The sequence below is a fragment of the Mirounga leonina genome, unplaced genomic scaffold, assembly GCF_011800145.1.
Source record: "Mirounga leonina isolate KUSES-001 unplaced genomic scaffold, KU_Mleo_1.0 Mir_127, whole genome shotgun sequence".
NCBI classification, from domain to species: Eukaryota; Metazoa; Chordata; class Mammalia; order Carnivora; family Phocidae; genus Mirounga; species Mirounga leonina.
The window spans coordinates 53,237,136-53,380,884 of NW_023270316.1; the positions used below are offsets into that span (position 1 = coordinate 53,237,136).

The following is a 143,749-nucleotide window of genomic DNA, read 5'->3' on the forward strand; positions in this document are numbered from 1 at the left end:
TTCTTTCAAGGGTCTGGTTATTTTCTGTTGACCACAGGAGACTGTCATAAATAAGACTTCCTAGGGCAGGGTGGCCTGGGGTGTTCCCTTATCTCTGGTTTCCTTACACCTCTACATTTTTGGGATTTCCGTGAGTCTGATCCCAGAGCCCCTTATCTATCTCTCCTTACCTAGCCCCGCCTGTCCCTTACTCAAGTTCATGTCTCTGAAGAGTCTTGGCATGCTTGTTGGGTTTTTGTTTGTTTTTTAACCCAGTTTTACATGCCACCTTCATCATTTCTTTGCATTTGTTTCCAGCTGAAATGTTCAGCCCTCCTCCTCTTCCATCTAAAAATGTCTTACCCATCCTTTACTGACCATCTCAGTGGCTAAGCCTCCACCACCCTTCTCTGAAGACTCTGGTTAAAAGTGATCCGTCTCTCCCAAAAATGCCAACAGCACTGTGGTGGTAACTGTGTACAGTGTATAGTAAGTGCATTGTACAAACTGCTTCCATATCCTTCTCCCCCTTCCCCTTTTGTTCATTTTATCCTTGCAACTTGCCTGAGTCAGAATGTTAGACAAATGGTCTTCCCCTTCCACAGATAAGGAGATTTGGAGAGGTAAATGGGCTTTTCAGGGACACAAGCCTAGAAAATGATAGAACACACAGTAAAACTCACGTCTCTTAGAATAGATATAAAGGGCAAAAGAGCTGCCAAGTTGGCTCAGCAGTTGGAAAACACTTCACTGGCTTCATTTGTTGGTTAATTTTTGCTCCAAAAGGCTTTATTAAAAAAAAATAATAATAAAATGGGTCTTAGGTTGTCTGGTAGGCTCAGTCCTTAAGCGTGCCTTCAGCTCAGGTCATGATCCCAGGGGTCCTGGGATCGAGCCCTGCATCGGCTCCTTGCTTGGTGGGAAGCCCGCTTCTTCCTCTCTCATTCCCCCTGCTTGTGCTCTGTCTCTTGCTGTGTCTCTGTCAAATAAGTAAATAAAATCTTAAATAAAATAAAATAAAATAAAATGGGTCTTTCTACATCCAAGTCAGCAGAAAACCATTTGTGGGAAGAGGTTTATTTACTTCCTTGTAAGTTTCTTCTTTGTAATTTCCTCTTAAGTATAGCCATTCATGTGGAGAGAAGGGGTAGAATAAGCAAATTGCCACTTCTGTTGCTTTCATGGGTGGGAGATTGCGGCCTTAAAGAGATGTATGATCAGTAGCTGGGGTGGAAAGAATGGTCTGGTGTGGGTCAGGGACCTTCAGGAACTGCAGTTGGAGTCTCTGGGTCTCCCCTTGATAGCCATTTGACGAGACCAAAATCCGCCCATAGGGCTCAAATCCCGGCCCTTGGTTCGGAAGAGGGCTGGGGAGGAGCCAGGCTCCACCGCACGATGCCCAGGAGACCCACTGTTGGCTTTGGGCCTGCGAATCTAAAACAGACAAACAGAAAACCCTACACGTGCCAGGGGCCTCAGCTCTGAGTCTGACCCTGGCTTCGCGGGGACAAAGCGGCCCGAGCCTGGGCGAGAACGAGATCTCCTGGAGACCTGCCCTCCCCCCGCGAGGCAGGGGCGGCGCCAGCTAAACCCGCGAGTGAACCGCCCTAACTAGTTTGTCCCTGCGGCCGTCTCGTAGGCGACGCCGCGGCGCACCGAGGCTCCCGCGTCGCATTGCCATGGCTGCCCGTGGTGGCGTCGCCGCTGCCGGCGAGGGTCTGCGCTACGCCGAGTACTCGCCGCCGCCGACCACACGGCCGGACGCGGACGTGGACCAGGGACTGGTGAGTCCCGCCGGCTGCACCCGCCCCTCTGCGGGCCGGCCTGCTAGGACCCCCGCCTTCCCGTAGCCGGACGCTCTCACCCCTCGAAGCGTGGTAGCCCTGGTAGTCACGTGTTTGTCCCAGCTCCCCCGGCGTCCCGCGGAGTCGTGCTCCGCGCCAGGCGTTGACGAGTGGGCGTGTGCAGAGTCTCTGTTCCCTCCAGGAGCTAAAGTCTTGTCGGGGAGACGGGCCGGGAGACCGGCAGTTGCAGCTCCTGTGTGATAAGTACTACAGGGGGGATTCTCAGAGGAGGAGACCCCGGTCCGCTCTTGCAGGGTAGGGAGTGAGGTCAGGGGAGGCTTCTTGGAGAAAGGGATGATTAAAAACGGAACTCTGGAGAAGGAGTGGCAGTGACCTCAGCGAAAGGAAGAGGAAGAAGTGTTTCAGGCACCAGTAGTAGTAGTTACAAAGTCGTAGGCCGGAGGAACAGGGCCCGGTTGGAAACCGCAGGTGGTTTATTCGGGCTGAAATGCAGCGTTGGGAGAAGTTAAGTGTTCAATAGAAACATAATGCGAACCTCACATATGTCTTTAAGTTTTCTGTAGCGATAGTTAAAATGTGAAAAACAGGTGAATTTAATTTTAAGTGCATTTTTATTTAACCCAGTGTATCCACAATAATATTTTGACATGTAATTAGTATAAAATTACTGAGATATTTTACATCGTTTTTTTTTTTTCCCTTTTTTATACCAAATCTTTCAAATCCAGTGCGTGTTTTACACTAACAGATCAGCTCACTTGGGACTAGCCACATTTCAGGTGCTCAGCCACATGTAGCTAGTGGCTACATTATTAATCATTGCAGTTCCCAAAGATTAATGGGGACTAGAACATATGAAGCATCTGGTAAAGCACCTGAAGGAGTTGGGATATCCTGAGGGCAGTGGTACCATTTTGATGAGTTTTAAGCTGAGAAGTGACAGATTGGGCTGTTACCAAGCTCTCTCGGGCTTTGTGTAAGAGGAATCAATTATTTGGAGAAAGTCTAGAAATGTGGCTAATTCTTTTTCACGCGGCATTCCATGCTTTGCCAGCCCACAGTGATACATACTTTGTCTTTAGATGCATAGCACTTATTGTCCATACCAATTGTTGACTACTCATACACTGTATTGTGACATCTGTTATGTTGACCTGTCATTTTCCAGCATTTTTCTAAGTTTCCTAAGAGCGGGAACTGAGGATTTACGTCTAGTAAGCACCCAGTTTATGAGCACTCAATTATCATTACTTGATTAACAGGTAAATTTCTGCAACAGTCAGATGGGCTTGCCTGGGAAGGTTTCAGAAAGCAGTATGCTTTCATTCAACAGACATTTCTTGAATACTGCTAGGTGCCAGGTATTATCCTAAGACCTTGGAATAGATAAGTAAACAAAACAGATAAAAGTCTGAAGTAGCAAGCTCTGAGCCCCTGCTTGTCTGATTCATTCCTTACCACAACCCTGTGAGGCAAGTCCTTTTTAATTCTCACTTAAGAAATGAGGAGACTCAGGGATGCCTGGGTGGCTCAGTCGGTTAAGCATCTGCCTTTGGCTCAGGTCATGATCCCAGGGTCCTGCTCAGGTCATGATTCCAGGGCCTACTTCTCCCTCTCCTCCCCACTTGTGCTCTCTGTTGCTATCTCTGTCTCAAATAAATAAATAAAATCTTAAAAAAAGAAATGAGACTCAAAGTGGTAAATAACTTACTCAGGATCACTCTCCTAATAAAGTGACAGACCTAGGATTCCAAATCCTATATACCCTTTCCACTGTGACTTGCTCACTTCTTAGAAAAATGGCTTTCTGAGTGGAGTGTTCAGTCTGTGATGTAGAATGGATAAATTATTAGGTTAGGTAGAAGGAATCTCTTTATGGAGAGTTGTAAAAATCTCCATACTGGACTGATTTGCAAGGCACTTGGGAGCTCTGTGGTATTTTGAAGATAGAAGTAATATTGGTAATCTTTTACATCTGTAGGTACTTCATTTGGAAGAAGATATGTGTAGAGGGGCACCTGGGTGGCTCAGATGGTTGAGCGTCTGCCTTCGGCTCAGGTCATGATCCCAGAGTCCTGGGATCGAGTCCCCCATCAGGCTCCCTACTCCGCGGGAAGTCTGCTTCTCCCTCTGCCTCTCTCTCTCTCTCTGTCTCTCATGAATAAATAAAATAAAATCTTAAAAAAAAAAAAAAAAGATATGTGTAGAATTTTTTTTTTTAAAGATTTTATTTATTTATTTGCGAGAGAGAGAATGAGAGAGAGCACATGAGAGGGGGGAGGGTCAGAGGGAGAAGCAGACTCCCCGCCGAGCAGGGAGCCCGATGCGGGACCGATCCAGGGATTCCAGGATCATGACCTGAGCCGAAGGCAGTTGCTTAACCAACTGAGCCACCCAGGCGCCCAATATGTGTAGAATTTAAGATATCAGTTAGGAGACATCTTTAGTAGTCCAGTCACATGAAGGCTAAGGTGTAGGCCAGTGATTCTAAAGTGATTCCTGCCCAGCCTAGTACCTCCTTTTTATAACAAATATTCTGTAAAGTCTCCTGTAATATCCTAAAATGGTATTCATAGGCAATGAAATCTATTCATAAAAATAACTTAAAAAATCAATGTAATGGTCTAATTGAAACATAAAGGTATTTTATTAGAAAATAACATGTTTACTATTTAAGTATGTACATGTTCGGACATGATTACATTGGAAGACATAATGAAGTAATCAGTTGCTGGCATATTGCACCAGTGCAAAGAATCCCTATGAGTGTAACAGCTATAAATGCAGACCTATTTCAAATGTATTATACTGGCATTTCAGATACTGTAAGGGCCATTGTCATTGACAAACTGATTTTTCCCAAATTGCTAACAATTTTTAGTAAAATTTTGAATAAAACAAAATGGAATCTTCCCTCAATTTATATAAGATTTGCGCTTCTGAAAAATTCAGTCTTTAAAAGTGTGAAAATGATACATTTTATATATACTGTATTATATAAAGTTCTAGACTAAGAGGATCGCAGATAGGCTTTTTACGTACTTTAATGTCCAGTAGAATCTTTTAAAACTCTGAGGGATGCAGGTAGTACTTTGTTGTAAAAGGTTGTTTCATACCTTTTAGGAGGTATAGTCCCCCATCCACCAAATACTTTCCCTCCTACCCAAATTATTACTGCAACCAAAAGGTCCTCACAAATTTTCAAAATGTCCCTAAGGGCCTATTCTGCTTCTGTTGGAATCATTGGTCCAGGTAGTGCTGAGTTAGAAGATAAGAGAACTGATAATAATAATTTTGGGGGAGCTTGGAAGTACTGAAAATGATGGAAAGCTGACAAAGGGTAAGTGTTAGGAAAAAATAAATGACCCAGGAGTGGGACATATTGGCAATCTTACTGAAAATAGTAGAAAATAAAATGTCAAGAACTTGAAGAAAAGACTTTTCTCATCATTTTTTTAAAAGATGCAGTTTATTTTGAAGTTTTTGAAATATAGCATCTGCAGTTGTAGATGTTAAATAACTCTTTCTCAGGTAAACTTCCCCTTAGGGACTAAAAATTCATGTGCATTAACCAGTTTAGGAGATTAAAAAGATAAAAATGTAGGTCAAAATGCTTGGATAGTACCTTGAATAAAATAGTATCTTACAATTAGTTGTGTCATAGTCAGAGGTCATAGTCATATTTTGCTTTAGCAAATCTGATTCTCATGGAAAAGTAGAGAAGAAACTTTAATGTTAGGAAGAGAATATTATCAAATTTTAAAGCATTTTGAAAAAAACCCAGTTAGTATGAAATGATAGCCTTTAGTTTTCAGTACTTGCCCAAAAAGTGTAACTCCTAGTGTTAGTAGGATAGTGTGACATATAAGAAAATTAGTTACATATACATTTCAGTTATAGGCCAACTTGATAACATGAAAACTAAAACCTATCAAACATGTAAATTATTAGGTACTTATTTATTACCAAAACAAAAGAAAGCACTTCTACTATTTTTCATTTAAAATGTTTACCTTGAAGCTTCCTTTGAAGAAATCACATGGATTACAGATTGTATATCTTTTTTTTTTCTTTTTTTTTGAGAGCCACAGCAAACACGAGCTAGGGGGAAGAGGGGCAGGGGAGAGAATCTTAAGCAGGCCTCACAGCCAAGGTGGGGCCATCTCATGGACCTGGAATCATGACCAGCCAAAATAGAGTTGGATGCTCAACTGACTGAGCCACCCGGGTGCCCCTGGGCAAGAACTTTTATATGCTTCTGTGATTGGCACTGTATTTGACACATGGGAGTCACTTAATTGTTCATTAAATGAACAGCTATTAACTTCTGTTACTATTGAGTGACTTAAACATGCCTGTTTGATTCTAACATATTGATGAGGTATTTTTTTCTGTAGGATTTCTCCTTTAGGTTAGCCTCTAAAGGAAAACGAGAGTCTGTGTCTTTCTTACTCATTATTCTTTCCCCAGAACTGGCACAAGGCCTGGTGCATGCTGAATAAATATTTGTATATGTATATGGTAAATGCTAAATAAATTATTTGTGGTGTGAGTGAATAGTCTCCATCTTTCCTCCATCACAACTATCTTTTTGAGGCAGAATAATTTTTTTCCTTCTTAATTTCCAACTGGTACAACTATTATCTATCTTGAACTTAAATATTACAGTCTTGAGATAGAAGTTTTGGCATTTTTATAATGCTTTCAGCCAATTTATATTTATCGAGAAGGTTATTTACTGCTTATTTACTGTTTTGGAAGAATAAAATGCCTTAGGGTATTTGTAAACAACTTTGATACCCTGCTCCACCAAGCAGTAGCAGCTGTGATGGAGTGGGCTGTTTTCCCAGTTTTCAGAAATTCCTTGATTTGTAGTAGTGGAACATTTAATTTTTCTCGTTTGTTTGTTTCTGGTGGATATTTTTTTTTAAAGATTTTATTTTCTTATTTGTAGAGAGGGAGAGAGATAAGAGAGTGTACAAGGGGTGGGGAGGAACAGAGGGAGTGGGAGAAGCAGACTCCCCACTGAGCAGGGAGCCCAATGCAGGGCTCGATCCCAAGACCCTGGGATCATGACCTGAGCCAAAGGCAGCTGCTTAACCGACGGAGCCACCCAGGGGCCCTGTTTTTTTCTGGTGGGTATTTGAAACTAGGTGGCAGTAACAGATACCATACTTGGCCCATTTGTTGATTTGCTGGTATTATATAAATAGTGCTTCTCCTTTTTGAAATATGTCTTTTATTTATTTTTAAAGATTTATTTATTGTAGAGAGAAATAGAGAGAGCACGAGCAGGAGGGGCAAAGGGAGAGGGAGAGAGAACCCAAAGCAGACTCTGTGATGAACACAGTGCCCAGTGTGGGGCTCAATCTCACAACCCTGAGATCACAACCTGAGGTGGATGCTTAAACCTTCTGCCACCCAGGCACCCCTAAAATATGTCTTTTAAACTAAAATGAGGTATTCTTTATAGGCAGGGACCATGTTTTAAGGATCCTCATTCTCTCAGCTCTCAACATAGTACCAGTCACATGATTACTGCTCCATAAATTTTTGTTAAATGGTTAAATTAGCAGTTGAATGAAACACCTGGATAGGAAAAAAATAGAGGATTCGAGAAATGTTTTATAGAATTATGAACTGATAGCCCTGAGGAATAAAAAGAGTAAGACAAAAGACTGTCTCTCTTTTTTGACTTTTTTAATGGTAAAGGGTAAAATATAAGCATCTAATACATTTTATATGCTGTCACAGTACACATCTGACTTTTGATGTGCTTTTCCAGGTTTTGGTCATTTTATTGCTTATTACATCCAATAACACAGTCTCCAAATCTCCTTCTAAAGTTTGTCAATGCATTCAGTTTAATAAAAGAAAAATTTTTTTGAATACCAAATACATGGAGGCTATATACTAGATGTCTGTGGGTCAGATATAGATAAACCAGGATTGCCACCCTCCAGGACAGAGGTCAACAGATTTATTTTGTAGAGGGCTAAATAGTATTTTAGGCTTTGCAGGCCATATGGTCTCTGCTACACTACTGCACTCTGCCCCTGTAAAGCAGAAGCAGCCATAGATAATGCATAAATGTGGCTGTGTTCCAGTAAAACTTTATTTCCAAAAGTAGTTGGAGGGCCAGATTTGGTGTGTGGGGCTGTACATTTGCCAGCCACTTTTCTAGAAGGTAAATTGGATCAAATTTAAATACCTAATTCAAGACCGGCTCTGTTAAGCACTGTCATTTATTTGTTCATTCATTCATCCAACACTTATGTATTGAGTCTCACTTTAAAACTCCTAGAAAAAAACAAGGGCACTAATTTCTTTGATACTGACCTTAGCCACATTTTTTAGATATGTCTCCTCAGGCAAAGGAAACAAAAACAGTACTTCCTAAATGTGAGATCTGGAGTCCCACTTTATTAGGTAAGGTACTGAGGCTAAGTGCTATAGTTAAAAGATGAATCAAATATGGGTTTTGTCCTCAAGGGGCTTGAAAAATATTTGATTTTTCAAGAGAAGCTTAGAAAGAGAGAAAAACAAATGTAACTTACTATCAAGGGGAAAAATATGTTGGATTAAGGTTGTGGATATACCTGAATGGCAAGTTAAGGAGTGAGGACCATGTCTCTAGGCCGTTGAAGTTTTGTAGGAGCTATGTGATCGATGGCGGGCTTCATGAATATTAGGCCTAGGGAAGTGTTTAAGAAGGGTAGAGGATAGAGAAGCAGAAAAGGGCAGGACCGGTTAAGATTGTATTAGAGTGGGCAGTCCTCTGGAGTCTAGAGGCTGTAATGGCAGCAGTAAAAGCAGCGATAGCCAAATGTTTTATACCAGGCATTAGGCTAATTCTTTAAATGCGTGAACTCAATTTAGTCCACGTAATAACCCTGGGAGGTGTAGATACATATTATAATCCCCCACTTACAGATGACTAAAGTGAGGCTTAAAGCAATGAAATAATTTGCCCTAGGTCACACAGTTGATGTGTGGATGAACCCCAAAGGTATTCTGCTTTCTTGCCTCTGCTTTTACTCAAAATATATTCTCTCTTCTTTCCCCTTCAGCCTTCCTAACTGTGTCAGTGAAGGTCTAACCAGGAAAACAGATACATCTAAATTATGTAAAACAAAGGAAATGTAGCACAGAGAGTTGGTTTTATAGGTGAAGGAGTTGTTGTGAAGCCAGGCCGGATTGTGAGGCAGTGAAGACGTTGAGAAGAGTAAAAAGCCACTGGCCGCCTCACGGCCGTGGGGTCAAATGGAAGAGGTGGTGTTTTCATAACCACTACTTGGTAACTGGACCATGGGGGTGTGTCCAGTGGGGAGCTGCAGCCACAGAGACAGAGAGGAAAGGGGAGAAGTACCCTGGCCTTTCCCCTTTTATCACCCTCCTGTCTCCCACTATTGCATCCCATTGGTCGGACTCAGCTGGAGCAACGTGACACAGGGGGCTGCAGGACTTAGCTGTCCTCCCAACAGAGCGGAGTAGGGAAAAGCTGGGGAATGGATCAGTGAATACGAACAGGTCTGGGACCAACACACTCACTTTGGCTATTTTCAGCTGTGAGGCGATTTGAATTCCACAGATGTTGAGAAATTTGAAAGCATAGTCCCCTAAAAACACTGTTACAAAACACTATTTTATAAATGGTGTGTATTCCTTTACCCTACAGAAATCTATTTCACTCACAGTGTAAGGCAGAGTATTCTTTCAGGAACTCCATTTTCACCGTCTTATGCTCTCTGAATATTACTTAAATGCTATTAGAGATTAAATAAGCATTATTAGCTCTCATGAAAATCTAATCACCACGTGTAACATTTTTTTCATTTTAAAATTAAATAGACTATAGATTTAGATTTATAGAAAAGCGAAAAGATAGCACACAGAATCCCCATGCACCTCACTCAATTTGCCCGGCTAACATCTTGTGTTAGTTTGGTATGTTTGTTATCATTAACAAACCAGTATTGCTTGATACATTATTTTATTTATTTTTTTTAAAGGAATTTTTGTTTGTTTTTTTTATTTATTCATTTGAGACAGAGAGATACAGAGAGAGAGAGAGCAGGAACAGTGGGGAGAGGCAGAGGAAGAGGGAGAAGCAGACTCCTTGCCGAGCAGGGAGCCCGACGTGGGGCTCGATCCCAGGACCTGGAGATCATGACCTGAGCCGAAGGCAGACGCTTAACCATCTGAGCCACCTAGGCACCCCTGCTTGATACATTATTAACCAAAGTTCATACTTCTTTCAGATTCTTCAGATTGTTCAGTTTTTACATACTGTCCTTTTAATGTTCCAGGATCCCATCCAGGATACCACATTACACTGAGTTTTCGTGTCTCTTTTGTCTCCTGTTGGCTGTGACAGTTTCTCAGACTCACCTTGTTTTTGATGACCCTGACAGATTTGAGGAATGCTGGTCAGATATTTTGCAGAGTGCGCCTCCCCTGGAATTTGTCCGTATAAAAGGACATGCTATAAACATGATCTCTCACTATATAGGTTAACCTTGATCTAATCTGATGAAGTAGTATTTGTCTGGTTTCTCCACTGTAAAGTTAATTTTTCCCCTTTCTATACTGTACTTTTTGAAAGGAAGTCACTATGTGTGGCCCACATTTAAGGAGTGGGGAGTTACGCTTCCCCTCCTTGAGGGTGGAGTTCTTTATGAAATTATTTGGAATTTTTCTGCACAGGAGATCTGTCTCTTCTCCCCGATTTATTTATTTTCTCAATCATTTATTTATATCGGTCAGGATTTGTGGATATTTACACTTTGGGTTATAACCCAGTATTGTTCATCTTGTTGCTCAAATTGTTCCACCTTTGGCTTTGGTATCTCTTTCAGTTGGCTCCTATACACCTTTGACATACCCCATTGCTGTAGAGTTTTTTTGAACACTTCCTTACTTTTGGCACTATAAGGTGCTCTAGGCTCATTTTGTATGTTTTTTGTCCCTGTCCTAGAATCAACCATTTCTCTAAGAAGCCTTGTGTGTATAACATTTTATCTTAGGGGAAACTTCATTCTGGGTCACAACTCTGGATCCTAATAGTTTCATTTTTATCCTCTTACCCAACTTGTCCCCATTTTCCTTATCTTCCCCTTGTATAGCTGATGAAGTATGGTAGTAAAAGATTTCCTTGTCTTGGGGTGAGTGGCTGCACTTTTAGTCCACCAGAAAATGTAGCATTTCTCCTACAGCTTCAGCCATGCTCTTTTTTGTTTTGTTGGTTTGGCTTTATTTTTATTTTTCAATATCTGCTATTAGGGACTGCTAATAGAGGATGCCAGGGGACTGTGAAATCAAAGAGAGAGACGGAGAGAGAGATTCATCAGTCTTTCTGTATTTATCATTATATTTCAGGTTTGTTACAGAATCTTACTAAGTCAGTGCACAGAAGTGCCTATCTCCAGGTATAACGTAAAATATTGCATATTCCTCTAAATGATTTATTATGATCTTCCAAGGAATAATTTCCACTTGGCATACCTGGAATTTAACAACAACCATCACTACCACCACAACTGAAAAAATAATTTTGTATAGCAGATATGTAGAACTGAAGGGTTAAGAACTAAAACAGCCTTGAGATCAGTTACAGATGGTGCTATAAACAGCACTTTTTCCCTTATTTTCTTTCTGCAATGATGTTAAAGTTTTACTCACCAAGAACTTCATAACTATATAATACTTAATAGCATTTCCAAGTATATTATATGGCTTTTGTGAAGAGTTTTAAATAGAAGTTTTAAGAAGTGCCATGGATTGATACCTAATTTGTATATTTCCTTTAAGTGATTTGGGGTAACCCATTTCAGCCTTTCCTTCCATTCTAGAAAACTTGTGCTATTTTACTATTTAAAAGCAGAATATCATGTAGTTTAGAACAGTTAGAATATCATGTAGGACTATCATGATTCATTCATTCTCATTTCTAAGTATCAACAGATCTGTTTCTGACACTAATGTTATTGTCTGCGTTGGTATCCTAGGGCTTTTTGACTCTGAGATTTTGTAGAGTATCGCTTTAGGTCCTTGTACTATAAATTCACCTTTGGCCAGTACAAGTTTTTTCCAAGTTTGTTTGCCCCAAAACACTGCTTCTTAATCTTTTCAAATGTTATTTTATAAAGTGAAAAATTTCATACCTGTCTACTGCTTCCATAATATTAGTAATATTTTCTATTTTTATTTGTTGAATATATAAAAATAAAACAATGATAGGCATGAATGTACTGAGTTCATGATGTGCATGCAGATAATTGAGGAAGTAAACTAGCACTTAGTCAATGTCTGCTAATTACCAGATGCTGTGATTACATTTTCCCATTTCTCATAATAACTCTGAAAAGTTAGATATTACTTTTCACCATTTCACATATAAGAAAACTGAGGACTTGGGGCACCTGGGTGGCTCAGTTGGTTAAGCGACTGCCTTTGGCTCAGGTCATGATCCTGGAGTCCCCGGATCGAGTCCCGCATCGGGCTCCCTGCTCAGCAGGGAGTCTGCTTCTCCCTCTGACCCTCCTCCCTCTCATGCTCTCTGTCTCTCATTGTCTCTCTCGCAAATAAATAAATAAAATCTTAAAAAAAAAAGAAAACTGAGGACCAAAGTGGTCAAGGTCATATAGCTAGTAAGTGGCAGGTCTAAGATATGAAACCAATTTTGACTTGAAAAGTCCTTGACTTTTTACTGAATGATATTGCTGCTCCATCATTTAGATATCGGAAATTGATGAAATCCAACTCCGAGAAATGATTTATAGTCCTGGTATTTGTGCTAATTTTCAGAGTCTTTAGATACTTTAAGATATGTTTAAAAATTCTTAAACCTTGAAGCAGAGTTAATTTTATTTCACCTTAACTCAGAAAGGAAGAAAAGAATACTGTGTAATGAAATTTGAGCTGTAAGCATTACCACTCTAAGGAATTGTTGCCTAAAGTGAAATAGGTTATTGTAAGGGAGTAAAAGTAGTTTTCGGAAAATGGCATGATTTCCCAAGCAAGAAGAATAAGCAAAGCTACAGTGTTGTTGCAGGTAAGGTATACATCAGATGTAAGCCAAAAGAGTTTAGGGAGTACTTGCCAGGGACTCTAAAGTCAGTGTAATAAAAGCTTGTAGGAGTAGGTGATAGAGAAGAGGCTAGCTAGAGATGCAGCAAGATCATTTTTATGATCAGGGTGCAAAATTAAGTGTAGCGATAAAAAGGGAGATGCCAGAGATCAGTGCATTTGTTTTTATTGAAGAGTGCCAGGAGGAATTTGTGATAGGGTCAGAGGGTTTCTGGCTTAAGAAATTAAGTTTTTAAGCCCCTCAGACCAAGTAGGATTTTTGCAAGATTTTTCTTTCTTAATAACCTTTATTTTTTCCTCTGACTTTGAAAGAAACAACTGTGTAATAATGTGATATAGTAATTGTAATAGCTACCATTTATTGAATGTTTATCACATCTAAAATACTAAGTGATGTATGTAAATTTTCTAATTTATAAAAATTCATACCGACCTATAAGTATTATCCTTATTTTACAGATGAGGAGGTTAAGTAGTTTGTCAGAGGTCATGGAGCTGACAAGTAGAGATCCGAAAGTCAAACCATATTTCTTTGATTTTAAAATCTATGATTCTAGGACTTTGTTTAAATGATAAAATTTAGGTACTAAGAATATATAACTACAGTTAAATTTTGGTTTATCTCATTCTGTTCCCTTTTTCTTCTGTGTATATGCTGTACATTCTGGTTTATAATCATTTATTATATCATCTATAACCATTCCTCAGTATATTATTTGTCAATACATATTTCAGATATGCCCTAATTTATTTAATTAACCCCCTATTGCTGGGTATTCAAAGTGTTTCCAGTTTTTTATATTATGAGTAGTGCAGTGATGAATATTCTCATATGTAAGTTTTTATGCACCTCTCTGATTATTTTCTTAGGATAATTTTTTTAAATTATACTTACTGAGCCTAATGACTTGAATATATTTAAGGCTGTTGATTCCAATGATGAAATTACCCTCAAGATAGATTGTCCCAATTTGAATTCTCAGCATCAGTTCATGAGATTGTTCACTGAATCACTCCCTCAACAACTTGTAAGACTTGGAGTTGCTGGCTAAAATGTATGCTCTCATTAGTAATGGCCTTCATACTTGAAGACTGACAAGATTGCCACATGTCCCTATCCAGAAGAAAAGTTGAAGGAAATATGAGTAATTCCACTTACATACTTACTAAAATGGTCAATTTAATCTACTTCTATACTTAACAAACTGAATGATTTTATATTAAATGTAGGAATATTGAAAATACAACTTCTTGGGAATGGGTGGGGGAAGATAAAATTTTGTGAAAAAGGGAATTATAAGGAGCAAGGGCATCAAGGGCTGGTGCTAGGATCTAGTTTGGCATTAGATAATTAAATGATATTATGTTTTCTAGGTAATTAAAAAACAAATAGGATAAGACATGATAAGGCTTTTGTGAATGGGCATTAAAGTCAGATAGGGATGTTTCATTGAATATGAGCTCACACTGGAAAGATTGACAGCTTTTTATAATTTGAAGAGTGGGAATAATTTTAAATTGTTGCTTGAAGACATAGGGTCCAGTCTGGAATTAAAATACCTGTATTTTAGTTCAAGTGCAGACACTGATAACCACTGCTATAACTTGGACAAGGAATGTCACTTTTCAGGACTTCAGTGCCTTCCTCTGTAAAATGTGGGTTTTTCTATGCTAGTTGTTTTCTGTCATTTCTTTCACCTCTATGATTGTGACTTTGACTTACTGTATTGCAGTCAGAAATGCCAACAAAACATTGGACATTTTAAGGAAGCTGTTGAAAATAAAACAGAAATATATCTTTTTGTGTAAAAGGACAGTGTCTCTGTATCTAGAATAATGTGTGTATTTCTGCTTACATCTTTTAAAACAGTCAATAGAAATTTTCCAGAAAGAGACAACAAATAAATATATTGAGGGGAGAAGTAGGTATGAAGTGTGGAGGTGCAGGGAGGGGAAAGCTCATTTGAAGAAAGGCTAAAAGTTTAGAACTTAATTCAGGGATAGTTTAGAATTCTTAATTCAGGAAGTCACTGGACAAAGAAATAATTTAATAAAAGTATAATAATAAAATGGTAAAGGATATCCATTGGGTAAAAAAGTCCCTTTCTTCCAAATTTTAGAAACAGAACTAAGGATACTCTTTAAACTTGAAAGAGAGAAATTTAGGGCAGTGATGAAAGTTAAAGAAACTAACTCTTAGACCTAAATGAACCTTGAAGTGCCTAAAAGAGCCAGATTTTTTTTTTTTTGGGTGAAAAAATTTATATTTAGATTTAGCCAGCTGGACTCAGTTTAGATGATTCCAATTTTGTTGGCAACATCCAAAGCATCATAGTCAGGAGCCAGTCGAACATATGCCTTCTTCTCTCCATCAGGCCTGATCAAGGTGTTGACCTTGGCCACGTCAGTGTCGTAGAGCTTCTTCACAGCCTGTTTGATCTGGTGCTTATTGGCCTTGACATCCACAATGAACACAAGTGTGTTGTTGTCTTCTGTTTTCTTCATGGCTGACTCAGTAGTCAGGGGGAACTTGATGATGGCCTAGTGATCAAGCTTGTTTCTCCTGGGGCCGCTCTTTAGAGGATATTTGGGCTGCCTCTGCAGACGCAGTGTCTTGGGTCGTGGGAATGTAGGTGATGTGCTTTCAGCACCGCTTTCTTGGCCTTCAAAGCCTTTGCTTTGGCTTCGGCTTTGGGAGGGGCAGGGGCTTCCTTCTTAGCCTTCGGCGCCATCTTCGTAAAAGGGATTTCCCTAAAAGAGCCAGCTTTTGAGAGCAGGTGTATCTGAAGCTTCAGACCAAAGAACAAGTCTCAGAAGTTACATTTATAGATTTGACATATTTAGCATTGGAAAACACAAAGCAAAATGCAGAGCCCACACTAGTTCTTACTTCCTAACAAATATTTTCCAAATGCGATAGTTGTTTTTCAGTATCATTCTGAGTTAATTTTCTGATTAGAAATTTGCTTTGAAGGTCTTGCCTGTTTCTGGTCTGGTTGCTTGATCTTGAGATGATTCCATATTGTTAAATAGATGGAAGTTGACTTTATATAAGTTGTCTGGTTGAATCTGTTTAAAATATTCCACAGGTAACTAGTCTAATCTATATTTAACATAGTCTATAGATGATCCCTGTCCTCCTATTCACTTGTGGTGACCTAAGGTCACAGTGAATTAAGGGCAAAACCTTAATCAGAATTCAGGTTTCCCATCTTCTAACCTTTATTTTGTCCCAGTACCGTCCCATTTTCCTCCTTGACCTAACCTTGACTCTGTCCTTCAGCTTTATCTGGACTTTTCTCAGAAGCCATCTATTGCCCAGAAGCAGAGTACTTAGCCAGCTGGCCATCTGTCTGTCTAACCATCTATCCCCATATGCATCTATCCTGTCAATTAACCACTAACTTTTATTTAGCCCATACTATATTTTGGGACTACAAAGATGAATAAAGCCTACTTCTTGCTCTCTAGAGGCTCACAGTTGAGTAGGGGAGACAAATTTTGAAGCTGTAGTCTGGGATCACAGCAGTGAAATAAACTGGGAGGTGGAGAGGTGGTGATACTGGAATAGGAGAGATTCCAATGGCGTTGATTTCTTTCATATTTGGGAGTTTACTTGATCTTGCTGCCTGTCTAGAGTAGTTCCATTTTTCTTCTTTGCTGTTTAGTAGCTGAAAAGCCATGTATCAAACACCCTTCTGTGTTGGGGGTAGGGATTGATCATGTCTTTTCATGAAGGGTGGTGGAAACAGAAGGGCAGGGACTAATAGAGTCAGTGAGGGTTGTGGGGATATGATTCAGGTACCTCTGCTCCCTTCCTCACAGCCAGAAGCTTCAGAGGAGGGAGAGTTTATTTTGAGAGAAAATGCCATGGTCCAGATATAGGGTTGGGACCAGCTCCCCGGGAAAATGTGTAAGAGTAGGTACAGGTGTCTTATTGACGGCCCCTGGTCAAATATCTGCTGAAGTCATCTTTCAGCCTCTCAATTCCACTGCTCCCTACTACATTGACTAAATTGTAATAAAGATATAAAAATGAAGTCTTCCCCTCTCAAGCGAAAGTGAAAGTTTTTACAAATTTTTAAATAATTCCAATTACTATGTTATTATAATTTTATATACTTAGAGTTTTTAGTTAGTGCATCCTTGTTCCAGAATTGACTGGTGAACCATCTTAACACTAGCAAAGTCTGTGCACTAGGTTATTCTCTGCACACTGTTATCTCAGTATAATTGTATAAAGCAGTGGATCTTAACTTCAATGTTCTTGCATATTAATATAGCAAGATGAGAAAAGGATGGCATTTACAACTATGTGCCTTTGCAAATAACCTAGAGTATGTTTTATCTGGTTTAAAATCTGAAGCCTAAGAATGGAAATGTCCTATGTGTCAACTTTTGAGAATCATTGACAAATAGTATTAGCATACTTTTATTATTCCAAGAAGTATTTCTAGCTGAAAATCTACTAAGTTCTCAAAGGAATTAGATACAGTTATAGATAATCTAAAATAATTAAAGCAAGCTAGCAAAATTTGAAGACATACATGTTTTGTTCAAAGATTTTGAATCCATTTATAACCTTTGTGAGGTCATCTTACTGATCTATTTCTTTACCCCTAGTGCAGTGCCTGGTCTGTAGTAGGCACCCGGATTAAACGTTTAAATGTTGAATTAATTAGTGAGTAATGAGTGAATCAAGGGGATATGACTAAAGGCTTTATTTTCTGGTACTGAAACACAGCAGAAGTCTATATCAGTCAGGGTTTTTCAGAAAACCAGAACCAAGTAGTATGTATTATTTATGCATTTATTTTGCTGATTTGACTTACATAATTATGTAGACTGGCAAGTCTAAAATTTGTAGGGCAGCGGTACCTGGGTGGCTCAGTCGGTTAAGCACCTGCCTTTGGCTCAGGTCATGATCCCAGGGTTCTGGGATTGAGCCCCACATCCCATCCAGCTCCCTGCTCATCAGGAAGTCTGCTTCTCCCTCTCCCTCTGCCCTCCCTTCCATGCTTATCCTCTCTCTTTCTCTCTCAAATAAATAAAATCTTAAAAATAAAATTGTAGGGCAAACCTGAAGGCTGGAAACTTTTAGACAGTAGCTTATTCTTGAGGTTGAATTTCTGCTTCCTCAGGGAAACCTCAATTTTGTTTGTAGGGCCTTTCAACTGATTATATGAGGCCCACGATATTATCAAAGATAAACTCCTTTAAAAGCAACTGATAGTAGACACTAACCACATGTACAAAATAATCCACACAACAACACCTCGATCAGTGTTTCACTGACCTAACCAAATGGACATAGAAAATGAACCATCACAGTATCTTTGGGTTCAAGGACTTGGACCCAAATGTACGGCCTGGTTTGGCAAAGCTATGATGAACCCAGGAGCATCCAGGGCTAAGTTGATATGGAGGTAGGACTTTGACCAGCCACATTTAATGTGAACAAAGAAAGCTGCTTATTTTATTAGGAGAAAATGGAGACAAGGTTTACATCAGTGGGTCACTGAAGAAATGCAAAACAGTACTTAAAAGAAATTTTTAAGAAATCATTATGTAGGGGCGCCTGGGTGACTCAGTCTGTTAAGCATCTGCCTTCAGCTCTGGTCATGGTCCCAGGGTCCTAGGATTGAGCCCTGCATCGGGCTCCCCACTTGGTGGGGAGTCTGCTTCTCCCTCTCTCCCTGACCTTGCCCCCCTGCCCCCCCGGCTTGTGCCCTCTCTCTCTCAAATGACTAAATTTAAAAAAAGAAAAAAAGAAATAACTATATAGCAAGGATTTAAGTTTGGGGGATTTTGTTAATTATTTATTAGAAGTTAGAGAAATATTCAATTGGGCTAAGCCTAAGAGTTTCGTTTTTTATTATGTTTGGCTTTTGGTTTTATTCTTTTGCTTTGTTTTTGTTTTGCCCTTTTATTTACTATCTAGTCTTGCTGTAGAAATTAATGCTTGCCTGCAGTTAAGAATAAATCAAGTGACTTTAAAGTGGAGCAAATACAGATGTAGTTAGCTTTGCCTTTCCTTTTTACTTAATTTAAGGTTTTCAGGGGAATTAGTGTTTTGAGAGCGTTTCAAATGTATTTGTTTTTGGCAATGGATGGTAAAGGCCAGGTAGATTAATGCGGATTAGTCCAATTTAGGTATGAAAATCTGTGAAATTCCTGCCAGCTTGAAGATTTTAGGGAAGGATAATTGTAAAAATTGTCTTCCTGATGTCATTTTATCATGTCTGACACTTTTTCTTAAATATAAATTCTCTTCCCCTCTTTCTTTTGATCTGAATGTGCATTACCTTTCTTTCCCAAATTCTGCTGATTTGCCAACAGTCTTTCTTATTCTTTTTTCTTTTCCACTTACGTTGTTTAAATTCAAAGAGCTTTCTTTGTAGAAATTGAACCAAAAAATAAGGCAGCATAAAACACTGAGTTCAGCAGAAAGTGATTTGCTTGTGATTAACCCTTGAGAATTGAGTCACTGCAAGATAACAAAGAAAGAAGGTTTTTTGAGACAACCTGCCCATTCTTCTTTTCCATTCTTTTTTTTTTTTTTAAAGATTTTATTTATTTGAGAGAGAGAGAATGAGAGACAGAGAGCATGAGAGGGAAGAGGGCAGAGAGAGAAGCAGACCCCCTGCTGAGCAGGGAGCCCGATGCGGGACTCGATCCCAGGACTCCAGGATCATGACCTGAGCCAAAGGCAGTCGCTTAACCAACTGAGCCACCCAGGCACCCCTTCTTTTCCATTCTTAGATGAGACCTTTTTTCTCCCCAGGTGTTACAAATTCACGTACTTCTTTGCTTGGGCTTTATTTATCATTTTCATGATGGCATGTTTTTAGAAAAACAAGTCCAGAAGAGAGCTGATGACCTCCCTTTCTTCTGACCCCAGTCCTCTCACAGATTTTTCTCTTAGGCAACACCATTCTTCCAGCTGTGTAAGGCAATAACCTTGACATCCCTTTTTATACCCCAGCTTTACTGAGTTATAATTGACAAATAAAAATTGTATATATTGAAGGTATACAATGTAACTTGATATACATATACATTGTGAAATGATTACCACAATCAAGCTAATTAACACATCCATCACCTCGTGTGTGTGTGTGTGTGTGTGTGTGTGTGTTGAGAACACTTAAGACATACTTTTAGCAAATTCAAGTGTAAAACTTATTCATCTTATACTACATGTTTGACCAACATCACCCCATTTCTCCTACCCCCAGCCCTGGCAACCACCTTTCTACTCTCTGCTTCAATGAGTTCAGCTTTTTTAGATTCCACATAAATGTGAGATCCTATATAGTATTTGTCTTGCTGTGTCTGGCTTATTTCACTTTGCATAACGTGCTCCAGGTTCATCCATGTTGTCACAAATGCCAGAATTTGCTTCATTTTTATGGGTGAATAGTATTCCAGTGTATATATACATAACATTTTCTTTATCCATTCATCTGTCAGTGGACTCTGTTTCTTCTTTCTCTCATACTTCACTTCCAATCTCTCAACAAATCTTAATGTTTTTATCTTCAGAATGTATCCAGAAGCAGACTACTTTTCCCCATCTTCATCACCAATCCCTTTGGTCCAAGCTACTATTATTTCTTGGATTGTTTTAATAGACTCCTAAGTCATCTCCATGCCTCTGGCTTTGACATGTCTATTATTTTTTTAAATTTTATTTATTTATTTGACAGAGAGCACAAGCAGGGGGCAGGGCAGAGGCAGAGGGAGAAGCAGACTCCCCACCGAGCAGGGAGCCCGATGCAGGACTCGATCCCAGGACCCTGGGATCATGACCTGAGCTGAAGGCAGACGCTTAACTGACTGGGCCACCCAGGCGTCCCGACATGTCTGTTCTTAACATGACATCTAGTGATCATTTTAGAATTCTAAATAAGATAATGTTAGGCTTCTTCTCAAAACAATCATGTCTCATATCAAAGTTTAAGTCCTTATGTTGACCCCTAAGGCTTGACATGATCTGTTCCCATGTTACCTTCTGACCTCATTCCATATTCCTTTCCCACTCTCTCACTTTCTGCTCTGTGCACACTGGCATTCTGGGTATTCCTTAAACACACTAGGCATACCCCCGCCTCGGGGCCTTCATACTTAATTTGCCTGCCACATTTCCTTAGACATTGGCATGGCTTCTCCACTTTCTTCAGTTTTTTTTTCCCCCAAAAGTCACCTTTTCAGTGAAGCTTTCCCTGCTTACTCTATCTAAATTTGACGCTCTTGGTATACAAATACACACCCACTTCTTTACCTGCTTAATATTCTCCACAGCACATAACATTTTCTATTGTATATTTTCCTGATTTATATTGTTTAATGTCTGTTTCTTGTGCTAAAATGTAGCTTCAGAAGGATAAGGATTTTGTCTGATAAATCATCAGAACTTAGAATTGTGACTGGCATATAATATAGTAGGCGCTCACTGAGTATTTATTGAAATCAGTCAACCAGTCAAAGATGAGAGAGCCTCCAAATAGCTACTTGAAAAATACCTAACTCTTTTATTGGAAGTTTCTTTATTTTTCTTCTTATAACAATTCAATCTTTTCTTCATGTTTTCCTACATGGACTTGTGGATTATCTTCATTTTTGTGATGAAGTTTACCTGACACACGGCTCTTTATTTCATTTTCTTGGTCATCTGTGAGATTCTTGGATATATTTGCCTGGTCTAGGATGTTTAGAGACATGATTATGTGTTAGTGTCTTAGTTAAATTTGATGACCACTGTCCGTTACATTTTCCCATTTCAAATATAATTTCATTCACTAGCAACACACAGTACAATACATAAGTCATACAAACTCTAAAAGCTATCTGGATAGTGGGGAAGCTTCTTAAGGTCATTTTCATCTCATACAAATTTTTAAAAGCTACTATGTACTGGGTACTTTGTTAGATTTTGGAAATCCAAAGAGATAAACAGTCCCTACTTCCAGAAAACTCACATTTTAGAAGTTTGAAATAGGTAAAACCATTATTAAATTATGTACCATGTATTATAATAGATCTGTTAAATACTGTGGGGGCACTAAAGAGGTTTGCTTGGGTGAGGAGATGGATGGGGAAAGCTTCACTGGGAGATGACCTTGAAGCTATTTGTTGAAGAATAAGTAGGAATTTTCCAGGAGGACTGAGCAGAGAGGAATAGAAAGGAGTAAGAGTAAAGACGTGGGAGTAAAGAAGGACTCGCAGAGATCTGCCATGTTTACACAGTGTGCTGGTCATTTTTCATAACCTTGTCTGATAAATCATTTTGAGCATCCTATAACATAGGTGTTCACATTTCCATTTTATAGATGAAGAAATGGGCCCAGACAAATCAGCTTAGGGTAACAGAACTGGTAAATGTTGATTTGGATACTCAGGGTGGAAGATTGAGGGAGTTCATGCTTGCCACATGGATGAAAAACATGAAGTTTTATAAAAAAAAAAAAAAAAGTACAAATTTAGAATACTAAAGGCAAAGAGGAGTGGGGAATGGTATGAATTAAGGATGAGGAGGAGGATGCTTTGAGCAGTTTTGAAGGCCAGCAGACATCAGAAGCCATAATCTTCTTCTGATGCCATTTAGTGTGGACATAAGACTTTTCTTCAGCCAGACTTAGCAGTGTAAGAAAAGGAATCTCTGTGGTAACTCTCCAACCATTTTGAAGCCAATCAATTTCATTGAGATTTTATCATTCATTGGTTTCTGCAGTGCTGTTATGCATATGCATGGGTATTTTAATATCTAAAATATTCATGCTTTGTGTATGGTCAAAGGTAATACAGTGAAAACTATGTTTTTTTGGCATTTTTCACAGATAAAATCTAAAATTGTCATGAATTTTTTTTCCATTTTTTTTATTCTTATGTTAATCCCCATACATTACATCATTAGTTTTAGATGAAGTGTTCCATGATTCATTGTTTGTGCATAACACCCAGTGCTCCATGCAGAATGTGCCCTCCTCAATACCCACCACCAGGCTAACCCATCCTCCCACCCCCCTCCCCTCTAGAGCCCTCAGTTTGTTTTTCAGAGTCCATTGTCTCTCATGGTTCGTCTCCCCCTCCGATTTCCCCCCTTCATTCTTCCCCTCCCGCTACCTTCTTCTTCTTCTTTTTTTCTTAACATATATTGCATTATTTGTTTCAGAGGTACAGATCTGAGATTCAACAGTCTTGCACAATTCACAGCGCTTACCAGAGCACATACCCTCCCCAGTGTCTATCACCCAGTTAAAAGTGTCATGAATTTTTAAGAATTAAATACCATTGGCCAATATCACATAAATTTGTTATGTGTATACATATTGTCTTTGTTTTTCATGGTGACCATAATGAAATTGTTAAAAACTGAATTTCCAAATTTAGGGCAAATAGAATGTTTTCTGTTTTCCTTATATAGGTGTTCCCAAACACCAGTCTGGACTAGTTTTTAAAGAATTAGTTGGTAGAATTTCTAACTGATGTGTAACTGATTTAGTTCTTAGCGCGCTCTCTCTCTCTCTCTCTATATGCACATTTTTTCCCAAGTTTTTATTATAATCAATTAATTCCAGTTAACATATAGTGTAATATTACATTGAGGTGTAGAATGTAGTGATTCATCACTTAACATACAACACCAGGTGCTCATCACAAGTGCCCTCCTGAATCCCCATCACCTATTTCACCCATCCCCCCACCCCCACCCCTCCGGTAACCATCAGTTTGTTCTCTGTAGTTAAGAGTCTGTTTCTTTTTTTCCCCATGTTCATTTGTTTTGTTTCTTAAATTCCTCACATGAGTAAAATCATATGGTATTTGTCATTCTTATATGTGTACATTTTTATAGAAAGATCAGCTCGTTTAAGTATGTGCTAGCCTAATGTACAGAGAAGAAAAATGTATCTAAGAATTTATTTAGATCTTCTGCAGGCCTAGATAATGTTAGCTACTTTCCAAACCCATATACATCTGAGTCTTCAAAGAAAATGTTTCAAAACTAAAACTCGCCGAAGGCAGCTTTGTGGATATTTTTAAGAACAACAATAACAAAAACCCTTGTATGGCATCCGCATTTACCATCTTCTCTTTCCTCTGTGTGTATGACACCTATGGTAATTTTAGCTAGGCCAGAGTACAGGTATATACACATCTTTCTTTTTAAATACCACTGCCTGATTACTTTTATTTTCAGCACATATTGTAGTTTTCCTAAGTCAAAGAAATAACATTTCTCTAGTTTCTCTAAAATCACAGATGTACCATGGTGCTAATCCAGTCGCATGAGCAATTTTAGACATTTAACCTGGTTATTGCCTCATTGTTAGAAAATGACTTTCCGGGGCGCCTGGGTGGCTCAGTTGGTTAAGCGACTGCCTTCAGCTCAGGTCATGATCCTGGAGTCCCGGGATCGAGTCCCACATCAGGCTCCCTGCTTAGCAGGGAGTCTGCTTCTCCCTCTGACCCTCCTCCCTCTCATGCTCTCTGTCTCTCATTCTCTCTCTCTCACAAATAAATAAAATCTTAAAAAAAAAAAAAAGAAAATGACTTTCCTTGTGGTACTAACACTATGCCTGATTCACCATTTTGCTTTTAAATTGTGTTTTCAGTGTCATTTTTGTTGTTCTGTTACTGGCAATTTAGTTTTAAAGAATCGTTATTTAAAAAACATTCAAAATAAAAATTGAAGTATACCATGTGCTTGACACTGGATTAGATACGATGTTGCATATATAAAAGAAATAAATTAGATCTGGTTAGCCTGAGGATATAATACTGAAGTTTAAGTAAATGTGAAATAGCATAGTAATAAAGCATATGTGAAATTTTTTTCAACAGTGGTAAATGAGAGAAGATGTTGATGGAGTTCTCTGATATTTACACAGTTATGCTAAATGAACCATGGACAATTTAAAAGCCCCAGTATGTTTTAGAAGTTATTTTACTTTTAAAAATTAAAGCCAAATAAAGGTATGGTTAAGAGTTTTGTGTGAATGACTTGCTGAGATTTCAGATTCGCTCTCCTGTACTTCCTGTTTTCTATATTTGCAATTAGATAGTTTCTTTTCCCTGTTGGGGTCATTCACATATGTGGAGGGCTGGGGGAATTTATTGTTGTTTTAGACCTCTTTCAATTTGTGTCTGAAAGAAAAATACCAATGAATTTTTAGTGAATAGAAAACTGTTAGGTAGTAGATAAATATGTTTTTCTGGGAAATTGATCATATTCTTATTCTGGACCAGTTAAAGTTAAAGTTTTAAAACTTAATTGCTTATATCTAATAGTTTTAGTATTTCCATTGAAAACTTTATGAGAAAGACCTTTGTTCTTATTTCATAGTACAAAATCTGATTGTGTAAGATACATGGTATTTTTTGAAAATCTCAAGTTGGGTTCAGCTCCCAAATAATATATTTTTGTTTGTTATCAATTGTCTATGCTTAAAAAGTATAAATTATTTTAATATCAAATTAATTGCAAATACCACTGAAGAGGTAAATAAGATAGAACTCCTTCCAGTAAGGAATTTTAATTCCAATAAGGAAAATGAGTTTTTGATGAGCTGTGCTATACTTTGTCCATTCACTGTGGATAAATAAGATTTGATTGCACAGTTTTTGGTCATATATTGAATATTTTTATTTGCTCCAGTGATCTACCTAATTTGGGTTTGCTTTTGTTGTTGTTTTTAAAGGTTGCAAGGCCTTTAGTGTTTATCTTTTGTAAAGTTAGTCTTTAGAAATAGAGGTTAACTCTAAATCAACATTACTTTTCTCGTATTATTATTATTTTGTTATGTTATTAATATTTTTCTTGTTAAATGAATGAAAAATGAAATACATATGGCAGGTTTCTGATGTGCTCTAGGAGCACAAAGGTAACTGATACACCCTTTTTTAGTTTAGTGAGCTTCTTTCTTTCTTTATTTTTTTACAGAGATTCTCATGTTGGGACTCATAAACTAAAGGGCTTCAGAGAAACCCTTGGATCCCTTCAAACTATATAAAAATTTTGCTGTGTATTTATATTTATGGTTTTCTGGGGTGATCCATAGATTTCATTAGATTTTTTTTTTTTTAAGATTTTATTTATTTATTTGACAGAGAGAGATAGCGAGAGCAGGAATACAAGCGGGGGGAGTGGGAGAGGGAGAAGTAGGCTTCCCACCGAGTGGGGAACCTGACGTGGGGCTCGATCCCAGGACCCTGGGATCATGACCCGAGCCGAAGGCAGACGCTTAACGACTAAGCCACCCAGGCGCCCTGATTTCATTAGATTTTTAAAAGACACTTGGTATCTAGAAAAGCTAAAGGAGACACAACACATTTAACTATAACTTAGTGTAATAAATGTTGTAATAAGGATAAAAATAAAGGTCTTTGGGAGATTAATGTAAACATTGGAGGCCCACCATGTTCAGTGTCCTACATAGGACTCATTTGATATAGGTCTTTGCCCTGTGCATAGGGTAGTGACTGGTGTATGTAATGTTTGTATTAGTGAGGGTCAGGTAGTAATGGGTGGTGTTTTTTTTGAAGATAGTTTAATGAAGGGATTATTGGCAGAGGTGGGCATGCTTTAAGGTAACCAGAAATGAATGATGAATCACCCAGGGCCTGGCAGTGGTTGGAAATGTATCCACCCAGGGAAAGGGGCAAGAGGATGGGAATTATGTTCCAGAACCCAGTAAGAGTTGTAGGCATGGAAGAGGAGCCCTTTAACAGGAGCTGTGGCCAAAAAGGAAACATAGTGGGGAGTAAATTGTACCATTACTTCTATCTCTTTCCACCTTTTGCTTTTCTGCTGATGCTTCCTGTTGGGAAGGACTGTCTCTTATGCACAGTATTTCAGTCCCACTTGGCCACATAAAAGTGGGCCTTGGGCTCAGAATACTTCCCTACCAAGAGAAGAGGAGCTCACATAGCCTGTGCTGGGTTTACCACCTTTGTGGCATTATCTTTCCTGGTTTCGTGCTTATTGAGTGTTTCTTTGTTCTGCTTAAGCATAGTCAATGGCTCTTACATATGCCCTCAGATATATCAGTATTTCAGACTCCAGGGACAGTGTGGGGTAGAGAGGGGGGAGGTCCTTCTATTGCACCACCAGAAGGGTGGGTGCTTGAAGGCCCATTTCCTTTAGTCAGCTAGCTGCTGGGGGCACCCACTAGCCATAAGGGACTGATGCATACAACTGGAACTGATCTGTATCTTCTCTAATGTAAGTAAAGCATTATCCAGTGCTTGACTTTTACAGTGTTTTCCTTGGCAACTTTGATACGAAGATGCAACAGGCAGAAGTGTCTGGAGTCCTCACCTGTGATTGGTAACCTATGCTTGGTGTTCTTTTTGACACTTCCTCTCCTTGGCAAAACCCACCGAGAAACTAAAGGGCAAGTGAGGACTTGGATAATGTGGTCGTTAGAGATAAGGGAAGGCAGAAGTACAGAGCAAGTCCTAAGGGTGAAGAATGAATCTGGAGGGACAAATGGAGAATAATCAGCAGAGTGCTTAATACTTATTTGTTGAATTAAATTGAATTTTTATTGTTAAACATAGTTTAGGTTTATGTATTAAAGTGAAAAATGATCAAATGCCTAATGCTTTAATGTTTCTGATATAAATACCTTAAATTAAAATCTCTTTGGAATTATAGAGGCAGCTATTTGTATTTTGAGTAGTTGAAGTAGTAAAAAGACACAATAATTATTAATCTATAAAAATGTGAACTTTTATATAGACTAACTCAATTTTTCAAGACTTTACATTTTTTAAATATGCATTTTTCGAAATGTGAAAATTTGGATTATTTAATCTCGAGAAGACCAATTCATTTTCTAGGGCCTACCTCAAAAATTACTTATATGAATCTTCCTTTAGACAAATTTCAGGGTTTACAGAACACTGTTCATACTTCTGTCATACCACTTATATTCAATAATAGCTAGTTATTTTTATTGATAATATTAAAAGCAGTTCACATTTACTGACTGTTAACTATGTGCCAAGCCACTATATTAAGTCCTTTATATACATTATTATATTTTATCCTCACAATAACCCTAGGAAGTACAGATACTATTGCTTGGTGCTTGGGATGCCTCAATGGACAGAACAAGTTCCGCAAAGGCTAGAGATCTTTATATGCTGGTATTAATATTTCTGCACCATTTTGTTGTTGTTGTTAGTATCCCCTACTTACTCTTTTCGTTGAGTACTTGTTATGTGTATTAACCATTTAGATTTTTTTCTATGAAGCCTGTGACCTTTTGCCCATTTTTCTTTCTTTCTTCTTTTTTAAAGATTTTATTTATTTATTAGAGAGAGAGAGGGAACACAAGCAGGGGGAGTGGGAGAGGGAGAAGCAGGCTTCCCACTGAGCAGGGAGCCCGATGTGGGGCTGGATCCCAGGACCCTGGGATCATGACCCGAGCTGAAGGCAGACGCTTAACGACTGAACCACCCAGGCACCTCATTGCCCATTTTTCTATTGAATTGTCCCTCGTCTTATTATTGATGTGAGGGAATCCTATATGTGTCTCTGGATATGTGCTCATTGTCTGTTACGTGTTGCTAATGACTTCTTCCATTCTGTGGCAGATTTAGGCTGAAGAGTTAAGAACAACTATCTGGGTAGGCAAAGGCAAATATTTCTAGTCAGATGAAAGAATAAACAAGGTTATAAGGAAGGGAAATAAATTCACACATGAAACAGTTGAGTAGTTTGTTTGGACTGAGGTTCATTAAAGTGAACCAGTGGAAGATAAGACTGGAAATTTCAAACTATATAGTCTCAGGGAAGCTCTAGAAAATGGCAAAAATATACCTCAACAGAATATCTTCTTTTAAATCAGTACTCACTTCCCTTCTGTTCAGGACAACCTGTCTACACAACCTGAAAGGAACTTGGGAAACTATTTTGCCTCTCTGGATAGCTAGCTCTAGGCTTCCTCTCCTCTGCCAGGGAAAGAATCTTCTTTCCTAAAGTGCACTAGTGTTACTGCCTGGTGAAAAGGTCTATCTTAGAACTAGAACTGAGAACTATAGATAAACTTCATCTTGTCCATGAAGAGCTCTAGATTTCTAAGAGAAAGCTAACTGGATATTAAAGTTAAAGCACCTCATACGGGTGCTCTTTGTTTCCTGGTGTTTCTCATGATAGAGTCTTCCCTTGAAGATTTGGGGCTTTGATTTCCTAAGACTTGTATTCTCTTATGGAACTTGTAGACTGATGTCTGTAGGGCTTTTTGGTTTTATCATCGCTCTAGTCTCAGCCTCCATCTAACTACTTCTGCACCAATGTGAAATGAATCCATTCTGTTTCCTACTGAGATTATTCTAGATTTTTTTTTTTTAATGGTCTTTCCTGGATCTAGTGGATTTACCTCTCTCACCACTAATCAGACAAAAACATTTCTGTGATGTCTCTCCTTAATTTCTGTATCCATCAAAATTTGACTTGGTTGCAAGTGCCTGGAAATTACAGTGGCTTATGAAGATAGAATTCTATTTTTATCTCATATAAATAAAGGCAGTCCAGGGGTTCTATGGCAGCTCCATAATCATCAAGGACACAGTCTCCTTTCATCCCATTGTTTTTCCTTCTTTATCCAAAATGGCTGCTCTAGGTAGAATGTCTACATTTCCAGCAAGCGGGAATGGAAAAGGAGAAGGACATTTCCTCCATCCCCAAAGGACTTCTCAGAAGTTGCACATACCACCACCCTGCTTATTATCTTAAAAGCCAAGACTTAGTTAACATAGCCATAGTCTAAGGGAGGCTTGGAAATATGTCTGGTTAAAAATAGGAACTCTTGATCCTAGAGAAGAAAGGGAGAATGGATGTTGGGGGGAAACCATTGATCTCTGCTACATAAACCTTTTCTGTTGTGACTTAAATATTTTTCTGAGATGGTAAAGGAGAAAAGCATAGAATAATATGTAGTACATAACCAATTTAAAATAGATTTTTATCAGAATGAGCTCATAATTTTAGATTCTGAATTCTTGGCTCTTACTTAAAAATTTTTACATTAGTCTAGAAAGGTAGAAGTAAATTAACTTTTAAATTATTCATAATTTTTACTAATTTTTGGCAGTTTGACTTCTTTACTAAACATAGATCTAATGTTTTATCAAAATGTTAAGTATAGCAAATGCCATTGAGCTTTGTAAATATAAAGGGAATATGTGCTTTTTATCTTTGTAGAAGATAAGTATATTTAAGCCACTATTAAGAATAATTTACAGGGGCGCCTGGGTGGCTCAGTCATTTGAGCATCCTACTCTTGGTTTCCGCTCAGGTCATGATCTTGGGGTCGTGGGATCGGGTCCCATGTTGTGTTCCACACTCAGTGTGGAGTCTACTTGTCACTCTCCCTCTGTTCCCGCACCCCCAAAATAAATAAATAAAATCTTAAAAAAAAAAAAAAGAATAATCTACAGAAGATATTTTAGTAATAGGTAACATACAAGTTCTTGGGTAGAATGAATTCAAATATATGGAAATTAAGTGATACCTAGGATAATTTTGGTTTACTGAAAATTAGCTGATATAGTACGCAATAGGTAGAATCCCGTAGACACTGCAGATGAAAGAAAAAAATTCTATTCTTCACAGCAGAGCTTGAGGAAAATGTATTTAACGTAATTATTTTCATTATTTAAAATGGTTTACTTTAAAAAAGCTAGTGTGTAAGACTGTGTAAGTGATAATCATTTTTTCCTTCATAGGCAAGAAGTTTGATAGCTGTAGGACTGGGTGTTGCAGCTCTTGCGTTTGCAGGTGAGATAAATAAAGGATACTTATCAATAAATGTTGCAGAAGAAATATTTTCAAATAGTTTCTATAGTGATTCATGAGGAGACCCTCCGTATTCTGAGGTTTGGGTTTTAAGACATACATTCTCATTTTTTCCTCCCATTTATAGTCACTGAACATTTGTCAATGTAGCAAAAACTAGATGAACTGTGTAGTGAAGAAAATTTACAATGTATGAAGCTACTGGGGCGCCTGGGTAGCTCAGTCATTAAGTGTCTGCCTTCAGCTCAGGTCATGGTCCCAGGGTCCTGGGATCGAGCCCCACATCAGGCTCCCTGCTCGGCAGGAAGCCTGCTTCTCCCTCTCCCATTCCCCCAGCTTGTATTTCCTCTCTCGTTGTGTCTCTCTCTGTCAAATAAATAAATAAAAATCTTAAAAAAACAAAACAAAAAAAACAATGTATGAAGCTAGGAAAACTAGCCCCAATAATAGTTGACCTTCCTGGCATTTTTTTAGTTTGAGCGATATAGTATACTTTAAAAAAATTCTTTAATATGAAGCAATGTAAGTGATATGGGGTTCCTTTATTCTACCATGTTGGATTTTTTTCTTGCAGGATTAGATTACACATTTCCTGAGCTGTCGCTTTTTCTGATGAGCATAGTTGTTCCCTGTAATGTATTAGTTACTTCATTTTTAACACATTGGTGTAATTTTTTTGATAAACTCAGGAGAATTTCTTTTACTGCCCAAATCACCAAAGAATAGTTATAAAAATTTAAAGCAAAATTTCTCTCTTCCAGTCATTAATTTATAGTTTTAAATTACATGGCTATTTCCTAATCATATGTTAATCTGGGAGCATCTCCTTGTTGATAAAGCTTTACATTTTTTGTTTTAGCATTTGTATCTCAAGTTCCATGGGTTTGATTTTGTTTCTTGGATCTTCTTTTTAAGTGAAGCTACATTCCATTGTGGTTATATGGAGTTAGTAAAATCCAGTAAAAAAATGAGACATAAAATTTTTTGTTTTGTTTTATAAGTATGGTACTTAATTTCACACAACTCTCTTTTAAAGCACCTTAACAATAAATACTTTAAAATCAAGAAGATCAGTGGTTCAGATTCTCTTGGTCTTTGTGCCATCAGGGTCTTGTATCTTGACATTATAACTATACTGAGGTTTCATGAGGAGACTATCATGTCCAAAAAGGAATTCTGACAAACTGGCCTATAAACATGAAACAATTTTAGTGTTTACTGTTACAGTATTAACTATTATTGGCATAGTTATTTTAAAATTCAAATGTAAGATTTTTATTTGCAATTAAAGAAAGATGCTGTAGTTTTTTGCCAGGTTCTTCTTTCTAAAATGAGAAGAATTGGCATGTGTATTGTGTATATACCATGCTGTTGCCAAGTTCTTTTTTTTTAAGATTTTATTTATTTTTTGACAGAGAGACAGCGAGAGAGAGAGAACACACAAGCTAGGGGAGTGGGAGAGGGAGAAGAAGGCTTCCCGCTGAGCAGGGAGCTTGATGTGGGGCTCAATCCCAGGACCCTGGGATCATGACCTGAGCTGAAGGCAGACGCTTAACGACTGAGCCACCCAGGCGCCCCGCCAAGTTCTTATTACTAACTATAATATTAAATAGCAGGAACATTTCTTCCAAAGCCAAATATAACTGAATAATAGAATTTAGGAGAAAGTATACTTACACTTGTTGGAACTAGGTCTTCTGGTTTATGATTCAAGTAAACCTCCAGAGGTCACTTGTTGAAGGCTTTGCTTGCTGTTTTCATTGAGACTGCCTGATTATATGTGCTTTTAAAGGAATTTTGCGGTAATTTAAAAGCTATACTTTGTACCATTGTAGAATCAGATGGACGTGACATCTCTAGGATAAGAGATTTGGATGAATTAGGCTTTCACTTACTTAATTTCACTTATTTAATTTATTTAATTTCCCTTTATTTAATGTTCTCCTTGATCTCAAGAATTTTTTGTCTTCTACTTGGATTGACTACTTCCCATTTTCCATTTCTAGCATTCTATTTCTCACTTTCACATGTTGTTTGCACAGGAATAACAGTATGTTTAGATAGTAACTTTTTCTAAAAGATGTTTGTAATTGAACTTCCCCAGTGGAAATCTTCATTTGCGAAGAAGGTTATGGCTGGAAATTGAATAAAGTCCAGAGTGTCATAATGGGTTTTCTAGCAAGACTTTTTGGGAAGAAAGACACTACTATTAGTAGATACATGTGCTGATTAGGGTACAAAAGGTAAATTGGCCAGGTAATATTTTATTCTTGTTCCATACCCTCGAAACAATTTGGAACCTGTTTTGCTATTGAAGACAGAGGAGTTTTAATTAGTAGGATACCTAAGAAAAGAAAGCACCAAAATAAAATATGTTTTTAGGAGAATAGTCATCCTCAGTGAGAAATTGACAGTAAATATCTTTGGTGAATATTTCTTACATAACTGCTTTTTTACTTTAGAGGTAACTCCATTAAAATTATTCCTGTGTTGTACAGATCATAAGTAGTTTTTGTTTTCTATATATTTCAAAGTGATTATCACTGAAAAAACAGTACAAATAACCAGATATGTGAATATACATACGTGAGAGGACTTTATCTATAGTTTGTGGTGGAAGGAGTACTAGGATATTATTTTTTTGTTACCTAGCATATTGTATAAATGTAAGATACATAAACATTGACATTTTCTAATTTTATAATCATGAATTAGAACTTGATAAATTTAGTAACTCTTTTAATGATGTTAAAATGAAATGCTTCCTCTATTTAATAAACTAGAAATTTGAAAAAATAGGACTTTCTGGTAAATTTTGAAATGGTTGTTGAAATAACATATATACAAGAAGCTATCAGTAAATATTGTGGTTAGTACCTTGTGGGTATTGTATTTGATTATAGAAAATATATTTGCTTTTATTCCTGTTATTATTTAGGTCGCTATGCATTTCAAATCTGGAAGCCTCTAGAACAAGTAATCACAGAAACGGCAAAGAAGATTTCCACTCCTGTGAGTTAAAGATGGCTTTAGTAAGAAGGCTCATTTTGACTTTTGTTTATATGCCGTATTTGATAGTAATTCAGAAAATGTCTTGGATTTCCAACATTTATGGTTTACTTTCTTGATTATATCCTTGGACGGTTTGTTTAATTTATTGATTTGTTTTAGTTTCTTGGCCACATTATTTTTATTTCTAACCTTATTCCTGCTTTTGACATCTAATTACTATATATATATATATATATTTTTTTTTTTTTAAGATTTTTAATTTATTTATTACAGAGTGAGAAAGAGAGAGCATGAGACGGGGGAAGGTCAGAGGGAGAGGCAGGCTCCCCGCTGAGCAGGGAGCTTATGCGGGACTCGATCCTGGGACTCCAGGATTATGACCTGATCCAAAGGCAGACGCTTAACGACTGAGCCACCCAGGCGCCCCCTAATTACTATATTCTTTTTAGTAGTATCACACCAACTTTGAGGTAATTTGTCTTTTTTGTTTAATTAATATTATTTATTCTAGCAGTGATTTTCTATACTAATCCCTGTGGTAGAAGCTGGGTATAGTTGATGAACAAAATAGACATGGTCCCTACCCTGATGGAGCTTACCCAAGAATTTATTTCATCCTAAAATTTGAGACTGGTCCCCTTGTACCAGCACCTGGTCATCTCAAACATAAAATGATAAGATTCCAATCCTGAAATCTGTAGGGCTTATACATTCATCTACAGGCATTGTAGTTACTCTCCTGAGCTGAATATAAGTGAAGAATGAATGATAGTAGGTATCTAAAAAACTGCAGTGTAGTGAACTGCTTTGTAACACTGGACACAATGCAGAGAAAACTCACTGAAGCCTTATAGCATAAACATTGACTTCTGGGAAATAGAAACAGATATGGGATAGATCAACTTGGCTTGCAGCAATTTGAGAATGAATGGCTTGTTTTAGCAAAGGCATTACAGGCTTGTGAGGCTTAGTTAGTCATGAACAATGACCACACTTTCAAAGGATGACATACTGACAAATAATTAAACTCAGGTTCAAAAGAAGTGCAAGTGATATTGCAGACCTATAAATGTATGTCTGTGTGGGGGCGCCTGGGTGGCTCAGTCGTTAAGCGTCTGCCTTCGGCTCAGGTCATGATCTCAGGGTCCTGGGATCGAGCCCCGCATCGGGCTCCCTGCTGCGCGGGAAGCCTGCTTCTCCCTCTCCCCCCTGCTTGTGTTCCCTCTCTCGCTGTCTCTCTCTCTCTCTCAAATAAATAAATAAAATCTTTAAAAAAAAAAAATGTATGTCTGTGTGATTAGAGGGAACATTTTTGGGGGGGGGTATTTTTTCCTTCTGTTTTCCTACTTATATTTTATTTGGCTGCAGTATTAATAGGTATTTAGCATTCATTCAGTAAGTATTCATTAAACTCCTACTACATGCCAGACGTTACTGTGGGGAGTGGGCTGTGGTCAGGGAACCATAAAAAGACATTGCCCTTAGGAGCATACATTTTAGTGGACACAGGCAATTAACAAGTAAGTAAAATACATAATATGTAGAAGTGTTGACTGCTTTCAAGAAAACTAAATCAGTGTAAGAGGTTAAAGAATAAAAGCAATGAGGAATCTATATTAGATGGGTCAGGGAAGTCCTCTCTGAGATGAGGGAGAAGGCCAGGTGAATCTCTGAAGAGAGAGCTTTCCAGGCAGTGAGGACAATGCAAAGGTCCTGAGGTGGAAATGAGCTTTGCAGCGAGAATAACTCCAGAGGAGTATGCAAAGAGAATAGTGGTAGAGTAGGGCCTAGATCATTTCAAGCCCAATAGACTGCAAATTTTACTTTCAGTGTAATGGAAAGCTTTCGGAAGGTTTTTGAGCATGGGGGTGATGTGATTTGCATTTTAGGTTATCACTCTGCCCGCTGCATGGAGTGTCGACAGGAATGAACCAGAGTAAAAGCTTATCAATCCAGTTAAGAGGGTATTGAGATAGTGCAGGTAATGGAAAATAGTGGCTTGAAATATAGGAATGGAAATAGTGACGTAGTTCTTTAATGGATTGTTATTTATGTCTTTCCATATGTTTATAAATAATGAATGGAGCAAATTTCAGAAATTATTTCTCTTCTGTTAAGGTGATCTTCAGTAGATATATTTATATTGTAAACAAAAGACAAGTTTTGTAGAACTACATTATTTAACATTGTAAAGGAAGAGAGAGCAAGAAAATGAGAAAATTTTCACTGCTCTGTGGAGGCTCACGGATAAGGTAGAATAATTTAAGAGATTGTCACGGGTATACTGAACTTGGCACCTGCATTTCTTAAGGAGAGAAATGATGTATCCCTCTTTCCTTCTCCTTTGTGGGCCTGAGGTAAGGAACACTTTTATATAAATCTGGCCCCTTTTTCCCCAACAAAGTGCTACTGCAATTTGCAGTGAAAATATTTCTTAGAATATCTTTATCATCATCATCGTCATCATAATTATACCTCTCTGAAGATAAGAGTGTCTTAAACAATTCTTTAAATATTAGTAATTCTAGGGAAACTGAGAAATAAATATATACATTCTTTCTCTTGGCAAACTAATGATTTCAAAGTGTCAATCTTCACAAAACAACGGCATTTACAGTGTTTTGATGTTGTAAATATGATTCATTATGAAACTAAATAGAGTTGGTAAAAAATGGGAATTGTAATCGTGTGCCACTAAATCTCTGTGACTCAAAAGAAGGCCTGCAAGGTTCAAGTTCCTGTGGGTTCTTTTTAAGTTTTTTCTTGGAGTTTGCTTTCTCTGTGCTTTAACATCATCTTGTTCTTAAATCTCATCTTTGTTTTTTCATACCTTTTTTCCCTCCATTTTTCTGGAATACTGCCTGGAGTAATTTTTTCATATGGAATGCATGGATGGTAAATGTCTTAAGTTCTTCTCTGCCAACAGTTTGTTTCTTTTGCTCTCACTGTTAATCATCAGTTAGCTGCTGGCTCTTTGGAATCTGGTGGAGCCAGTATGAGAGGAGGACAGAAATCTCTGCTCAGGGGGCTCCTGGCTGGCTCATTCAGTGGAGCCTGCTGCAGCTCTTGATCTTGGCATCATGAATTCAAGCCCCATGATGGGGGTAGAGATTACTTTAAAAAAAAAAAATCTGCTCAGACTGAATGAACCTCAGTGGCCACATACATGCTTTCTTGCATATTCTTAGCCACATTTTCTGGTACACTAAGACTCTCAGCCAGAATTTCTGATGTTTCTCATTTCTGATTGTTCTGATTGTTCCTTTGTAAGCAGCCTGTTTTGGTTTTCTTTTGTTGTTTCTGTCTAAAACACAAACTTCAGTTTTTTGGTGATTTTTGTTTGTTTTTTAACTCTGGAAGTTTTGGGGGTTTTCTCTTTATTATTGATGTTCTGAAATTTCACAGGTATTCTTAGTGAGACTTAAGTGAAAATTGTCTATCTTTTGTTTTAGAAGATTCTCTTATGCTGTTCTTTAATTATTTTTTCCTTCCACTGTCTCTCTTCTCTGTTCCTGGAACTCTTATTAGAGACACATTGGACCTCTAAGTGTATCTTTCTTATTTTCCATCTTATCTTTTTGTTTTACATTCCACAGTATTTCCACAGCTTATTTTCCAGATCACCAGGTTGGTTTTTAGCAGTGGACATTCTGTTATTTAGTCCATCTGCTAAATTTTTTACATCAGTAATATTTTAAAGATTTTATTTATTTATTTGAGAGAGAGAATGAGAGAGAGAGAGCGTGAGAAGGGGGAGGGTCAGAGGGAGAAGCAGACTCCCTGCTGAGCAGGGAGCCCGATGCGGGACTCGATCCAGGAACTCCAGGATCATGACCTGAGCCGAAGGCAGTGGCTTAACCAACTGAGCCACCCAGGCACCCCATCAGTAATATTTTAATATCTGAAAATTTTCTTCTTTTTCATAGCAACTTACCCTTTATGGCTCTAAGATACTAATTCAAATTTTGTTAAATCCTCTTCTGTTTCCTGATTTATCTCCTTCCTCCAAAAGCCAGTTGTTCTTTGTTCATCTTTGTTCTGCTTTTCCCCCATTATACTGGATTTGTTCAAATGTCTGATAATCCTTGGTTATTGGTTTCTGTTTGTGGGAACTAAGTTGATTAATATAAGTGGCCTTCCTCAGCAGTTTGGTAGACTCACTTCAATAATTTAATTGAATGAGAGGGTTGATAGTGGTCTGTGAATACATAGATGGGTTATGTCAACAGCATGTCTTCCAAAGCAAGGAGCCCAGAGGCAGGCTTGGGACCTCCAGAGGGAGATTGAGGAGAGATTGAGTACCATGTATATTTTATTCCTTGGCATAACTGTGTCCCTCCCCGGCCTTCTGGGTTCTGAAATGTGATCTGCTAGTACTCTCCTTGGCTTCTCTTGGGACCTACCCCCAACAATGAGATACATCCCAGGCATGCAGTTGTCTTTCTTAGCCTGAGGGCAAAATGACAGGCGGTAGGTCCCTTATGCTCTGTATTACTGGAGTTAGAAATGGTCATCTCTGCTGTTCTGGTTTAATTAATTATCCTGATGTTGTTATTGTATTTGTTGACTCGAAAGGTAGGGTTTTCTTCTTAATTTCCTGAGAAGGGTTTTCTTTTTTCCTCTGGTGTTTGAGGCTGCAGTTATTTTTCTGTATGTGCAGTCTTACCTGTTTTCAACCTTTCAGAATTTCTTTAAAGTTACTTGTATGTATCATCTCTTGTTTTCTAGGCCTGTAATGGACTTTTCCTTTTAAAAACATCTCTCTTCTCATTTCAAAGGCACTTTAGAAAGCAAAAGACCTTTTGTATGCAATCTTCTGTTTTGAGCCAGTACTTTTTTGCTTGATTTTTAATATATTAACATGTTATTAACTCAGCTAATGTTTAACTACCCCTTATTTTTTTCCTGGGGGAAAAAACCCAAGTCGTTCATCTTCTTTTAAGGCTTTTATTTTTCTATTTGTGAAAATGTCCTTTTATTTGAATATAATTTTTAAAAATTGGACTTCTGGGGCACATGGGTGGCTCAGTCGTTAAGCGTCTGCCTTCAGCTCAGGTCATGATCCCAGGGTTCTGGGATTGAGCCCTGCATCAGGCTCCCTGCTCAGCAGGAAGCCTGCTTCTTCCTCTCCCACGCCCCCTGCTTGTGTTCCCTCTCTGTGTCTCTCTCTGTCAAATAAATAAATAAAATCTTTAAAAAATAAAAATAAAAATTGGATTTCCTTTGTCTTATGGTTAAGTGAAATTCATGGAAACAGCACAAATTAATATCATCCCTCTGTGGCTCTCTAAATGAAATAGATTATTGTAAATAATAGGAATTTATAGTTTATGGTAAGTGTATTTCTTAAGATTATGGAATGACACAGTTCTTCTTTGGTTGTCTGGAGGGCTTTTGTATTTCCACCTCTTGGTTGAGTAAATTTTCTTTTTTTTTTTTTTTTTAAAGATTTTATTTATTTATTTGAGAGAGAGAGAATGAGACAGAGCGAGTACATGAGAGGGGGGAGGGTCAGAGGGAGAAGCAGACTCCCTGCCGAGCAGGGAGCCCGATGCGGGACTTGATCCAGGGACTCCAGGATCATGACCTGAGCCGAAGGCAGTCGCTTAACCAACTGAGCCACCCAGGCACCCTTGAGTAAATTTTCTAATGAAGATTTTGTTTAACTTGGTTAATTTCATATTTCCTTTGATAATATATGGCACTATAGCATTTAATGCTAATTTTTTATTTATTTATTTATTTATTTATAAAAGATTTTTATTTATTTGAGAGAGAGAGCAAGCGAGAGAGCAAGAGAGCATGAGCCAGAGGAGGGGTAGAAGCAGAGGGAGAAAAAGACTCCCTGCTGAGCAGGGATCCCGATGTGGGACTTGATCCCAGGACCCTGAGATCATGACCTGAGCTGAAGGCAGACGCTTAACCAACTGAGCCACCCAGGCACCCTTAATGCTAATTTTAGATGGAAAATGATTTTGAGGTATGTTGTTTATATATATACTTTATGAATAGAATAATACAAAATAATAATTTGTAAGGTTCAGGGTATATTTCAAATAGCAGCATAAAAGTAGTGGAATCATACTGTTTCTGTTCTTAGAAATTCTATTAGAAAAGTATAACCAAAAAAAAAAAAAGTTTAACTATCTGCTCTATTTGATGTAGTTGTTCTATAGTTGTTCCTTACAGATACGCACAGATTCACTTACTCATAAGCAGGTCAGTGTTTTAGGGTGTGAGCCTCATCCAAATGCTAGATTTTAAGTTCTGGGTCTCCTTTTCCATCTGGGCAAAACTAAAAGTAAACAATTGCTCAGATACAATACCTGCCATTAGGGTTAATGAGCTTTGTGACTAGTGGGAGTGACACTTCATGAAACATCAATTTATCATGTTTATTATGTTGACATTTTGGAGCTCTCTAAGGTAAATAAATACTTACAGAAATGTCAGGGAGAAAGGTACGCATCCAGTAAAAATTTTAGTCTGCTGAGAGAAAACTTAAAACCAGCTGTTATTCCTCTGTTAGATCCCCTAGTCTTTTATATAGTCCCCTCCATGTGTGTGTGTGTGTGTATACATGTACGTGTGTGCGTGTGTATAATTTGTCCAGGTTACTATGTGTACTTAAATAATTTGATTCTCTTCCTCCACTCAGACCTTGGAGAAGGGTATTATTTTTAGTTTTCTTTCTAGATTGTTAATTACTTGAAAATTGAAATCATCTATCATATTCCTCACAACACTGGTACATTGATAGGTTAGCATCTGTGTGATGAAGGACAAAACTTGACCTGTCTCATTTGAAATGTTCCTGGCATGTACTAGGTGCTGAAGTGCTTGTTTAAATGAATTAATTGCCAGGGAATTATTACCAAGTAGAAATTTTTAACAAGCTGTTCAAAGACAACAGCTTATATAAATGACCAGATCTGGTTCATTTTTTAAGTTCTAATAATTTCCTTGGTCTTTTATTTAGTTCTCTTTTTTAAAAATTGTACAGGTAGCCTGTGTTCATTGTTGAAAATTTAGAAAGTAAAAATAAACATAAAGAAAAAAAAATTACTCATGATGTCACCAACCAAAAATAACATTTTAGTGTATATACTTTCTGGTGTTGTTTTATGTAAACATACACTTACTTATTTTTCCTTACAAAAATAGGGGTTCATGTTTTAAAAACTTATAAGCAGTACAATCATTGATGTATTTTTTCCTTTTCAAAGTTGAGTTCATGCATCCTGTTTCTCCGTTAAGAACTCCTAAAGCATTGTCTGTACTTGCTGTCTCCCATTCCTTCCCTCCTGTTCTCTCTTAAACCCACTCTAATCAGACTCTCACTCCTACTCCCTGCAGCTCTAAAAAAGAGCTTTTTTTGTTAAAGATTTTATTTATTTATTTGGCAGAGACACAGTGAGAGGAGCACAAGCAGGGGGAGTGGGACAGGGAGAAGCAGGCTTCCCATTGCTCAGGGAGCCCGATGTGGGGGCTCAATCCCAGGACCCTGGGATCATGACCTGAGCGGAAGGCAGCCAGCCGCTTAATGACTGAGCCACCCAGGCGCCCCTCCCTGCAGCTCTTGTCAACGACTTTGACCTCTTTGATAAATCCAGCAGTCAGGTCTCAGCTCACATCTAACTTAACCTATCAGAAGTGTTTGAAACTGTTTTTCCCTTACTTTTGGTGTCTGCTTTTCCTTCTGCCTCACTGCTGGGCCTCCTGTCTGCTTACTGATTCATCTCCATTTCTCTGCCCCTCAGACTTGCAATCTCTAGGGTTCAGTCTTTGGACTTCTTCTCTTCTCTCACTCCTTAGGTGATCTCATTCAGTCTCATGGCTTTACATACTGTATATATACTCATGACTCCCCAATGTTACCTCCAAGTCACACTTCTCCATTTAGATATGGATATCTCCATTTAACCCAAAAGACCACCAGCATGTGAATAATAACCCAGTAGGTAGACGGGTGTGTGATCAAAGCCCTGATTGGCATGCCTTAGCAGCCAATCCACAGGGGGCCCACACTTAGGATCCTTAAGATAGTTCCACAAAAGAGCTCATAAGAACCCCTGGATTTAAATGTCAAAATGGCAACCCTCTTGGGTCTCCTCCCTCTCTGGGAGTTTTGTACTGTCGCTCAATAAACTTTGCCTTGCTGTCTACCACTCTTCGTCTGGTCTCCCTCTTCATTCTTCGAAGCAGTATGACCACGAACCGTGGGCACTAAAGGAATAGAAATCGTACAACAGTAGTTCATTAGGGAGTGCTCGTATGATCGACAGTTCCAGAAGGGAAGAGAAGGAAGAAGGACAAAGGGACAATTTAGGCTGCAGTACAGTCGTAACAAAGGCCTCAGCCAACCCCATGCCAAGCTCTGAAGCCCAGATGGCTCATGGTGGTTGTCCCAGATTGGGGCAAGGAGCCATGAGACTAAATGATATCACCTGATAAGTGAATTATAGATATGAAGTCTAAGGACTGAGCTCTAGAGAACTACAGTGTTTATACCCCCATATCAACCAGTCATTAAATAGAGACTGCTCTGGGAAGGGGACCTGAACTTGACTTTCTTCAGCCAAGGCAATTCCTGAAGAGTCTGACGGCTCACTGCCATCTGCCAGCAACAGCCCCAGCACCCAAAGTGTAAGTCCTTCACTTCTGAAGGAGAAGCTGCGCAGTGTATGGTAGTGTTTACTACATCATCTTTAATCCCTCTCTCATAGTGTTGCTTTCAGAATACATTTAGAATCTGATCACTTTTAAACTAGCTCTGCTATTACCACACTGGCCCATACCACCATCATCTCTTGCCTAGATTATTGTTATGTCCTCTTAACGGGTCTCCTGCTTCCCTCTTGCACCACTCTTTCTATTCTCCACATAGCATTTAGAGTAATCCTTTCAAAAGAAAGTCAAATGACATTACTCCAGTGCTCTGAGAATAGAATCCTAAATTATTTCTATTGCTTATGGCCTGTCCCCACCCCCCGGCCAGTCTGGCCCAATAGCCTCTCTAATACTACTCTCTTCCTGGCTCCTGCCTTTCCAGTCACCTTTCAGGGACCTTGCAGTTGTTTTCTGGTCTCTCTTGGCCTGCCTGTCTGCTATCCTGATGTCCTCCCCACTTTGTCAGTTCCTCCTCTTCCTTCTCTATCAGCCAGTCCTGGAGGTAAAAAAGATGTGTGTCATACTAACATTAATAACTTATCAAGGTTATCCAATGAGAAAATTACTGCAGAGTTTAGGAAAAGTTCAAGCCTTTTGCTTCTACTGATTTCTTTTTTTCTGGTATATCTTAGTGTAGAAAAATTAATGTATTTGAAAGTGAAATATTAAGTTCATCTTGGTCATGGTTTCTTGTAAAGGATCATTGCTTAGTGCTCGCCCCTTCACAGTTTCGAGTTGACTTCTAGTAAAATGCATTGCTCTTACTGCAGCTATGATGGGATTGAGGTCATGCCACCTCATACGTGGAACTAATTATATCATGCTCTTTCTTTCCTGTACAGAGCCTTTCATCCTACTATAAAGGAGGATTTGAACAGAAAATGAGTAGGCGAGAAGCTAGTCTTATTTTGGGTATAAGGTACGTGTGCTGAATAAGTATTATTTTGTTTGTGGCCAAGCTTGTTTTGGAAAAAGGAGAAAATGTTACAGTAAAGTTATCTTTATATTTTAAGTTATGAATAGGAGGCAGAGGAAGAAAATACAAAATTTTTACATTTTAAAACTTCACATCTAAGAGAATATCCTACTCCCCCTAAAAATATCAGGCATGATGTGCTGTGTCTTTATTCCTTAACAAGGAACTCTTAATACTAGTTTCACAGCAATTATCAAAATATCCCTTATTGTGACACTGAATTGTTTCTGGATTTAGTTTTATAATTTGCTATCTAATCATTTTTCTGTTATAACATGGGATCTGTTTCACAATTCTTTTCTATTTCCATAATTTGATCTAGCATATTTTATTATAATTGTTTCACCTTAGTATCTATTGTGTGACTTTGGACAGCATAGGAGAAAGTTAATGTTGTTGTGTGATTGCTCTGTGATATCTTCCTAACTTTAGTGTTAAGTGATGTACCCTGCTATAGATTTGCTAGTTGATATATTCATTTGTTTACTTTATGTTCCTTTAGAACTCACTCAAATTTTTGTGGGGGTTGGTTATAGTATGTCATCCACAACAGATCTTCTGATGATTTAATCAACACAAGCTCAATATAGGTCATAAAGCCCTATGTTGATATAGTCTTTTAAATCTCTTGTAGATTAGCAGATTTTTAAGGCCAAAACATTTAATTACTTCTTTTGCCTTAGCAAGAAAAACAAAGGGGTGAACAAGCAAGGGAAACAGCTCAGTTCAGCTTGGTGCTTTATTAAATAAAAGATGAAATCTCTCACTGAGAATAGGTTTCAGGTAGGGGAACCAAATTAGGAAGTTGGCTATATTGCTGATTATTATTTGCTTTAATATTATTCAGGATGGCATTGTTATTTTTCTTGAAGTTTTATTGGGTCCCCACACCATCCCATTCATAGTCTTGAAATAGGAATATACAAAGGTTCTTGAGAAAATATCATTTAACATCATCCAAGGCACTCCTGTTATTGAGACAGATAATTAGAACTTAAGATTTATGGTTATAAAGGTTTATCCTGTTGAACTAGAAACTGTAGAAAATTTCACAAGGATAATTTGCTGTTAAGAGTATATCCTCTAATTACAGGTGAGTCTGAGTATGAATACCGGTTTTACCATTTACCAGCTGTGTGACCTCAATGTCATCATTTGTAAAATAAACATAATATCAGTTTCTATTGCCTAGGACTGTTGTGAAGACTAATACATAGATAATTCTTAATATAAACATGGCACTTAGTAACTACTCAACAAATACCAGCTGAGCAAAACAGATCCTTGTCCCGGTTCTATCACTAAAGCACCACATTGTACGAGTCTGGTCAAGTTATTTTATTTATTTATTTTTTTTAAGATTTTATTTATTTGACAGAGAGAGCACAAGCAGAGGGAGTGGCAGGCAGAGGGAGAAGGAGAAGCAGGCTTCTGTTGAGCAGGGAGCCCGATGCGGGACTTGATCCCAGGACCCTGGGATCGTGACCTGAGCTGAAGGCAGATGCTTAACCGACTGAGCCACCCAGGTGCCCCCCGGTCAACTTATTTTTAGTTCTTCTGCCCTTCAGTTTCTTCAGTTTTGAATAGAATTAATACTATTTAGCCTTGTTGAAATAATGTAAAATGATAGGAGGATACCTTTTTATAAAAGTACCTACCAAATAACAGGTGCTAAATAAATGTTGGCTCCTCTTTCTTCCTATCTGTATCACAAATGCAGAAGCTAAATATTTGCTCTTAACACATTAAATAGAAGGGTAAGCCTTATTTGCTTTCCTCTAGCCCTTTCTTTCAATCAGGTAGTGTTGATTTTGAGAAGATTCTTTAAGATGTGAATACATTGCCGTGGCTCCATTCTCTATGATCAATGAATCTAAGCTATATAGACTATATAACAAATAGGTAAAGGCAAAATGGAGCTGACTGTATGGATAACCTATTAAAAAATATTCTATGTGCTACTAGATGATCCTGTACATTCTTACATATTCATGAAACCTAATATATTTTACCGAGCTGCCCAGAAAAACTATTACTATACCTGTTACTCTCTGAAGTGATGCACATGTGTGATTCTCATACTTTTTGAAAACTTCTGTGGAACTGTGTTAAGCTAAATGTTACTCAAAAGACCAATAGTAAAAATGATGAAACCAAAACTACTCCATTTGCCCCAGGATTAGAGAACACCACTCAGTTCCATGCACCCCAATTCCCAGTCCCAGTCAAAGTGGGTACACATTCCAGGGAACACTGTGTATTCCTTGATCTAGGAAATGTGATATTTAAAGTTATACTTTCAATTTCATGGTGAAATTGTTTGTACTGGAGATCCATTGCTCTTTATTTAATTTTTATACTATGTTTAAGAACTACGATTCTCCCATCTTGTTTAATCTTTAGAACAACAAATAAATTTATTAAAATGTACTAAGTTCCTAGAGACTTAATATAGCAATAAGGAAAAGGGAATAAACTCTGTAGGCACACAAGAATACTTCCCTCATTCCCAAAGTTCATCACTATGAGTCTGATAATTATTACCTTTTTTTTTTTTAAAGATTTTATTTATTTATTGGAGAGAGAGAGAGAGAATGGGAGAGAGAGAGAGAACATGAGAAGGAGGAGGGTCAGAGGGAGAAGCAGACCCCTGCTGAGCAGGGAGCCCAATGCGGGGCTCGATCCCAGGACGCTGGGATCAAGACCTGAGCCAAAGGCAGATGCTTAACGACTGAGCCACCCAGGTGCCCCTTTATAGCCATTTTCTTTTGGAGGGCTGTATAAAATGCATTAAGCATCTATTGCATATTTAATACTAGATGCTATTTTAAGATACAAAACATAGCTTCTCTTCTTTAGTATCTACCTAAGGAGACATGTCAAATATCTACAGAAGAGCTAGGAAACATAACTAATAAAGGAAAGAGAATGATAAATGTAGACTTACTACAGGAAACTAAACATATTGGAATTAAAAAAAAAATAATGTGTTTTTCATTTCTTAATAATTAGGCAGTTAAAGTGTTCATAGCCCTGGTGCAGTGTTTAATGACTTCTTTTTCAAAACTTAGTAGTCTTTAGAATCAGACAGTGTCTTGATTGGCTATCTGGGAAGTATCTACAAAACAAAAAGTAAGTTTGAAATGGTCCCCCAGAGGACTTTCAAAAAACAGTGAAAAGGAATACCCTAATAGTCCTTACACTAAAAGACTTTTTTTTTTTAATTTTTTTTAATTTTAAAAATTCTCCTTTAGTTTTATTGAGATATAATTGACAAAAAACATTGTATATGTAGGATGTAAAATATATTGATTTGCTATATGTATAATACATATAGATTGCAAAGTTTACATTTCCATGAACAGTTCCCTTTGCATCTTTCTAACATTTGTTTATTTCTTGTCTTTTTGATGACAGTCATTCTACAAGCTGTGAGGTGATATCTCATTGTGGTTTTGATTTGCATTTCCCCGGTGATTAGTGATGCTGATCACCTCATGTACCTGTTTGCCATTTTATGTTTTTGGAAAAAGGTCTAGTCAGATCCTCCACTCATTTTGAAATCAGATCCACCTATCTATCTAGCTATGCTATATTATTGAATTGTATGAGTTCTTTATTTTGGAAATAACCTCCTACTAGATATATGATTCACAAATATTTTCTCCCTATTCCGTAGGTGACTTCTTTCATCTTGTTGATGGTTTTCCTTACTGTGTAGAAACTTTTTAAAGTTTGATGTAGTCCCACTAGTTTAATTTTGTTTTGTTGCCTTTGCTTTTGATTTCAAATTTTAAAAATTACTGCAAAGACTGATGTCAAGGAGCTTACCCCCTGTATTTCCTTCTAGGAGCTTTATGGTTTCAGGTCTTTAGTTCAAGGCTTTAATCCATTTTGAGTTGATTTTCATGTGTGGTGTGATAAGGGTCCGGTTTCATTCCTTTGCATGTGGCTGTCCAGATTTCCCAATACCATTTATTGAGGAAACTATCGTTTATTTGTTTTCTGTTTTTGGCTCCTTTGTCATAATTGACCATATATATATGGGTTTATTTCTGGGTTCTCTATTCTGTTCCATTGATTTATGTGTCTGTTTTTAACCTAATACCATACTGTTTTGATTATTATAGGTCTGTAATATAGTTTGAATTTAGGAAGTGTGATGCCTCCACCTTTGTTCTTTCCCAAGATTGCTTTGGCTATTTGGAGTCTTTGTGGTTCCATACAAATTTTAGGATTGTTCCATTTTTGTGAAAAATGCCTTAGGAATTTTGATAGGGATTTCATTGTATCTGTAGATTGCTTTGAATAGTCTGGACATTTTAACAAAATGAATTCTTCCAATCCGTGAGTGTGGGATATCCTTCTATTTATTGGTGTTTTTAATTTCTTTCACCAATGTCTTATAGTTTTCAGTGTATAGGTCTTTAACCTCCTTGTTAAATTTATTTCTAGGTATTTTATTCTTTTTGATGCAATTGTAAATGGGATTTTCTTACTTTCTCTTTCTGATAGTTTGTTTTTAGTGTATAGAGGGGCAACAGATTTTTGTATATTGATTTTGTATCCTCCAACTTTACCTAATTGATGGGTTAGTTCTAACAGTTTCAGGGTTTTCTTTATGTAATATCATGTCATCTGCAGTTTTACTTCTTTGTTTCCGATTTGGATGCTCTTCATTTCTTCTTCTTGCCTAATTCCTCTGGCCATGACTTCCAGTACTATGTTGGATAAAAGTGGTGAGAGCAGACAACCTGTGTTGTATCTAATCTCAGAGGAAAAACTCTGAGCTTTTCACCATTGAGTATGATAGTTGCTATGCATTTGTCATATGGCCTTTATCATGTTGAGGTATATTCCCTCTATACTAACTTTGTTGAGAGTTTTTGTCATGAATGGGTGTTGAATTTAGTCAAATGTTTTTCTACATCTTTGGAAATGTCATGATTTTTATCCTTTATTTTGTTTCACATTTATGGTGTTTCACATTGATTGATCTGTGGATATTGCACCATCCTTTCATCCCTGGAATAAATCCTACTTGTTCATGATGTATGATCCTTTTAATGTTTTGTTGAATTTGGTTTGCTTATATTTTGCTGATGAGTTTGGCATCAATGTTCATCGGGCATATTGGCCTGTAATTTTCTTTTCTTCTAGTGTCCTTGTCTGCTTGTGGTATCAGGATAATGCTTGCCTTATAAAATGAGTTTGGAAGGCGTTTCCTCTTCTATTTTTTGGAAAAGTTTGAGGAGAATTGGTATTCTTTAGATGTTTGGTAGATTTCAGTGAAGGTGTCTCATCCTGGGGTTTTCTCTGTTGGGAGGTTTTTGATTAGTGATTCAATCCATTGTTAATAATTGGTCTGTTCAGATTTTCTATTTCTTCCTCATTCAGTCTTGGTAGTTTATATGTTTGTAGTATTTGTCTCTTCTACATTGTCCATTTTGTTGGTGTATAATGGTTGATAATAGTTATGATCCTTTGTATTTTTGTGGTATCAGTTGTAATGTCTTCTCTTTCATTTCTGATTTTATTTGAGTTCTCTCTGTTTTTTTCTTGAGAGTCTAGCTAATGGTTTGCCTATTTTGTTTATCTTTTCAAAAACACAGCCCTTCATTTCATTAAGACAATAAAAGACAACTTTTTATTGTCTTTTTAATCTTTGTTTCATTTATTTTTACTCTGGATCTTTGTTATTTCCTTCCTTCAACTAACTTTGGCCTTAGTTTATCCTTCTTTTTTCTACTTCCCTGAGGCATAAATAAAGTTGTTTATTTGAGCTCTTTCTTTTTTCTTAATATAGGCATTTATTACTATAAACTGACTGTAAACTTCCATCTTAGAACTGCTTTTGCTGCATCCCATAAATTTGTTGTTATATTTCCATTTTCATTTGCATTTGTCTCGATGTTTTTTTTCTCTTTTGATTTTGTCTTTGACTCAGGACATTTTTTTATTCATAGAAGAATATTTTATATTCAGCAGTTGATAGTGTGTTTTAACATGCTTGGTGATCTGTTACTTAACCTCAAAAGATTAGAAGTATAAGTAACTGTCAAGGAATAGCTAGACTGGAACAATGGCAGAATCAAGGGTTCACAGCTGATATCACGGGAGGCAGTGCTAAAAACAGACAGAAGAACTTAAATGGAAAGCATTCGAGGACTCTTTTAAGACAAGGGTGAACAGGGGCACTTGGGTGGCTCGGTCGTTAAGCGTCTGCCTTTGGCTCAGGTCATGGTCCCAGGGTCCTGGGATCGAGCCCCGCATTGGGCTCCCCGCTCCGCGGGAAGCCTGCTTCTCCCTCTCCCACTCCCCCTGCTTGTGTTCCCTCTCTCGCTGTATCTCTCTCTGTCAAATAAATAAAATCTTTAAAAAAAAAAAAAAAAAGACAAGGGTGAACAAAAATATCTGCAGATCTTAAGAATTTCTTTGCACTTAATTTATACTCAGGTTAATACTTTTGAGTCATTCAAGAAACAAATTAGGTTACTTATACTACATTTTTAAAGGTTTTTTTTTTTTTTTTAAAGATTTTATTTATTTATTTGAGAGAGAGAATGAGAGAGAGCACAGGAGAGAGGGGAGGGTCAGAGGGAGAAGCAGACTCCCCGCCGAGCAGGAAGCCCGATTCGGGACTCGATCCAGGGACTCCAGGATCATGACCTGAGCCGAAGGCAGTCGCTTAACCAACTGAGCCACCCAGGCACCCCTTATACTACATTTTTAAAAGTGGGAAATATGTAATATATTTTCATAAGCATGCTTTATCTTTATAATAATAACTAAAGGCTAGTTATTTTTGAACACTAACTCTATGCTAGGTTATGCTGATCCTTTTACTTGCATTATCTAATTTATTCTTAAAATAATCCTGGGAGGTAGTTTATTTTATTTATTTATTTATTTTAATTTTATTTGTTTATTTGACAGAGAGAGACACAGCGAGAGAGGGAACATAAGCAGGGGGAGTGGGAGAGGGAGAAGCAGGCTTCCCGCGGAGCAGGGAGGGGCTCGATCCCAGGACCCTGGGATCATGACCTGAGCCGAAGGCAGATGCTTAATGACTGAGCCACCCAAGCGCTCTGTGGGAGGTAGTTTAGTATGTCCATTTTACTTAGGAGAGAATTTTCACTCAGAGAGTTTAAGTGAGCAAGACAGAGTTTTGCAGCTAATGAATGGTGGAATCAGGATGTTGAACCTATGTTTGAATATCTCTAAAAGTACCTGCTTTTATCCAGTACAGTGTGGTTCATCCATACAAATTAAATTACTTTGAGCTTTACAACAACCACTCTGTACTTTAAGTTAGCTGCCATTGTCCCAATTTGAGACCCAGGAAAGTTAAAGAACTTAGATAAGATAGTATAGCTATTAATTAGCAATACCAGAATTTTGTTGTTGTTAACTGTTAATTTAGTTTCCTTGCTTGGAAAATGTGCTAGTCAGAAACTTTTCCAATACTGGATAAATTAGTTTTTACTGAAATAATTTTAAGTTCATTTAACGTTCTCAATTTTTGTTACAGCTTTTCCCATAGGTTTCTCACAAGTTAAATAAATTATGAGCTATGAAGAGTTTTGAGATGCTCTGTTGAAACATAATAATAATAATGAAAGCTAACTATTTTAAAGCACTTGCTACATGCCAGGCACTGCTCTAGCACTTTGTTGGCTTTAACTCATTTAATCCCTACAGTCGCTCTATGAGGAATTTGTTGTTCTTAGCCCTGTTTTACAATGAGGAAACTGAAGTACAGAGAGGTTAAAACTTTTGACTGCGTTTACCCCATCCGAAATAGCAATGGAAATGAAATCTGGCAGTCTAGTAGCTCTGGAGTCCAGATACCTGTCTGTTACATTATGTAAACTGCCTTCCCCCCAAATAACTTGAGGCATATGTTTTCAAACTCAGTATAGTCTATAGACTATGACTCTCCTACCCTGTATGTTGTGTTTTATTTTATTCATTTATTTTTTAAAGATGTATTTATTTTAAAGAGAGAGAGCATGAACGGGAGGGCCAGAGGGAGAGGGAGAGAGAATCTCAAGCAGATTTCATGATGAGCCTGGAGACCAACTCGGGGCTTGATCTCACCACCCTGAGATCACAACCTGAGCTGAAACCAAGAGTGGGTTGCTTAACTGACTGTGCCACCCAGGCGCCCCTATTGTGTTCTTTTTTTTTAATTGATTGAAAATAGAGACTGGCATTACAAAGGAAGAAAAATACATGCAATATTGAATGAACAGTTTATTTTGATGGTTAGTAGACTTCAGTGACAAGCTGTAATTTCATATTTAGCCACAAGATGGTGAAATTCTCATTAGTTTTTAATTCCTTGAAACCCATATAAACTGTCAATTTATAATCTGCATTCGACACTATTTATTATAAGCACTTTAATTTCTTTTTACAGCCCATCTGCTGGCAAGGCCAAGATTAGAACAGCTCATAGGAGAATCATGATTTTGAATCACCCAGATAAAGGTAGGTAAAATTCCTATTTTTCATAATATGTGGATCTGAATCTGTTCTGAATTCCTTTCAGTTTACTTAAACTCATTATAAGTGATATATGTAAGTGATATTTATATATATATTGTTGAAATAGAAGTTTATGTGCCACATGTATTGTGATTTTTCTTACAAGTAAATAAGCTTTTGGATTGGAGTTCAGTAACCCACAGAGGTGGTGGATTCATATTATCAGCTTTCAAGAACTTAGTTACTGATTTTTATATATGCGTACCTAGCCCCTGTTTGAGGCTCCTAGCATTTTGCCTGGGAAAGAGAAAACATGAGTTGTGGACTCTGTGTGAATTGATATGGGCGTCATGAATTACGTTTGTTTAACCTTAAACATAAAAGCATAAGATTTAGAGGGTATCTTCTAAATCTCTGTACTATGTCATAGATAATTCTGAATTTCTTAATTTTATTCTGGAAGGCTCTGAGGCTGAGCCATTTGTTTTTAACTTAATAACATTAAGGTTATTAATGTAAATTTATCTTACAGAAAGACAATTATTATTACTTTAACTACACTACAGCTGCTTGAGAGAGAAAGCCCATATGTTCATTACTGTTTCTTCTCTAAAATAACAGATGGTAGAAAGTTGCACTGTATTTCAGAAGTCAAGGGTGCAGTGGGGGAGGAAAATGAAGGGTTTTTTGGATTCTTATTTACAGACTTCCAGTTTTCCAATTTTCTTGAAAAAAATTAAAAACAAATTTTGGATTTCTACACATCCTGACACCAAAGTAGGGCATTCTTTTTCGGTTTCCTCACTTAATTATGTACTATAAAAATTCTTTTCACTAAACATCATCTTTGGCTTTTTTATTTGCTCTTCTTTAGTATGAATAAATAAGAGAATAAACTTTGAAAAGAGATTTTGCTTAAAATTTCTAAATAGCTTCAACAGTTACTAAAAGATCCACTCAACTAATTTACTTCGCATTGTGGGCTTTCAGAGTAATTGGCTCAGAAAGAAATGTGTTTAAAGTGCCTCCTTGAAGCCCTCTGTCTCCTACTAAACATCCTTTGTCCCTTCCAGGTCAAGTGTATGCCCTTCTCTGATTGATTGCAGTAGGATCAGGCACTCATGTCTTTCAGATGATTGACAAGTTGTTGATTGTGCCTACTGGCAAGGAAGCAAGTTCTAAAATGTATCTAAGAGAACATGTATTTTTAGATACATTTAGTAAAAAAAGAAAATGTATTTCCTATGAGCCAGTGGTGTTTACAGAATTACTTGATTTACTCCGAGGTCATATATTTATCAGAGGTGGGATTGTTGACTGCTTGTAGTATGCTTACTGATATCCTGTCTGGCCCCGTGTAGTAGCAGGATGTGAGGGAATGGACCTGGAAGCCGGAGGCTGGTGTTTTTCTCTGGCTTCTGCCTTCTAACTAGCAGTATGACCTTGAACACTCCCTTTACCTCTCAAAATGTCAATTTTATCTTCTATAAAATGAAGGGATTTCTTTCTTTTTTAAATTTTTTTAAAGATTTTATTTTTATTTTTGACAGAGAGAGAGTGTGTACAAGCAGGGGAAGCAGCAGGCAGAGGGAGAGTGAGAAGCAGGCTCCCTGCTCAGCAGGGAGCCCAACGTGGGGCTCGATCCCAGGACCCTGGGATCATGACCCGAGCCGAAGGCAGACGCTTAACTGTCTGAGCCACCCAGGCGCCCCTGAGGGGATTTATTTCTAAAGTCCTTTTTGTTAAGTGATATAATATCTTTATATGCCTATTCAATTAATGAAGAACTTGTACTGTATATTTCTATTCAGATCACATTTTTCACCCAAGAAAGATGCTTTTAATCATTTTGGATTATTGTACCCTCTAAGAATGTATTGACAACTGTGGACATTTTGTTCATATAATTGCTCATTCACCCACAATTTTAAAAACATTTGGAGTTTCAGAGAGTTCATAGATTTCCCAACACCCATGTGTATGCTCACAGTTAAGAACTCCTGCTCTAATAAAAGTAGAGTGAATTAAGGAATATTGCCATCACTGGAGGGAAAGTATTCATGGATGATGGAGTTAGGAGATGATAACTCATAAATCCTGAAATGGTCTCTTGAGAAGGAAGGTCGTTTTGTTTTCTTTTTAATGAGAGGAAGGTAACAGATTTTCAACAAAAATGTCTCATTGTTTTCAGAGAGAGAAAGCTAGAAGTATTTGGGGAAATATGAGAATGGGGAACTCTTAATTTTGTCTCTTCTTCTTCTTCTTCTTCTTTTTTTTTTTTTTTTTAGTATTTTACTTATTTTGACAGAGAGAGACACAGCCAGAGAGAGAACACAAGCAGGGGGAGTGGGGGAGCAGGGAGCCTGATGCAGGGCTCGATCCCAGGACTCTGAGACCATGATCCGAGCCGAAGGCAGACGCTTAACGACTGAGCCACCCAGGCGCCCCAGTTTTGTTTCCTCTTTTTCTAATTCCTTATCATATTTGCTTTGACCAGGTCAGCACTGACTGAGTGTTATATAGGTAGTTGCAAAACTTAAATCCTCTACTCCATGCTTCTGAAATTCATGAATATACCCCCACTTCATCCCCAAGTCACATTTCTGCTGGTTTTGCTGCCAGCCAGTAAAACAAAGTTGGAACTTCAAATGTGTGATCAACTATAATTTGTCACACATTTCATTATCAACTTGTGCAAAGACAGTGACACGAAAAAATTAGGTGTGGGGATGGCTGAAAATAAATTTTTTGTAACCAGTTTTAAATGAGCATTCGGATGTGTTTTGGTAAAAAGTAAAGTTTGCTATTCAATTTAGTGAGATAAAATCTCAGTTGATCTAATGCTTTCAGATTAATATCTTTTAGATTATGCTTTTTTAAATTGCTGAAGAGAGGTTGGTTGTTAGGAAATAAGCAGTTGATATTATGCTTAATGAATATAAAAAGGAAGACAGACTAGGTAAATTTGAAAAGCTATAGAACCTCAGCAATCTCTTAAAAACTCTCTAATTCAGTGCTACTCAAAAGTATAGTTTGCTTGTTCATGTGGGCCAGTTTGTTACCTGTATGCAATGAATTAAGAACAGAAATCAAAAGTAAGCATTTAGAAACCCTTAGAGCAGTTTGACATTGTGGTAACATCCAAATGTGTGATTACAAAATTACTTTTGTAATTTGTAAATGTATTGGTCCACTACGAGCTGGAAATTTTTTTAGAAGTGCTTCTTCACCGTAGTGAAGACACTGATCTGATCAATGCTGCCTGCTAAATCAAGACTGTTCCTGCTCTATCCTGGGGAAAATGTCCTGTTAGCTCTCCTTAAAGATTTTTTTTTACTGATGGAGAGCTTCCTGCTTGACAAGAAGCCCACTTGTAGGCAGCTCTAACTACTAGAAATTTCTTCCTTATATTTAACTGAAATCTGCCTGCCTGCAGCAGAGATTCTCATTCTTTTTTCGTTTATGCCCCCTTTTGATAAACATTCAGTACTTTCACTCTTTTTAAATAGTATTTAAGTAGGGGGGCGCCTGGGTGGCTCAGTTGGTTAAGCGACTGCCTTCGGCTCAGGTCATGATCCTGGAGTCCCTGGATCGAGTCCCGCATCGGGCTCCTTGCTTGGCGGGGAGTCTGCTTCTCCCTCTGACCCTCCCCCCTCTCATGTGCTTGCTCTCTCTCATTCTCTCTCTCTCAAATAAATAAATAAAATCTTTAAAAAAAAAAAAAAGGCTTAAAAAAATAGTATTTAAGTAGGGCGCCTGGATGGCTCAGTCAGTTAAGTGTCTGCCTTTGGCTCAGGTCATGATCCCAGGGGTCCTGGGATCAAGTCCCACATTGGGCTCCCTGCCCAGTGGGGAGTCTGCTTCTCCCTCCCCCCTGCTTATGTTCTTGCTCTCTCAAGTAAATACATAAAATCTTTAAAAAATAGTATTTAAATAAAAAATATTGGGACTAAAAACAAACCAAAGTATACCATTGAATGGATTTTCCCTAATTGCTCTCATTGTAAAAGAAGCTACATTGTCCTGGTAATAATATATTACAATTTATTATGATATATTACACTTCAAAGATGTATTGTAAACATTTACAAAAAGAAAGACATGACCACCGAGAGCCAAAATGAATTCACTAAGAAAAAGTTATGCCTAATTAGGTTGATTTCCTTTTTTGATAGATGTAACTACACTATTACTTGTTTCAAAGGTCTCATCTTTTCTTCCCCTTATTTCAACATTTTAATTAGATTTAAGGCTTTGTATTTGAGTTAATAACTTTTTTGGTAAAAGTATAATTTAGTTTTATTCACATTGATTTTCCTTGATAAATGGTGTGATCTTTAAAAGGTAAAGAACTTGGTCTTTATAATCTCTATGGCTGACGTTTAAACTCTTAATTTTTTTTCATGAGTGAATGAATAAGCAAATGGATAAAACGAAGGCATACAAATAAAATGTACAGGTAAAATAGAATTGGGATTGATAACTAATACATAATGATCATATGAAAAATTTTAAAGATTCGTTACGCTGATATGAAACTACCTGTAACTATTCTTTCATTCATTCAGAAAGTATTTTTTCAGATTCTCTAAGGTGCCAGATGTTGTGGTAAATCTTGGGGCTTTAACTATAAAACAGGGCAACTAGAGCCTTGTCTTCATAGAGCATGTATGCTGATGGAAGGACAGACAAAAAATTAAGTAAACCTGTTTCACGTCATAGTAAGTGTAGAAAAGGGTGCAGCAGGCAGAGATACAGAACATGAAAAAGAGGCAGCTTTACATAAAGTGACTGGGAAGATGTCTGTGAGGAGAAACCCAAAGGATGGAAAGAAGGTATTTGTGTGAAGAATGGTTTGAAGGTCGGGGAACTAGCGTATGCAAAGGCTCTAAGGGAGGACGGAATATAATGTGCTTAAGGACTTGAAAGAAAACTAGCTTGATGGGGTGTGATATGCAAGGGGAGAGATACCCTGAAATGAGGTGGTGTTCAGTTTGAAAACTGCAGGTATGCTTTCTGATAATGAAATGCTATATGTGCTATGTAATACTTGAACTTGATTCTAAAGACTGTGGGAAGTTTTTGTCAGCTTTTAAGCAGTAGAGTGATATAATTTAATTTACTTTTAAGAAACCACTTTTCTCCTCAATCTCTCCTTATTCTTTTTATTTTTAAATATACTTCGTATTAAGTATACAGGCAGAAAAGTGGACAAATCATTAAGTATATATCTACATAAATTTTTACAAACACCCATGTAACCAGCCTCCAGGTCAAGAACTAGAACATCATCACACCTCTGAATCCCCTTCATGAGCCCTCCAAGTCTACTTCGTCCCTAAAAGGAACCACTATCTTGATTTATAATATCATAAGTTAGTTTTGCCTCTTTTGAATGTGTGTAGTCATTTGCATCTGGTTGCTTTCAGTCAATATTTATCCTTGTGAGAATCATCCATATTGTAATGTGGAGCAATAGTGTGTTCATTCTCATGGATATACAGCAGCCTTAGCAAAGTGATCCCAATATTTTGATTGACCCAGTATGTGATCTATTCTGTTCCATGTGCACTTGAGAAGAATGTGTATTCTGTTGCTTTAGGGTGGAATGTTCTGAATATATCTGTGAAGTCCATCTGGTCCAGTGTGTCGTTCATAGCCCTTATTTCCTTGTTGATCTTCTGCTTAGATGATTTGGCCATTGCAGTGAGAGGGGTGTTAAAGTCCCCTACTATTATTGTATTGTTGTCGATGTTTTTCTTTGATTTTGTTATTGATTGGCTTATATAATTAGCTGCTCCCATGCTGGGGGCATAAATATTTACAATTGTTAGATCTTCTTGTTGGATAGACCCTTTAATTATGGTATAGTGTCCTTCCTCCTTTCTTATTATAGTCTTTGGTTTAAAATCTAATTTGTCTGATATAAGGATTGCCACCCCAGCTTTCTTTTGGTGTCCATTAGCATAATAAATGGTTTTCCACCCGCTCACTTAAAATCTGGGGGAGTCCTTGGGTCTAAAATGAGCCTCTTGCAGACAGCATACTGATGGGTCTTATTTTTTTATCCAGTCTGATACCTTGTGTCTTTTGATTAGGGCATTTAGCCCATTTACATTCAGAGTAACTATTGAGAGAAAGGAATTTAGTGCCATTGTATTACATGTAAAGTGACTATTACTGTATATTGTCTCTGTTCCTTTCTGGTCTATGTTACTGTTGGGCTCTCTCTTTGCTTAGAGGATCCCTTTTAATATTTCTTGTAGGGCTGGTTTGGTGATTACAGATTGTTTTAGTTTCTGTTTGTCCTGGAAGATTTTTTAATCACTCCTATTTTGAATGTCATCCTAGCTGGATAAAGTATTCTTGGCTGCATATTTTTCTCATTTAGCACCCTGAATATGTCATGCCAGTCCTTGCTGGCCTGCCAGGTCTCTGTAGATAGGTCTGCTACCAGTCTAATGTTTCTACTGTTGTAGGTTACAGCTTGTCCCGAGCTGCTCTCAGGATTTTCTCTTTGCCTCTGAGATGTGTAAGTTTTACTATTAGAGGTCAGGGTGTTGAGCTATTTGGTGATTTTGAGGGGGGTTCTTTGTGCTTCCTGGATTTTGATGCCAGTTTCCTTCCCCAGATTAGGGAAATTCTCTGTTAATTTTCTCCATTATACCTTCTGCTCCTCCTTTCCTCTTCTTCTGGGATCTCAGTTATTCTAATATTGTTTCTCTTATCTCTTGAATTCTCCCCTTGTGATCCAGTAGTTGTTTATCCCTCTTTTTCTCAGCTTTTTTATTCTCCATCATTTGGTCTTTTATATCACTAATCCCTTTTCTGCCTAATTTATCCTAGCAGTTAAGAGTCTCCATTTTTGATTGCATCTCAGTAATAGCCTTTTTGATTTCAACTTGGTTAGATTTTAGTTCTTTTATTTCTCCAGAGAGGGATTCTCTAGTGTCTTCTATGCTTTTTTTCAAGCCCAGTTCATCTTTATAATCGTTGTTCTGACATCTTACTTATGTCCATACTGATCAGGCCCCTGGCAGTCAGTACTGCCTCTTGTTCTCTTTTTTGAGGTGAGTTTTTCCATCTTGTCATCATTCTGTCCAGAGAAGAATAGATGAACAAAAGAACAAAATACTAAAATGGCAACAACGACCCCAGAGAAATATACACAAAACAAATCAGAAGAGACTGAAAAACGGGGCGGGGGGGTGGGGGTGGAGAAAAAGAGAATATAATCAGACAGGTGAGCAGAATAGAGGAGTACGCTGGATTCTTTGTGTAGTTTGGTCTGTTTTTTAGAAAATTAGATCTCAAAATTGTAAAGAAAGAAAAATTTATATATGTACAAAAGTAAAATTAAATACAAGGAAAGGATAGAATGTAACTAATAATGGCAATTAAAAGATAAGAAAAAACAAAAGAGAAAAAAAACCTCAACAACAACAAAGGAAGGACTATAAATATACAGGTGAACAGAACAGAGCAATACACTATCTCCTGAGTGTATATTGGTCAGTTTGTTAGAAGAAACTACTCTCAAAATTGTAAAGAAAGAAAAATTTATATATACAAAGATTAAATATATCAAAAGGATAGAATGGAACTATAAAGATGAAATTTTTTAAAAAAGATTTTATGTATTTATTTGTCAGAGAGAGAGAGAGAAAGAGCACAAGCAGGGGGGAGTGGCAGGCAGAGGGAGAAGCCGGCTCCCTGCTGAGCAAAGAGCCCAATGCAGGACTTGATCCTGCGACCCTGTGATCATGACCTGAACCGAAGGCGAACACTTAACTGACTGAGCCACCCAGGTGTCCCTAAAGGTGAAAAATTAAAAAGGCTTTAACAAAACAAAAGGAGAAAAAAAACCTCCACAAAAACAACAAAAAAGAGAATATAATCAGACAGGTGAATAGAACAATGCCATACACTAGATTTTGGATATATTTTGGTCTGTTAGAATAAACTGCATCCCAAAAAGGTAAAAAAAGAAAAACTGACACATATATATTATATATATACACACAAAAATAAGATTAAATACAGTGAAGGGATAGAGTGTAACTGTAAAAATGGAAGTTAAAGAAGACTTAGAAAAGGAGTTGATAAAATAAATTGGTTGAAAAGGGAAAGAAAAAAATTTAAAAAAAAATTAAAGTTGATAGATTAAAGAATCATGGGGGGAAAGCCATGGATTTTATGTGTTGTATTCCCCTAGTGCTCGAGTTTTGCAGTTCTCATTGATCAGTAAACTTGGTATTGGATGGATGTTCTTGCTGATCTTTGGGGGGAGGAGCCTGTTGCAGTGATTCTCAAGTGTGTTTGCCCCAGACAGAATTGTACCACCCTTGCCAGGAGGCCAGGCTAAGTAATCTCCTGTTTGCTCTATTTGGCTTTTGTTCCCTGAAGGCTTTCTGCGCAGCTTTAGAGGATGAGAATGAAAATGGCGGCCTCCCGGTCTCCACCCTGGAGCTGAGAGCTCAGGTTGCCACTCCTCAGTGAGCCCTCAGAGAAAAGCAGTCAATCACTCCTGCCTCCCTCGTCTCTGGTGGCACTCCATGCTCACCCGGCCTGTGACTGAGCGTTTCTATCTTAGGCACATGACCCTGTTCCGAGCCTCCACACCCTGCAGACTCCCAGGGGAGGAAAGGGGGGTCTCACCAGTTCTGTTGCTTATTGGGCCCTGCTCAGGAGCAGTTGCTCGATTGATTGTGCTGCAGTTTGACCAAGAATCAGTTGCTCAACTGACTGAGCTATCCAGGTGCCCCTGGGTTTTATTTTTTTAATGAAGTCTGACAGTTTTTTACTTTTAATACAACTGTTTAGTTCTTTTACTTTTAATGTACTTAATGATATTTGAATATATTTATACCATGTTACTGTTTGTTTTCTGTTTGACTCACCTATTTTATGTTCCTTCTTTTTTACTTCTTTTGGCTCATTCAAATGTCTTTTTCTTTAGTGACTTCATAGGTACACTTAAAAATAAAAACCTATTTTTCAAGTGATTACCCAAAGAATACAACATACCTACTTGACTTATTATAGTTTAAAGTAAGATATTGCTGCAGTCACTCCTCAGATAATGTTAGGACCATAGAATGCTTTTAAGATTTTTCCATCTTTGATTTTCAGCAATTCTACTATGATGTGAGTTGGTATAGGTTTCTGTGCATATATCCTGCTCGTGGTTTATAGAAATTCTTGGATCTGTGGGATAAAATCTTTCATTAGTTTTAGAAGATTTTACAATATTGCCTCTTCTCTTTATTCTCTCCTTTTCTTCTGAAATTCCAATTATGTGCATTTTTGGCTCCCACTTTTTTCACTCTCATTTGTCTTTTATACTCTCTTCTATATTTCCCTCCTTTTTTGTAGATATTTGTTAATAATTTCTTCCAGTTTATTGTTACTCTGCCCTGTCTAATTTGCTTTTAAGCCTTTTCTTAGTTTAATTAATTAATTAATTAATTATTTTTAAGATTTTATTTATTTATTTGACAGAGAGATAGAGAGCACAAGTAGGCGGAGAGGCAGGGAGAGGGAGAAGCAGGCTCCCCGCCGAGCAGGGAGCCTGATGTGGGACTCGATCCCAGGACCCTGGGATCATGACCTGAGCCGAAGGCAGCCGCTTAACTGACTGAGCCACCTAGGCGCCCTTAGTTTAATTTTTTTAATTTCCAATTGTTTTTTGATGGAATCCCAATCACTTTGAAATTCTCTGTGTCTTTATTTACCTTTTCCATCTTTATTTTCTTAAATATATGACTCAACGTTATTTTAAGATCCTTGTGCTAATCCTTCCAGTGTCCAGTTCACCTCTGTTTCTTTTTCTGTTGTATTTCCCCCTTTTGGTTTTCAGGTCTTCTTTGGGGTGCAAAGTAATTTTTTTCTTGAATGCCATATGTTTTATATGAAAGCAACAGTTTTCAAACTTTTGGTCTCAGATCCAAAAAGTCTTTGTATGAGTAAAACTGAGAAAGTTTTAAAGATAGATATATATATATATATAAAATATATCTATTTTTTATCTTTTTTATATCTATATATAAAGATATATATATTAATTCATTATAAAATATTAAACTTATTGCATTTTAATATAAATAGCATAATCTTTATAAAAATTTGCATTTACCAAAACAATTAAAAAAATGAGTAGAGTGGAGAGAATGGTGACATAGAAGCTAAAAAGAGGAATATATTTCAGGAAACCAGTGATCAGCTGTGCTGAATATTGCTGTGAGAACAATTAAGATGAGGATAGAGAAGAGGATCCATAGTATTTTTGCAACTTTGGAAGACTTTGATGACCTTAAAAAACAGTTTAGTTGGTGGTGGGTTGAGGAGTGAAAGGAAGATGAGGAAGTTGAGTTAGCTTACAACTTTCTTTAGAAGTTTTGTAAGAAAGAGGAGGAGAGAAATGGAGTAGTAGCTGGAAGACAGGGATGTGGCATTAAGGGAAAGAATTTCATTTTCTTTGTTTTTTACTTTTAAAATATACTTTTTGGAAGCTTGTTGAGCAGTTTTGAGCAAGTTTTTTTGTCAGTGGAAATAATCAGCTAGAGAGATCAATGATTTAGAAGAGATTAAATTTAAATTCAACAGGGATAGAGGTAATGTTCTTTTAGGTCCCCTAAATCAATTGTGTAAATACAGGACAGAGACTTGGCAGTGTTTCAGATGTAAAGGAGCCATGGGGGTTTTTTTTTATCTCAAAGCCTATAAGATTGAACAATGTAAAAGCCACTAAAAAATATGTCAGGGGGTTCTTAAGCTGCCTTAAAGGACACACAGTATCAGTGTTATAAGGCTGAATGTGACTACAGTCTTCTGTACTTATTCATTCACTTGATATTTATTTTCCAGCTATACTGAGCCTAGGCAGTTAGACCTTGTATAAAATTTTGTATCCCTTTCTAGAGCCCAAATTTTGAAGGATACTGACAAACTAAGTATTCAGAGGAAAGCAAACAGGATGGTAAAGAACTGGAAGCAATGTCATATGAATGGTCATTCATTCATTCAACACACATTTGTTGAGTATCTAATGCAAGCCAGACAGTATACTAGACACTGAACAAGAGAGCCAGTCTTGCCTTGACAGATCTTATATTCCCCTGGGAGAGACAGTAGATAGGTAATTTGGTAGGTTAAAATTGTCTACAAATTCTTTACAGCACCTTACATCAAGAGATGGTCTTTTTCCTTACCCTTTATATTTAGGCAAGCCTTGTGACTTGATTTGACCAATAGGGTATAGTAGAAGTACAAGTGTAAATTCTGAGCTGAAGAAGTATTGCAGCTTCAGCTGTTACCCTCTTAGAACCTGGAGACCACCATATGAAGAAAACCAGGCTCACCTCCTCAAGGATGAAAGACTGAGAGAGAGAGAGTGGCCTAGCTGTTCCAGCCAAGGTCCCAGTGGGGCCATCGTGGACCATCCAGCCCTAGCGGACCTGACCCAACTCAGAAGAACCACCCAGCTTAATCTATATAATAGCAAGAATAAAAAAACCATTGTTTTTAGCCACTAAGTTTTGACATGGTTTGTTGCAGAAAAGGCTAATACAGAAAATGTCCCATGATGTAAGTGCTTTCAAGAAAAATAAAGTAGGGGGAATAGAGATTGGCAGTTTGGAGAGCGGCAACTGCCTCCTGTAACTGCAGTATTATAGCATCTTAGAAATTCTCTGTAATGAGATAATATTTGAGCAGAGACCTGAGGGAGTAAGTTATACAAAAATCTGAAGAAAGAGTATTTCAGGCAGAAAGAACATCAAGTACAAAGGTCTTGAAAAAAGAGCATACTATATGTTTATGGGATTATAAGGAGATTGGCGAGAGTATAATGAGCAAAGGGAAGAATGATAGGAAGTATGATTGGATAGGACACCCAGGGCCAAATGATGGAGTAGCTTGCAAGCTATACTAAGAATTTTGGCTTTTATTTTCAAGTGTGCTAGGAATGGTGTTACTTGATTTATAATAATTAGACTACTTTGGCAGGTATGGAGAAAATAGGGAGTCAAGAGTGGAAGCAAGGAAGTTAGTAGAGAATATTGTAACCCAAGAAAGAATGATAACTGGTTTAGACTGGGGTTTTTGTAATGAAAGAGGTAAAGAGTGGTCTGCTCAAGGATATATTTTGAAAGTGAAGCCAACAAGTTGGTGGATTGGGGGTAAGAAAAAAGTGAGGAAGAATGACTTAGGTTTTTGGCCAAAGCGGTAAAGAACAAGAAACCTTGCTATAATGAGAAACTTAGAGGGCTTCTATGCAATATATAATATTTAGAATGTTGCACATATATGTGAAGTCCGTCTTCTATGCCTTTGTGAGGGCAGAAGTATGTTTACTGAGAAAAAACCATGAGCAGTTTGAATATTGGAGCTCTATGTGGAAGACTCTTCTTATAGATGGAGTTATCTTAGTTCCCCTTCACAAGTTATCAGTCAGCTAGTAATTACGGAGTACCTTCTGGGAGCTAGGCCCTGTTCTAGGCACTGCAGCTGCCTCAGTGGAAGAAGTGATGTTCAGGCAGAGCAGTGAAGGTAACTTGAGATTGAGAACTGCTGGAGGACAATTTGTTAGGGATGTCATAGGAAGTGTTCATTTATTGGGTAATTAGGTAGAACCCTTTAAGACTCTTCCAACTCTATGTTTCTGTTGTATTTCTATCTGATTTGCTTTTTGTTTTCTATGTCTCATGTCTTTTTTACTCTGTTAATCCTTCTTTACTACTTTCTTTTACATTGAGTGAATATTTTCTAAGTAGCTTTTTAATTTCATTAATTAGTTTTTCATGGTTTTTGAGTTTTTTTTTTTTTAAAGATTTTATTTATTTATTTGAGAGAATGAGAGAGAGCACATGAGAGGGGGGAGGGCAAGAGGGAGAAGCAGACTCCCTGCCGAGCAGGGAGCCCGATGTGGGACTCGATCCCGGGACTCCAGGATCATGACCTGAGCCGAAGGCAGTCGCCCAACCAACTGAGCCACCCAGGCGCCCTTTTTTTTTTTTTTTAAAGATTTTATTCATTTATTTGACAGAGAGAGACACAGTGAGAGAGGGAACACAAGCAGGGGGAGTGGGAGAGGGAGAAGCAGGCTCCCCGCAGAGCAGGGAGCCCGATGCGGGACTCGATCCCAGGACCCTGGGATTATGACCTGAGCCGAAGGCAGAAGCTTAACGACTGAGCCACCCAGGTGCCCCTGAGGTTTTTTTAAAAGTGATTAGGGTGCCTGAGTGTCTCAGTTGGTTAAATGTCCGCCTTCGGCTCAGGTCATGATCCCAGGGTCCTGGGATTGAGCCCCGCATTGGGTTCCCTGCTCAGTAGGGAGTCTGCTTCTCCCTCTCCCTCTGCCCCCCACCCCTGCTTGTGCTCTCTCATGCACTTTCTCTCTCTCTCTCAAATAAATAAATAAATAAATAAAAATCTTTTAGAAAAGTGATTGCTCTAGTATTTATCATATATATCTTCATTTATCAGACTCAGCTTCATATTTATACTAGATTCCAGTAATACATAGAAACAGTCTTATATAGTTCTATTCCCATTTCACCCTTTTTGTGGTATTGTTATACATATTATATCTACTAATGTTATAAACCCAACAGTACATTGTTAGAATTATTACTTTACCATCTGCTGTTATTTCCTTAGTCCATTACAGCTTTGTTCCCACACACCTCCTTTGTACTGTTATTACCAAATATATTACGCATATATTTCTAAATGTTTTAGGTCCAGCAATAATTCTGTACATATTATTTTATATAATTGCCTTTCTAATCAATTAAGAGAAAAAAGAAAAATATGTGTTTATATTGTCTTTTGTAATTACAGTTATCTTTACCGGTGCTCTTTGTGTGTATGAATTCAGATTACCATCTGTGATCATTTGCTTTTAGCCTAAAGAACCTCCTTTAGTATTTCTCCTAAAGTGGGTCTGCTAACCACAAATTCTTTCAATTTTGTTTATCTGGGATAGTGTTTGTATTGCCCTCATTTCTGAAGGAAGGCTTTACTGAAATCAGTATTCTTGGTCTACCATTTTTCTTTGAGGATTTTGATTACATTATCCCACTGCCTTCTGGCCTCCCTTGTTTCTGCTAAGTCAACTATTAATCTTATTGGAGGGTCTTGTTACAAGTGACATTTTTTTTTCTTGCTACTTTTAAAAGATAAACTGAGGCATATTAAAAATTTTAAGACTTTGGGGGACCTGGGTGACTCAGTCGGTTAAACATCTGCCTTCAGCTCAGGTCATGATCCCAGGATCCTGGGATCGAGCCCTGAGTCAGACTCCCTACTCAGTGGGGAGTCTGCTTCACCCTCTCCCTCTGCCCCTACCCCGCCTCTTGTGTGTTGTCTCTCTCTGTCTCAAATAAATAAAATCTTTAAAAAAAAATTTTTTTTAAGAGTTTATTTGAGCAAAAAATCTATTTGAATTGGGTATCGCCAAACTGAAATTGGTTAAGAGCACTCCACTGACAGGAGCTAGGGGAAATATTTTTGTAGAGAAGAGGCAGAAGCCAAACAAAGAAATTTGAGTGGCTACAGCTTAAGCATTTGCTTTATTTGGAAAAGCCTCATTGACTATGATTAGTTGTCCTCAGGTTTCAATTTCTTTCTTTCTTTCTTTCTTTTTTTTGAAGATTTTATTTATTTATTTAACAGAGAGAGACACAGTGAGAGAGGGAACACAAGCGGGGGAGTGGGAGAGGGAGAAGCAGGCTTCCTGCTGAGCAGGAAGCCCGATGCAGGACTCGATCCCAAAACCCTGGGACCACAACCTGAGCCAAAGGCAGACGCTTAACGACTGAGCCACCCAGGCGCCCCAGGTTTCAATTTCTTAATGTTAAGAGATTTACAGCCTTAGGTTTTGATTTTGTTATATACGCTACTAAAGCATTAAAGCCACTTCAGTCTAATGGCCTCCTTTATTTAATTAATTTAACACTACTTTCTACATTTTCTCCTTGTGTTTGACTTTTTGCATTTTTACTATGATTTATCTGTTTTTAGATCTTTTTATTTATCCTGCTTGGGGTGTGTTGAGCTCATTAGATGTGTAGGTTTTTGTTTTTCAATAAACTGGAAGTTTTTAACTATTATTTCTTCAAAGGTTTTTTTCATTTTCTTTCCTCTTCTTCTGGTACTCCCATTACAGTTATATTTGTGAGTTTAATGATGTCCCACATTTCTCTGAGGCTCTGTTCTTTTTTCTTATTTTTTCTTTTAGATCTTTGGCTAGCATAATCTCAATTGCTCTATCTTCAAGTTCACTAATTCTTTCTTATGCCAGTTCAGATCTACTCTTGAGCACCTCTAGTGATTTTTAAATTTTGTTCTGTAGATGTATAATGGCTACTTTGGAATATTTTCCCATAAATGCAACAACTGATCACTGTCACAGGTAGTTTCTGTTGCTGCTTTTTTCATTATGGATGAATCAGTCATACTGTCATACTTTCCTCTTTCTTTGCATGCCTTGCAGTATTTTGTTGGAAGCTGAACATTTTAGATTATGTGTTGTATCAGCTCTGGGTACTTGTCCACTCCAGGGAGGGCTTATTATTTTTATTTGTTTAGGAACTGTCTGTATTACTTTAGTGAAGTCAACACCCCCAGCCCGCAATGTTCAGCTTCTTACACTGCTCCCCAAGGAGGCATAGCATTGGGTATGCCATCATTCACCATGGGATGACAGTGGTAATGGTAGGGCATTCTTCCTCTCTTTTCTTGATCACACCAAACTGTAAGCGCCCCTAATTCCTGACCCATTACTCAGTCATTCTCAACAGTGTCCTGAGATATGAGAAATTTATATATTTCTCTACAAACTAATGCTATCAAATAGTTGCTCCTTTGATGGAATAGTTTCTGGGGTTAGTGTTTTATATTTGTTCTGACCCCAGGAGGGCTCCTCTCTGCTGTTTGTTCCCTGGTTCTGTCCTGTGAACTGGCCTACAGTCTAAGCTGTATGTTCACTAGATTTATGTATCTCCTCCCAATTGTTCTTCAGAAACTCTGCTGTCCCTGTACTGTCCTTGAGAGCACCTTCTATGTTCTGTTGCAACTGAAGTCAGTTCCTTTGGAAAGAAATTAGGGGCTCTCTGTTTTATGGCCTCTTTACTTCACAGAATCTCTGCCAGGACTCTGGGGCTTAGAGTGGAAACTATGGCAGTCTCCTCTCCAAGTGAAACCCCCACTGTAGGAGCTAAGCATGCAATGCATGGAGCAGTAGTCTTCTTGGCTTGCCTCTCCTGTGTGGAACTACCTTGCCTTATGGACTGGGAAAAGGGCTCTTGAGGCCCAGTATTCTAAGGGAGCCACAATTAGGGTAGAACTTCTATATCACTTGCTTAGGACTTAGCATCAGCATCAGGCAACTGGGGCAGGAAGAGAAATATGGAGATCCTGCTCCTCCCAGAAAGAAAGCCCTTTGTCCAGGAGCTGGGGAGAGAGAGAGCCCTGTGTTTTTGACTGCAGCTGAGTCTGCCTGGCTGAGCTGGGAGGAGAAGAGGAGGAAGCTGTTTTGGTTCAAATACCACAGTTTCCTGCCTTTCTTACTGAATTTTTCATTGATTTTCTTGAATAGATGTTTCTTTTTCATTTTTGCTTTTAAGACCATTTTCAGAGGCTTTAAGTGGTTGGTTGTTTTGTTTTGTTTTGTTTACATAGTTTTCACCAGTTCCAGTGGGGAGCAGATCAGTGGAACTCCTCATGCCAGAAGTCAGTCTGTCTGCCTCCACATGATTTTAACATCTTTCTTTTAAGAAATGTGGGTGGCCTTTAAGAACCCTTCAGATCAGCAGATGATAATACTTTTTACTTCTGTCTTACAGATTTGGGTTGTAGATATTCATAAGTTTTAATGAAAGTTAAAGAATATATAAAAATCCATGAAAATATCTAAGAAAGACCCAAGGATATAAAGCAACTTGTATCTTCTTATTCCTCAGATTGGTATGCTAATTACAAAACTCACATTAGTAACAATTACTTATTTAGTTAGATATAGTTATCATAGAATTACAATTAATATTATTAGTTATATGTAATTATTAATAATTCTGCCTAACTTTGAAACACTTGTTAATTATAGAATATTTGCTTATTTTCTTTTTTGTTAGTTAGGATTTTTTACTCAGATGTTTTACAGAATTTATTTATTTATTTGTTTGTTTGTTTGTTTATTTTTAATTAATTTATTTTTTTATTATGTTACATTAGTCACCATACAGTACATTTTTGTAGTAGTGTTCCATGATTCATTGCTTGCATATAACATCCAGTGCTCCATGCAATACGTGCCCTCCTTAATACCCATCACTGCGCTACCCCATCCCCTCACCCCCCTCCCCTCTAAAACCCTCAGTTTGTTTCTCGGAGTCCATAGTCTCTCATGGTTCGTCTCCCCCTCCGATTCCCCGCCTTCATTTTTCCCTTCCTTCTCCTAATGTCCTCCATGCTATTCCTTATATTCCACAAATAAGTGAAACCATATGATAATTGACTTTCTCTGCTTGACTTATTTCACTTAGCATAATCTCCTCCAGTCCCATCCATGTTGATGTAAAAGTTGAGTACTCATCCTTTCTGATGGCTGAGTAATATTCCATTTAATGTATGGACCACATCTTCTTTATCTATTCGTCTGTTGAAGGGCATCTCGGCCCTTTCCACAGTTTGGCTATTGTGGACATTGCTGCTATGAACATTGGGGTGCATGTGGTCCTTTTTTCCTCTACATCTGTGTCTTTGGAGTAAATATCCAGTAGTGCAATTGCTGGGTCATAGGGTTGCTCTATTTTTAATTTTTTGAGGAACCTCCACACTGTTTTCCAAAGTGGCTGTACCAACTTGCATTCCCACCAACAGTGTAAGAGGGTTCCCCTTTCTCCACAACCTCTCCAACATTTGTTGTTTCTTGCCTTGTCCATTTTTGCCATTCTAACTGGTGTAAGGTGGTATCTCAGTGTGGTTTTGATTTGAATTTCCCTGATGGCTAATGATGATGAACATTTTTTCATGTGTCTGTTAGCCATTTGTATGTCTTCTTTTGAGAAGTGTCTGTTCATGTCTTCTGCCCATTTTTTGACTTGATTATTTGTTTTTTGGGTGTTGAGTCTGAGAAGTTCTTTATAGATCTTGGATACTAGCCCTTTATCTGTAGTGTCATTTGCAAATATCTTCTCCCATTCTATGGGTTGCCTCTTTGTTTTGTTGACTGTTTCCGTTGATGTGCAGAAGCTTTTTATCTTGATGAAGTCCCAAAAGTTCATTTTTGCTTTTGTTTCCCTTTGTTTCCCTTCCCTTGAAGTTGCTGTGGCTGATGTCAAAGAGGTTACTGCCTGTGTTCACCTCTAGGATTTTGATGGATTCCTATCTCACATTGAGGTCTTTCATCCATTTTGAGTTTATCTTTGTGTATGGTGTTAGAGAATGGTTGAGTTTCATTCTTCTGTATATAGCTGTCCAATTTTCCCAGCACCTTTTATTGAAGAGCCTGTCTTTTTTCCATTGCATATTTTTTCCTGCTTTTCAAAGATTATTTGACCATAGAGTTGAGGGTCCATATCTGGGCTCTCTATTCTGTTGCATTGGTCTGTGTGTCTGTTTTTGTGCCAGTACCATGCTGTCTTGGTGATCACTGCTTTGTAATATAGCTTGAAATCCGGCAATGTGATGCCCCCAGCTTTGTTTTTCTTTTTCAACATTTCCTTGGCGATTCAGGGTCTTTTCTGATTCCATACAAATTTTAGGGTAATTTGTACCAGCACTTTGAAAAATGCCATTGGTATTTTGATTGGGATGGCGTTGAAGGTATAGATTGCTATGGGTAGCATAGACATTTTAACAATGTTTATTTTTCCGATCCATGAGCATAGAATGTTTTTACATCTTTTTTTGTCTTCTTCAATTTCTTTCATGAGTGTTCTGTAGTTCCTAGAGTATAGATCCTTTACCTCTTTGGTTAGGTTTATTCCAAGGTATCTTATGGTTTTTGGTGCTATTGTAAGTGGAATCGATTCTCTAATTTCTTTCTACAGTTACATTGTTAGTGTATAAGGAGGCAGCTGATTTCTGTGCATTGATTTTGTATCCTGCCACATTACTGAGTTGCTGGATGAGTTCTAATAATTTGGGGGTGGAGTCTTTTGGGTTTTCCACATAAAGTATCATGTCATCTGCGAAAAGAGAGAGTTTGACGTCTTCTTTGCCAGTTTGAATACCTTTTGTTTCTTTTTATTGTCTGATTGCTGTTGCCAGGACTTCTAGTACTGTGTTGAACAATAGTGGCAAGAGTGGGCATCCTTGATGTGTTCCTGATCTTAAGGGAAAGGCTCTCAGCTTTTCCCCATTGAGGATGATATTCACTGTGAGTTTGTCATAGATTGATTTTATGAGCTTGACGAATGTTCCCTCTATCCCTATACTCTGAAGAGTTTTAATCAGGAAAGGGTGCTGTATTTTGTCAAATGCTTTTTCTGCATCAATGGAGAGGACCATATGGTCCTTCTCTTTACTCTTATTAATGTGTTCTGTCACATTGATTGATTTGCGAATATTGAACCACCCTTGCATCCCAGGGATAAATCCCACTTGGTTGTGGTGGATGATCCTTTTAATGTACTGTTAGATCCTGTTAGCTAGGATTTTGTTGAGAATTTTGGCATCCATATTCATTAGGGGTATTGGTCTGAAATCCTCTTTTTGATGGGTCTTTGCCTGGTTTGGGGATCAAGGTAACTCTGGCCTAATAGAATGAGTTTGGAAGCTTTACTTCTGTTTCTATTTTTTGAAACAGCTTCAGTAGAATAGGTATTATTTCTTCTTTGAATGTTTGGTAGAATTCCCAGGGAATCCATCAGGCCCTAAACTCTTGTTTTTTGGGGGAGGTTTTTGATCACTGTTTCAGTCTCGTTACAGGTTATTGGTCTATTCAGGTTGTCAATTTCTTCCTGATTCGGTCTTGGTAGTTTATAGGTTTCTAGGAAGGCATCCATTTCTTCCAGGTTGCTTAATTTATTGGCATATACTTGTTGATAATAATTTCTAATAATTGTTTCTATTTCCTTGGTGTTAGTTGTGATCTCTCCCCTTTCATTCATAATTTTATTAGTTTGGGTTCTTTCTCTTCTTTTGGATAAGTCTGGCCAGTGGCTTATCAATCTTATTAATTCTTTCAAAGAACCAGCTTCTAGTTTCGTTGATCTGATCTACTGTGTTTCTGGTTTCTAATTCATTGATCTCTGCTCTAATCTTAACTATTTCTCTTCTAATGCGTGGCTTAGGCATCGTTTGTTGCTTTTTCTCTAGTTCTTTAAGATGTAGAGTTAGGGGCGCCTGGGTGGCTCAGTTGGTTAAGTGACTGCCTTCGGCTCAGGTCATGATCCTGGAGTCCCTGGATCGAGTCCCGCATTGGGCTCCCTGCTCGGCAGGGAGCCTGCTTCTCCCTCTCCCACTCCCCCCTGCTTGTGTTCCCTCTCTCGCTGTGTCTTTCTCTGTCAAATAAATAAATAAAATCTTTAAAAAAAAAAAAAAAAAGATGTAGAGTTAGTTGGTGAATTCGGGATTTTTCTATTTTTTTGAGTGAGGCTTGGATAGCTTTGTATTTTCCCTTAGGACCCCTTTTGCAGTATCCCATAGGTTTTGGACCAAATGTTTTCATTCTCTTTGGTTTCCATAAATTGTTTTAAGTTTTTTGATTTCCTGGTTGATCCAAACATTATTGAGCAGAGTGGTCTTTAGCTTCCAAGTGTTTGAATTTCTTCTAAATTTTTTCTTGTGATTGAGTTCCAGTTTTAAAGCATTATGGTCTGAGAATATGCAGGGAATAATCCCAGTCTTTTGGTATCAGTTAAGACCTGATTTGTGATGCAGTATGTGGTCTATTCTGGAGAAAGTTCCATGTGCGCTCGAGAAGAATGAGTATTCTGTTGTTTTAGGGTGGAATGTTCTGTATATATCTGTGAGGTCCATTTGGTCCAGTGTGTCATTCAAAGCTCTTGTTTCTTTGTTGATTTTCTGCTTAGATAATCTGTCTATTGCTGAGAGTGGAGTGTTGGGGGTCTCCTACAATTAACATATTATTATCAATATGTCTCTTTATTTTGGTTAACAGTTGGCTTATGTAGTTGGCTGCTCCCATGTTGGGGGCATAGATATTTACAATTGTTAGATCTTCTTGTTGGATAGACCCTTTAAGAATGATAGAGTATCCTTCTGTGTCTCTAACTACAGTCTTTAGCTTAAAATCTAATTTGTCTCATATGAGAATTGCTACCCCAGCTCTCTTTTGATGTCCGTTGGCAGGAAAGATGGTTCTTCATCCCTTCACTTTCAGTCTGGATGTATCTTTAGGTTCAAAATGAGTCTCTTGTAGACAGCATATGGATGGGTCCTGTCTTTTTATCCAGTCTGCAACCCTGTGCCATTTTATGGGAGCATTTAGGCTGTTCACGTTGAGAGTGATTATTGAAAGATATGATTTTATTGTCATCATGTTGCCTGTGAAGACCTTGTGTCTATAGATTGTCTCTGTAGATTTCTATTCTATATCACTCTTGGGGTCTTTCTCCTTTTATAGAACCCCCCCCCTTAATATTTCTTCCAGGGCTGGCTTAGTGGTCACATATTCTTTCAGTTTCTCCCAGTCCTGGGACCTCTGTATCTCTCCATCCATTCTTAATGACAGCCTTGCTGGATAAAGTATTCTTGGCTGCATGTTCTTCTGTTTAATACACTGAATATGTCTTGCCAGGCCTTTCTGGTTTGCCAGGTCTCTGTGGATAGGTCTGATGTTATTCTGATATTCCTCCCTCTGTACATAAGGAATCTCTTCCCCCTAATTGCCCTTAAGATGGTTTCCTTGTTTCTAAGATTTGCGAGTTTTACTCTTACATGCCGGGGCATTGGTCTGTTCTCCTTGATCTTGGGGTGGGAGGGTCCTCTCTTCCTCTAGGACACGAATGCTTGTTTCATTCCCCAGATTAGGGAAGTTCTCAGCTAAAATTTGCTCAAGTATATCTTCTAGTCCTCTCTCTCGCCACCCCTCAGGGATCCCAATAATTCTGACATTGGAATGTTTCATGGCATTACTTATTTCTCTAATTCTGTTTTCATGGATTTTAAGCTGTTTGTTCCAGGCCTCCTCCTGTTCCTTCTTTTCTATCAGTTTGTCTTCTAGGTCACTAATTCGTTCTTCTGCTTTGTTTACCCTAGCTGTTAGAGTATCTAGATTAGATTGGATCTCATTGATAGCATTTTTAAGTTCTGCCAGAACAGCTCTCATTTCTGCCCTTAGAGACTCTTATGTTGCCATTAATTGATTTCTGCATTCTAGCTGTTGTCTTCACAATTGCTACCCTGAATTCCATCTCCGATGTCTTGGTTATATCTCTATCCATTTGTAAATCTGTGCCATAAGTCACAGTCTCTGAGTCTTTCCTATTTTAGGGGTTCCTCCTCCTAGTCATTCTGTTGAGGGGTGGTCGAGGGAATATACAGAGTCCAAATTATTGACCACAACCCAAGCAAGATGCACCTGTTTTCTAGGGACCTTAGGGTTGTTGGCCTCTTGTTCTCTCATCCTGTCTTCTGGGGGAGGGGCCTGCCGTGCTGTTACTCAGGCAACCCTATTTGGGCAGAGTTGCCCTGCCCCCTGTGGGAGGGGATTGGCTTAGTGAAAACCAATTTTGGGGGGCTTTTGTTCTCTGGGGGCTTTCCCTGGTGGCTTTCTGCATCTCTTCAGAGAGTCAGAGAAGTGACCGTTTCCAAACCTCTGCCTCAAAGCAGAGAGATCACAGTCTGTTCTTCAGGGAGTCTCCAGGCCATACTGTCTCTGTTTCTGTCTGTGCGGCTAAAACTACAGTGACCTGGGTTGTTCGCCCCTCAGCAGTGCTCCCAGTCCTGGTCTCCAGGTTGGGGCACGTTTCTGCCCTTTGTGCTTCTAAAACCACCAGCCGCCCCCAGTTCACATGTGCGCCCCTGCAGCTCCAGGTTTCAGTCCGGGGGGTGCCCTAAAGTCCTTTCCCCATTGCTACCAGTCTGCGAGTCTGTGCCCAATCCCCAGTGCAGGAGGCTTTCATGCTCTGGTGGTGCAGGATCCCAAAGGCTCCCTCCCCCTTCCGTTTATCTTCCCACATCTGCCCACAGAATCACAGCTCCCTGCTTCATACTTCGAAACCAACCGCCAGGGATATTCTGTTTGTAGAAATCCAGATATATCTTCTTATATATCAGGCTGATTTCATGGGTGTTCAGAGTGGTCTGGTAGATATCCAGCTCAATTCAGGGGACCGGTTGAAATAAGGTCCTCTACTCCTCCGCCATCTTTGCCCCCCTCCAAATATATTTTTTAAAGCACCTACTTGTAACACTCTTGTTTACCTGTTTTCTGTGTCTTTGGAGTGGTTTTACTTCTGGGAATTTGCAAGAAAACAATGGAATAGTGACTCGTCACTTTTCCTACTCCTCCAAAAGAGTATCTCAAGCCCCATCTGTATACTCAGAGGTGTGTTGATAATACATAGATATCTAAGGCAAGATTGCTCTTCAAGTATTTATTATCTAATGGGTAAATAGACATATTTATATGACAAATCACAGCCATGATTTCAATCTCCAGAAGGAAGGAGACCTGGGATGAGATTATGGGCTTGAAGAAAGTAGAAAAGTAGAATAATGCCTAGTCACTGTCCTCATCATTATGGTCTTGATCATAGGTGTATTGAGCCCTAGTGATTTTTGGACGGTATGAATTTATAGTGTTATATTTTTATTAAAAAATAAAATTTTTAATTTTAATATAGCAGGAGGTCAACATATTTCAGTAAGTTTTTCAATAAACTTTTAAAAATTGAAATATACATTCATGAAAGTACATAGATCATAAGTGTACAACTCAATGAATTGTTATAAAGTGAACCCATTTGTGTAGCTATTATCCAGATTAAGAAAACCATACAAAACCTCTCCTCAGGCATGTTTCCTGTCACTCCCCATTCCCCACAAGTGATCACTGTCCTGGCTTTTATTGCCATAGATCAACTTTGCCTGTTTTTTGGACTTCATGTAAGTAGAATCATATAGCGTGCAGTCTTCTGTATTTGTCTTCTTTCATTTATTATTTTTGTGAGATTTATTTATGTAGCAGTGAATGCTGTAGTAATGATTCCATCATTTTTATTGCTGTATAGTATTCCATGGTATGAATATCCTGCTTTTATTCAGTTTTTTTCTATTGTGTTGTCTCCTTATTGACTTTTGAGAACATCGTATATTTTGGTATTCTAGATGTGAGTCTTTGTGTTGTAGGTATCTTCTCTCTGTGACTTGCTTTTGCTTCTTAATGGTGTCCATTCATTGTACAGAAATTTTTAATTTTAATATAGCCCAGTTTATCCAGTTTTTCCTTTATACTTAGTGCATTTTGTTTTTTCTAGGAAATTTTTGCCTGTCTGAAGGTCATGAAGATAATTTCTGAAACCTTTATTTTAATCTTACATAATTATATTTATAATATTCTGGAATCAATTTTTGTATATCATGTGAGATAAGGGTAAAGTTTCAATTTTTTTAATACAGATATCCAAGTGGTCCAGCATTATTTACTGAAAAGGACATTCTTTCCCCTGGTGAACTATAGTATTACCTTGTTATAAATCAAGTAACTAGATATTTATGGAGACCTTTCTGTGTTTTCTCTCTTTCTTCTGGTGGTTAATTTCTTTGTGTTTGTGCCAATACCACACTGTTTTAATTTGTGTAGCTTCATAACAGATCTTTATTTTTGGTAGTGTAAATCCTTCAAATTTTTGTTATTTAAGATTTTTTTACTGTGTTTGGCCCTTTGCCGTTTAATATAAATTAGGAATTATCACATCGATTTGCATGTGAATAGGTGCAAGTGCACAGATACACATTCACACAGAAACCTTTTGGGATTATGAGTGGGATTGCCATGAATCTGTGGATCTATTTCAGGAGAATTGACATCTTTACAATATTGAATTTTCCAAGCCAGGAACAAGAGATATCATTCCATTTATTTAGGTGATCTTTAATTGGTTTTAATAAGGCTTTTCAGTGTTTGGGTTGTAGTCATATACTTAATTTGTTAAATTTATCCCTAGGTATCAACTTCTTAAATGCTATTATAAATTGTGTTGTTTCAAAAGTTTATATTGTATAGTTATTTTTTCTAGGATATAACAATTGAGCTTGTATATATTGCTGTTGTGTATCCAGCAACTTGTTAAATTCATTTAATTCTATAATTTTGTCTTTAGATCCTTTAGTATTTTCTACAGAGTCATGTCATATGTGAAGAATGACCATTTCTTTCTAATCGTTATTTATTTTTTTGCGGGGAGGATGAGGGGAGCATTTATTAAAATGGCTAGACCCTTGAATATAGTGTTAAATAGATATTATAATGGTAGGTATCCTTTTCTTGTTCCTGATCTCAGAGCCAAAGGTCTCAATATTTTACTGCTAAGTATGTTTGCTATATTTTTTGGTAACTTCTGTTACATAAAAGAAGTTCCCTTTTGTTCCTAGTTTACTAAAAGTTGTTGTTATGAATGTGCATTGAGTTTTCTATATCTATTGAGATGATTATAGGATATTTATTCTTTATTCTACTAATGTGATGAATTACATTAATTAATTTTCTAATGTTAAAGCCAGTCCTGGATTCTTGGTCATGATATTTAGCCTGATTTGATAAGCTAATATTTTGTTTGTTTTTGCATCTATGTTCATCTTGTGATTCTTCCACCAGGGTTTATCAAAGATATGCTAGCCTCATAAAAAGAGTTGAAATGTGTTTTTTTTTCCTTCTAAAGGTTTTTGGAGAAATTCACTGATAAAACCATCCTGACCAGGCTTTTTTTTTGTGGGAAGATTGTAATTATAGATTCAGTTTCTCAAAAAGATAGAATTCTTTTGGTATCCCATTTCTTCTTGTATCAGTTTTTTATACATTACATTTTTCCTGGAGTTTATTTCATTTAAATTTCAAATGCTTCAGTATGAAGTTGATCAGTTTTTTTCAGAGAACTAATCTTTGACTCTGTTAATTCTCTTGAATGCTAATTTCTGTTATGATATTTTCCTTGATGCATGGGTTACTTACAAATATAGTTATTAATTTCCAAGCATTAGGATCCCCTAGGTGTGTTTATTATTGATTGCCAGCTTAATTCCACTAAAGTGAGCGTACTTCATATAGTACTTTTCAAACTCTCTGTGATAGAGGACTTGTTTCTTTCCCCTAATCTCTGTTGGACTAGCAACTTTTAAAAAATATAATAAAAATGAATTTATTAGAAAATTGAAGTAAAAAGATATTTAAGAGCAAAGCCCCAGGGTTTTTTTTAAAATTATTATTATTATTAGATTCTACAGATACACACTACTATATCAAATGGCTATATTTTCTAAACACTTATTCTCAATATCTAAACCTATCTAGTTGTGGTCCATTAACACCTGTGAACCAGCACTAGTGCATGGAACACACTTCCAAGTTGCACTGCTTGTTGCGATTTGAGTCTTCAAAGTTTGTTGAGACTTGCTTTATAACCTAGCACGTGGTCAACTTCAGTAAATGTTCCTCATGCAGTTTAAAAGAAGGCATATTCTATACTTGCAGCGTGGAGTGTTTTATGTATGTCACTTAGATTGTTCATCATGTTTTTTAACTATATTGAGATATAATTTACATGCAATAAAATGTCTGTTGATATGCACTGTTTGATGGATTTTGACAAATGTATACACCCATGTAACTGCTAATACAATTAAGAGAACACTTTAAAACTCAAAAGGTTCCTTGGTGCCCCTTGCCATTGCCAGTTCCTAACCCCAACTGGGGCAATCATCATTCTACTTTCTGCCACTGTGGATTAGATTAGGTATGTCTTTTTTTTTTTTTGAGGGGGAAGGAGTCCCCAAGGGAGAGACAGAATCTTTTTTTTTTTTTTTAATATTTATTTATTTATTTGACAGAGAGAGACACAGCGAGAGAGGGAACACAAGCAGGGGGAGTGGGAGAGGGAGAAGCAGGCTTCCTGTGGAGCAGGGAGCTCGATGCAGAGCTCGATCCCAGGACCCTAGGATCATGACCTGAGCTGAAGGCAGATGCTTAACTACTGAGCCACCCAGGCACCCCAGATGTGTTTGTATTTTATTTAGCTCTTCTAGTTAGTGTCAGTGGGATGGTTGATCTAAATCAATAGTTCATGGTAGCCAAAGGCAGAAGAGCTCTGGCAGTGTTTAGTTAAGGTACAGTGGTATAGCGATCAAGTGTGAGGGTGCGTGTTCTAACCAAATGGAATTCAGATGACTCTCCCAAGAAATTTGAGCAGGATTGAAAGATCCAAAAGTAGATTGTGTCCATTAAATATAGGATATGTATCCTACATTGTTATTATATCAGTCAAGATTCAGTACCAGAAACTGGATGTTCTAAACAGGAGAGCATTGAGTACAATGAATTAGTGGTTACAGATTGTTGGAAGGTCTGATGGAGTAAATTCTAGACTTGGCCTACAAAAATGACTCCCCAAATAATGATAGAGCTGCTCTGTCAGGGAGCTACTACCTCATAGACTGTCACTAGAACTGTACAACTTCCAGCAAGAAAGTCTTTCTATCATTTGAGCCTTCCAGATCTCACAAGATGGTGCCCTTCATGGTTAGATCCTAATTTTAATCAAACACTACTTGAAGAGAATATAGCAGTTGTAGTTTTCCAAGTTTTAGGAAGACAAAATGCGGGTAGAATGAGAGCCAGACCCAAGTTTCTACCATGCACATAAATCGGAAGTCCAGTGTTCCTCTAACTTAAAGAGGGTGAGTGGTAATTCAACAGTATTCTAAATAAATTGTCAGTTCTTTTTCTCTAGCTTTGCCATCAATAAATGTAATATTTAATGCAACTTTTAATCTTAAGTGCCTTTGTTTTTTTTTCTATCTGCTAAATGATCATATTGTGGCCTGTGATTTAAATACCCAGAGTGCATATAATCAATTACAGGTTATATTTGAGTTCAATTAATATTTTAATATTTGTTGAGGACTTAGAAAATGCCTCACATTACCTTGGTAGCTCTAAACATTCAAACATCTTACCAAGATTGACATTAACTAATTCTAAGATCATTTTCAAAGATAATCATGAAATCAATTTATTTCATAACCAAGGGCATATGGAAACTTTCATCCATTTCATTTGTAATTCCTACTGTATATTCAAGGTCACTCCATGATACATTCCATAAGTGGTTATAGCAATTCAGATCTTGATATGGAAATGTCAGTAGTATCCTCAAGGGCAAAAAGCAAAAAGCTAAATATAGCTTCCTCCAGCATTCCCCTTTCTACTACAACACCATGTTTGTTGATCTGTTTTCCCTGCTTTCTTCCTCTTATATAAAGTGAGTGGTATGATATTAATAAAAGGCTTGGATATTGTCTGGACAATTTACACACCAGTGCTATCTAGATGTGTTTTGGTTTGTTGTAAGCTACTGAGGTCTTAGGAGGTTTTCAAAAGCCATAGATGGTTTGTACTCATGGGGAGAATAAAAAAATAAAAACAAACACAAAGAGACTGGTGAACCGTAGTTTGATTGTTAGCTCAAGTGTTAAGCAGTGAAAGTGTTCAGGACTAGAAGTTAGAAGGCATATAATGCTTAAATAGCTTTAATGTGACTGTTTGGGCCTAGTATTTTTGTATGTCAGATTCTGTTTGTGATTTATAATGATTCTGAATTTGAAATTCAGCTCCATTTCTTTCTCACTTGCTGTTTGCATTAGAAAGAATTCATTGCACAGAATTCTAAAAAAAGAACTGATTAATTTTATTTTAGGGCACAGTGAGTCTAAGACTACTACTTAAGTATTCTAATTAGGATCATTTCAGAGAACAGGGAGCATTTCCTTTAATATTATTTTTATTATCATTTATTAGTTCATTCATGTATATTAATAAATATGATTTTTGTAACTGAATAGTACATAGTTGCATTTTCTAACATTTTTGTGCATGTGTGTTTGGAAATGTAAGGTTTGATAGGACTCTGAAAGGTCCCTTGGACTGCTTTACCTCCTTCAGAAGGATACCCTCCTTCATAGTTGAATATTCTTCCCTTTACAGAAAAAAAAGTCTTGGAGTGAGATCATTATTTTATTTACCTAACCATCCACTTAATTTCAAAAAATTCTCTGATCAAATATTTGAATGGCAATGTCTGACCAGTGAAATGTTTGAGTGTTTTTCAAATTATTCCTGATCATAGCTTTCTTTCATTATTTTTATCAGAGGTTATCTTTGATTGTTGGGTATCTGTAGTGCTTCACTAAAATTTAATTTATGCTGTTGTGATTTCTACTTAGCTTATAAAATAATTTGTCAAGAGGATGAATGTGTGGGAAAATATCAGAGAATTCTAATTAAGAGTGTTTTTCTTTATTTGAGACTTTTAAAAATGTCAATAATGAAGTGTGTTTTAATCCATTTATTTTTTCTTTGTCCTCTCAGGTGGATCTCCTTACTTAGCAACCAAAATAAATGAAGCAAAAGACTTGCTAGAAGCAACCACGAAACATTGACTGATGCTTAAGAATCATTCTGAAGGAAAAAAAGGGGGAATATAAAACAAAAAAGTCCTGCAAAGTAGTCTAAACCACGGTGTTCATAATTTTCATACATGTACTGACCATAATCATTTATTCCACTATTAAGGTATATAATAATAAAAGATTAACAATCTATCTTTTATTATCCTTTTTTTTTTTTAAGATTTTATTTATTTGAGAGAGAGAGAGAGCACAAGCAGGAGGAGCAGCAGAGGGAGAGGGAGAAGCAGGCTCCCCACTGAGCAGGGCGCCTGATGCGGGGCTCGATCCCAGGACCCTGAGATCCTGACCTGAGCTGAAGGCAGATGCTTAACCAACTGAGACACCCAGACGCCCCTATCTTTTTATTATCTTTAAAGGAACACCTTAAAATTCTATAACTGATCTTCTTTCTTTATTTTCTTTCTTTCTCTGTGATAGTCATACATTTTAAGTTTTTGTTCCATTAGTCCTAAGTTCCCCCAGCTCCCTGCCCTCACTCAAGTATCATCATCAGTAATGTGGGAATTAATGAGCAATAAATAGAAATTTTCTTACTGCTGATACTTATATTCACATTGTCCCTTGTTTCCTTAGAGGACTTAAGTACTCTGCCTTTGTAAGGTTTTGAGATCAAACACTGCCATCCCATAAGAAAGTGATCGGAAACGCAATCAAAATTACTAAATGGTGTTTTGTAAAATAGTGGTTAGGACTTGTTCAAGAACTGTGTTCTGTCTGAGACCCTATAACTGAAGCATGAGAACTTGGAGAGCTACTAAAATGATTAAAGATTTGCAAAATGAGCCCTGTGAGGAAAGGCTGAAAAAGAGGTAGAAGAAGTCTGAGGAATTTGTCTTTAATTATAGCCTTCCAGTACTGTATATTTATTCAATTATTCATTCTGCAAATATTTATTGACCACCTCTAATGTATAAGGCGCTGTAGTGGGTCCTCTGAGAGTTACAGGTGTGAACCAACCATGGATCATGACCCCAAAGAAGTTACATTTAGAGGAAAGGTAAATCACACTATTAGAGAAGTACAGGTGATATGTTAAAGAAGTTCAAAGAAGAAAAGAATATTTTAAACTGAGAGCATAAAGGAGGCGGTTCATAGAATAAGTGGCATGAGAACTGGGCTTTAAATACAATTAATAAGAGATATACCACCATGATTGGTGAGTCAGTGTTGTTTCCCCTGAGATCAGTCACAATTAGCAGAAATGGGATTTATTAGTGTGATTAGAGACGGGGTTTTTCAAAAGAAATGTATGGACACATGATCTTGAAGGACCAGCCCTTTAATTTACACTGCATATCATCTCCCCAATCGCCTCCAGTCATCATCACGTTACTATCCCAAAGCTGAGAAACCAGATTCAGATACAGGGTACCAGCATAATTTTCCAGTACTCCTTTACAAATCCTGGGTCATCCCAGGTAAACTGAACCACTGTATTTTGTCTATCTTAAAATACTTTTTAAATACTGTGAAGAAGCCACTGCATGTGGCTGGCAAGTCAGTCCTGGCTTTGGCTGGGAGGTTCACCAGGGCGGTCAGCCAGGAGCCTCAGTTGCTCTCCACATAGGCTTCTCCACAGCGCTGTGGGGAGAAGCATCATCACACTATGGCAGCTGTGTTACAAGAGGAAGTGAAGAGACAGGAAGTGGAAGCTGCAAACTCAAGCTGGGTCTTGGCAGTGGTTCTGATAGGCATTGAGCCTGCCTAGACTCAAAGGGAGAGGATACAGAGGATCGTGAAAAAATTGGTGGCCATTTTTAATAAGTAGCAGGGCAGAGTTTAGATTTCTTCCCCCCTTACTCAAATCAGTTAAGGCATTGCTTTAAAAGTTTTGTCAGGAGTGTAGAACTCAAGTAAACTAGAGTAGTTTCAGATGACTCAAGTACTACTCTAGGTAGATATTAATTCAGTAGTCATTCTATAAAAGGTGTTGTACTTATGAAATTGGGTTTTAAAAACTACCCACCCTCAACTCCTTATTATCTGTAAAAAGCTTATTTGAATGGTTACTTATCCTCAGTAAAGATGGCTCTTACATATTTGCTGTCATTGCATATTCTTAAGTTCTTTGTTGATATTGCAGTTTCTGTTTATTCTTACAACTTAGATGCAATCTGAGAAAGCAGGAAAGACCTTTTAAAAATAAAACAATTACTTCCCAGATTCCAGAGAAAGTGTAAGTCAAATGGACAGTTAATTAAAGGGAGCACAGAATGCCATTTAGACCATATTTGATGGTGCCAATCTCCAGCATAAAGTCAAAAGTGGAGAAAAGTTCAGTAAGGAAAAAACTATGGTGTTTGTGGAAGACATTGTTTTATTTAGTCTTCAAGCCATTCCCTTTATTTGGTTTGAAATGCATTGTAGTAAGTCAGCTAATATTAAATACTATGTCAGGCAGTAAAGATATAAAATAAGTACATTCTTAAAATGTGTAATATGCTCAAACTAAATAGAAAAAAACCAGATTCTTAAATATAGAGAACTTTTTTTTTCTCCTGATACTTTTGAATTAAGAAATACTGAATTTTATTACTAGGCATGCTTGTGATTACCCAGCTTGGTTATTAGAAATAAGGTATTTTATCCAAGAACAGAAATCCTTTGGTTGTCATGGAGAATCTTGAATACAAAAAGAGCCTTTAATGACGTATCTTCAACACATTTGGCAATTAGCTTAAGGTAGTTTACTGACATTTGTGGGAGGAGATGAATCAGCTAGGCCCTTAATGCCAAAAATACTGAAGTTGCTCTGACTCAACTCACTTAAAATGAGCTACAGAGGCTGCAGTGCAAAGTTAAATATCCAAGTAGGGCAGCTCATTTTGCACAATGGGAACCATACCATCCACAGGCACTCAGCTCCTCACCCACAGTCACCTCCTTAAAGGCCTCTGGCTCCAAGGAGGATTTGATGGCAGTGAGGGAATGTGTCAGCAGTGTACCTCCCTCCTAACAGAAAGGCAACCCAAAGAGCATATCCCATTAACACTAGATCAGCATCATCTACTTGTCAAAAGCATTCCATGAATTATGGGCCGAATTTTATTTATGGTAGAGTTAGACACCTTAGAAAATTAGAATTTTAATTTATTAGCTGGAAAAGTTGAGAAGTTCTCTGGACTCATTTTTTAGGTAGAATCTAAGCGATCTGGATCATTGCCCACCAGTGAAATTGCTGGGCATGGTAGACAAAGAAGATGTTCCTTCTAATGATTTTTATGAGCTGAGTAGCTATTGTTCCCAGCTGAGTGCTCTTTTCCTTTTTTTATTGTTGCTGAGCAAAAGACTTTATAAAAAGCTTTTTTTTTTTTTTTTATTAAAAACCCTGCTCAATTGAAATGCAAGTTCATTAAGTACTATTCATTTCTCTTCCTGCCATAATAACCCTTTCCCCCTCTGCTCAATTCAATAGTGCCTAGCAGCACTGGTCAACATTTTAAGTCTGAACAGACTATAATAGAGATATGCAGTCTCCAACATCAAGAGAGTTTTATTTCACATGGGCATAATATGATCATTCACCCTAGATGTCAGCTGTAAATTTCACATAAGTACCTCAGCTTAGAGGGGGAAGATGCCCCTGGAAAGTTAAATCAACAGTGGGAAACTTAATTCAGTTTTGACAAGATGAAAATCACAATGAAATAATAGTTCAATATTGACATCTAAGCTGTAGTGCTAAAGACTAAGAAATTGGAATCAGCTTGTTATCAGAAGTCCAAGAGATTTTATTAATAATAGCTAATACTTGAGCACCTTGTGCCAAGCACCCTACCTACATTATCTTTTAATTTTCACAGTACCCCTAAGAGATAGGTACTATTTATATCCCCATTTTACAGATGAAGAAAGAAAGGTAATGTCTGAGGAGTTTAGGGACTTTGCCAAAATTATGTAATTAATAAGTAGTGGGACTAGGATCCAAATCCAGTTTGGCTTGACTCTGAAGCACATACTGTTTACCTTTACATTATACTGCACTAATTCTAGACATGTGGGAATCATTGTAAAACGAAGGGGTTTGCCTGGCCCGGTACTCATTCTTTGATAACACTGAACGTCGGGTTATAGATTGTAAAATGTTTATGGAAGGGTCATGTCATTTGGCACTATGAACAAGGACTGCCTAATGGCTTGAATTCTGCCCTAGAAGCTTATAATGCCCATCCAGCTGTACATAGCGAAAGTTCACTTGTAGAGTTTAGCAGCGTTGGTTTCTCTGCCTTGAGTGGGGATTGATAAAACTTGGAAGAGATTTTATTTGAAACTTTCATGGGCAAAAACTTCCTAGGAAAAGATCTAGAGCAAAGTTCAGAAGACGGCTCGTGAAACTGAAGCAGCAGACCTTGGGAGAGAAATGAAGCAATTGCTCAGTATAATAAAGATGAGAATAAGATGGCTGAATTTATTGAAAGGAACAGAGAGGTAGTGAAAAAATTAAGGGTAACAAGAGAGACAGCTGAACCAAGAAGAGATCACGTACAGCATTTGAAAGAGAACTGCCAGTGCTCAGTAGAATTTTTCAAAATCACTTTCCAATATTCCCAACTGTGGACTGGGTTATTTGTTCATGCCATGCTTTTATGCCAAATTCCAGAATTACATTTTGCACAGTTAAAGCTTGTCTAGTAGAACCCATAGATCTTTAGTCGCCCATCTAAGAATGTGTCTTAAGATTATCACTTGATTTTCTGGAGTCCATCAAAATCCTAAAGGAGAACACCGGCAGCAACCTCTTCGACCTCAGCCGCAGCAAGTTCTTCCTAGAAACATCGCCAAAGGAAAGGGAAGCAAGGGCATAAATGAACTATTGGGACTTCATCAAGATAAAAGCTTTTGCACAGCAAAAGAAACAGTCAACAAAACCAAAAGACAACCGACAAAATGGGAGAAGATATTTGCAAATGACATACCAGATAAAGGGCTAGTATCCAAAATCTATAAAGAACTTATCAAACTCAACACCCAAAGGACAAAGAATCCAATCAAGAAATGGGCAGAAGACATGAACAGACATTTTTCCAAAGAAGACATCCAAATGGCCAAGAGACACATGAAAAAGTGCTCAACATCGCTCAGCATCAGGGAAATCCAAATCAAAACCTCAATGAGATACCACCTCACACCAGTCAGAATGGCTAAAATTAACAAGTCAGGAAACAACATGATGGGGATGCGGAGAGAGGGGAACCCTCCTACACTGTTGGTGAGAATGCAAGCTGGTGCAGCCACTCTGGAAAACAGTATGGAGGTTCCTCAAAAATTTGAAAATAGAGCTACCATACGATCCAGCAATTGCACTACTGGGTATTTACCCCAAAGATACAAATGTAGGGATCCAAAGGGGTACGTGCACCCTGATGTTTATAGCAGCAATGTCCGCAATAGCCAAACTGTGGAAAGAGCCAAGATGTCCATCGACAGATGAATGGATAAAGAAGAAGTGGTATATACATACAATGGAATATTATGCAGCCATCAAAAGGAATGAGATCTTGGGGCGCCTGGGTGGCTCGGTTGGTTAAGCGACTGCCTTTGGCTCAGGTCATGATCCTGGAGTCCCAGGATCGAGTCCCGCATCGGGCTCCCTGCTCGGCAGGGAGTCTGCTTCTCCCTCTGACCCTCTTCCCTCTCATGCTCTCTGTCTCTCATTCTCTCTCTCTCAAATAAATAAATCTTTAAAAAAAAAAAAGGAATGAGATCTTGCCATTTGCAACGATGTGGATGGAACTGGAGGGTGTTATGCTGAGCGAAATTGGTCAATCAGAGAAAGACATGTATCATGACCTCACTGATATGAGGAATTCTTAATCTCAGGAAACAAACTGAGGGTTGCTGGAGTGGGGGGTGGGGTGGGAGGGATGGGGTGGCTGGGTGATAGACACTAGGGAGGGTATGTGCTATGGTGAGCGCTGTGAATTGTGCAAGACTGTTGAATCACAGATCTGTACCTCTGAAACAAATAATACAATATATGTTAAAAAAAAGAAGAAGAAGATAGCAGGAGGGGAAGAATGAAGGGGGGGAAATTGGAGGGGGAGACGAGCCATGAGAGATGGTGGACTCTGAAAAACAAACTGAGGGTTCTAGAGGGGAGGGGGGTGGGAGGATGGGTTAGCCTGGTGGTGGGTATTAAAGAGGGCACGTTCTGCATGGAGCACTGGGTGTTATGCACAAACAATGAATCATGAAACACTATATCAAAAACTAATGATGTAATGTATGGTGATTAACATAACAGTAAAAAAGAATTTTAGGGACGCCTGGGTGGCTCAGTCGGTTAAGCGACTGTCTCCAGCTCAGGTCATGATCCCAGGGTCCTGGGATCGAGTCCCGCATCGGGCTCCTTGCTCAGCAGGGAGCCTGCTTCTCCCTCTGCCTGCAGCTCCCCCTGCTTGTACTCTTGCTCACTCTTTCTCGCCTATGCTCTCTCTCTCTCTAGCAAATCAATCAATCAGTCAATCTTAAAAAAAATTTTTTTTTTCATTTTTTTTTTTTTATGATTTTATTTATTTGCGAGAGAGAGAATGAGAGACAGAGAGCATGAAAGGGAGGAGGGTCAGAGGGAGAAGCAGACTCCCTGCTGAGCAGGGAGCCTGATGTGGGACTCGGTCCCGGGACTCCAGGATCATGACCTGAGCCGAAGGCAGTCGCCTAACTAACTGAGCTACCCAGGCACCCCCCAAAAAATTTTTTTAAATGATATATTTTACAAAAAAAAAGATTATCACTTAATTTTCTATGCTCTCAGCTGCTCTAATCAAACGGTGAAAAGGTTTCTAACTGCCAGAGATTTATAACTCTGCATAACTATAATATTCATAGCTGATTTGTGAGTTTCTTGAATGTTAGATACACCTATATTCACAAATAAGTGCATTCCAAAGCCAGCTCCATGATCTTTCCATCTATCTACTCTTAGATTACCAGGGCCTTTGCTCTTTCCTTCTGTAAATGTGGATAATCAAGAGTTGACTTTAGAAGTGTTTACATCTTGGCTTCTATGCCTCTGGAGTGGGATGAAATTATCTAATAATGTTTGTCCTGTGGTGGTGAGATGTCAGACATCTGCATTGTCAGCATCTCTGAGGCTGTCCTGGAACGTTGCAGAGCGCGGTGCGGGGGAGAGAGCAGCCTGCACAAGGAAATGCGGCCCTCCCTAATTAGCCCCACTCAGATCTGATTGTATGTTTGTTCCTCAGCTTCTTGGTACTTAAGTATTCAGTCTGCGTTTTATTCTACTCTGTTTTACACTCAGATACTATATACTTGTTTGGGCATTTTTTTCCCCCTTGCAAACAGGTTTTTTTTAAACCAATATGTAAAAATTATATACATACACACATAGATACATATATACTATTGTGTTTGTTTTGCTTTAAAATTGTAAAAGATAAACTAAGGGTACTTTTGTCTGTCTCGTTTAACCAACACAGTTAAAATTAAATCTGAATTGCTAAAATTGAATTTACACTAAATTTTTTCTGTCATACAACTCGAAGACACTAATCTTATGTCTTACGTAACTTCATTTTCACCGTGAGCTCTCATGCAGGCACCGCTTTTATTTCTTTTGTACCTCTATTTCAGGAGATGCTTGACCCAGTTGCCCCTCAGGACACAGTATTGATTGGTTCACTTCTAAGGGCAGCTATCAGAAACCAAAATTGTAGACATGTGGATTTTCTTAGAAGCCACGGGTGAAACTTGGATTTTTACTCTTCATACCAAAATAAGCAAGGGAAAAAATAGAAATCAGCCCCAAATTGATTTTTAAAATTTTAAAATTGATTTTTGTATTTATCTTGTAATGGAAATACCAAAGAAAGTGCCTATTTCCTTGGTTTACTTCTTCCTTGCCTCAGGTGTATCCATAGCAGCTTTTGGCCTGAAGCGCTTTTGACTGCATAAAGAACTCTAAACATAGGCATTGGTAATCGGAATGCTGACACAAACAAACTGTTATCCCTGGAATGTATTCCTGGATATGTCTGCACAAATGCCTGGTGTCCAACCTCTAGCAGGAGGGGAGTACAGATAGGCGTGCCCTGTTTCTCCTCTCTCACCCTTCATCACCTGGCCGGCCCCACACAGACACCATGCCCCCTAAAGTGGTCATGTGGTAATTCTCTCCCAAGGCCAGTTGGACAGTGGGGACAGCGCACACCGCAGTCACTTACCTGGCCTGGGAGGGTCTCATGTCATGAGACACCATCCTGTGATCTGTTTGCAGACCGCTAGCGGAAGGAGGACTGACAGCATTGGCCTAACATAACATAAAGTGTGTGTCTGTCATAAAATATGAGCTTAGTTTTGTTTTGTCGGGGGAGGAATGTTTTCCATAGCAGTCTGGTGAATTAAGAAAATATGCAGAGTCCTACGGTGAACGTGTTATATTTGACTCTGTTGATAGGATTTGTGTATGGAACATCAATTTTCTGTACAGACATAATTGAGTACATATTACCGTGATATGAAAACTGCAAGAATACATACGGTTGTGTAGGATGTTAAATTTTAAGAAATGTAATGAAGAGGAAAATCAGACAAACCTGAAAACAACGCAACTGATGAAATTATTAACTTGAAGTTTTTGCTCAAGATATATGTGAAGTACATATATTCCATGTAGAAATACAAAGACAAATAAATTAGTTTAATGTGTTACCATCTTCCTTTTTGGACTCAAGTTTTTTAACAGAGCAAGAATGCCTAACGGGCAGTTCCTCGGGTCTGGTGGATGGCTCAGTGACGCCGATGGTCCACAGCTTCTGCCCTCAGGGCTCCGAGTAGAGTGTCTGGTGTCAGGAGGTCTGAGGGCCTCTTGTCCTTAATAACAAGGAAATTGTGCGCTTTTCCCCCAAAGCCGGGCTGAAAGTTACTCCTGGGGACAGAAGAAGAACTTGGCTGACCGATCTTTCATCAGTCTGAAAGAACTATGTAGGAACCACCCACGTGTACTTGGTGGAGATCAGCAGGAGGTTAGGCATTGTTCAGCGCCTCCTTCACGGCTGGTAGTGGAATTACCATGGTATAATGTGACCTTAGGGGACAATTTGATCAACCAAAAGAGGTTTAAAGATTTTTAGTGTTGGGGTTACAGAAAGGGTTCCAACTTTCTGGATCCAATGAGGAAATGCATAGCAGTTGACTACTTAACTTTAGGTTTTGTGTCCCCCCAACAGCAGGAATTTCTTGTTTGTTCGGTGGCCTAGCCTGAGGCCGAGCTTTTGGTGTTTTGCTCTCTGGGAGTTAGAAGTCCATGATGTGGCAGTTGGAGTTTTTCTTTTTCCTAGTAAGCACATCTGCCTTTGTCCTCTCCTACTCTTGGCCACACCTGCATCAGGCTGGGAGACTCCACAGCATCAGGGCGCTGGGGTGTGCGTGATTTCTGCTGGGCCATCGGTGAGCTCTGGGCCCATAGCCCAGCACCCCAACCCATCTTACCGTGTTTGCTCCTGGGAATACCATCCACCTACCTGCCCACAGAGTGAGACGGTGAGACTAATGAGAAAGGAGTGGGAAATAATGAGAACCACACCAAGTGTTCTGGACACCTTGAAGAGGTGTTTGTTCAAGACATTATTAATATTTTTGCAAGGAATGGCAACATCGATTTTTTTCATCTGAGAACCATTCTTCATGTGTACAGAGTTGGAATGTTGAACCTTCCTCTTGTAAATGGGCAAAATGCCCCACCCACAGCCTAATAGCACAGACTTTGAAGTTGGTATTTCTTATTTCCACCTCCACGCATGAATCTCTGCTCCATTTTATAGGTGGTTGGGAGATAATACTGCATTATTTTAAATTTTCTACCTGGAGCTCGGTGTATGCATTAGCCAATGTTGAGCACATGCTCCATCGTGCAGAGGATGCTCTGTATAGGCTCTTTGTGCAGACTTAGCACATCGATGGATTTGGAATTTTCCTTTGCAACCCAGCCAATAAGGTGTCCGACTATACCTTGGAGCCAATTAGTATTTTTCACAGAGCCAGGTGCAAAGCTGCCAGGTAACATCTGTAAGTGACTTGCGTTACTCTAATGGGATCTGCATATGTTTAGCCCTATATGAAGATGTTTTTCACTTGACACAGAGTCATCTTTGGTCTTGTTCTCCATCCACTCCATTAAGCAGACACACCTACACATGTTACCGATTTGATTTGCTTTCAGAGGAGGATGGTGCCTAGAGTTTCTCTTCCTGATGCTAATATTTATGCAGATGCCTCCTGGAAAACTACCCATCCAAAGTGCTTTCACAGGGGAGGGGACAACAAATCTTTATGTTATTGTCAAGGCATTTCCTGATAATCCTGCATGTCTAACCTAAATTATCCAATAAGGATTTATTTGAGGATCTTGTGTTTTCTTTTTTTTTTTTTTTAAGATTTTATTTATTTATTTGACAGAGAAAGACACAGCAAGAGAGGGAACACAAACGGGGAGTGGGAGAGGGAGAAGCAGACTCCCTGCCGAGCAGGGAGCCCGATGCGGGACTTGATCCCGGGACTCCAGGATCATGACCTGAGCCGAAGGCAGTCGCTTAACCGAGCCACCCAGGCGCCCGTGTTTTCTTTTTTAACAATATGTTTAAAGATGACACTTTTCCTCAAAGGAAGAACACACCCGAGTTCCTGTAACTTTGGGGACTGAACACTTGGGTTTAAATCCCCTGGCTGTGCAGCTAGTAAGCTGTGTGACTCTGGGCAGGACACAGCCTTTTCTGAGCCACTTGAACTAGCTGCTTTCTAAGAGGGAAGCAATCTGTTGAAGCACCTGTTCCCAAGTCACACAGACCTAAGTTCAAATGTCTGATCCGCCTTTAATTAGCAGAGTGATCTTGTGGAAGTTTGTATCCTCTTTGGGTTTCCTGACCCCTAAAATGGGTATAATAATATGTACCTCAGAGGCTTATTTCAGGTGTTTAATGATTTCATAGATAGGGATGTGCCTGCTTATCAGTGCCTGTGCCTGGTATAGCTTCTCCACAAATGTTCGTTTTTACTGTTGTCTCTTTGGCTTTACTGGGTTGTTTTTTTTTTTCAAGTACTGCACAAATATAACAACAATTAAAGGATTTTTAAAAGAATGAATAACAAATTACCAGTAATTCCAACATCCTAACATCAACCATTTTCTTTTTTCTGGGGCCCCTTCCTGTGCATCTTAATAGAGATCTTGGGAATTTATCTTACAGAAAATGCCTGTGGACAAATACGCAGATGTCTAGATTGGTAATCAAACTATAATATTTTACAATGATGTAATAAAATTAGAATGTTTTTACTAAAATGAAAAACTGATTATCAATATTAGTGACTAAATAAGAATATTTGTTCTTATTCATTTAACAGCTGAAAAATCGATCAAAGAGAATTTAGAGAAAGAACAGTCCTTTGGCCAGCTATACGGCAAAGCAAGGTATGACAACTGTCAATTATCAAGTGCCTGATATTTGTGCCAGACATTCTTTATATACATGATGTCTTTATTCCTCAAAACAACCCAGTTAGCTAGGTATTTTTATGCCCATTTCATCCACAAAGAGGGGGGTTCAAGAGCTTAAACACCTTGCTCAGAATCCCAATTAGGAAAGAGTGGAGTTGGATCTGCTCCCAGGTCCACTAACCCCAATGTCTGCCCTCTTTCCCTTATCCGGCTGCCTCCCAGGGAGTGTTCTCAGCCAAGTACCTGAAAACTTCACTCCTGGCTTAGAGTGGATGCTGGGGATTTTATTAAGTCTCCTCAGGGTGGTCATTCATTCCAGCATGATCACAGTCCAAGGACCTCCCTACCTCTGAAGACATTTATCACTTGCCATGTTGCATTCAGGATGCCAGAGGAGGCATCCAGCGAATGAACGGAGGCCCTTTTGTGACAAATAGACTTACGAAGCTCGAGTTGGAGCTGGAAAAGACCTTGCAGATCTGCAGGCCTCCTTCAGGCACTGTCTGATGGATTTCCAGATCCATGGCATTTTCTAAGCATTTGATCACAGCAAAGAGGATAAACACTTCGAGTTAAAAGGAATAACATCAGGCCTGGGGGCAAAAGAGAATGTTACCTCTTTTATGTCCCCTCCATTGGGAAACATCAGGCTTCCAAGAACTCAGGCTTTGGAGACAGACTAATGTGGGTTTAAATTCTGGCTCATACACTTGCTTGCTGTGTGGCTTTAGACAAGTTACTTAACACTTTTTTTTTTTTAAGATGTGGGTCTATATTATTTTTAAGGAATTATTTCTTTGTAAAGTAAAAATGGGTAACAAATTACTGCTTTGCTAGATACAGTTATCATTCTATCAGTCTTGTTTATTGACTGGTTCTTATTTACTTATTTAAAAAATTTTAATTCCAGTATAATTAACATACAGTGTTATATTAGTTTCAGGTGTACAATATATAGTGATTCAACAATTCTGTACATTACTCAGTGCTCATTGTGATAAGAAGTTACTTAATTTCTATGAGCCCTCAGTTTCCTTATCTGTAAAATGGGGATGTATCACCACTTCACAGAATTGCTGATGAAAAAAAATGATATGAATCAAATATTGGACATAGTGCCTGGCGCGTAGCCAACATTCCCTAACTATGTATGTGATTGATTTCCTTTCATGAAGCCACGGCTTCTCTACTTTGGTTATTTCTTGGAATCACCTGTGTAGCTTTTACAACTCTTAATGTCCAGGCAGCGTCCCAGACCATCAGCTTCTGAGGTGGGAGCCAGGCAGGTTTTTCTCAAAATCCCTCTGGTATATCCATGTCTAGTCAAGGTTGGACATCCTGGGACTGGATACAGTGTGAGTAACCCAGCAGGTGCACAGGGCTGAGCCTGTCTGCATGGGCTCTGCGGGAGCACAGCTGGACCAGGCACTGGGGACTGAGGGCCACAGGGCCGTGTGGGAGGGACTCTCAGCTCTCCCTGGGAGCTGTGGGCAGAGCTGTTCCCAGGGCCTGGCCGAGGTTAATCACCCGGGGGCCGCTCCTTCCCCTGTAGCATTGTTATCCAAGTGAAACCAGCTTAAAATGGAATTTGAGGGCATCTTGGGGAAAGAACCATGGCCAAAACAGACTGCTTAAGGGGAAATGGCATGCAAAGTGGGAGAAGAGGCAGCAGAAGGAGATGGTGAGAGCGAGCCTGTACCTGCAGGTCCTGACCACAAAGGCACTCTGACTTTCAGTGCAAGGTGCCCAGAGTTGCCCTCTCTCTCCCTCCGGCGTCAAGGACCGATGGACTTATTACTTGGAATGAGGTCTCCCCAAATCATATCGGGAAGTGCAGTGTGGTCGGTTCCAGGACCAGCAGTATCACTGAGGAGCCAGTGAGAAATGCAGAATCTCAGACCCTACCCCTCTGCAAACCTCCTGAAGCAGAATCCCTAGGGATGGGGCCTAGGACTATGCAAGTAACAAGGTTCCCAAGTGAGTCTGATGCTCATTAAAGATTGAGAGGCACTACTATAGTGAAAATAAAACAAGTTTTAGAGGTGAGCAGTGCTTCTGAGTTTGAACCCTGGCTCTTTCACTTACTGTATGATCTTGGAAAAGTTAACTTCTCCGAACTCTGGTTCCCTCTTCTGAAAATTGGGGATAAAAACATTTACCTTAATAACAGACTGCCAAGGGAATTGTGGATGGAATCAAGGAGGGGGAGGGTCTACAGACTTGGATGGGAATGAAAGCATTTTCATTCTCACTAATCTCTAAATGAAACTTAGCATGCTGTTTAATTATGAATGTCAGCAACAAATCACAGTAGTTTGAGCAACCTACTTTGTCAGTAGTAGAAGTCACAGAAATTTGCATATCATGTTACAGTTGTTGCAGATCTCTACATACATTTGTATTCATCTACTTCAAAATTACAGTTTTAGACTTGCTACTAGATTGCAATATTTAATGTATAAATAATGAGGCACTTACATTACTCCATCATAAATGCTTTAATCTTTATGAAAGTTGTGTTGTAAACTAATTGGTTTTCTTTGTAATTTTATTTATCTTTTAATGTACGCATTTGAAAACTTTATTCTGAAAAGGGGTTCAATGGCTCAGGGCACAAAAAAGTTTAAGAAGCCCTTCTCCTGCTTGCAAGTTGTGATGATTAAACAAGGGAATCCAATGTGTCTAACACTTAGCAGAGATGCAAATAACAGCACCCTGACTTCTATCCTCAACATCATCATGCTTTGTCCTACACCTGACCATAGGATCCTCCAGTCTTTTCCACATGCACTGTGTCTAGTCAACATTCCCTGTAGGCATCTTTCTGATTAATTCTGGTTTTATGGAATGAAAGTTATTCCTTATTGAGTGTCTGCTCTTTGCCGGTGAAGTAAGCTGTCTAGAATCACACTAGCTAGTGATGGGAAAGAAGGCATTCAACCTTCACATTGCCATGTATACTCCTACATCTAGGTGTAGGGGGATAGATTAAGGGCTCCTGCATCCTCCTGGTTCAAGAAGGCAACAGAGGTGATATCAGCTGGCTCACTGAACACCTACAATCTCTTAGTTCTTGTACATGCAACAAACATTTATAGAAGAACACACATGGAGAGAGTTCCTTGACATTGGTCTTGGCGATGACTTTTTGGATTTGATACCAAAAGCAAAGGCAACAAAAGCAAAAATAAACAAGTGGGACTACATAAACTAAAGAGCTTTTGCACAACAAAGGAAACCATTAACAAAATGAAAAGGCAACCTACCAAATGAGAAAATCTTTGCAAAGCATATATCTGATAAGAGGTTAATGTCCCAAATATATAAAGAACTCGTATAACTCAATAGCAAAAACCAAACAATTTGATTAAAAAATGGGCAGAGGATCTGAATAGAGATTCTTCCAAAAAAGACATACAGATGGCCAAGAGGTTCATCAAGGAAATGCAAATCACATCACATCAAACCCATAAAGACCACAAGATATCACCTCACACCTGTTATAGAAAGGCTATCCTCAAGGGGCGCCTGGGTGGCTCAGTCGTTAAGCGTCTGCCTTCGGCTCAGGTCATGATCCCAGGGTCCTGGGGTCAAGCCCCGCATCGGGCTCCCTGCTCCACAGGAAGCCTGCTTCTCCCTCTCCCACTCCCCCTGCTTGTGTTCCCTCTCTCGCTGTGTCTCTCTGTCAAATAAATAAATAAAATCTTTATTTAAAAAAAAAAAAGGCTATCCTCAAAAGATAAGAGATAGCAAGTATTGATGAGGATGTGGAAAAAAAGGAAATCCTTGTGCACTGTTGGTGGGAGTGTAAATATAACAATGAAGGATACAATGTGGAGTCTCCTCAAAAGATTGAAAACAGAACTACCATATAATCCAGCAATCCCATTTCTGGATATATATCCAAAGGAAATTAAATCAGGATATTGAAGAAATATCTGCACTCCTGTGTTTGGGGCAGCATTATTCACAATAACCAAGATATAGAAACAACCTTAGTGTCTACAACAGATGAATGATTAAGAAGATGTGATATATATATAAAATAGAATATAATTCAACTACGAGGAAGAAGGAAATCCTGCCATTTACAACAGCACAGATGGACCTTGAGTCATTATGCTAAGTGAACTAAGGCAGAGAAAACAAATACTGTATGATCTTACTTATATGTGGAATCTGAAAAAACCAAACTCATAGAAATAGAGAGTAGAATGGATGCCATGGGCTGGGGCATGGGGTAAATGGGGAGATGTTGGTCAAAGTGCATAAACTTTCAGTTATAAGATGCATAAGTTTTGGGGATCCAATGCGCTGCGGTGATCATAGTTAACAATACCATATTATACACATGAAAGTTGCTGAGAGAGTAGATCTTAAATGTTCTTACCACAAAAAAAGAAAATGGTAATCATATGAGGTAATAGAAGTGTTAACTAAGCCTATTGCAATTATTTTGCAATGGTTATATATAAGAGACCAAATTATCAGCTTGTATATCTTAAATGTATATGTTATATGTCAATTATATTTCAATAAAGCTGGAACAAAAATAAAATTTAAAGAAATAACAACACCAAAAAACCCCCACTAGGTCCAATTGGTTCTATCCATTTGTGATTATGTACCCATGTGCTTTACTTTTTGCTTGGTTACGTTTCATTACAGGGCTCCTGGCCTGGGGTTCTGGGGTTCTGGGCCCCTGAGAGATTTTTATTTCATTACAGACCCTTTTGCAACAATGGTATATCTAGGCTCATGTAAATTGGGCTGTTTTACTGGACACAGACCATTTAGGGAGCAGTGAGAAGCCTGGGGTTAGGAGGGAAAGGAAACAACATTTATTGAGTGCTTGGCACTGTGCACTTTACATTCATTTTAATCTCTAATTATTAGAGCACAGAAAGGTAATTACCAAAAAGAATTCTGCGCATTTCACAGACAAGCAAACTAAAGTCTAGAGAGGGCAAATGACTTTCCTGCATCACCCAGCTGGCAGGAAGGATCAGAGTTGGCATCCAAATTTAGTGTGTCTGCCTGACACCCGAGACAATCAAGGCCAGGCTCTTTAAAACACAGTGTTGCTTCCTGCAGAAGGCGCTTCCTCCCACCACTGGGCCCCGGCAGCCACACCAACCCCTCGTGTGAGCGATTACTCTGTACTCTGCTTGAAGCGCACCAAGAAGGGAGCCCTCGAGTCTCGGCAGAGTCTTTGAAACATCCCACTTTGATGTTGGTGCAGAGCTTGGGCTCACCCTAGATCTCGGGGCCTCAGGTATGTTGGTCATCAAGCTCCACTTGACCCTGCTCCGTATTTTGCTCTACTGCGTCTCTGCCATTTCCCTCTGCTGATGAGAAGGGTACACGGGGCAGAGCTGAAAGCTCCCTTGCCGCCCTAGGAGATTGCATCTATTTCTGCTTCCTTATCTGTATGTTCTTTCATTCAATCGGACAAGGAAATTAAATAGGTCTGGCACCATTTGCTCTCCAGAAAGCTACTTTGGCTGCTAAATCTACTAAAAAGGGTGGATTTATTTGGGTGTTCCTTTCCAAAGTGAGTGAACAGGTCTTTTCAGAGCTGCCCACAATTAGCCAAAAGGCCTGAGCTGGCCGTGCCAGGCCCACCTGTCAAAAGGATGGTAGCCAAATGGGGCAGGTGGGATCGGAGCAAGGCCAACAGATAGCCTCTTAATTTAGCCTCAGAGTCCTTTCCCACTCTCTTCTGCGTGCCCCCGGAAATAGGAAATCCGTGGAAGGCAAGAACATGAGTCAGAGAAAACCATCCAGGAGCCTGTGCATTAAAAACTCACCTCCAGGGGTGCCTGGGTGGCTCAGTCGTTAAGCGCCTGCCTTCGGCTCAGGTCATGATCCCAGCGTCCTGGGATCGAGCCCCGCATCGGGCTCCCTGCTCGGCGGGAAGCCTGCTTCTCCCTCTTTCACTCCCCCTGCTTGTGTTCCTCTCTCGCTGTGTCTCTCTCTCTGTCAAATAAATAAATAAAATCTTAAAAAAAAAACAAAACAAAACAAAAAAACACCTCACCTCCAAACTGCAACAGTAATTCTTTAGGGGGGAGGGGGGAAGCTGAAAATCAAAATTAAAATTGGTTTTGCTCATGCTGCCTGGAAGGCTCTCCCTTGTCTTGTCCGCTCTGTGAATAAATGTCTACCTCTCCATCCTTCAAAGGTCACCCCACCTCGGGAGATTTCCCCGGCACTGCCTCCTCTCCCCACCTCCCCAGGCAGAGCCAGCTGGTGCTTCTTTGTGCAGCCTTAGCATATTGAAATGACCTCTTGGCATAGTTGGGGGTTCATATTATTATATATTTTTAATTTTGACATGCTCCAAGAGGGAGGTAAGGTGGATTGCAAATATACAATTAAAATGTTAAATAAGCCACATACTTTAAAGTAGGTGACAAAATCGGGGCACAGGGAAATAAAGGTTAAAAACGTAAGAAATAACAGAGAATGAGGTTTATGCATAGAATCCACGTTTTGGGGTCTTCTACTCAGGCTTCAGCCCTAAGCTTTACAGCGACCAACCCAACCCTTTGAGGGGTCGTGAACAATGTCCTAGGCAGCATCCTCAGAATGGACATAATACATTTCATGGGGCTGTGTTAGGAAACGTACTTTACTGTCCACCTATGGCATCACATCTAAGTGCCCTCCAGGGTAAGCCATTCTGCTCAGTGGCCCATTCAAGGAGATCTGGCTACACAGTCTTCGGTTGGCCTGGCTAGATTCACAGGCTTTACTGAATCAGAGGAACTGCAGGTCTTGCTGGCCTCAGTGGAGATTTGGAGAAGGGTTATGCAGTGGTCATGAAGGATATTCACTCTCTTCATTACTGAGCATCGGAGCCCCTTCCTAGCCTTGTGGAATTCCCCGAGCTAATATAGATCCTCCCTACCATTGTAGAAGCTGAAAGTGGTAGCTACTTGCTCCGCAAGCCTCCTTTGCAACTGGGAGATGGGCAGGTGACCCAAGCACCACCAACTTGCCCCAGAGTTATGACGAAAACATAGGTGCTGGCAGGAGCTGCAGAAGGATGACCTTTTGAGGGTAGCCCTGGCACCCACCGTGACTGGTGGCACTCAGTGACTGATGTTAGTGGAGACTGTGACCTCACCACTTGACCCAAGCCACTGTCCTATCCGCAGGACCCTGAACCTGGTTCCCCTGCCCTCCTGGTGACTCTGTGCACCTCTCAGTATCCTTGTAATGAGTTTATTTTCCGCTAAAATCAGCCTGAGTTAGTTCCAGTCGCTTGCAAGAAAGAGCCTGTCTGATTCATGCAGCTCTTCTACTCTGCCTCCTGCTACTTGCACACAGAGCAAGGGAAAGTCAAACGACTATAAAAATCAGGGCTGTGTAAGAACATAAGGACACAATCCAGGTCTGCCCACAGTAAGTCCCTAGAAGCATGGATAGAAGAATTGAACAGATGAGGGGAGACTATTCCAGCACTGACCCACCTGGAATCTCAAAGCCTAGAATTGTGATGTCCAATATGGTAGCCAGGGGCCGCATGTCGCTGTTAAAATATGAATTTAATTAAAATTAGATACAATTAGAAATTTATTTTCTCAGGTGCACTAGGCACATATCAAGTATTCAACAGCCCCCTGCACCTAGTAGCTACCATTTTGCACAGCAAAGATACGGGATAGTTTCATCATTGCAGAAAGTTCCATTGGACCGTGCTGGCCTAGGACCTAGATTCCAGGTTGAGTGGCAGGATTACTGCCTTGTTTGGTCACTCCATCTTCTGGTGGTTGATGAGGCTAGGAGTACAAAGGCAGTTGGCCAACAGTTCTGTGCTTCAATCCCAGGGGACCTCAAATCCATACCAGCTGGCAGGACCAGGAAACACTGGGTGTGCTCTGTGAGAAGTGGCGGAGATGTGGGGAACCCCGATTACCCTCCTGCATCTCTGTCTTGTTTATGTGCCGTATACTGCTTGTTGTTGGCTGCCTCAGAGGGAAACAAAAGCAAAGGCAACTTTGAATCTTGTCTCCCCATCATTCTCCTGGTTCTAGGACCTGGACTGTGCTCTGCAACCCAGGCAGGGACAGAGGCTGCCTCATGCAGAGACATGTGCTGGCGGTGGGGGCTTGGTGTTTACCCAGGACCTGGCCCAGTGCTTGGCATATTGGCAGTACCCAGCAAGCATTCATTGGGTTGACAAATATCAAATGCAGACCCCCAGGGACCTGATGTAGGACAGTCAGATAATTTTCATGCCAAATTCTTTCATTCAGGGGATGAGGGAGACAGTATAATAATGATGACATGATGGTGTATGAAAAAAATGGGAGTTAGGGTGTGGGTTTATTATAATTGGAATTATGGAAAAAATAGTTTGCATGTGTGAAGATGTTTGGAGTTATGGGATTTGTTTTTCTTTTAAAATTCCTTAGATATGATATATATCAGAATGGTTAAGAATATGTTCAGACAGATGTGATCCCTTCTGTGAAATGAGAGCAGTAATAGTGAATACTCATTGTATGAGGAATAAATGAGATAATGCATGAAAAACATTTAGGACAGTCCTTGGCACAGGATAAATGCTAAGTACAAGATGGCAATTACTGTTATTTTGCTCTAGAAATCTGCAGGATAATAAAAGATCAAGGATGTTTGGCATCCCTATCATGTTATGGCTTTGGTCCCCTTTCCGGTGGGACAGGGCTGGGAAGGGGCTGAGCCTGGAGTTGGCTTCTGGATCCCGTGAGCCCCAGCCCTCTGCCCACAGAGCAGCTCTGCTAAGTCTCCATTGCCTGCTTCCTCCATGAGAATGCTGCCAACCTTCTCACACCGTTTTGCACTTCTTGGTTTAAGCCATGGAGGTTTGGAGGGATTTTTTTTTTTTTTTTTTTTTAATTACAAGTCTGTCATTTTTGCAAATGATTTTGCCCTTTACAGCAGTTCCACCCCAAACAAACACACTCTCCGGTTTTCTTTCCGTTGCCCTATCTCCTCCCTTCTGTTCACATCCTGGGGCTATTAATGAGGGTTCAGTCAGCAACCTGGGAGGACCCAAAGAGGCGCCTCCTCCCTCCCTCCCTCTTTCTGTCTCTGTGCGTATTTGTGCCTTTTTCTGTGCATCTGCTTCTGTCCCTCCTCCCTTGCCTGTCACTCTTCTGCTCTTTGTGTCCCTCGAATCTTCAAAGCCCCTCTGGGGGCTGTGGTTTGGAATGCAGGTACTACTAATAAAAACTGTGCCCCCCTCAAGCTCCACCACACCCTCAGTAGACATCTGTTGGGAGGAGCAGGAAGGGGGCTGCCCATCAGAAAATGGCTTCCTCTTTCCTAGGCAGGAGATCAAAATGCACCCCCCCACCCCACCCCCACCTTACAGCCCTCTCTCCGAAAGAGAAATTACTGTACACGGGTTCCTGACTGGAAAAACTTCTGGTTGAGGAAGTCCTGTCGAAAAACAAACTTTTAAATATCAAATGTATTGAAACAAAATTTTTGTGGCTGTTTAACTGGTTTAGTCTACTTGTAGGCATGCAGAATACCAAAAAATAAAATGTTTATAATTATAGCATTGTGATGTATCTTAGCCCTTTCATAATCTATCTTTTTTTTTTAAAGATTTTATTTATTTATTTGAGACAGAGAGAATGAGAGAGACAGAGAGCACATGAGAGGGAGGAGGGTCAGAGGGAGAAGCAGACTCCCTGCCGAGCAGGGAGTCCAATGCGGGACTCAATCCCGGGACTCCAGGATCATGACCTGAGCCGAAGGCAGTCGCTTAACCAACTGAGCCACCCAGGCGCCCCATAATCTATCTTTTGATATATTATCTCACTCTTTGTTTCTCAGGATAGCCTTTTTATAGTAGGGGAGGTGCTATTTTTTTTTAAGATTTATTTACATATTTTTGAGAGAGAGTGTAGGGAGGGGCAGAGGGGGAGGGAGAGAGAGATTTTGCCCAACACGGGGCTCAATCCCACGACCCTGATATCATGACCTGAGCTGAAACCAAGAGTCAGTTGCTTAACCAACTAAGCCACCCAGGCGCCCTGAGGTGGTATTATTATTATTGTCTCCATTTTTAAGAGTGGGAACTGAGGTTCAGAGAGACATAATGATTTGCCCATTGTCACAAAGTTTCATTGTCCCAGGGTCCTCGTCCGCTGAGGACCTTGAGGCCCTCATTCCCCTCCATGCCCCCAGCTCTCGGACTCTATGGTTCCCACCAGACATTCCAAGCAACTCAGACCAAACTTGCCCCAAAGAGTCTGTGTGGCTTCGATGCACATGGTGTCCTCTATAAATCCTGGTCTAGGGCCGCAGGAGCTGGTTGGGGCTCCAGGCTGAGTGCTGTTCAGAGACCTAATCACGTTCTCGGTTTTAGTCACCGCAGTGAATCTTACAGCGGAGCTGTGAGAGCCAAAGCAGAAACCCTGGTGACAGAAGGAGCTCTCAGAGGGTTTGGTGGAATAAATTACTCCAACACTTGGGTTTCTCTAAAAGCGATGAAACTTAATTTCTGGTATGATATTGGGATAAACAAAATGTAATCTACAGCATTGTCCTAGCTCATCCAAATCGTATCTTCTTTTTCCATGTACATAATTGGAAAAAAAAAAAATTGCAGAGACCTTCTGGAGCATTATCTTATTTGGATCCGATTTTAACCAGAACACCAAATATTTCATACTGAAGGCAAGTGCACAGTCGCTGTCAATGCAAAGCAAACTCCAAGGTGAAGTAGCTCCCCGGTATGATGGCAAATGCAACTGTTTAAAGCTACTCCACAGTTTTCCCCTTGCAGCTGCCCATTTTATCTCTTGCAAAACTAGTAATGATACAAGCAGTTGATTATGGTTTACAATAGCAATAAACCCCTCACAATTGGTTGTTTCCACAATAAATAGCCATTCTGTTAAATGTTAAATAACAAGTCATAAACTGCTGAAAACAACCAATTTCTTGCGGATTATTGCCTGAATAAATTTCAGCAGGAACGGCAGATCATTAAGCTGTGAACACCACAGATCAAAACCATTGAAATTAAAAAAAAAATCAATCAACCAATCCATGAAGAAGAACTCCCATTTTACAAACCAAATCACACCACATATTGTAACATATTCTTTGGATCTTTTCCTTTGTTGGTCACGGTTAGCTCTATTCTTGCCCAAATCCTTACACACTCTGTCAGAGATGGAAGAATATCTAGCCTGGTGGTTAAATTGGCCCACTCTGAGAGCATGCAGGTTCACGCAGCCACATTCTATAGGCACCACGTGTAAAGTCTACAGTATTCCAATTGATAAAACACAGACCTGTCCACTAAGTTACACATTTGAGTCAAAGCTCAGTGGCAAATATATTCAAACTGCAGCTCTAATAGAAGCTGTTCTCGCAAGAGGAGCTAACTTCATCGGGGTGATTGACAGAAGATTCCTCGCCATAGCAACCGGGGTTATCTCTCTGGAATAACAACATTAACCTCCTTCATAACCAGTTTTTCATCCTTAAGCATAAAAGGCAGTTGCATGCATCTTGCATGATCCTTTATTTTTATTTTTGAGTGAACAGTTAGCACTTAGATAAAAATAGGACAAGATGCAGGGAAACCAAATTCAAATTTCTCCTGGAAAAAGCATGACAACAGGTTTTGTGGACAGAACGGTTAAAGGGCAGGAAGGGCCCCTGTCTCTTCTGAGCACAGGACGATGGCAGAGAGATTTCTATTCATCCACTGCCTCTAAAATAGCCTACTGCATTGCATTAATTTGCTTTGTGCTGTCATGGGGCTAGGCTGGAGACTTTTTTCAGATTTTATTCCTGCCTCATTCTTTGGCCCCATGACCCCTAATAATGTGTACATGCACACACACACACGCCCCTACCTTAGCTGTGTTCAAGTACAAAATAATAAATGGTCTGTCGAGGGGCGCCTGGGTGGCTCAGTTGGTTAAGCGACTGCCTTTGGCTCAGGTCATGATCCTGGAGTCCCGGGATCGAGTCCCGCATCAGGCTCCCTGCTCGGCGGGGAGTCTGCTTCTCCCTCTGACCCTCCCCCCTCTCATGTGCTCTCTCTCTCTCAAATAAATGAATAAAATCTTAAAAAATAAATAAATAAATAAATAAATGGTCTGTCGAAAATGGCGGAAAATGCATATTCTATCTGGGAAAATACGCATATTCTATCACCTTTTTGGAAGAAATTGCTAAATGGATCCAAACCACTTCTTGTCTTACATCTTGGGCTCTGTGGAAGCCTTAGACGTCAGTGTATTAAAATGTCACTGCAGCGTCTCAACAGCACCTCGCGTAGATGCTGTGCCACTGCTCGGGGCCTTACTTCTAACACCAGTCTCTGCGAGTGAAAAGTGAGGCACTCAAGCCTCAAGGAACACTTGGACAGTGATGAGGAGAGACAGACCATAAACCTGGATGGGCTGCCTCTGAGTCTCGTTCTCCCCATCTCATATCCCAGCTCAGAATCATTTCCCATGGGAGTCAACTTAATTGCAACTGCTACCTTGACAGGTTGAGCAATCTTTCCTGAGGCTTGTGTATCATTCAAAGTCACCATCTTGCAACCTAAGTCCCCAGTGGTAATCTCGGAGAATTTCAGTCCTCTGCTGAGGAAGGGGTCTACATGGGAAAGAAAAAAGGCATCACCTGGGCTAACGCAAGAGGAATCTGGGAATGTGGTGTTGAAAAAGAGCAGAACAACGTGGGCCTAAGAGGGGGAAGGTAGCAGAATCCTTCCAGGCAAAGTTCTGACCTGATTTGGATTTAAGCAAACCAATGAGCCAAAAGGAATGACAATGGATTTCAAAAAATGTTCTGTGAAGCAACTTTGTACTAAGTTTGGAAGTAGGAAGAACTTTTTGAGATCCCCATTGTATTGGAATCTCCTCAGATTCCCTTCATGACCACCTTACTTCCAAAGATGCTGCCCATCCCCACATCCCCACCAACAGTGTTGTTGCCTTTGCCAGTCTCTGGAGTTACCCGAATGCCAAGCAGAGGCCCTAAGCCTCATAGCCTCACTGCTGAGCACATTCATTCCAAGTTGCTCTCCACCCCGGGAGTTAGATGGAATGTCACAGCCACGGACATGGGACCTGGTTTCCTGAGTGGCTGCTGAGGGGCCAGATGACACCCAGAAGAGCAGAATGTTGCCTCCCTGGCAGTGAACCTGGGCTCAGGTAACTGGAGGTGGAGAGCCTATTCTGTCTCTACCCTGGGGTATGGCTTCTGCTGGCAAACCTACAACGGTTCCTTGACCTGAGGGACCCACCGCAGAGCAGCCCGTGTCTTTGGCCACCCAGCAAGAAGCAGTGCCTGGGGCAGCACTATCACATCACATAGCTTCTTGTCTTCCTGCTGTTCTTCCTCGGTTCTTCTCACCTTCCCTGCTCTGGGGTTTTACTCCCAAGTAAAGTAGCTGTACTATATCCTTGCCTCAGGCTCTGCAAGCAGGATGTGGCTGAGAAAATCACCTCTAAGAGTCCTACTCAAGCCTGTGGCAATGTTCTCTAAACAGCTTTCAGGCAAATAAATGGGCAGTGAAAAGCATAGCCCTTCTCTCTGAGTGAGTCCAAAGACCCTCCCTTTCATTTGTTAAATGATTCGTGACTCATAGCCACCTCTGGAAGCTGCAAGTTTCCTAAAGACTGAGGCGTTAGAAAGAATTGGTTATTTGCTTTTAAGAAATAGTGTATTCATCCTTTCTGATGGCTGAGTAATATTCCATTGTATATATGGACCACATCTTTATCCATTTGTTTGTTGAAGGGCATAACGCTGGGCGTTATACGCAAGCAGTGAATCATGGAACACTACATCAAAAATTAATGATGTAATGAATGGTGACTAACATAACATAATAATAAAAAAAGAATTAGCATAATGGGCCTTTCTTATTCATCAACAAATGTATTGAACTGGGAGAAAATTAAGCCTCTTTACATCCAAGGTGTTTGCAATTAGTTTCTTTTAAAACAGAAAAGAAATTTATTTTAATAATCCAAAGAACGACAGCAACATCAGCAAAACCCCATCACAAATTGCTGGTGTAAGCAAACTGAGGAGACTTAGGCCTACTTTGAAAATGCACAGAGGTGGCACTGCCTTTCCTGGTTGAGAGGAAAGAACACCGATGCTCCTGCTTTCCCACTCAATGCTCTCCTCACGAAGTCTTGCTAAACCCTGTGGCTCGTGTAAATATTTCATTATTTACAGTGTGTTGGTTTATTCATGTGCCTGCCCCAGCCATCCTGTGATCTCTCTGTTTTGCCGAGTCTGTGTGTGACTGGTGGGTGGCAGCTGGTGCTAATGAGGCCACAGTCTGGATTCAGTCCCCCCGGGGCCAGTTAACTTCCTCTGCTCTGCTGCCAGAGGCTGCGCCCAGCCACTGTGGCTGGAGCCTGTGTGTGTGACGCTGGGCAAAGGGCACGCCGACAGAAAGGAGGGGGTGGCAGGAGATAGATGGTTCCACACGCCGTCTCCACCTCTCCTGGAGAAATGGCGATGCCCCATAGTGCCTTTACTCTCTGCAAAGGTCAACACTGGTTTTTCTCTAGGATTACCTGTTAGATCCTGGGAGGTGACATTTGGGAGGTGACACCCTTTCGAAGGGGATTGTGCCTGTGTTTTTGGAGTGTTCACTTTTCATTTAATCAGCAAGTATTTGCCAATTACCTGCCACACATTAAGGACTGTTACGCACCTCTTTTGCCTCAATTCCCTGGCGTGTGTGTTGTTCACTTACTAGAGCATACTAAAGGCTCTGGTGGGGGAGGCGGGGGGTACAATCTCTGGACATCAGAAAATAAACTAGATGGAGTTACAGGATTTGTAACGGGTTTTGGGACTAGAGCTACAGCAGTTACACTGTGGGGGTTGATAATAAATAGGAAAAGCTAGTAAAAAGTCTGTGTGTTACCTGATGATAAGTGCTAAGGAGAAAATTATAGCAGGAACAGGAATGGAGGTTGCTGGGAAGGATTAGGCAATTATAAAGATGGTGGTCAGCACCGACCTCGCTGAGGAGTGACATTACAGCAAGGACCTGACAAGGGAGAGATAGCTGTGTGAATAAGAGACGGGAGAACATTCCAGGCAAAGGGAACAGCAAAGGTAGAGACCCTGAGGAGGAAGCATGCACAGCATGTTTGAAGAAGAGCAAAGAGGCCAGTGTGGCTGGAGCAGAGTGAGCAAAGGGGAAGCAATGGGAGATGCAGCAAGAAGGAAGGGAGGACGAAGTATCAGAGAGGGTCTACAGGCACTTGTAAGGGTGTTGGCTTCTTTCTGAAGAAATCAGAAAATGCTTCATCAGAGATGTTACTTTGTATCTCAAAGGCTGAGTCATGTTAACACATTCTCCCATGGACAGAGGTGTTGCCAGATCTACCATGTAACTGGGGAGGTTCCATTTGTGTGTACCAGGGTGAGTTTTCAGACCTGAAGACTGACTGGAGTTAGCGTCTACTCCCTGCCCTAATCCTCACCCACCCTGTCCCTAAACCCATACATGCCACAAGCCTGGGCATCACGTGTGGTCCTATGGCGGGAACCTACACAGTCACTGGGATGACTTTTCCCGCCAGCTGGGCAAGTGGGGGCTCAGAACAGATGTAGAAGAATAAAGGGATGAGTCATTTCTTGCCCTGTAGATTTAGAGTCATCAGTTCATACCTGACCAAGAAACATGAAAACTACCTCACAAGGCAACTCAAGGTCAACCGAGGAGCAGACGCTCCCAAGTTCCCAGCAAGAGAGGGTGACCTCAGGGTGCCTGGGGGTTGTTGATAAGGGGTTATTGTGGTACACATAGAGGAGGGGCAGATTTGAGTAGGTCGTGAAGCGTGGCTGAGATGTGGATCCATGAACAGGAGTGAGAACACTACAAATGTATGTCCCTGTGTGATGGACAGAAGGCTATTTGGAACATGTTCAGGGCTGAGGAAGACTGCCCAGGCTAGAACGGAATGGCTGTACTGGGAAAGCAAAGAAAACAGCTGACAAAGAGTTGGGCAGATAGTGGAAATCCTCGCAAGAAGTTTGGACTTGTCCTAAGGGCGATTCTCTGCTTTGGATGGCAGGGTTATAGCAGATAGAACCATGTCTGTTTCCTTTATGCATGTATATATGTACGTTGTAGCCATGCCAGATATAAAGTACAGGAGACCCAGTGAAGTTTGGAGTTCAGATAAACAACAGATCATTTTTCAGCAGAAGTATGTCCCATAAAATATTTGGGACGTAAATACAGGACACCCAGGTAAATTTGTATTTCAGATAAACAATGGCCAATTTTTTTTTTTTTTTTTTTTTACTATAAGTAGGTATCTGGGACCTACTTATACTGAAAAAATATCCAGGATTTATAAGAAGTTCAAAGTTAACTGGACATTGGGTATTTTTATGTGCTAAGTTTGGCAAGTATGTGGTGCTGAAAAGTGCTGCTTTTTGACACTGTGGACTCCAGGGCAGAATCCCTTTCTGTTACTCTAACTGGCCTGGAGATCTCTGCCCCCAGGGAGCTCATTTCTCAGCCACCTTGGATGCTGGCCCAGCTCTCTGATGACTCCAGTCTGTGAATTACCATGAGAACTGCTGGACACCCAGCTGTCTCCCCAAGGGTCAGCTGCAGCTCCCCGAATCTACCTCTCTGGAGTTCCGCGTAGCAATCCTGACTTATGCCCACAGAGCAGTAAGAGCACAGAGAATTGATAGGCACCCCGACATGTGGAGTGAGCTGGAATACAACCGGCTACCCTGAGCCGGTATTGACTGTGCAGGCAGGCTGTCTATAAACCAAGCGGGCGTGCTGAAATGGGCTGCTGTCAGCAGCCTTGACTTTCATGGGTATGACTCTTCAGATATCCCTCAAGGTCTGACAGGCTGGAAGGGAGAACCAGCAACTTCTTTCTAGTCTCTAATGCAATGCCTGGGGGAGCTGCATTATATTCTCTTCCCCCACTCCCGCTAATTTTTTAAGTACAAAGTTGAGGGGAAAAAACCCATAACGGTCTTCTCTCCTTCAGGACTCTGTCTCTTAAATGTGGTCCCTCAATCAGTGTAGGCGCCAGAACAAAAAATAGAAAAACGAATAGAGTTTGCTTTGAAAGTCTAGAATGTGCTGAGCACTGTCGTGAGCATTTTGTATGTATTATGATGTTTTATCCCCATAGGAAATCTAGGAGATAGATAGTAATTACTCTCCCCATTTCACAGATTCAGAAATAAAGATTCAGCAAGGCTATGTGACCTGCTCAGGGCATCCTGCTAGTAGGTCAGAGCCTGGGTTCGAACTCGGGTCAATTTGACTTACCCCTGCTGCCTGCTCACAGACCCAGCTATGCTGCATATACACCACTGGTTTGTTAGGCTAGTTTGTCTTTGACTATTCCTCCATGATCAAAAAAAAAAAATTCCTCTGAGAAACTATTCCTGGTTGCTTTGAAAAAGGTCAGGTACCTCTCTGCTCTACGGTGATTTCCTTCCTACCTGTGTCGTTAACCGCCCCCCGCCGCCCGCCCCATTGTGCTACGAAGACATTCACCTTTCTGCGTCCCCATTTATCCCTGAGGTCCTCAAGGTCACCCTCAGTCTTTTTCTATCAAGTGTGTCCCTTTCTACCTGCAGGGTCTAGAATCTTGCTTGGCACACAGTAGACTCTCAATAAATATCTGCTATTGGATACTATTATTTCTAATTCTCTTTTCCCATGTGTGTAGGGATCTCCAAGGATGCTGTTGTGTTGATGTGTTTCATTTGTGACTGCTGGTCTTCTGCATTCTTATCTATTTTTTTTTTTTCTTACAGTGAGTTTTATATTTGCCTGTCCTCACTGAGGACTCAACTGACTGGTCAGTACCAATACTGATAGAAGGTTCATCCGTGGCTGAATGATTGGACAAACATGGTTGCCAAATGGCTATATTTGCAAAAGCCCAAACTAGTCTCCTCGGTTGTTCTTTTCTGCCATTTGGTTGGGGGATTTGGAAAGAAGCAAACCCAACGGGAAACCTAACTTCCTGGACTTAGGATCTTAAGGCCAATGTACATTTAGTCACAGTGATGTAAGAATGGAGTATCAAGAGAAGGGGATAGAAGACACCAAGGAAAGAGGGTGACAGATTAGTTCTGATCCTTCCTCTTCCCAAAAGCTCCATAGGAAAAGTCACCCTAGTTTTGAAAAGAGGACATGTTCCCACAAAACCTTCCAGGAAGTAGATGGACAAATTTTCTCATGGTTCTGCTTCCAGAAGGAAATATGGGTATAAAAGGAAGAACGTGATCCCATGTGTAGGATGGCCCTTCGGGGATGAACAGGCTGTGGGGCTGGTAGTTGATTTTCACGGACAGGCTGTGGCTGAGGGGGTGGCATAGATCTCGAGCCTAGCCACCGGACGATCAAGCACTAAGGAGGTCTATAAATGGAGATCGTGGCATTTAAACATTTTCCATCTTTGTGATCTTCTGCAGGTCTGAGGTCCTTCAAGGGGTTTTATGACTCAGTGATTACCCTGTCACATTAATTCATTTCACATCAGCTGGTTTTTTATAGATCCTATCTGGGGCGAAGATAACTGTGACAGAAATCTGGACTTGTTCTTGCTGACAGAGTTAAATTTGGTCTGTGTTTCTTCTGCACAAGAAGAAAACCTGAATTGCACTGAACAACTGTCTTGAGGGCATGTCCAGAGCTGAGTTTGTCTCGCTCATCTTCAACCTTTTATTGTTTTCATTACTGTACATATTTCAGTGATGTTAGGATTTTTTTAAGGCTCCACGTTGGGAGGAGCTCAAGAAATGGTCCGTGTTAACATTGGTGAGGCTAAGACAGTTTTATGCATATGAGCCTGGCTAGTTATTGATCCCATGGAGTAAGAAACCATTTGGAATACCCTGGCTGTGAGAAATATACCCTTGACCAGCCAAAGCTATTTGTCTGCCTTCCCTGTCGAGGCAAGCACATTTAAAATTCCTCACCTGGGAGGAACTTCTTGGAAAGAATATCTCATGCAAAACGAATACACTTCTTAGACCTGAATTGCAATTTGGATAAGAAAAAATGAGCTCGTTATGTCTGGGCATACATTTTGTCAGAGGCCATTTTGAGAGCGAGAGCATAGATTATTCAAGGGGTGTTTGTGTATCATCTATCTTAGAGTAGATTTTGGATATATTTTGCTCCCCATCCTGTGTGAGGGGTTCGAGGCTGGGACTTCGGATACTGTTGATTTAATGCTCTTTGTTGCTAGGGAGGAGGCCCCAACAAAGTTCAGGATTTTAAAATAAAGTGCTAAAATATGCTGGGAGGAAATGGAGAACATTTTTCAATTCCTATCTTGAGGGCTTTATGGATATTTACTGAGAAAAAAAAAAACCTCCAAAAATTAGTCAGATTTATATTTTGTACACATTTTGAATTTGGGAGAATGTTACATTGCCCTCCAGAGGTTCTGTTTTGTTTTTTAAACGAGTCACTCTGTGAAATGCATTCTCTGATGAATGTTGAAGAAACGTCCAATCAATATGTTCAGTTTCTACTGCTTTGGGGGCATCAACCGTGCCCAGAACTTTCTTCCTTACAACCTGCCACTTCCAAATTACTGAGCTCGGAAGGCAGCTGACTGAGTGGTATTTGAATACTTTACTAGAGAATGGATTTCAATAGCCTGTTGTGAGGTCATACGGGCTGTGGGCCCTGCGAGGGCCTTGGTTACACATCTGTTGCAGCCATGGACTTTGCCAAAGATGGATGAGGGCTTATGACTGCAGAAACCTTAGATATTTCAATTAAAAAGATATATATACACACGTATATATGTACACACACCCACATACACACGCACAGCAGCGGCAGCCTCATCATTATCACATGGATTTTGAGAAGTTGCTCTTCAGAGAATGACCCAGAGGGGCAAGACTCTTTTGAATGCACAGGCTCACATTCAGCATATAGGATGTAGGAAGTGGTGTCTGGCCTAGGGCTCCTCCCCTAATGTCATGGACATCATCCGGGGTATGTGTTAAAACCAGATCTCAGCACCTTTTTGATTTTTGCTTCTCAAATGCTAATTTGCATATGAATCCCACAGGAGCTTATTAAAATGCAGATTTTGGTTCAGTAGGTTTAGGTGAGACCCAAGATTCTTCCTTCCCGGCAAGCTCCCAGGTGGTACTCAAGCTGCACATCAAGGATCCACCTTCTCCCTCACGCTTAGAAAGAGAAACACGTTTCTTTCTGGTGTCAACAGGACTGAGATGGGCATCTCCTTTAGGGTCTGGCTGAAACTTGGCTACTCAAGTTTGCAACACAAGGCAAGAAACCAAGGAGTTGAAACTGGTTTGGAGAGGAGTAGGGTTTTCTGAGGTAGAATGGGGGAGGGGTGAACACTGGGGAGCTAGAAAGAGGGAACTGTGTAGGGACAACAGGGAGAGTGAGGAGCGGGAGAGAGGAAGGAAGGCCAGGTGGAGGGCATCCATGGGAAGTGCCCCCAGCACCAGCACCTTTGACAGGCTCAAGTCAAGTCATTCCTTCCATGATAAGTCAGTGCTCAAATGAAATCCACGAAGAACCTCTGTTTCTCCTTCATGGTAATTCCGTGAACTATATCTGACCCTTCAATAAAGACCTTTTTACTAGTTCGGGGCACGTGGGTGGCTCAGTTGGTTACACGTCCCATTCTTGATCTCAGCTCGAGCCTTGATCTCAGAGGCATGAGTTCAAGCCCCCCACTGGGCTCCACACTAGGCATGGAGTCTACTTAAAAAAAAAAAAAAAAAGACCTTTTTACTAGTTCCATCATAATCCTCTTACTACCATACATGTTTCAGCTGCACACAGTGGGGTACCTCTTAATTTTTTCTTACCATTCTCTTTCAATCTCTCTCTTCCCTGCCCTTGGACAATACCTAGGGCAGAGTGCACAGTGCTTCTGGTTATTTCCAGGTGATAATGTTCATTCTTATTAGCAGACATTAAAAACTCGAACACAATCTGATATCAAAACTGTTATCTCTCATCTTACTTAAGCTGCTCTCCTCCCTCTAGCTCAAGCCAGATTCAGAAACCTGCAGGGAAGGAAGATGTAAACAATTTCCTCCCTTCCCTCCTGCTCTGTTGCTTTGGGTTCCAGCAGGACTGGGGTTGGGGAGAGGAGCAGCAAAGGGAGGTAAAGATCTTTTCCACCTGAGCCCTTGGAATCTGCCTTTAGGACCCTCTGCGTGGCCTGGGCCTAACTGAGCTGTTCCCTGACGGTAATTTCAACAGGAGCACTTACTCAGAAATAATGACAGCACTGTTTTTGATGCTGTGGGAAATGAAAATCATCGAAATAACCCACTGTTGTTGTTCAGAGTTTGCAAAGTGCTTTTCTCCTTTTTGATCTCATAAGCTGTTCTCCCTCAAGGAAAGCTCTAGTTCCAAGTCTGAAAGTGGGCCTCACTTAGGAGACTAGTAGGCAGGGCTGAGGCGTTTCCCTGGGTGACCATGTCCAGATGGCCCTTCAATTCACACGAAAGTTCTTTGTCTTGCAGTCACCTAACCAAGAAGTCTACTCAGAACAGGCTTCTCCACACACTTTTCCTCAAAATACATAGACAATTGGCAGTGATTGGAATTGAAAAGTTTCAAGCCCCCCTGGTAAGAATTGGTCGGATAATGTCTAAAAAGTATATTCTAGGATTCAGAATAAGATGCCATGGGAAGAGAAAAAGGGAAGAGGGAGAAGAGGGGGCCTATGAGGAAATAGGGTCATTACAGATATAATCAGCTCAGCTGAGGTCATATTGGAATAGGGTGGGCCCCTAACCCGATATGATTGGGGTCCTTATAAGAAGAAGGCTATGTATACACAAAAACACTCAGGGAGAACACCCTATGTCCACAAAGGTAGATGTGGGACTGATGCACCTTACAAATGAGGAGTCCCAAAGCTTGCTGACAACAAAGAGAAGCTAGGAAGAGAAAAAGAAGGATTCTCCCCTGGAGTCTTCAGAGAAAGCCGGGTCCCTACCGACACCTTGATTTCAGACTTCTAGCCTCCAGAAGTGTAAGAGAAAAAAATTTCTGTTGCTGTAAGCCAGTTTGTGGTAGTTTGTTGTTGCAGCCCTAGCAAACCAGCACAATCTCCTACTGTCCTTAGAGCGGGACAGTAATCCCATTGACTTGTGACCTCACTGAGCAGACTAGAAGCTCCTAAGGGTCCCTCCCGCCCACTTCCTAACATAGATCACAGTGTCTGCTAGTAAATATTGGCTGAATGAACACATATTAGGAGTTTAGATCTTAATGGTATATTTAATACAACTAAAGTATAAGAATTAACAAGGGAGCGATGCCTGCCTCCATTGGATTGGTGTGTATATTTTATTCATAACAGCGTTACATAAGCTCACTTATGATTTGCACAAGGGAATTATTTTGCTGAAATTTGAAACCCTCATCAGTGGCTTCTCCCTGCCATGTGAATGAAACAAAACAGAAGGCTTCATCTCCCTTCTGGGTGTTAAAGATGACTGTTGTGGGGGCACCTGGGTGGCTCAGTCGGTTGAGCGACTGCCTTCGGCTCAGGTCATGATCCTGGAGTCCCGGGATCGAGTCCCACATCGGGAGCCTGCTTCTCCCTCTCCCACTCCCCCTGCTTGTGTTCCCTCTCTCGCTGTGTCTCTCTCTGTCAAATAAATAAATAAAATCTTTAAAAAAAAAAAAAGATGACTGTTGTGTTAGTCAAATGACAGACCCTGGTCTTCACCCCTCTTAACTTCTCAGCATCTTTTTCAGTTTCTCACTGGAGCGAGAATGGCTGCTGGGGGACTCTTCCTGCCTATGATATTTACATTATTGGAGATTTAAAGCAAATACTATTTCAGAACTAGCAGTAACTTCAGTAATTGACTGAAGTTAATGCCCCAAGGCAGAATCTCAGATCATCAATTTAACTTACCTTGTTCTTAATTGCTAGGAAATAGCTGGTGTCTGGATGATTGCTGTGTACCTAGGAGGCCATGATGGGAGGGACCCGTGCCTTGGAGATTTGTGAGGTTTGTCTCATTGGGTCTTTATTTCTTCATGGATTCCTTTTCTCAATAGTAACTTAGCAGATACTCAGTTGACTGGGACAATGGCACACGTGTGTGTGTATGTGTGTGTGTGTGTGTGTGTTTTCATGCATGAACCAGAGCCAGCAGAGGTAAAGGACCGGGGGACCCACACTGCAATCTTACAGAGAATGTGGAAGAAAATATACAGAAGGCAAGAGAAAGAAAAATTGAACTAATCAGAGGGGTTCTCAATTCCTTTAATGATTTTGTTTCTCTTTTCACAACTGCTTGTTCTTTGTATTTAAAGATTCTACTTCCATTTGGTGGTGTCATTTACTTCTTGTTGAAATGAGATGAGCAGTGATGGTTTGGGGGACTTCCTGTTTTGATCCTGACAGAGCCCGCCCATGCCTTCCAACCTCATCCTTAAATTTATCACCCAGAGGCACATTTTCTTCAATCTGGCTTTAATTCAGTCCAGTAAGTATGGGTGATTGCCGACCTTATGCCACATTCAAGGCTTGACAGTTGACTACAAAGATAAGTAACACATAGCTGTAGATTATGAGGGGGTTATAATTTGGAGGGGGGATTAGATGCATTGCATGGGTATTGTAGGGTCCCTTCATTTTCTGTTCATAAAGCTGATTTTTACCAACCCTTGGAGGACCATCAAGAGGTTAGTCATATTGCCTCCCAAATCTGGAGTCTTATCTAGCATCTCCTGGGTCATAAGTCTCTCCTCCACAGCTGGATTTCTAGTTTATCCCAGAAGGAACACACCCAAAGGGATGGACTGGGTCTATCTCTCCCTGGGCTACCTACCCTATGCTTCAGCCTCTACCAGGTCTAATACTTCAGACTATAATGTAGGTACGTGAAATCCTTTACTGAATGCTTATTGGCTTGGAGGTTCTACCTAATCCAGAAATAGTACAAGTTGCCACCTTGGGAGTTAAAAGGTTGGATCCACTTTACTGTGGGCCCAGCAAGTGCTAACTGACCTTGAGAATATAGGTCTTCTGGGCAAATCTGGAACTATGGCATTGTGGGGCACGAAGGGTCAAATTGTACTTTCTTACTCCCTTCCCCAGTTGAATTATAAGGCCTTCAGTGAAGGCCGGCTGACTTCCCCATTGAGTCACAGGTGAAGGAAAAGGAACTAAGGGGCACACACCTGGCCCGGCCTCCCAACAGCAGGCCCGTCTGGTTTGTGACCTCCTCCCCATGCAGCCTGGGAATACAAGGGACCCCTCAGCCTGAGCACAGATGGGCCTGGAGAGCAAGAGCAGGGCCAACCCTGTTCCCCACCTTTAAGGTTAAGTACCTCTACCCACTGGTATAGGGGATGTGATCCCAGGACTTTGTTCCTCTGTCAACTCGTCAATCAGACCAATTCCTCCTCCTTTGGGAAGAGTGAAGAGAGGGTGAGAAAGAGGACCAAAATATGCATTCCAATACTTCTTTCTGATCTTGGGGTAGAAATCCCTTTCCTCCATGAAAATGTGCATGTGCATTGGGTGGAAGAGGTGGAATGTTCCCAGCAATGAGACAAGATGAAAAACTGCCAGGCAAAATCTCTGAAGAGTACTTGCAAATAAGTAGGGAGAATTAGAATTGAAATTGGTCTTAGATTTCTTCCCTCTGATCATCTACCCTACAGTTACCTCCCCAGATGTCAGTGCAGGGACCCCCCACCTGCACTGGGAAAATGCTATGCCTTTCTAAAGGGTTCCTTCAAGAATCTTCTAACCTAGAGCTTTGCCTCCATGTGCCATGATGTTTCCCGCTCGGTCATCACAGCTGCCAGACAGGGTGGGCTGAGGACTGCTGACTGGCCCAGGGGAATCTGTGGGTGGGCTGACTGCCTTACTGGGTCATCCGTGACGTTGCACCTCGCAAGACTAGCACAGATTTTCCTTAGAGACCACACAGCCTAATCCCAGAATCTACATGGAGAAAGGGGCATGTTTCCAATTTGCTAGCTTTTGGTCTTGTCTCTTAGGAACAGTGGGTGCCTCCCTGCCCCACCCCCCTGGGTCCTGGGCCTTCCTGAGGCCATCAGGAGGGGCTCATTGGTGCAGAGGGACCCGGGACCCCAGGCTGTGTGCACTGCCTCGGATGAAATTGTCTTGATCCAGGTCTTCTTCTGATAAAGGCAGGCTGGAAGCAGGGTCTCTAGTTCACCCCCAAACAGACATGTAGATAAATGAGCTTACTCAGAGAAGAGAGGGCAAGGACTCCATGGGAAATGCTGAGAAACTTCTTAAGGTTTCAAAGATTAAAAAGCTTAAATGCAGGCAGGCAGCAGAGGATGCACCCTGGAGGCCACTCGGGGAGGGAAGTGCAAGCAGAGGAAACTGTGAGAGTGGAGGCCTGGAGGGGAGGAAACAGGTCCACCATGTGTTCAGGAAAAATGAGGCTTACCGCTGCGGTGGGGGAAGTTAAGTAGGGAGGTGGGAAGATGGGCAGGTGCAGTGGGCTGAAAGCCAGACTGTGGAGTTCAGACTTCATACTAGAGGCTTCTGCAGCTATTGAAGGCATCTGAAGAGAGTGATCGGATCAGAGCAGGCTTCAGGAAGTGACTCCCCTGGTGGTGTCGTCGGGGCCCGGGGAGAGAGAGGGCCAAGAAGGGGGAGCAGCTAGGATGGTCAGGATGAGAACGAGGATGGTGATGAGGAGGAGGAAGATGATGATGGCAGGTAAGCCTTATAATGGCATTCATTGCTTCAAGCACTTTTCATCGCTCACGCCATCCCCACAACACCACTGTGAGGGAGGCTACTGTTTTCACCATTTCACAGATAACCAAACGAAGGGACAGGGAGGTTAAGTCACTTGTCCAGGATCACCCAGCTCAAAGGTGAAAGACCCAGGGTACAGCCAGGTGCACTAATCTGTTTATTCAGGCAAAACACAATGAGGGCCTGAGCAAAAGTGGGGGGCGGTGGAGGCAGGCTGTGATTATCATGGAATCAGAGGCCACCTGGTCATGTGTGATGGCAGGAGGGGGTGGGGTGTGGGCTTGGGAGAAGAAAAAGTGAAACGGATCGCCCAACTTCTTGCCATAGGTCTCCGGGAAATAGCGGTACCGTCATGGGAATGGGGCGCCCCGAGGAGAAGCTGGTTTGCAGAGCAAGACGGAGCAATGGTGCCAGGCACCAGCATGTCTGTTCTGAGCTGCCGAAACCCTGCAGTAGCCTTTTGAATACTTCCCTCCTTTCTCCTGTCCTACAACCCCTCTTTACACAGTGAGCTCTACCTAATGTAAAGCGGATCGCATCATGCCCTGGTGAAACCCTGCAGTGGCTTCTCGGCTCACAGATAGAAAGTCCAGGTTCCTGACTCTGGCCGACGAGCTCTCCCCGTCGTGGCTCCAGCTGGTCTGTCTGACACCATCTCGCAGCCGGCCCCCCCCACGCACGGAGCCCTCCTGTCCTGCCTGCCCACTGCCCAGCGCCGGCTCTTCTGGCCCTGCCTGGCTCCAGGCCCCCGGCTCCCGCAGACGTGCTCGCGGGCTGAGAGGCCCGCCTGGGCCGTGTCACCCGAGGTGGCGCTTCTAGTCACCATCTGTCGCATCCCCAGGCTTATCAATCCCCAGCAGTGTCCTCGTGTTAACCTGTGCATGTATGTAGCAGTTCCCTGTGGCTGTGGAAACCGATCACCACACAGCTGCTGGCTCAAAACTACAGAAGTGTATCCTCCCACAGTTATGCAGGCCGGAAGTCTGAAATCAGCATCCCGGGGCCAAAATCAAGGTGTCGGTCAGCAGGGCCACTCTCCCTCCGGAGGCTCTAGAGGAGAATCCGTTCTTGCCTCTTCCAGCAGCATTCCTTGGCTTGTGGCTGCGATACTCCAGCCTCCAAGGCTGGCATCTTCTCTCAGCTCGGTGTTCACGTCACCTTCTCTGTACGTCTGTGTCAAAACCTCCCTCTGCTTCCCTCTTAGAAGAATACATGTCATTGCCCTGGAGGCCCGCTCTGATCATCAAGGATCATCTCCCATACCAAGACCCTTCCCTTAATCATATCTACAAAGCACCTCTTTCCATGCAAGGTGGCATTTCCATGCAAGGTGGCATTTACAGGTTTCAGGATTAGGGCCTGATGTCTTTGGGGGGCCATTATCCTGTCTCCCACAATGTCTATCTCCCTCGATGGCTCAGTGGAGGAAACCTGCCACACCCCAGGCACCTAGAACTGTGCCCACAACAGAGCAGATGCTCCGCTGCTATTTACCAGGTGACTACATAAATTAATATAGCCAAGTGTATTTTATTCTAGAAAGTATTTTTCATTATATGTTCATAATTTAATAACAATGCTCCATACTGTTCTAACTTCTATAACAATAAAATAGCTTTGATATGACAGTCATCTTACATAAATGAAAACATGATTTAATGAAATGGCATTTTATGAGCTTTAGGCAAAACAAATGTTTGAATTATCTTGTTTAAATTAAATGGCTCTTTTGTGTTCAGTAGTAAGCATCACTAAGTGTATCTATCTTGCTAATACAGTGGCATCATTATATTCTAAATTATACAATTTAATTACATGTAACTTGAAATTTAAACTAAAGTATTGTTGAGGTACAAGCATGACCTTTTACATCCACTCCTTATTTTTTTTTTTTCAAATGACATGACACTCAGAAAAAGTTAACAAAATCTGATGTTTTCAATCAGCTAAATAAGCTGTAAGAAATGGACAAACCCAATTCTAACGCTTGCTTTGCCACTTATTGGCTGTGTCGCCCCAGGCAGGATATTTGAGTACTCTAGGACTCACAGCAACCCCACTCCATAAAATGGACTTCTCGAGAGGAGCAAGATGAGTTCAGATAAGCATCTAACGCGTGCCTCTCGGAGGTCAGCCCATATTCGCTCCCCCCTTCATCCTTCTTTTCTCACAAACAAGCCAGCGGGGCGGGGGGAAGAATCCATTTTAGATCTGTTAACTCCACAAACCCACACATACTATACATAAACACACTGGCATAAAATCTACGGCACCAAGCACTAGCCCTTCTGGTGGGAGCCCTGCTTGTTTCTTTCCTGTTGCTCAGCGCAGTGAGAAACCACCCCAGCTGCATGCGGATTGATGCCTCAGCCAGAGGGATGAGGAACGAGGCATGGGAAGGACTGAAGTTGAGCCCTTTGCAGAGAGGATGCCCTCCTGTGGGCACCTGGTGGTTAACAGAAGCTTCCCATCACGGTCCAGGCCGTGCTGGCTGGTGGAGGGAAAGAAGGGTTGTCATCAGAACTATCTGAGGAAAGAGAGAGAAGCGGACTAAAGCATGGTGATCCCTAGGCTTCCTTCAAGGGGAAACAGACCCCTATGGGGTGAGTTTTTTGGGAACATGAAACAAGGGCCAGGTTACCAATCTCAGGCTGAGCAGGGAGCCGTGCCAGAAATCACAGAAGATATGTCAAAGCAGAGTGGGGTGTTTCCTCTTTTTTTCCCTCTGTACTTCCTTTTATGATGGGCTCACTGTTTGTTTTATAGACTTTGAGATTCAGAGGAGTCTTAAGAGATAATTTGATTCAACCTCCTTCCCCATGCAGAAATCTTCTTTATGACATTTTCAGCAGATGGCCATCCTTTGTGGTGTTGCTTTTGTTATAATTTTCTTTAGTAATTGGTTTTATAGAACATCGTTAAAGAGTTTATTTTTCAAGTTTCCATTGGAATGGCTGTCTATTTACTGTGTGTGTGTGTGTGTGTGTGTGTGTCTCATATCAGATTAGACCCTGGGACTTTCTGCTCCCTGGTGGCTCTAACTATTAGTAGGTGTAGTAAAGGGGACAGGAGGTCTCAACGTGTCAGGCAAGACTCCTGGGTAGGATTCAAGCCAGGGAATAAGAAGAGAAGGTCAGGGATAATAATAATAATAAAAAAAAATCCCTAGTTTGAGACAGGTTTTTCTGACCTTCACTGCCATTGTTGTTGTTTCAAATAATGCCAACTGGGATTTTCTCCTTATACAAATAACCATCCAAAGAAAAATTTTAGAGATACATAAAAAGCACACAAAAATAATAAACATTTGAGGATCTTACGATTCTATGGTTTCTGCCAGTTACATATTCTTCTCTTTTCATGTTATATTGTGGAATTTCCCATGTTGTTCTATGTTCTTCTGCAATGTAATTCCTAATTATGCAGCATATCCTATTGTATGGCGGTGGAATTATTGACTTAACCAGCCCTAGCTCCTTTCACCTCTTGCCTCTTCCTGCTGGTCAGGGAAGCTGCTTCTGGCATAAGCGCTTCTTAATCTGCCTTGACTTTCATCCAGACACAAAATGCTTGTCCCAGTGTATTTGGAAGGGATGATACAATTACAGTGTGTTTCCTGGGAGTAATCACGGTGGTGCTATGGAGTCCATCTTTGGGCTTTGTGTAGATGATGTGTTAATTATATTCTGTCAAGCCACAAACTTCTATTCCCCAAGCCTTGCTCTGTAAGCACAATCATTTGTGTTTCACGCCGCAAGTGAGAATCAGTCTAAATGGTACCTTTAAATCAGCCTTGGCTGCTAAGCGTGACTCCATTGACTTGTCTACCGTCAAGGCTCAGGCAGTCTCGGCCTGTATTGGACCACAATGGGCTGCAGCAGAACTACCAGCCTCACATCCTGTGGCCACCGACCCAGGCCCCAGGTCGTGTCAGGGCTCCCACTCCAGGAGCAGGCGGTGCTGCTCATAAATCTCTACTTCCACCCCATCCGGCTCTCTGCTGTCCCTAATCCAAATGGGGCATTGCACTGCGCTGTGGTTACTAAGGAGAGGAGGCAATGGGCCCTGAAAGCAGAAGGCGAACCCTTGCAATGGGAATCCAGGTGAGCCTCCATGACCTGACGACCTGATGTTTGGAGAAAGACATAGGCAGGGGTGCTAATGTTACTGAATCTTGGACCTGTCTAGGACAACTGGTTTTTTCACTTGGGTTATTTGGCCCTGTAAGGATGGATACACAAACACATGCACACACACACTCACATGCACACACACACCTTTCAAAAAACCCCCGGGCCAGTAAGTCTCCACCTGCTGGTTTGATCTTTGAGTTCTCAAATCTCTATCTCATTTGGTGCTCACTGAACAGATGTCCAGAAAGCCAGCCCTGGGACACTGATCTTGATTCTAAAACTTTCACCTCCTCTTCTTGTAGATTCACACCCTGGATATTGTCACCATCTTACTTCATCTTACTGCCTCCCTCCTATGCTAGATATAATTGCTGATTTTACTGGGGGATCTTGGGTATCAGACTATGAGTTTTCACATGAAAGAATGTCCTTCTTCTCTTCTTGCTGACGCAGCTTGTTATTTGGGCCTTAAATAGGGTTGCTTGTGTTCTGGGTCTCATGATGGCATTGGCAGTGATGAGGTCTTACCATGAGGCTTCAGAAGCAGTAGACACAGACATGCAGGAATGGATGACAAAGGAAGATACATATCTAGTGGCCTGGGGTAGCCTTTGATTTTGTCTGACACTCTCTTCCTCCTGGTAACACTCTTTGTCCCCTAGCTGCAGAAATGGGCAAGTGACCTGGGCCTCACTAATCATCGCCTCCATTTTCCTGGACACAGTGATGAGTCCAGGCAAGGGCATGAGAGGCATACAGGGTTCATCAGAGTCTGTCCCTGGGATTGATTCACTTCAATGTCATGGTCTATGCCATGTGGGTAAGGACAGAAAATGAAGCCAATACATAAAGAAGAGCAAAGACAGCAGAAATGAGAAACAGGAGAAAAGAGAAGTATTGTGGAGCCACCAAGCACTGGTTCTGGTCCCAGGGCCCTGGTCCCCTCCATTGCTACTTCAATTACATGAAAATCTTCAGCCTTTTTCTTAACAATGGGAGCCAATTATCCTCTCGTCTTGCATAAACTAGTTTGTGATGGCCTCGGACACAAATGGCAAAATGGCCCTGACCAATGCACTTTCTGATGCCAGCAGGTGCCAGTTTGATTTGTGAATACAGATGAGACATCCCTCTAGGGACTTCTGGAAATAACATGAAGACACTTTGAGGAAGACTTGTTTCCTGCAGGCAAGCAGGATGAGGTCTCCTGCCATAATAATTTGGATTATAAAACGGAAGTATGACCTTGTTTTGTAATCATAGGCCGGCGAAGCCAGGAAATATGTAGGTTATACTCTCATAAATTCACGCAAATCTCTTACCCAAACTGACTCCTGGCTGGATCTCCCCCACCTGCCCAGTGCCCAAATGCCAACTAAATGCCCAATGCAATGCTCAAATGCATCAGAAAAGCTCAGACCCGTGTCTAAAACCTAGCCCTGGAGATCACTTGGACTCTGGCTGGACACACCATCTATATTTCATAGAGAGAAGTTTCTAAGGGAGAATTGTGAGGTTTCAATGGTCAGATAAATGTAGAAGGAGGAGGAAGAGGAGAAGGAGGGAAAATAATCAAGGGTAACATCAAGATTTAAGGTTGAGGAGGCAGGTGTTTGGTGATGCCACTAGCCTAGATGAAAAATTATTGAAGGGAGAGCAGGCATGTAAAAGATACATTCAGAGTTGGACTTACTGCATAGACAGTACACGAAAGGCATGGGGGTCCACTGTTCCTGCTGTTGTAGCAGATCTTAGAAACACAGATCTAGAACTTAGGAAAGAGCTAGAGGTCACAGGCATGTAGATGGAACTGAGACCATGAAGACTGAATAAAATATTTAAGTATTAGTTTCCTAGGGCTGCTGGAACAAATTATCACAAGCAGGCATAAAGCAGCAGAAACGTGTTCTCTTCTTACAGTTCAGGAAGCTAGATGCCTGCAATCAGGTTGTCACCAGGGCCACGCCTTCCCTGAAGGCTCGAGAGAAGAATCCTTCCTTGCCTCTTCCTACCTTCTGAGAGCACCTGGCAATTGTTGGTGTTCCTTGGCTTCCAACTGCATCAATCCAATCTCTGCCTCTGTTGTCACGTGGCCTTCCTCTGCATCTGTCTCTCTTTGTGGGTTCTGTTCTTTTCTTAAAAGGACATCAGTCATGCTGGATTTAGGACGCAGCCTAATCTGGTATGACCTCAACTTAGCTAACTGCATCTGCCAAGACCCTAGTTCCAAATAAGCTCACATTCTGAAGTTCTGAGTGAACATGAATTTGAGGGGGTCACTATTCAATGCAGTACAAAGGTGAAGAAAAAAGGAAAGAAATCTAAGGGCAGAATCTTGAGAGGCACTAGCATTCTGGAGGTTAGAAGGGAAGTGTCAGCAGAGAAATGGGAGGAGAGATAGAGGAAGTAAAAGTGAGAGAGGGAGGAGGCAAGGAAGCCAGGGGAATAAAGAGTCTTCTCAAAGCACAAGGATGAACCCACATCCACAGCTATTAAGAGGTCAAGTGTGAGGGGTGCAAACAGGTCACTTCATGTGTCCATTGCAGAGTACTGGGAACCTCAGTAGGGTGACCCATCACCCCCGGTTGCCCATGGCTGCGGGGGCTGGGGGCTGCCTTAGATGCAGGGCATTCAGCACAGTACCAGGCCCTGATGGTCGCTCTCCCTCCCTCAGCATAAGTGGTTACTTGGCACTGAGGATGCAGAGAAGACAGGGATGAAGTTTAACAGGTTGGGGAGTGAGTGGGAGTTAAGAAATGTATTTGCCAGGGGTATGATTGTGGCTCTCATGGTTGTGTTTTTCTGACAATTTCACTCCTTTGGGAATTTCATTGGTTAGGATGTGGACTTAGGTTTTTAGTCCAAAGTGAAGTCTTCGGGTAAGTTCAGCTCAGTCTCTAACCACCTGACATCGTGGAATGACCAAATTACTGGAGATCAGAATGTCCCTCCAAAGCAGTGAAAGCTACTCTGACCTTTCTTGTCTGGCAGGATCCTCCAGGGCATGCTATTTAAATGAACCCCATTTTGAAAGTTCGCCCATCTCTCCTGAATATGATAGCTATCTTGCTCTGCCTTCAGAGCATTTATCTTTAAAGCATTCAACACTAGACAAAAATCCTGATTTTTTCCTTAAAAAGAAATCATCAGGATGTCTGACTCCATCCAGACCTTTGGATATATGATTTCATTATTCATGGCTAGCTCTCCTCTTCTGGCTTTTGATCTGTAGTTTACAGAATATGTGCATAAGGAGGCTCTCTTTTCCATAAACTGATCTCTTTACCCTCTCAGCCCAGAATAACTTTCCATTTATTCCTCTGATAAAGTGTTGATGCCGTGAGCCAGCATATATTAAATCTATCATTATACAAACACAGCACTAGACTTTCCTCCAGCCCAGATCAGCAACCAGATCACTATCAGTGCTCCTCAAGTGTTTGCTGATGATGAACAGCAAAGGGGACCTGAGGTTTTTCACAACCATCAAATCTGGAGAAGGAATCTTGTCTGAGAACAGTTTGCAAAGTCTATCACCAGTATCCCAGTGCTATTGCTAGCCTGCCAAGGTAGTGAAATAATCTCAGCCTTAACTCACCAATATGCATTTAAAAATACACATCAAAACACCACTTAATTAAAATTCTTCAATGGCTTTCTGCTTCTCTTCTGATGAAGATCAATCATTAACATGGCTTGCGAGGACCCTGCCTTCTCTTGGGAACTCATAAATACACATATTATCTTCTATGGTTCTATACAGCTCTTGTAACACAATGATTTGTTAGGTATAGACATCAATGTCTTATCCATATTTCTAGATTAAAAACACTTTGAGATTAGGAAGACATTATATCCTTTTCACCCTTGAGTACCCCACAATGCCCAATCATGCACTTACAGATAGTAGGTGCTCTATTAAGTTTATTGAATTAAGTCATATTCAAATGATTTTTGAAAGCATTTTCTTTTCTCCCGTATTTCTGAAAAATGTAAGACTCTTCATCTTCTCCCATCAACAATATTTTTAGTAAACTTAATTTCCAATGTCTGTGTTAATAATGTAATTCAAAAGCAAAGAAATTTATCTAAATATGTATGTCTGTGCTACTTTTGACCTCATAAAGAATCGATTCCATTCTTTCTGTTCAATTGAGTTAAGTGTTAATTAAGGGCCTATGATGTCCAAGGCTCATGGTGTGGGAGTACAATGTTTCATTTCAGCAGGATTATTTGTGATAAAAAAAAGTATCTCAGAACAATTTTGGGCTCCCAAGTCTGACTTGAGCAGTCACGCATGAAGCCATTCTCCCATGTTTACATTGTAGCCCTTCTCCCTCCCTCCCCTCCTTCCTTCCTTCCATAAGACTTTTCTTGAACATCTATTAGATAAGGTCATAACAGCTCTGGATTAGATATTTCAGAAGGAGTGAGACAAAAGAAGAGATCATGCTTGTCCTTGCCCATTTGGAAAGAAAAGTTCAGTAGATAAGGCACCTGAGAGAGAGCAAGAGACCTGGGGTTAATTCCAACCCCTGTGCTGTCACTAAGAAGCAAAGGGAACTGGGAAAACATCTCAAGGCTTGGCATACTATCTTAAATCTAATGCATAAGACTGGAAATTTATTTTATTGGCATTTTCAACTGAACCAGGGATTTGGAGTTGGGTGAGAGTGATGATATATTTCTTAACTAGTAATTATGAAGCTTTAAGGAAATAAAGCTCACAATCTTATAAATTTTATTTACTTTCTAATATTTTATATAATCTATATGAAGGTATAGATTTAATTTTTTTTTTTTAATTTTAGAGGGATGAACATAGATACCAAACCACTAGAGACACTGGAGATGCTTCTTTCAAAGAATTCTGAGAGTAGATCAGTTACACACAGTTCCAGGTAACTGAAAACCCAGTGACTGAAATCATGAGAACATTGTTGTTTACCCAACAAGATGTCTGAAGGTGGGTGATTCCAGGTGTCAGGGCCTGGATTTCTATCTGTGCCATTTTCTTGCTTTCTTGGTTGTAAAATGGCCACCATAGCTCCAGATATCAACTCCCCCCATGACTGTAACCACAAGAAGGAAGCAAGGAAGCAGAATAGACCATGCCCTGTGTACCTCTCTCCATTTATTAGAAAGAAAATCACCTTCCCAGAAGCCTTCCCTGCAGACTTCCCTTTTATTTCAGCAGGAAAGGAAGCTGACAAAGAAAATATCCATTGTTGTTTTTCAGCTTCTACTTTGGAAGGTATACAAGTGAAAGGAAGATTGGGCATGTTGGTGGATGGCCTGCCACAGTGTTTACCAGAATCCATCTCCTTGGCCACTCACCATCTCTAGACATCATTCCTCCCCAGTAGCCACTGTGGGTGGAATGCTGTTACCCATTTTCGGTGGGAGAACAAATGTGCTGAATCACCCAGTTATTTTAGCTAGCACCAAATCTCGAATCTTGGGGTGGTTGGTAATCTTTTCCATCATGTCTCAATGTAGATTCTTAAAGTGCAACAGCCTATAACTAAAAGACAATGTAGCCACTTCAAACACAATGACGTAGAAGGAAGAAGATGCCTTCAGTAAAATCTTGAATTTGGAAAAGGCTGTAATGGGAAACATACAGTAGTCCCTGGTTTTTAGCACATACCCAGTCTTGTTGATCTTTAATGTTTAAGAATGAGAGAGGATTCAGTTTCCCGTTAGCCTATCTGGCAGCCTATGATACAGAGCAGAGAGATACGACATGAGGCGAGGAAAATAAGATGCAAGGCAAGGGAGGCCTATGTTGTAGATCTAACACCTGTGAGAGAAAGTGGTGAAGTAGGATTGGGCAGGAAAAGCCTTTGACTTTGCTACAGATCTGAGAAAGCCTTTGCTAACTCAATAGAGAGCTTCAGAGCAAAGAAATAGCCAGCCTTGTTTACTCCTCCTATACTTAGTCATTGACTAGAGGCTTCTCAGAGCGCGGCTTCCAATGTAAAGCTGAGCAGGAGCCCAAGGGGGCTAACAGCTGGAGGCTATCAGCTAACTAACTTGAAGCTTGAAGCTAAGTTCAAGAAAGTGAAGGGAGGCCCAAGTGGGGCACCTCCGCAGCAGGCCCAGCCAAGGATATGGTTGGCCGGCTCTGTGCCCTCTCTTTATTAGTTTAATGGTGGCTGCTGTGAAGCAGTTCAAAACAAGAGGGTTGGTTGGGGTGGCTTCGTTTTTATCAGACCTTTGCTGGCAGGGGTGTCCTCTTTGCCTGAGAAAGAAAACGGAATGGGAGGAGTTTGAAAGGTTGGGCTCTAATTTTGCCCGTCTTATCTCTTGCTGTCTACACTTCCCTGCTTCTGACTCGAGCTAGCAAGTCTCTGAATTGTGGAATTCTCAGTCAATTTAGATTACTGGTTACCAGCAGAGAGCATTCCAGAAGAGATCTTTTTCTTCCCTCGCTAACGACAGATCTTCTCTAACCTATGTTTATCTTCTTGTAGGACCTTGCCAAAAGCTGCAAGAAGTAGCCAACATAACCCAATATATTCAGTGTTTCTCACCATTTCCCTTCACACTGTAGCCTCACTAGGCATGTGCTTATGTTGCAGGCTGGCTGGGTCCGAGGACCCAGAGGCGGTCCTGCGGGACCAGCCAAGAGGATCCTTGGCTTCACGCAGGATGGAAATCAAACAAGAGCAGAGAGAAAGTGAGAGCAGAGTTTATTGAGGACATGGAAAGAGAGTATAGATACAGACAGAGCATCTGAGAGACTTGGAAAGGAAAGTGACTCTCATCTTTGCTCAGAGGCTGGGGTTTTTATTGAAGATGGTGGTCTGGTGTATATGTCCTCTCAGGCATTCAGGAACAAAGTCAAGTGTTGCGGTGTTTTCCATAAGTCACTTATGCCCTGGAGCCAGGGGTCTTGATGAGTCAGTTGTCTTGAAAAATGTTCATGGTGACCCTGCCCGGTCACTCCTTAGGTGTTATCTACTGTGACGGAAGACTCCAAATAAATCGTTAATTCCTTGACCTTTACAAGGAGGACCTACTTTATCTGTTTTATAAGGTGTGTGTAAGGTGGGGTGTAGGTCCTAAGCAAGAATGGAATCAGAAAAAGGAGGGCATAGGGGTCCCTTTAGTTTCCCTGTTGCAGTTTGAATCTCAAGGCGTGAAAATCAAGAGCCTGAACTAAATGTCTTGTCACCACCTAGTAAGTGTTACCAAAATCCCAGCCTCTAATAGAAGGCCCCACCGCCCCCTTGACTCCATCATTCTGTATTTTCAGATATATTATTTGTGCTGCTCTGTTTATTTCAACTAAATTTAAAAAGAATGTGTTTGGCTACAAGTAACAGAAAAACCTGAAATGCGGGGCCTTAAACAATAAATATGGTTTTTTTTCCTTAACGAGAAGTCTGGAGGTAGGTGGTTGCTGGGTAAGTTTAGCATTTCTATGACATCAAGACACCAGATTGTCATCTCATTCGGTTTTTGGCCCCCTCCTCATGCTCACAAGATGGTTGCCACAGCTCCAGGCACTATATCTTCACCTAACCATGTCCAAAAGGCAGAAAGGAGGGTCACATAAAAGTGTTCTCCTCGTGTGCCTCCCACCTTCTGTCAGGGAGGAAAATTCCTTCCAGAGTCCTCCCAGCGTAATTCTGTTAGCACTACTTCAGTGGCAAAGGAGGTTTAGAACATGAGTCTCTGGCATTTTCACTCTTTAGAGTGGGAGAAGGGCAAAAGGGAAGGGGGATTTGGAGGATAGCCAAACAGCAGTGTTTGCCATGGGATCATGCCTATTGATCTTAGTCCTTCAACCTCCAGTTTGAAAATAGAGATGAACCATCTGTTTTCCCTTCCTGGGGAGTAGCAAGTTATGAATAAATTATGCGGCCAGAGCCCCAGAGAGTCCTTAAAACAAAGTACTGTCAATCTAAGGCCCTCATTTCATTAAACCCATATTAGTTGCTATTGCTCATTTGATGGCATCTGATTGTTCCCTAGGATAAGAAGTATTGGCAATATAGGAGAAAGGAGAAAATTACCTCAAATCTACTCTACCACCTCCACACCTCTCCCCAATGCAGAATAGTCATGGGACCCCCACATGCTGCCATTGTTTCTGTGCAACCAGCAAGCTAAGGCTACAAATTCAGGGCAGGGGATTGACATGTTCCAGAAATCTCTGTGCTAGAGTCCTGAGAAGGCCATTGGAGAGGGCTACCTTATCGATGGAGTGAATTTAGCCACCAGTGATGCAGGTGGGTTATTAGGGAGCACTGTGCCATTACATATCCCAGAAATGACGCCTTTGTAAAGCTGCCCATCCTCCTTCCTGCCCACAACACTAGTCTCAGCTCACTCAAATTTCATCTTCCCAGTTTTCTTAATCTTTGGTTGTTGCTTTTTTTTTTTAATCTCAGGATTCTTAAAGGGTTTGAAAGCAGTTCTCTGGCTTTCTTGAATGAAAATAGCTAAATGTATTTATTTATAGTTTAAAATATCTTTGTGTTGTTTCCTTATCAAAGTGATTTCAGTGTTACGTATTTAATTTGTGGTTTGTTTTGTCTTGCCTTGTAATCTTTTACTTAGAGAACTGGCTCTTCTTATCTGGGGCACAGTCTCTAGCCATCATGATGGCTCTTCCCGGGCCAATCCAAATCTTTTTTATTTCAGGAGAGCAGTGGAGGGCCCAAAGCCAGATGCCCCTCCACTTCCTTCCTGTTCTCAGCTCGGTTAAGAAAAAATAAAGGTAAATCCTTCAAAAAAAAAAAAATCCTTTCTTTTTCAGAAGACACTTCCTTTGGCAGTAGGCCTGGCTGATGGCTGATTATGGACCCACAAGGCTAAACTAGAAAGCTTGAACATGCAAGAGGCCTTCAGAGGCACCCTGAAGAATCAAATGTCGTCATGTAATCATTACTGTCACTTCTGACTTGAGTCCTTGCAGTTTGCCCAGATTGCCTATGCCAAAGGGTTGGGACCGTGCAGACAAGAGCTTGCACTTCTGCACCCCTGCTCTTCTCTCTCTCGTGGCCCACCTACCACTCTTGTTTTCCCCTTTCCTTCTCAGGTCGTCATGGCTTTGTTGACCTAGCTCAACTATATCTCTCTGACACAGTGTGTTTCTTGCTCCCTGGTGCTTGGGGGGTGGGGGGTGGGCACACACAGGGTCCCCCACCAAGTGACCACTCTAGGCTCCTAGGGACCCATACTGCTCTCGTTGGCCTATCAGCTTCCCCAAGTCCATCACTCCAACCCAAAAAAATGGAGCTTAGTTGTGAACACTTCCTGGATCTCGGAACTTGAACTGGCTTCCTCAGGAGTTTATTGGATTTGGTCTACATCTTTCCTGAACCATGGTCAGTTCCTCTGCTCCCCACTCATACCCTAGCCGGTGCTATTCTGGGTCCCAGAAATAGAAATGCCGATGCCCTTCATGCCAAGGCCATCCAAGTGGGCTCTTACCTCCATGGGCTGCCAAGGCTTGCTTGTGAGCCCTGATTTGATAACTGGTTTCCAAGAGAGCCAATAGACTCACAATACCATCAAAATGGCACAGCCCTGAATCCATTAGTTTGAAAGGTGAAATACAAGGAATTTGCTGCCCAGGTGTCAGCTAGGATCCTTGTGCCTTTGAGATTCAAATAACACTGGCTTTAAAGCACAGTGAAAAAAATATGGGCTCTAAAACCCATCTGCCCAGATCCTACAACTGGGTACTCTTTTTACTTACTGTGTGATCTTGTGCAGAGGACGTAACCTCTCTATCTTTTTTGTCTGTACAATAGGCATAATAATACCTTTATAAATGTGGGGTGACAATCGATAACTATTGCAAGTAAATCGTTAAGGAGAGAGCCAGGCACACAGTGTTACTGTTAGCTCTGCCTCATGAGAAGGAAAGACCTTGTGGGTGAGGTTACATTTCTTCTAGTAACTATGGCTCCAGATTTCTGCCGTAGCTACAAGAGGCCACTTCCAGGGACTGTCTGGTCATCTCATGCTCTCTGGTTTTCTTCTACACTGCCACGCCTATGCTCCATGCCACCCGGGTTTCTTTTGTGCCCAATAACCTCTGATCTATAAGGCTGTGTATGCAGAGGACTTCCTGAAGTCTTAGGGCAGAGAGGGGGATTTATAATGCAGTGCCACACAACCTACATGTAAATATCAGACAGCCGGTTCTGAGAAGTTCTTTTTTTTTTTTTTTTAAAGATTTTATTTATTTATTTATTTGACAGAGAGAGACACAGCGAGAGAGGGAACACAAGCAGGGGGAGTGGGAGAGGGAGACGCAGGCTTCCCGCGGAGCAGGGAGCCTGGTGCGGGGCTCTATCCCAGGACCCTGGGATCATGACCTGAGCCAAAGGCAGACGCTTAACGACTGAGCCACCCAGGCACCCCTCTGAGAAGTTCTTTCAACTCCACAGTCCCCAGCCTCCAGCCCTCTCCCCATCTCTTTACTGAGTGCCTCTTTTCTTCACTTTGTTTCTCTGTGTGCCTAGGGCAAAGTCCTTGGGTCTTACCTTCTGCACCCATAATTCCCAGTATTTTCTTGAACAAAGATAGTTCTGTTGTCCTAAGGGGAACTCAAGTTGTAGCTTTTTAAAATATCAAAAATTCCCCTCTTTATATGTTGATGATGATAACTAGTTGTGACAAGTAAAGATTTAAATGGGCACTAATAACAAAATGGCAACTAACAACTATCATTAGCATGTGTTTTACAGTTTACAAAGCACTTTCGAATTCTTTATTGTCTCATTTGAATAAATTTCCTATTCTGTTTATGCCTGGAGGGTTTACGTGAATAAGGGCTTCATACCAGAGAACAACACACACAAGTACCCATAAACACATGCATCCATGCACATGTGGACTCTGTGATGCTCACATAAAGCCCCATGAGGGACAAGGCCCTGATCAATAGATAGACAAAGTCACTGGTGCAGTGTCTATTGATCCCAAGTCCGAGGCTGGAACCCCCCGACACCGTGGGCCACCACAAAAGCTATTACAACTCTGCTCTATTAGTGGATGCGCGTATTGAGTTTCTGAAAATTCAGAGAACGGATAGGCTCATCTTCCTCTGAGATTATTGGGTCATTTCTCAGCATGTCTGCAGCCTGAACAAGAGTGAGGCTCTGATGAATCACACTCAGCGTCTACAGCTCAAGCAGGAGAAATCTGAAGTTTGAACAAAGATTTAAGTACTTCCAAGTACACAGCCTTTCATCTTTAAGGACTAATTCACAGTGTGCATTTTACACATCTTTATAGGGTTATGTTGCCATTCCTGGACCCTTATTTCTTAGCAAATGGGGGATGGAGTGACACTTACAAGTGAATGCGTTCAGTGGAGGAGCTTGCCTGGATGTGTATTTCATTGGGAGAGGCCATAAATATTTTCCGCACATGTGTCTGTATCTGCGTGATACTTCATTCTGGAAAACAACAATAACAACTGCATCATTAAGCAACAGAGAGGCTAATGTTTTAGCTGGCCTAGTGGGAAAGACAAACAAGGATCATCTTGTCAAGTCGTAAAATGGACTGTGCTTTGGCACATGCTGTCTGCTGTTTCTCTGTTCCACAGTTCAAGGACTTGAATTTAACCTGGCTGTAACACAAGGTATCACCGTGACCTCGGGCAGCTTACCAGCTTCCTTCTGCCCTCAAGGGCCCCTGCCATGGCTGGGGTGGGAAGTTGCTGGAAGTCTGCAAAGTCATTGCCCAGGACTTTTCAAAGTGTCCCGAACGGAAATGGAGCACAATGTTTCGTCAGTTGTGTCCCTCAGGTCTTTGCCACCATCAAAGCTTTTATTCTTTTTTTTTTTTTTCAAATGCTTTATTTATTTATTCATGAGATTCAGAGAGAGAGAGAGAGAGAGAGAGGCAGAGGGAGAAGCAGGCTCCCTGCCCAGCAGGGAGCCTGATGTGGGACTAGATCCCAGGACCCTGGGATCATGACCTGAGCCGAAGGCAGACGCTTAACCATCTGAGCCACCCAGGCGCCCCCATCAAAGCTTTTAAATATTGTAATTGCTGAGCGCCTCTCAGTCTCCATCATTAGATCAAAAACTCCAAGCAGAGACTGCCCTATTTATCTCCATATATCCAGCATCTAACACAAGCCTGGTATGTAGTAATTAACTAATAGGTTTCTTGATTGAATAGATGAATGGCCCAGTGCCAACAGGACAAAGGAAGTACTTTTCGTCTGAACTAATGATTCTCTTATGACAACGCTCAACTCCCCCAATTTCCTTTGAGTCACTTCATGGCTCTTGTGTTGCATGTAGATAATGAGTATTGAGAACATTTATACTTGATTTACTCTCTCCTGCAACCGGGAGACGATGAATAATCCTACCATAAAATCAAATAAAAGGTCAAAGAGAGGTATGGTGGGTTGGGAGCGCGGGAGAAGGGATGCCTAAGCTTGTCCTGAGGACAGGTTAGATGGAGATGTCTAAGCATCTTTAGCTGAGGGTGGGTCTCAGAGTTAGTGGCCCTTAATGGGTGGGGTCAAGAGTGCTGAATATCCTCTAACACTTGGGTCAGCCCCTCTGATGAATAATATTCTGCTCAAATGCTATTAATGCCCAAGATGGGAGTCATCTTTTATATTGTAAGTTAATTTAATTTCTGGATATGATGTTTCTTTTTTTTTTTTTTAAAGATTTTATTTATTTGACAGAGAGAGAGATAGTGAGAGCAGGAACACAAGCAGGGGGAGTGGGAGAGGGAGAAGCAGGCTTCCCGCTGAGCAGGGAGCCCGACGCGGGGCCCGATCCCAGGACCCTGGGATCATGACCTGAGCCGAAGGCAGACACTTAACGACTGAGCCATCCAGGCGCCCCTGGATATGATGTTTCTTTCCTTCCTCTACCCTTTCCTTCCTTCCCTCCTGTCTTCCCTTCCTCCTTCCAATACTTACTGAACATCTACTACAGGAAATGTATGGTGAGCATTATGAGGATGAATCATCCATGGACTTGGCCTCAGGGAGCTCAGTCATGCAAGAGAAGACATGACATGTGCTCGAAAAAACAAGAGAACTAGGCAGAAAACCATAACCGGAGAGCAAGTAAAGGGAAAGGGTTATAGGAGATTGGAAGAGGTGTGCCTGATGTTTTCAATTAAATGTGTCTTCTAAATCAAGATCTGGTCATGTTGTATAAAGCTTTACGGTTACAAAGGTCACTCCTATATATTTTCTGGTTTTATTAATCCTCACAATAACCCTATAAAGGTACTTAGTTTGCCCTCAGACTTATTCCTCATTGGTTCTCTGCTCTGCTCTGTACTGCCAGGGCCCTGACCCTACAGGCCATGCCCTCTCCCTTGTTAGCAGGTTCCAATGGGGGGTTGGCTAATGGGAAGCCCTGGTGGGAGGTGGGGGCTTCTCCATTTAAGCAGTGAGTGGCTGTTCCTACTCTGGGGCTCCACCTCCCACCAGACATGCCTTCTGTGTCTGGACTTGAGAATTCTGTGTCCTTGCCCTTTTCTCTTCCTTCTGTTGCAAATCTGTGGTTTACCTTACATGGTAACATCACTTGGGTCTCAGAGCCTCTAGCACCTAAGTAAGCAATTCTTCACATTAAAATCCCTTGGTTGTAAATATTTGAGGGGGATTGTGTTTTCCTAATTAGATTCTAATTAGAAGGAAAACATTATTTTTTAATCTTTAGAGATAAGGAGAGAAGAATTAGATGACTTTCCCAAGGTCAACTAGGTACACGAGGCAAAGCCCAGGCCTGTCTCCTGACTCTAAATCCACTGCCTGTGCTGCCTCCCATAAAGATAATAGCAAAGAAAAGGTTATATAGAGTTTTCCAAGGTCATATGAAAGCCATATCTGATTGGTTTTTACTGTGTGCTTTTAAATTTGGAAGAGCTTTAAGCTTGTATGATATGGCCTTTGTTTTCATTTGTTCTTGAAAAAGTTAACATACTGGCCAGATTAGGGGAATGCCACACAAGTGCTCGTGGACATTAGCCTGACATTTGACAAAGTTGTTCATGATAGCCTGGTGGAATAACGCATGTTGGTATAGTCACATGGATTAGTAAAATGACGCAAGATAAAAACCAGTCCTCAGAGGACTTTATGCTATAATACTGTTATGATTATCATGATTATCTCACCTCAAAAGAAGAAAAAAAGTAAAAGTCATATTGAAAAATGCTCTGGCTTTAGAAAAGCTTTTATACACCTATGAATCAGACATGTTACTATACCCTGGCTATAAGAATGTTTTAATTCTCTTGTCACTAAATTAATGACTAAATGTGGAGCACCTGGGTGGCTCAGTCGGTTAAGCGTCTGCCTTGGGCTCAGGTCATGATCCCAGGGTCCTGGGATCAAGCCCCTCGTTGAGCTCCTTGCTCAGCAGAGAGCCTGTTTCTCCTTCTCTCTTTGTCCCTCTCCTCTTACTCATGTTCTCATCTGCTCTGCTCTCTCTCAAATAAATAAATTAAAAAATCTTTTAAAAATTAATTACTAAATGTTACAATCACTTAATCAATTGATTTAATAATAATGAAGTCCTGTTCTCTGAAAAGGCCTATGAGGAAGGGCCCCAATCTGCAGTACGGGCCTTAAGGGAAATGGGCCAGTGGCAAGCTGGCCCTAGAGAGATGGACAGGAAGGGGGGCTCTGTAAGAAGACTCAGTTTGGGGGTGCTGCTGATTCAGAAGGCTCTTTTGGGGTGGGGGCTGTTTGTTCAGGTGATGCCATGACTCGACTCCTTTTATTTCTCCTATAGAATAAGCAACTGAAAATAGGAATCCAGAAGCATCATATCACAGTTCAAGAATGGTCACTTACACCACATCCATCAGCCGGCAAATCTATTTTGTCTTGAAGACAGAGGGGGAGGAGTAGGAGAAAGGCCTTTGATGGTGCTGTTTCCTTCTTTGCACATGAAACAAAATAAATAGCCTCTTTTCCTTTTTCAAATGCATGGTATTGAAGGCTAAAGTATCCATGTCTTTCAAATACTGTGTGATCTCACTTATATGTGGACTCCAAAAACAAATCCCAGCAAACTCATAGAAAAAGAGATCAGATCTGTGCTTACCAGAATCAGGAAGCTGGGGAGGGCTTACCAGAATCGAAGGAAGGTGGTTGAAAGGTACAAACTTCCAGTTGTTCGGTAAATAAGTACTAGGGATGTAATGTACACCATGACAACTATAGCTAACACTGCTGTATGATATATAGAGAAGCTGCTAAGAGAGTAGATCCTAAGCGTTCTCGTCACAAGGATATTTTTGTTTTCTTTTCTTTTTATGGGATCTATATGAGATGCTGGATGTTAACAAACCTTCCTGTGGTAATCATTTCACAAGATATGTAAATCCAACCATCATGCTGTATACCTGAAGTGTATATAGTGATGTATATCAATTATTTCTCAAAAACACTGGGGGGAAATGTATCCACTTCTTTGAAGGGTTGGATTTGGGTAAATTTACATATAAATCGCAGTGATTCTCAGTTGTGGATCCTCAGACACATACAACAATCGTGGAATCATTTTTGTTAGACTCAGTGGCTGGAGTTGTTTGGGGTGCATGTCATGTTGGTTGTTAGGACAGTTCCACACAACAAAGAATTGTCCTAGAATCATCCCACCTGCCCCGAAGTGGAATATGTGGTCATCTTATGATTGTCCTGTTAAGACCATACAGGTGAGACTACATTCCTTGTGAAGCTGGGATTGGGATGTTCCCCTAAAAGAGAAGGGCCTCCCAGATACCAATTTTTTGGAGATGAGGTGATTTATCAGGCAATATTCTCATAGTTCTTCAGGGCAAGACATCCAGGAGTGTTTCTGTTTAGAACAGATGTGGGACCACCTGCAAGAAAGAGTCAATGTGGGATCATATTGTTTTGTTGCCTAGAGGGGCCAAGAATCCACAGCAGAGAGAACTTGTGAATTGGTGGAGTCATCACCAAATTCCTTTGGACCGTGGAAGGAACAAGCTGGCCTATTGCATCTAACTCAACTGATGAAAGCATCTCTTCCACGTTATTAGGGTTGGTGGAAAGTGAGTCTCTCTTCGGTGGACATATTTTGGGGTTTCAGCAGCCCCTGACATCTTGGTGGTGATGGCAGTAATGCAAATGAAAGAGCTCCAAAGGAAGAGAGATCCTAAGGAGAGAAGAGTAAGGCTGAAAGGGTCATTCACCCTTTCCCACTCAGGAAGTCCCTTGTTATTGCCATCTTTGAAAGAGGGAGGTTTTATTATATTAAAGAAATTATGGTTAGATGCTCATCAGTACTATTTCCTCTTCCTGGGCACATGGAAAGACTATGTTTCCCAGCAGTTAGTTGGAGGCCATGTAACTGATACAGCCCATAGGATGTGGGCAGAAGTAATATAGGCCACTTTCAAACCTGGCTCGTAAAATCTCCTGTGAGAATCTTGGCTCACTTTCTCTGTGCCCTATCTACCACATGCATGGTTTAGAGATGGAAACCAGCCCAGTTCCCTGGGTAGTGCATAGAGGCAAACTGCCTAGGAGAGTTGTTCAACCTATGCTGGACCGAGACATGAATAAGAATTACATTTCTGCTAAGTCACTGATATTTGAGGGTTTGTAACAACAGCATATCCTAGTTTATGTACAAAAATGTTGAAAGAGCACTAGTCAATGAACTGTTGCCTATTATCTGGAGAAAGGGGTACGGTGGTATATGACATGGCTTGGGCTTTGCTCTCTACCTGTTAATGATCTGGATGAGGTGGCGCCTGGCTGGCTCAGGCAGTAGAACATGCGGCTCTTGACCTCGGGGTCATGAGTTTGAGTCCTACACTGGGCATGGAGCCTACCTTAAAAAAAAAAAAAAAGAAGATCTGGATGAGGACACTGGTAGTATGTTGACGAAATTAGAAACTGATAGGCAACAGGAAGGGATACCTTGTGTACCTGATGGTAACATAGGAATCTAAAAAATAACTAAAAAATGTAGAATAATGGGCCAAAATAATGTTTTATATGGCCAAATGGAAACTCCTACACTTATATCCAAAAAGTCAATCTTACAAGTATAGAATGGACATCTAAAAAATAACTTCAAGTTTTAACATGACAGTAAGGTCACTATGAGTTAACATAATAAAAGTATACAACATAATCTTCAGCTATCTTAAAAGGAATACAGAGTCTGAAACTGTAGATATAAGTCCCATTCTATTTTATACTGATCAGATCAATACTACACTCTTTAGTTGCCTCAGATTAAATTTTAGGAGTATCCCCAAAGAAAAACAGTAACCATTATGTAGAAGTTTGAATTAATGGTATGAGGAATGATTGACAGGACTGGACATGTTTACTCTGGAGAAAACTTACAGAGACCTTGATAACCATCTAAAAAATATACATTTTTGAGATATAATTTATGTATCATAAAACTCACTTTTTAAAACTGTATAATTTAGTGATTTTTTAGTATATTTATAATATTTTGAAAATATCACTACTATCTAATTTCAGAATATTTGCATCACCCCAAAAGAAAACTCCATATCCATTAGCAGTCACTCCCTATTTCCTTCCCGCCATTGTCACTAGCAATCATTAATCTATGCTTCTGTGTATTTGACTATTTTGCACATTTTATATAAGTGGAGTAATATAATTTGTCGTATGATGTGTCTAGCTTCTATCACTTAGTAAAATTTTTTCAAAATTCATCCACTGTGTAGGATTTACCAATATTCACTGCTTTTTATGGCTGAATAATATTCCATTATATGGATATACATTTGCTTATCCATTCATTAGTTGATATACATTTAGATTGTGCTCACCTTTCGGCTATTGGAAATAATGCTTCAGTGAACATTGACCCACAATTTTTTTATTATATATGTTTTCAGTTCTTTTGGGTATATACTTAGGAATGGAAATGCTGGGTCATATGGCAATTCTGTTTAATGTTTTAAGGAACTGCTACACTGTTTTCCAAAGAAGCTGCACTGTTTTACATTCTTACTAGCAATGATGATGGCTCGAACTTCTCCACAAACTGACTTATCATTGTCCATTGTAAAAATTATAGCCATTTAATGGGTATGTAGTATCTCACTCCGACTTGATTGCTGTTGCCTAATGATTAATGATACTGAAAATCTTTTCGTGTGCTTATTAGCCGCTTGTACATCTTCTTTGGAGAAATGTCTATTCAGATGCTTTCCTATTTTAAATTGGGTTGTCTTTTTATTGTTGACTCACAATGGTTCTTTCTATATTCTGGACATTAGGCTCTGATCAGACACACAGTTTGCCAGTATTCTGTCCCATCTTGTGAGTTATCTTTGCAATTTCTTGATAGTGTCCTTTTAGAAGTTTTCAATTTTGATGGAGTCCTATGTATTTTTTTTCTTTGATTGCTTGTGAATAGCAGTAGTGAGATTGGACATCCTTCTCTTGTTCCTAATTATAGGGGGAAAGCGCCTTCACTGCTACGTATGAGGTTAGCTGTGGGGGGTTTCCCCCTTAGCTTTATTGTAGTATAATTGACAAATAAAAATCGTGTATATTTAAGGTATAAAATGTGATGCTTTCATATATATATACATAGTGAAATGATTACCACAATCAAGCTAATTAACATATCCATCACCTAACACAGGTGAGAACACAAGATCTACTCTCTGAGCAAAGTTTAAGTATGCAATACAGTACTCTTAACTATAATCACCATGCTGTATATTAGATCTCCAGAACTTATTCATCTTGCACAACTGAGCTTTGTACCCTTTGACTAACATCTCGGCCATCACCCCCATCTCCCAGATCCTGGCAACCACCATTTTACTCTGCTTTTATCAGTGCAACTTACAAAAATTTCACACACAAATGAGATCATGCAGTGTTTGTCTTTCTGTGTCTGGCTTATTTCACTTAGCATAATGTCCTTCAGATTTATTCATGTTCTCATAAATGGCAGGATTTCCTGCTTTTTAATGGCTGAATGGTATTCCATAGCAAACAAACAAACCAAACATTTATTACACACACACACCCACACACCCACCCACATGTTCTTTATCCATGTGTCTATTGACATTAGGTAAGTTTCTCGAACTTGGTTACTGTGAATAATGCTGCAATAAACTTGGGAGTGTATACATGTCACTTCAAGGTAGTGATTTCATTTCCTTTGGACATATACCAAAAAGTGGGATTGCTGGGTCATATGGGGGTTCTATTCTTAAGTTCTGAGGAACCTCCATACTGTTTTCCATAGTGGCTGTACCAACTTACATTTCTACCACCAGTGTACAAGTTTCCCTTTCCTCTACATCCTCACCAACACTTATCTTTTACTTTTTTTGTTGTTTGTTTTATTTTTTCTTTTACTTTTTTGATAATAGCAATTCTAACAGGTGTGAGGAGATATTGCATTGTGGTTTTGATTTGTATTTCCCTGACGATTAGCACCTTATCATATACTTGATGGCCATTTATATATCTTCTTTTGAGAAATGTCTATTTATGTCTTTTGCCAATTTTTAAATTGGTTTATTTGGTTGTTTTGCTATTGAGTTGTTTGAATTCTTTAAATATTTTGGATATTAATCCCTTATCTGATACAGGATTTGCTAATAATTTCTCCTGTCCTTTAGGTTGTCTTTTCACTCTGTTGATTGATTTCCTCACTGTGCAAAAGTTTTTTAGATTGAAGCAATCCCACTTGTCCATTTTTGCTTTTGGGGTAATATCCAAAAAAAAAAAAAAAAAATCATTACCCAGACCATTGTCATGAAGATTTTTCCCTCTGTTTTCTTTTAGTGCTTTTATAGTTTCAGGTCTTACATTTAAGTCTTTATTTTTAATTGATTTTTGTACATAGTATGAGAAAAGGATTCAATTTCATTCTTCTGCATGTGGATATCCAGTTTTTCCAACACCATTAATTGAAAGGACTATCGTTTCCCTATTGTGTGTTTTTGGCACCCTTATTGAAGATCAATGACCATAAAGAGTAAATTTATTTCTGGGCTCTGTGTTGTGTTCCATTGGTCTCTATGTCTATTCTTTTTTTTTTTTTTAAAGATTTTTATTTATTTATTCATGAGAGACAGAGAGTGAGAGAGGCAGAGGGAGAAGCAGGCTCCCAAGGAGCAGAGAGCCCGATGCGGGACTCGATCCCAGGACCCTGGGATCATGACCTGAGCCGAAGGCAGACGCTTAACCATCTGAGCCACCCAGGCGCCCCTCTATGTCTATTCTTATATCAGTACCATACTGTTTTGGTTTCTATAGCTTTTATAAGTAATGTATTTTGAAATCAGGAAGTGTGATGCCTCTAGCTGTATTCTTCTTGCCTCAAGATTACTTTGGTTACTCAGGGTCTTTAGTTCCATATGACTTCTAGAATTTTTTGTGAAAAATGCTATTGGAATTTTGATAGAGATTTTATTAAATCTGTAGATCACTTTGGGTGGTATGGACATTTTAACAGTATTAAATCTTCCAATCCATGAACAGGGGTTATCTTTCCATTTATTTGTTTCTTCTTTAATTTCTTCTATCAGTGTTTTGTAGTTTTCAGTGCATAGATATTTCATCTCCTGGGTTAAATTTATTTCTCAAGTATTTTATTCTTTTTGATATTACTGTGACTGTGTTTTCTTTCTTTTTTTAGCTAGTTTGTTGTTGATATATAGAAATGCAACTGATTTTTGTATGTTGTATGTTTGTATGTTGATTTAGAATCAAGCCACTTAATTAAATTCATTCATTAGTTCTAAGTGTTTTGGTGGTGTATTCAGGGTTTCCTATATATAAGATGATGTTATCTGCGAAGAGAGACAATTTTACTTTTTCCTTTCTTACTTGGATGCCTTTTTTTCTTTCTGTTTTTTTTTTTTTTTTTTTTTTTTT

The 143,749-nt window shown here is 40.1% G+C and overlaps 1 protein-coding gene across 3 annotated transcripts; it reads left to right on the forward strand.

The window, feature by feature from the left end:
- The first annotated feature begins 1,572 nt into the window (after positions 1 to 1,572).
- DNAJC15 (DnaJ heat shock protein family (Hsp40) member C15) lies at positions 1,573 to 81,621 on the forward strand. Of its 3 annotated transcripts, none has more exons than XM_035003317.1 (6): positions 1,573 to 1,763; positions 30,609 to 30,660; positions 33,617 to 33,690; positions 43,203 to 43,279; positions 51,759 to 51,829; positions 54,115 to 54,141. In XM_035003317.1, exons 1-6 carry the CDS (start codon positions 1,659 to 1,661, stop codon positions 54,129 to 54,131), a joined length of 396 nt encoding a protein of 131 aa, XP_034859208.1. In that variant the 5' UTR covers positions 1,573 to 1,658; the 3' UTR covers positions 54,132 to 54,141. The 3 variants fall into 3 exon arrangements, with proteins under 3 accessions (XP_034859208.1, XP_034859206.1, XP_034859209.1); XM_035003315.1 differs by lacking the exon at positions 54,115 to 54,141 and adding an exon at positions 81,384 to 81,620 and having other exon boundaries at positions 1,589 to 1,763; XM_035003318.1 differs by lacking the exons at positions 1,573 to 1,763; positions 54,115 to 54,141 and adding exons at positions 2,104 to 2,289; positions 81,384 to 81,621.
- The last annotated feature ends 62,128 nt before the right edge of the window (positions 81,622 to 143,749 follow it).

Excerpts from the sequence above, each read along its gene's own strand:
- DNAJC15 (XM_035003315.1), top strand. The coding sequence starts at position 1,659 with ATGGCTGCCCGTGGTGGCGTCGCCGCTGCCGGCGAGGGTCTGCGCTAC. Across the intron at positions 33,691-43,202 it reads CAAAGAAGATTTCCACTCCT|AGCCTTTCATCCTACTATAA; the intron begins GTGAGTTAAAGA and ends TTTCCTGTACAG. Across the intron at positions 51,830-81,383 it reads TTTGAATCACCCAGATAAAG|GTGGATCTCCTTACTTAGCA; the intron begins GTAGGTAAAATT and ends TTGTCCTCTCAG.